This window comes from Spea bombifrons, chromosome 3 (assembly GCF_027358695.1).
Source record: "Spea bombifrons isolate aSpeBom1 chromosome 3, aSpeBom1.2.pri, whole genome shotgun sequence".
In the NCBI taxonomy this organism is placed as follows: domain Eukaryota; kingdom Metazoa; phylum Chordata; class Amphibia; order Anura; family Pelobatidae; genus Spea; species Spea bombifrons.
The window spans coordinates 82,537,781-82,681,959 of NC_071089.1; the positions used below are offsets into that span (position 1 = coordinate 82,537,781).

Sequence of the window (144,179 nt, forward strand, 5' to 3'; positions counted from 1 at the left end):
CTTTTGCTATTTAAATATGGTGGAAGCGTCGGAACAAATAATATTTGTATATGTGTTTCTCAAACACCAATACATACTAAAGCAAAACATGACAAATATATACTGGTTCCTGCAGAAATTCTATTTGAGTTACAAAGAAATTGTTTATCCCTTAGGACCCTTTTCACCCCCACAGATATACATTCTAACTACGGGTACCGACAGTTATAGCACCGCTGAGAGAAGCCTACTCGCGCGGTGTGCTCTGGGAATTGTAGTCTCCGTGATTTGCCGGAAGTGCCGGCGGTTGTTTGTGGGCGGGGTTGGGAAGGGTTTAGCTCAGTGTTTTGACGTATGATGGAAAGTATCGGCACCGGGAGCGGACATGGAGATCAGCGGCCTGCACCGAACGGAGCCTGTCAGGTGAGACATGGCTTACTCCTACAAATAGCTAGTACATACGTGTTAAATATAGTATATTTAGCGGTTTACGTACATATATGTCACGTTCAAATCTATCACATAAGCATACACACACATATAATACACAGGGTCACTACCGTTGGTACTACTGTACGGATGCAGGCTTGTGAGGAGACGCCAGTAGCAAAGACATATTCACTAAAGGTCAGGGTGGCCATTCATAAATGTGGGTGAGCAGCATGTGTTCATTGTATGGGACCCCCTACGTATTTACTGTGGGAGGATCCATATACATGTATACATGACCCGCCCTGACTAGTCACCTGGTTAGCAATGGAAATTGTCACAGTGACTTCAAGTATTGCAACAATAGCTTTAGTTCAATTGTAGCCTATGCGTTAATTAACATTGTAAATGTCAATTAGTTTCATTTTTGGCAGGGTAAAGGTTGATTTAAGAGATAACCTTGCAAGGGTTGCATTTTAATTACACTGGGTGTCTTTCTCTGAAATATAATAGTAATAATCCACAGCTCCACTGGATCTTCAATCAGATCATTTCAGTGTTTCTGGAGCACAAACTAAGATTCTAGATATTCTTGTGTGTTTCTCAACATGCATCAGACATTAGTGACATAAGACATCAGCGAGCAAATGGTGAATCTAAACTTACACGATGCTGAGCTCCAGTCCCTGATATGAAAACACTGCTTAGTGGATTTTGGCCACTTGTATTTTCTGCTGACCTATATATCTTAAGTATGTTGATTAGAGGGAAGACTGATCACGACTCATCAGCACATTTAGTCAATGTGACAAGCTACTGAGTGTCTGAGTGGAAATGCAGTCCCCAGGAAAAGGAAACTGATGTCTTTCTTGTCTTGCCAAGCCTGGCCCTTTCTTTCTACTTGGATGAAGGAAATAAGCATCATTACATCCCTTTAGGTTTTAGGACAGGACAGAGCAACATTGCCCTCTAGTACAGGGCACAGCACCCACACCTGATGGGAAAACATCTTGCCTTCTTGGACGTATTGACTATTCCACCATTGTGTTTGTATTGAAAAAGGCATAGCAACCTGCTGTTTGTTTGTAGAGGATGGAACTGTGTGATAAAGCACCAGTTTACCTGCACCCTCTATTACTGGAGAAGTTTCTTGAACACCTTTTGTTCCTCACCCCATTCCCTCAAGATCGTAAGCTTGCGAGCAGGGCTCACTCCACCTAATGTATCGGCTTGGCTTAGTCTGTCAGTTCTAGTCTTGTCATACCCTTTAAATATATGTACTGAAAGAAGCGCTGTGTAAATTGTTGGCCCTATATAAAAAGTCCATTGGCTCCCTCTTTATATGGGTATCTGGGTTTTTGTGCATGAATTGCGTGGGTAGGGCCATGACAGTTGCTTGTAGACCCAAACAGTTCTGCTGTTTGCAGTGCAACATGGTGACCCTGCCAGTCTCCTCTAATTTGCTCAAGGGCAGAATGATGATGTTATTAGTAAAGAGCTCAGTGGTCAGGCCACCGTTCTGTTAATGGTTAAAAGCCAGAGTGACCCAGCTACCCTCCTTTTACTGACTGAAGGGCAGAACGATACTTGTGTAGAGTGACAATGGCACCCTCCTGTTACTAGTTAATATATTCTTGTCCTAATGTTTCCCTAGAATGCAGACCAAGCTATTGTTGAGTGATCTGGAGGTTTCAGGTTGCTGTATAATTCCATAAACTTTGTTAACTTTCTTACAATTTTTTATTTCGTTTTTTTAAAAACCATTTTTTTGAGGGTGCATACAATAAAAAAAGAGCCACATATGGGCAGGTAGACAACAGTTCAACTGTGTAATTAAGGCTTTGTCTATTACCCAACTTAAGTCCACATATAACAACATGCTGGCGAAAATGTATTTCTAAGCTGGGTTTTAGTTGTGTCATCTGATATATTTATTTTTAATTGTTGTAGCTTAGCCTGTCCAGTGGGTGGCGGAACCTGGCTTGGTGTGTGTGTTTGGGTGTCGGTGTGGCAGATCCTGTCCTGGTCTGTGTGTGTTTGGGTGTCTGTGTGGCAGAGCCTGTCCTGGTGTGTCTGTCGTTGTGGCAGAGCCTCTCTTGGTGTGTGTGTTTGGTTGTCGGTGTGGCAGAGCCTCTCTTGGTGTGTGTGTTTGGTTGTCGGTGTGGCAGAGCCTCTCTTGGTGTGTGTGTTTGGTTGTCGGTGTGGCAGAGCCTCTCTTGGTGGGTGTGTGTTTGGTTGTCGGTGTGGCAGAGCCTCTCTTGGGGTGTGTGTGTGTGTCGGTATGGCAGAGCCTGTCTTGGTGTGTGTGTGTGTTTGGGTGTCGGTGTGGCAGAGCATGTCCTGCTGTGTATTTGGTCATCTGTTTTCTTGCACTTTACTTAATGTAGTAATAAATTGAAATATTTAATTTTTACTTATCCAGAGATAAAACACCCTCCTGAATTTGTAGTCACTTCAAAGGACAAAACTTTCTAGGCCCAGTAATCAATGAGAGGAAAAGTAAAGGTTTTGTGTTATTTAATCTTTTTTTAATCTGCATGTTTTATTAAAAAGGATTAGTGGCACTAAATTGTGGCTTCATGTGTCCCATGTATGATTTTTAGTGTACTGATGAACTCTCAATCCCATTACATCAATATGTGTTAGAAAATCAGGAAAAGATGTGCATGGATGGTGGGTTGATACGGTGGCACAATGGGCCACTTGACTAGACTTTCCCCCCAGGCTGCAGGCTGCCAGCCCTGCCCTGGTGCGTTTGGCTGAACACATCTGCAGCTACATGGCAGCAAGCTGAGGAGTGGGGCAACGGGCAAATGCGTATGGTGGGATCCTGCAGAATCCCTCCATACCTTTGCAAAATGGACAAATATATAAAGAGGCCTAGCAGCCTCTTTATATAGAGTGTTCCCCTCTAATAAAATTAGGATTTTTTTTTTATTTTTTGGTGTCAAAAATAATGAAATTTTATTTGAGTAGATTGCTGTAAGTCTTATGTGAACCTATGCTACTTCTAGTTTAAATTATTCATTCATTTCATTCATTGAGTTTAATCCTGCAATATAAATGTAATTTATTATCTGAGTAGAATTTAAAAGCATATTAGATATTAGGCTTGGTGCCTTTATGAGAGTTTTTGATTCTGTAGCGAAATCCTGTGTTACTGTGTCTTGCAACTCCTTTAGTCAATAATTTGATTACAGACTGCATCGCCTTAGTATACTATCCTGAAACAGTTATGTCAGTGTTTTCAGTCAGTCTCCTCAGTCTGTGGACAATATGTTAATGTTTAGCATGGTGCGGCGTGCTGTTAAAAAGGGAGCAGATGGCAAGGTCAATAATAACATATAGAGTGCTTTGAATTAGAAATGATGTCGTGTCAGAGGGAGGTGGATAAGGGATTTGCCTGAAGACATTTTATCGTTATTTTGTTTAACTAGCCATAAAAGTCTCTTGTTTACATGGTTTGTAGAAAGGTAAACATAACCTTTTACAGACTAGCTGTGGTGGGGTACAAATCCCATCAAGCTTAGCCAGACTTGAATACAGTGTTTCAATGTGCCTTCAGCTATGGCTAAAATAGCCAAATCTGTCTCCTAAATGCTGTGTATTCTAAGAAATGTTAGTTTTGTTTAAATTGGATTTGCTGCTATTTTGTAGTACTTAACTCCAGTCCCTCGCCTGTTCTGCACAGTTTCCGGTTTGTCTTCTTTACAAACATTGTATGAGATGCTACAATAGTAGTGAATTAAATTTTGGTATCACACATTCCTTCTGGATCATCTAAAACACTAAATTTCCTATATCTGTGCTTTTATTATCACATACTCTCCTTATCTTCCAATTTTTCTCTACTGATGACGCTCTCACTCCCTCTTATTATTATTATTATCTTTTATTTATATAGCCCCAACAGTTTATGCAACGCTTAATACAATACATAAATTCAAGGGATATGACAAGACAAGAATCGACAGACTAAGACAAACCGATACATTAGGTGGAGAGAGCCCTGCTCGCGAGCTTACAATCTTGAGGGAGTGGGGTGACAAACATAAGGCATACAGAAAGGGTGAGAGGTAGTGTGGCGATTGTATCAATGACAAGGAAGTTCTTGCAGCTAAGATGGTGCGGCTTCTCTGAAGAAGTGGGTTTTCAGATGTTTCTTGAATGTTGGGAGGGAGGGTGAAAGCTGAAGGTTCCTTGGGAGTAGATTCCAGATATATATGGGGCAGCTCGAGTGAAATCTTGTAGACGGGAAAAGACTTGGTATTTCCCATAATGGTTTCACTTCCATTTCTTATAGTTTTAATTAAGTTTGTTCCGTTACAGATATAGCTGATCCCGGGTGGCATCGTTTGTCAGAGAATTTGTAAAATGACTGCTCTGTTCTGTATGCATTGAATCACCAGCCCACCCTAAGCCTGTTTTTAATATGTCAAAGTTTGAATTCTTTGCGCAGCAATTTGTGATTTAGCTGCTGTGTCAGCAAGGCTCATATCTACTTTCCTGTTCTCATCAGTTTTGTGTTCCTCACAATTCTGTATGTGTAACAATCTGCAGGGCTGAACACTGGAAACTTTTGGACAACCTTAAGACCACAGTGGAAGGACTGGTGTCTGGGAACAGCCGTAACGTGTGGTCCAAATATGGCGGTTTGCAAAGACTGTGTCGTGATATGAGCGACATCCTCCAACATGGTCTAGTCTGTGATCAGGTCTATTGCAAGCATCAAGATTACTGGAATTTTGTGAAGAGTAGTCAAACCCTTCAGCCAGTCGTATCTCCACAGGTGGAACAGGTGAGACATGCATGATGTTTGGAGACAGGCTGAGTGTGTTGCGGTGTTTTCCTGCAGTGTAATGTTCAAAGTAAATACCACATAAAGGTTACAACCCCAAAGCGCAGGCATTCCTGAAAGTTTCATTATTTCTCCGGGGCACATCACCCTGTATTTTCTATAAGCTTTCACAAAAAGTACGTATAGTATCTCTGCTCTATATCAGTGATGACTTACTTAAGTGTTTACAAGGCTGTTGGGTGACATTTCATATTTTTTTCCCCATGTGCCTTAAAGAACAGGGTTAGTTTATAGAGGGAAGGAAGAAAATGTAGAGCTAGAGTATAAGAGGAAGGAAGAAAACTTGCTAAACGAGCTATGATGCAGAAACTTTTCACGATATTGTTTCACATTCTTTCCTCATTCTTATGTGGTCTCCAGCAGCCCAAGTTTTAAATTAAATGCATATTGGGGACCAGTGCTCGACTAACCCCTGGCACCTGGTTGAGTGGACTCCAGTGCATTGAAAAACCCAAAATGGGAACTAGGCTTTTCCTCTAATATGCTTTAAATCAGGGGAGTCCAACATGCGGCCCGCGGGCCGCATTTGGCCCGCGGGCCGCATGTTGGACTCCCCTGATTTAAAGCATATTAGAGGAAAAGCCTAGTTCCCATTTTGGGAACCAGGGCAACCGATCTTACGCGAGCCGCACCTCAAGCCCTGCTACTTACTTGTGGGAGGGTCTTCTGGACTGCACAGAGGAAGCGGAGTTCACGTGACATCCTACTTCCTCTGTGCTTTAGCAGAGAAGGCAGAGGGAGGCCGCGCCCCCTGCTGAAGTCTGTAAGCGGCATCGAGGAGCTGCGGTGCAGGTAAGGGGGTGGGGAGGGTGTTTGAATGAGTGTGTGTGATTGAGGGAATGAATCTGTGAATGAATGATTATATGAGTAAATGAGAGTGTGTGTGTGTGTGTGTGTGTGATAGCATGGATGTGTAAGTGCTGGAACCTAGTCATGATGGGACTGTGATTGCTGTTAGCAATCACACTCCTATCATGCCAAGTCAGCCAGTACATGCTAAAAACCTGGCCAGCTGCCCCCCTTGTGTATTGATGCTGCCAGCAGAATGGGGTCTGCACTTACAGCCACCCTGTACCAGCATGTACTGGCTGACTTGGCATGATAGGAGTGTGATTGCTAACAGCAATCACAGTCCCATAATGCCTAGGTTCCAGCATTTACTGGATGGATGTGTAAGTGCTGGAACCTAGGCATGATGGGACTGTGACTACTGTTAGCAATCACACTCCTATCATGCCAAGTCAGCCAGTACATGCTGAAACCTAGCTAGCTGCCCCCCTTGTGTAGTGATGCTGCCAGCAGTATGGGGTCTGCACATCACTTACAGCCACCCTGTACCAGCATGTACTGGCTGACTTGGCATGATAGGAGTGTGATTGCTAACAGCAATCACAGCGAGCACAGTCCCATCATGCCTAGGTACCAGCATTTACTGGTTGCCTGGGTTGCCAGCATTTACTGGTTGCCAAGTCATATTGCTAATTTTGTCCAGTTGTGTGTTACCTACTTTTATTAAAAATGTGAGTTTTTATTATTATTTTTAAAGGTGGGGGCCATTTTCGGTTTTGGCTAAGTGAACCCTGAATGTTTTGGTCCAGAATTTTCATTTTAGTTCATCCCTAGAATAAATCTAGGGAATCCTGAATTTGTAGTCGCAAAACTTTCTAGGCCCAGAAATCAGTGAGAGGAAGAGTAAAGGTTTTGTGTCATTTTACTTTATTTTAATCTGCATATTTTATTAAAGGCCATATTTTTTGTCACAGTGAAAAATGAGTGCGGCCCGCGCACATATACAATTCTGATGAAGTGGCCCACTGCAGAAAAAACTTGGACACCCCTGCTTTAAATAGTACACAAGTGATTGAATTTTTGTAGTTATATCTTCTGATCTTCTCTTTCTGGTTTTATCCAGTTTCTGCTTTTCTATGAAAACAGTCGAAGAAATGGAGAGAGTACCGGTGAAGAGAATGGTCAGCTTTGGCTGCAGCACAGCTTACAATTCCACTGTCTGTCAGCCCAGCTGAAAGCCCTGCTGGGGAACCGCCAATACACCCGCAAGTTTTATTCAGGTAATAGCGACTGCTCGCCCAGACAGTGAGGGTTGAGAATGCAGACTTGGTGCATTCAGTGAGCAAGAGACATGGCCATACCTGGGAGCTCCCTGGGTTTTGCCCTGAGACTCCAGGTGAAGTGCTGCTTCTCTGGGTCACTAAAATGAAACTGGGTCGCGGTAGCAGCGTTGCAGCAGGCCCCACTCCCTGCCCGCTACCCCTCCAACAAAATTGTAATGGAGCATCCTGTGATGACAGCGGGACCTCCTACCCCTATCCCGTGAGGGGGACTCTGTGTAGCCAAAGCCAGAAAGTTCCCCGGTAAGGGCGTGACTTTAAGTTTTGGATAGGTAGTAAAACAAGAACAAAAATACCCGCGTTGGTAAAATACCATATTTGCTCGGTTATAAGACAAGGTTTTTTTCAGCGCAAATGCTCTGAAAAATAACCATTGTCTTATATTCGAGGTTGTCTTCTAATCCGACCTCAAATAGAGGTCTGACTACAAGACTAAGCTCCAGATCCCCCGCAGCGCTGCAGGGGACCAAGATACTCCTCTCCGGCAGCCAGTTCAGGTCTGTGCGATGTCCGTAGACAACCTCCGCTGCTGCACATCGCGCAGACCTTCACCGGCTGCCGCCAAGGAATCTGAAGCACAGGGAGAAGTGTAGGAAAGCACTGGTAAGACGGAAGAGTGTAAGAGTGGCATATGTGGGGGGTATAAGGGCTTTCTGAAGGCATAGTGGCATATAGGGGGTTAAAAGGAATATCAGTGAGGCAAAAATGGCATATAGGGGGTTAAAAGGAATATCAGTGAGGCAAAAATGGCATATAGGGGGTTAAAAGAAATATCAGGGAGGCAGAATGACATATAGGGGGCTAAAAGGAATATCAGGGAGGCAGAGTGGCATATAGGGGGTATAAGTCATTTCTGTGGGGCAGAGTGGCATATAAGGGGTATAAGGCATATCCGGGGGTTAGGTTAACAAATAAAAGGAAACAAAAACAAGAAATGCATTTTTCTCAATCATAGTTTTTATTAAATATGAAAAAAATAGTTAACATGTGAATTAATGTGTTTTCCTATAGGGTAGTCTTATATTCAGGCATTTTCTTTTTTTCCTAAATTAATATTCAAATTTTCAGGAGTCCTCTTATAATCGAGCAAACATGGTGTGTATTTTAATTATAGTGTTACTGTTTTCCAGTATAGCTATACGGTAGGCAGTATACTACAGCACTATATTGTGTTAAGTAGGTGCATACAATGGTCTGTTTGAATCTGTTTTTGGTAAAAGGCCTTATAGCTGTCTTTGTGATTTAGGCTTTTATAGATGGGTGCATTATTTACCTCTGTAGCCAGCAAACTATATGGCTTTATTTCTACAATACAAAACTTTCCCCAACACCTGGGTGCCAGTTTCACTTTCACAGGAAATGAAAGTAATAGGGAACTGAAAAAAAAGAGTGGGCATGAATTGGTCATAGGTTACTTCCCCTTTAAAATTGGGTTATATGAATCTGTAAATGCATTGCATTGCATTAAAGGAGGTGATGCTGTACCTGTATGGGTTTCAGACATAAAGAACACGCACATTGAGAAGTAAGCTTTTTTTGGTTTCTGACTTAATCTCCGGTTATATATATATATATATATATATATATATATATATATATATATATATATATATATATATATATATATATATATATATATATATATATATATATATATATAATATTTTTTTATTTTTTTTATTAGTCTCTGCGTTTCTGCTGAGTGAGGCTCACGTCAATGCAATGTTCCAGTGTCTGGAGGCAGTGGAACAGAATAACCCCAGGTTGCTGGCTCAGATAGACACATCTGTGGTGAGCACTAGAGTTCTTTTTTCGTCTAGTAGGTTGTTAACTATAGGACAAAACAAAAACAAATTTAAAGCCCCAGTAAATCGTCAATGAAACAGATAACAGAAATAACGTCTATATTTCTGCCATGGAGCCTCAGAGGTGTAAAACATACCATTTGTTATGCATCAGTAGACCATACATCTCTTGCAGTCTAACCATGCAGTACATATGCACAGAGGATATTATTATTATGTATTGTTTTATGTAAACAAATTGACTAACAGAGACAACAGGTGAGGAGTGCCCTGCTCAAACGAGCTTACAGTCTATTTGAGGAAGATGTTTTGAACCAATGTTTGTCAGTATTAAATACGCAATAAACCGATATAAAATTACATCATTGAGCGCACACACACACACAATTACACAGTACTGTACAAATATTTAGGTAGATGTAAACATATATATATATATATATATATATATATATATATATATATATATATATATATATATATGTGTGTGTGTGTGTAAGAATGCTTTCACAAATGTGAGTAGTTTGTATCGTTTAACAAAATGCAAAGTGACGGAAACGAAGAACAATCTAAATCAAATCAATATCTGGTACACAAAGAAAAGGGTAATGTTTAGGACCATGGTCAGCCAATGAAACTTAGTACACCAGGTCAAAGACACATTATGCTTACTTCCTTTCACAAACGGAAGATGTCCAGCAGTGAGTTACTACAGCAGGAGACTTGATCGCTTCTGTACAGGCGTTTAAATCCCTGTACAATGTAACCACGCTCAATATGAGCAATGTCACGTTTAAACTTACAGATTGTAGGCACACATTTTGATCCCAGCTGTCAGAGGGGGCACCAGGCTGCCATTTGACAGCTTGATCTCCCTTTCACTAGGAGCAATTTCACCCTGCTGGTGCCAAAACCCCATGACGTAAGAGATATTTCCTTGATCCCGATGGACCAGGTTGTGGAGTATCCCCTACATCACCTGGCATTAAGGGGTTAACCTTAATATTTTACTTAAACCATAGAATTCTGAAGACATTTGCAAGTATATTATAACATCACTAACCTATAGTCTTATAAAGGAATGATTTTGTTAATAACATATCTCGTAGTTAAAATGTTCTTGGGTGTTCCACACATGCTTATTTCCACACATGCTAAGAATGCGTGAAAAGCCAGAGTTGTTCTGCATGTTCATTTCTCAGAGTTATAAATATCATATATTAACCCTGTACTGTTTCATCTTCTGTATTGTCAGCTTGCTGGTAAACAGGACTTCACAATGTCAGGAAAGAATGTGGATTTTACAACCCTGTCAGGATCTCCCTGTATTCCGTACACGGACAACCCGCGCCACTCGCTGTATAACCCATACAACAGCTTGCAGGTCCCCAGTAGTCTTCCTGCTGCTGGTAAGAACATGAAGGGTGTGTGTTTATCTACATTACATGGCCCCCAGGAAATCCTTTGGTGATATTTTTACATATAATGCAATAAGTTTGAGTCTTATGCTTGACATCATTACTTGCTCTTTGCCATGTAATATTTGTTCCTTCATACTTTCCACATATTTCCCCTATTTTAACTAACTTCTGTTTCTGTATTCTTACCACAACTCTCCTCCTTTCCTCCTCCTGAAGCCAGGCAGTACTTTATGGAGGGCATGATGGGCATTCCCAATGTACCCTGCCAAGAAAATAGTCTACCTGGCTTCAAAAAAGCCCTTTTGAGGATTGACTGAGAACTGACTGATTGTGGTTACAAGAGATGGCTCTCTGGTACGCCGTGACAGCTATTTATACCACAAAACTGGAATGTCTGAGTATATACCTAGAGGAATTTAAAAACCATGTGTGAAGAACGAGGTTACCTCAACATCCTAGTGTAAAATGACACTGATGGGCTGCAGTGTAAATGTGTATTGCATTAGATTTTGATAACGCACTGTAAAGTAAATTGTGTGTATTTGTGTATCTATTCAGCCAATTAAATATGTAATTTGATATCTTTTCCCTTAGATTTGCTCCCCAGTTTGACTGATCAACAAAACAACCTGAACAAAGTTTGCACGTCTCTGCCTGAGAACGATTCAGTTAAACTTTTTGTCCCACCTTCCTGTGACGTTTCACCACGGGAGCCGTTTTCACCTGTTAGTGAGATGAGTGTCAGCACCCTTACCAGTCACAGTGAGGAGGCTGTCAGCCAAGATGATCCACCCAGTGAGGCAGATGATGGTCCTGAGTACCTGGCTATTGGAAACATGAGCCGCCGTGCATCGAGTAGTAGCAACAGCAGCAGCAGTTCCAACCTCTTCCCTTGCAGCACACACAAAGCTGAGATTCCAGGCATCCCAAGCCCCGTGTCCCCCAGCTCATCACTGCTCACGGTCCCGCGCCGCTCCAGTTTCTCTGAGGGACAAACCAGCAGTGGGTCCGGTCACCCTAAAAAGAGTCATATGCGTTCACACTCTGATACAAATGTAGCCATGGGAAAAAATCAAGGTAATGATCCTGGGCTAAAGTCCTCTCTATGATGATATTTCCTGTATGTCAAGTTGCTTTTGCCTTTATGTCCTTGTTCTGAAACTGTTTGAGAAATATTTTCAGCGCCTTTCCACTGATGACAATTAAATCTCAGTTATGGGTCCAACCAAGCGTCTGGAAATGAATTGACTGACTTCATCTCATTTGTATTTTGTAATGGAAACCTTGTGGGTGGGTGCCACAAACATATGGTTTCTGTTCATTTGGCCAAGCATTTCACTTGTGGCTGAGGTTGGTGAAGGTAGAAGCTGTCACACTCCTCTGCGTGATGCTTTCGCTTGCCAGCAGTAACCCAAAAATAGGAAGTAAATTGAAATGCGGTGGAAATCGACTTCTATCAGGTCTGTTGGGGACTCTTTGTTATGTGATTATTCATTTGACTTAATATTTTTTTCTTGCTTTACCTCCCTTAATGCTTGCACTAGGAGGCGGTCGGAATATAACTATAATAATGGAAGATCCTGTGGCAGGTCCAACATCTTATACAAAATGCTATTCCCTGGCAAAAGTATTGGTGATAACAGTGTTATAATTTAATGTGTATGAGCTGCAGACGTTTGACTTAGGCTAGGTTTCAAAAACTCAACACAAAACATTACTCAAGGATTGTACGCGATCGTCAAACAGTCAAATCACTTATTCAGTCTGTAATTTAAAGACTGACTGTTTTCTTGGTTGAGTGGAGGGTATTATGTCGCTAAGTTGGTGTAGTGTTTTAACACAGGGGTTACACCCATTCTACAGCGCTACCGAGTATAATGGTGCTATATAAAACAAATCATTTTAAAACCTTTCCCCAATATTGTTCTTTATTATTCTTCATCCCTCCATAACAGTCTTGCTAATTGGACTGTTCCTTTGGTTTACTTAGTTTCAGCAGCTACATTACTGCACTGTTTAGAACTGATGCTATTACCTGTTAAATGTATTTTTGTGTTGCATGCACGGTAATGTCCATGTCCCGACAGTGGTTTCCCAATTCCCTTCGTTCTTCAGCCCTATAATTTTACAAATAAATCCATTGCAAACTTTTGATAAATCAAACAATATGTATTATGTTGTATGGTATTTTTAAAGATGCAACGTTTAGCAAGATTTGCTTGTGAATATCACCCCCATTTTACAAATATGTCCCCCACCCGTTCCATGGAGATGCCGTTTAACCCTTGTATGATGTAAACATTGCATGCAACCTTGACTTATTCTGTCTCCGTAGAATCTCATGCTGACCTTGCTTTGAGGAAAAACCAAGCCATTCACGGAAAATTGAATAGTTTATCATCTCCTTATTCGGAGCAAGGTAAGCGTATAGCATTTATTACACTTGCAATACAAAAGACCAAAAATGTTTTAGAAATTATGACTAGTATCTGGGTTTGAGTTAATTTACGTGAAAAATTACGTCAGCCAATGCATGGCTGTCTTGTGCATGCATGGCTGTCTTGTGCATGCATGGCTGTCTTGTGCATGCATGGCTGTCTTGTGCATGCATGGCTGTCTTGTGCATGCATGGCTGTCTTGTGCATGCATGGCTGTCTTGTGCATGCATCGCTGTCTTGTGCATGCATCGCTGTCTTGTGCATGCATCGCTGTCTTGTGCAAGGAAGCCATAGTAGTTTTTAGTGTATGTCTGCTTATCAAGTGTTATCGGGAACAGTGAGTTAAAGCTTCATGTTCCATTATTTCAAATTTAAAAGGGAACTCCCTCCATTTTTTCCCCCTAGTATTGCCTTAGGAGGAGTAATATTGTGCTTTAAAATATTTCTAGTTTTCGGACAGCTGTTTATCACCCTCTGTTATGTTAGCTCAATCTACAAGACAAACACTCCGACTCCTTATCATACTATCTGAGATAAACAAAAGAATGGCTCAGCGGTCCAGAGAGAGACACTCTAACTAATGAAAGTCTATGGAGGAGAGGATTTCACTGAACAAACTGTGTTTCAGCATGGTGGCCTCACTGTCCTCCGATAAAGGGAGTGCATTGGTAAAAAAAATTAATAAAATCAGTATTCATTAAATGCATTCCATGGACTTCTCATATCAGACATGGGGAAAATATCCCTTCCCATGTAGCACACCCTTTATAGCTACCATGCCTGCACGGGCAGCAGGGTTTCATAATCAGGCATACAAAAGTAAAGTAAAAGCTACAAAAAGAAAAGGAAGAAAATTGCTAGGTTTCAGGAACTGCAGACGCTCATGCAATACAAATACCACTTGAGTGTATAAGCCCACTGTGTATAGTACTCATAGTAAGAGATTATTATTGACTTTGTATGACATTGTTTTTGCAAAGATCCTCATCTTACTTTCAAAATCTCAAAAGGTCAAGTGTATGAAAACATCTAGCTTCAAACAATAGACCAAAACAACGTTTTTGTTGTTGTACCTATATTTAAATTCAATTTAATTTTGTGTTGCTTGCAGACAACGCTCAGTATTTGAATGCTTCAGACTGCATATTTCGGAGGCCTTCAAAAGGACAGTCATTGATCAGCTATCTCTCTGAGCAGGACTTTGGCAGCTGTGCTGATCTGGAGAAGGTACAATGTGAACATGCATGTTAACACACATTAATCCGTGATTTTGCCACGGCTACAACAATGTATATCTAATTATTTATTTTTTCCACAATTTTAATGTTCTAGCATATGATTCCATTGTAATGTTATTGATCTTCATTAGAATTTCAGTTGTTCCATTGGCCAAACTGTTCTTATAGATTCTGTCATAATCTGTTGTAATCTTTCCATTTGAGTCTCAGTGAGACAAATTACATTCTTTTTCTATTCTTTCCAGGAAAATGCCCACTTCAGTATTGCCGAATCACTAATTGCGGCCATTGAGCTCATGAAGTGTAACATGATGAGTAGGCAGCTTCAGGAAGAGGAAGAAGACAGTGACCGTGAGATTCGGGAGCTTAAGCAGAAAATCCATTTACGTCGGCAACAGATCCGGACTTGTCGGGCACTGAGTAATTCAGGCGATGGAGAGTCCAGTGGTAAGGAACTTATCTTGGTACTCCCTTTATTGTAATTAGCCAGAGTTTAGGATAATGGAAAGTCTAACACCAACGAAGGATTTCGTAATAGTTGCCTACTTTATTTTCTTGAAAATTCGAAAAGTTTTGTTACCTTCTGTGTATAATGTGTTGTGGTTTGTCATTGCTCCCCTGGATGTGTCTAGCTGATTATCTGAAATAACTTGGTCAAAATAAAGGGCAGAAATCAGTATGGTGGACCTCTAATTACGAATAGAGCTGCACTGTTGACATATCCGGTTGAACACTTCTGATTGTTTTTCTTTTAGATGTGGTTGTATCAGACAGTGGGTTACAGATAAACTTGCATGACTGTACGCAACTGTCGGAATCTGGCTCAGAAGATGAGGTGGATCAGTATGAAATCAAAGGTATGTTGCTCATGTCTTAATGGAGTTATGTCCTGGCAAAAGTACACTTTTTCCAAATAGTTCTCCATCCTCAGGTTACATCTGTTGTTGCTATTTTAAAGACACAACACTTTACCAGCATGCTGGATTCCACAAACTTGGACCTGGATATTTCACTGGCTATAGTATGCATTTGGGTTGTATCCTGAAACCTTTTAGGCGGAAGAGGGTCTGAAATAAAAAGGATTAACCATACGCTCCTCCTCCTTCTACAGGGTATAAAGCAACACCTATACTCTGATCCCCAGAATTTTCTTGTTCTGAACATATTTCAGATTTTAGTTCTCCCTGCTGTTCTCGAGGGCTGCGGTTTCTCCTTTCTGTGAGCAGTGTCCCAGGAGGCACCGCTGAAGACTGCCATCATGTTTACAGCTGGGTTTTAAGGGGTGCGTGAGCGGTGCCGCTATGGAGGCCTTTGTGTCTCTTACTGTTTCTGGGTTGTCTAGGTGCTTGCTGCCGTATTGCATTTGATTTAAGGTGGTCTCAGAAGTGCTTTGGACTTTGCTTGTATACGCTATGTTTGGTGTGTTTGTTATTCCTATGGGTTTTCTGGTTAACTTGCAGGATATCAACCTGTAATGACTCCTCCTACTTAACCTCAACAAAAAGAAAAAGCATTTGATTTGTACCTATCAGGAATAGGCTGTTCACAAGGAGGGATAATGGTCTGGGGCTGTTTTTCAGGGTTTTGGCTAGGCCCTTTTTTTTTGTTCCAGCATGACTGTGCCCCAGTGCACAAAGCAAGACCTATGACAACATGCCATAAATCAAATGGCCTGTACAATGCCCTGACCTCAAGCCCATCTAAACTTTTGAGTTGAATTGGAATACAGATTGCCAGGCCTTCCCATCGAACATCAGTGCCTGACCTCATAAATGCTTTACTGGATGAATGGGCTCTAATCCCCACAGAAACTCTCCAAAATCTTGCAGAATGCCTTCGCAGAGGAGTGGAGGCTGCTCTATCCGCAAATAGGGTCCAAGTCCATATTAATGCCCAAGGTTTTGTAATATTATGTTCAGCAAGCCCATAAAGGCATTATGGTCAGGTAGGTGTCCACATACTTTTGGTCATATAGTGTACATTTATGCTGTATGTGGCAGCCAAATGACAGATAGACTTAGCTTAACATTTTTAGTGATGTAGATGGCATCCGCTGATTAATGCCCTGTGTTACTGTATTACGCAGATGGTAATGATGGGCATAACCAGATTGTAATGTATAGGAATGGACTCTCTGCCTCAATGGCCTCGTTCTTCTCAGGTAGTATAAAATAAATTGGTGATAAGAGGTGGTGAGGGAGATTCACACACATTTTAAGATTCTCCTGTCTAATGTCTTCACTTTGCACTGTGATGCAGCATTGGTGAAATTTACGGCACACACTCTTTTGATTATATCTCACTTTGCATGTAAACAGTGGCATTTCTTTGCTTGTGTGGGATGATCTGAGGTGTATGGGATTAATTGACCTTGGTGTGAAAATATTGTGCTATTTCCATAGCATTGTCGTGGGTTTAGTTTTGCTCATGCTCTCTGTGATATTATTCATGGTGGAGAACCTGTACAGCGTGAGTTTAAGATCTTTAGATAAGCAATCTCTTTAAGTGGAAAATCCTTTAAAATTAAAGTCCAAGTTGCTGATCACAAAAGCCATACTGTGGACTGTGATGTATTTGTCTTAACTTGATAAGACTTGAGTCCAGTGGTGGAGTTATTTCCAGTGTGACAAGATGGTCTTTAACAGATGTCAATCTCCTCGTCTGTCTGTATATTCTTTACACATCTTGCAGTACTAAAGGATCGGTTGGTACTTTATAAATTATCAAAATAACCGGTGCTTCCTTTCTAATTCTATGTAATTATGTCTATTTCTGTTTAGATGCAGATATCAACAAGTGTTCCAGTAGCCGACCATCTGAATCAATGTGAGTACTGTCTACAACTATCTGATCATCAATGTTTTTTGGTCATGTTTTAAAAATCTGGTTCACCTTTCTCACGGAGGTAAACAATCAGTAGTGAATGTTTGTTGTAAAATATGCTGTGTTTGATTCATGCTGAACATTCTATAATGGGAAATTTACATGGAGAATAGCATGGAGTTGGAAATTAATGACACAAGTTATTTGGGGTAATAGAATAAAGCCCTAATGCTATTGTATAAACTACAATATTGCATGCTCATCAATATTATTTTCATACACCTTCAGATCTTACTCCTTCCTTCATTCCAACTCTGCCGAAGCTGTGGCCATGGGTCTGCTGAAGCAGTTTGAAGGGATGCAGTTACCCGCTGCATCTGAACTAGAGTGGCTGGTTCCCGAGCATGAAGCACCACAGAAGGTATGCCCTTGGTGTTAAAGGAGATGACATGATGGATGTGTCATAGGCTTATTATTAAAATAAAATGTTTTGTATAGACTGAGAGAGACACCACTTTTTTTCTTTTCGATTCTGTGCTACAGTTTGGAAAGTGTAGGTGAGCACATGGCACCCCCTTCACTGCCAAAGAGTGCTGTAACATTGAAATTTGCTCGTTTAATACTCTAACTTTACAGTATATTTCTCGCTCAATTTCCAGGAAAGGATGTCGATTTCTTAACGTTTTTCAGTTGTATCTGGTTGACCCCATGAAAACACAGCAGGGATTTGACATATAAGTGCAGTGTAATTAATGGCATGCCTTTTTTTTTTTTTTTTTTGCAGCTTCTGCCGATACCGGATTCAGTACCGATCTCTCCTGATGACGGAGAGCATGCAGATATTTTCAAACTGCGTATACGGGTTCGTGGGAACTTGGAATGGGCTCCACCACGTCCACAAATCATCTTCAACATCCATACAGCTTCCACGTAAGTGCAGTGACAGATTGCCCCGGTGCAGTTTTGTATATCTTTCTAATATTCATGTCTGCTCCATTTTGTCGTTATAGGAAGAAGGTGGCAGTGATGAAGCAGAATTACCGTTGTGCTGGATGTGGCATTAGGATAGAGCCAGGTAAAACTGTACCTGATCAAGTTCTTTGTTTTAGTGCAGTAAACACGACTTTGCCAACACCAGTTAATCCATGAGAACTTCAGATACATCTACAAGCTAGTGTGCCAGAGGACATTACTTAATTGATAGTTTATCACTGAATAATAAGCCAATTATTAACACTGTTGGATAGGGAATCCAGCTTTGTAAACTTAATACATTTTCTCCATTGATTATTTTGCTTCTGTCAATTTTGGTACTGTTATAGATTACATTAAAAGACTCCGTTACTGTGAGTATTTGGGCAAGTACTTTTGCCAGTGTTGCCATGAAAATGCCCAGTCTGTCATCCCTGGCCGCATCCTGAGGAAATGGGACTTCAGCAAGTATTATGTCAGCAACTTCTCCAAAGATCTTCTAACAAAGATTTGGAATGACCCTCTCTTTAACTTGCAAGATGTCAACAGTTCCCTCTACCGAAAAGTGAAGGCACTGGAGCAAGTCCGGGTAACTTCATTGTACCGATCACTAAAGCGATCTTAAAAAAATGTTTTATAATAGTGCGTCACTTGATGATAATTTAACTTAATGAAGTAATTTACTCTTTCCCTCACAGCTTCTACGGATCCAACTTGTGCATTTGAAAAACATGTTCAAAACGTGCAGGTTGGCCAAAGGGTAAGCATATTCAATTCTGTAGTGTTGTAAATGGAATACCTTTTCCACATTTTTTGGAGTTCTAATTTGTGAATTGTTGAATCGTATGCTTTTCTCAGTTTATTTCCGATGTGCACACTCAGTGGCTATTTTATTAGGTAAACCTGTTTAGTTCTTAGCAACAATGACATAAATTGGTTTCATGCGACCTTAGGCTTTACACGGGCCCCCCTTGTAGCTTCCATCTACTATGCTAAGCATGTGATGTAATTCATTGACATTTTGCATGTGCGGTGCAGTGTTGGATAACTGTGGAGTTTATGCCGGAGTCTCAACCGGCCCACGGAGAAGTGGTGGGCCGTAGCACATGCTGCTTTAACTTTTGCTTACGTTGTGTATTTTCCAAGATAACCTCATGCACCCCACTGCAATCAAAACAACATTGTGGATGGCACCAAATTGTAACTCTGTGCACAGCCAAAAACCTTATAGAAACAATGCAATATTTAAACAACCTTATGCCCCTACACAGCCAAATAATTGAATAATATGAAATATTGTTGGTAAATGTGCAAACCTAAAAGTTTTTTAATCAATATAGATAGAGGGCGTAATTGAATGCACATACATATAAAAGTAATAAAAGAAACATGACAAAGGGCAGGTAGTATGTGCTGTCCATGAATGTTTAGGTAAGCCTGCAGCCTTTATATACTGTATTTATGGCCTTTGTCAGCCTAAAACTATCTATTTTCCTATTAAAAAGGTGCTTCCACGCTGGATATTTTTAGTTTATCACAGCATTCTCTATAAACTTCGTAGACCTTCGTATGTGAACATACATGCTAGGTCAGGAGGTCAGCTTTTTCTGAGATGCTGGAACTACTATGTCTGCCACCAACAACCATACCATTGTAAAGTCACTTGGATCATATAACTGTGCTTGATGTGTTTTAAGAAACAGTCATACAATGTGCTGTGTGGGTATGTGTCAATGAGCAGCTTTATCTAATAAAGTTATTTTATTGAGTGTATATTTTCTCCATTGTTACAGTTGTATAGCGATTTTATCTTCTCTTGTAGTGTCTTGGAATCATATGACACAGTGTCTGGGCATCTCACAGAAGATCTCCACTTGTTCTCCTTAAATGACCTCTCAGCTATAAAAAAGGGAGATTTGGTCCAACAATTGAGAGAATTAGTGAGACTTGGCACAGTGCATGTGGCTAAATGCATGGTAGGACATTTTTGTTTTATTTTAATAATAAATGGGGTAGTGCCAGAAGCATTAATATTTTTAAATCCTCGATAGAGGGCAAAGTTCACTTGACAGGACATGAAACTGAGTTATAAATGTTGGTATACATGTTTGGATAAGTCATTTGTCGGAGAGTTTGGGTAGTAAGGATTGATCACCACACCAAATGCTTCATTACTGGGGTTGGTGGTTTATCATCTTGACTCCCCTTTTCTTTGTAGTTATGCCAAGCAAAGGGATTCATCTGTGAGTTCTGTCAGAATGAAGATGATGTCATATTCCCTTTTGAGCTAACCAAATGTCGGAGGTGTGAAGGTAAGGATACACTGTCGTTTTTAGACTTCTTTGTTTTTCCAATACAGAGGGTATAGTATAAGAGGATAATTGTTAGAGGCCAAAATTCTATTTTTTCAATTCCCCCTGTATTGCTAACTTTTTTAATTTACTACATGTACCCCCAGAGTACCTTTTACTTATCAAAATGTAATGCAGTTTATTCATAAAAAGCCTCCATAGTACTGTATAGGGGATGTCTTATGGAGCTATAACAGTACGTAATACATACAGCTTCAAGTACATTATACGAATAACACACCAGTCATGTACCTCTACATTTAATTTTTAGGTTATGCAGAGTATTTAGACCAAGGTTCTTGTTGGTTTGTAGGGAAAATTAATGTAGAGATCTGTTACTGCTGAGAAGTTTAGTTATGAGCAATTCTGTTGAATGTTGCTAATTCTCTGTATTTGCCTCTGCCTCCAAACCTACAGAATGTAAAGCATGTTACCACAAGTGCTGCTTCCGGTCTGACCAGTGCCCAAAGTGTGAACGCTTGAGAGCAAGGAGGGATCTGCTATCCAAACAAAGACTGGAGTCCTATAATTCTGATCAGGAGGAGCTTGAGGAGGAGAGGGACACAGATTGACAAAAGCTAGAAATCTAGGGGATACATGGTAGTGGGGCAGCAGAAACGACATCTTTAGTGCCATTCAAAGGTTACAGCAGCTGCACCTCATTGTAACAGTACTCTTTTGCTTTTTATCCTTCAGTAATGAAAGAAAGTACAACGTTGCTATACCTTTTAACAATATGAGGATTAATGGTTCACTTAGTTCAAATCACACACCATCTGTCATTTCTAAAATGTTTTGACATAAGCACACCTGCTAGAACTGATGACTGGTAAGAATTAGATATACCCATTCTCCTGAGCTAGGTTATAATGGGGAATATATCCACTCTGCACAATGCTCTTGTCATGCAGGTGGTATATTCTGGGTTGCATCTCCACCCAATACCCAGACAGTTAACCATGAGTCTGCATTGAACGTTGATTTAATTGAACCTTGATTACTACATCTGACCATTTTAACTGTCTGTTTGTATTGAGATTGTGGCATAAGTATTTTTACTACGAGGGTGCCAAAGGGAGAATGCAGACAAACTCTTGTGATTCAATTTTCAGTGTACGTTATGGTCATTACTGCTAGACCTAAACAGTTAAGACTGTTAAAGTATTCTAACGCTCTGGAGAATCTGGAGTTGCTACTTCCGCCATCTAAAACTGAACACCGATAATTTTACAAGCTTCATTTTGGTCTGACAAATGCTGCCTGGTTGTGTGTAGAATTCATACCAATCAAGGGTATGTGTTTTACAACAGCATGTAAAATCATCAATGTTGGGTTTCAAATGGCTAAGGTGGCAACTCCTGTAAGGGCCAAATCCCATATGATGCAACTTTTACTGCAAAAGCAACAGTAGCAAAGGGTTAAATAAGTATACTTGTCACAACAAACACCAATTTCTTAACCTAAGTACTCACTTAGCCCCTTGACTAAAGTATATTTTAGTTAGCAAATACCAGCATATCAGAATATTCCCTACCTTCTAAGCAACAAGGACATAAATTGATTAGACTGACATTGACAGGAGTGTGGTCTGTCCCATAGCCTCCTGTAGTATTGCACTAATGTACTAATTGATTGTATACATAACTGTAGTATTATTGATTGTGTGATCCAAATTTTTGAGCCTTATGTCCACTGCCACAAGTGTCTATTTTTAGTTGATTTGCAGACTACTTGGGCACTGAAGGCTCATGTAAATGAATGATGTGCACTTTGGTAGTCTGTATTTAAAGATCTATTTACTTGGAGCTTTGCACTGAACATTGTGTTTAAATAAGTAGTAATGGATACTTTTTCCCACTCCTTACTTACTATGACTATGCTGTTTTATGTGCTTTTACATTTTATAATAGGTCTTGGTTGTTGTGGTTTATTAGATAAACCCTCTTCTGTGCTTCTACTTCCATTGCAGCAGGTCTATTATAATGCATAACGTATAGCATCATTTAAACATTTTATGAAGCCAAGAAAACCAGCTCTATGATGTTTGTAAAAGTATGTAAACGTTTATTTGCAAAACTACAACTGCAAGAAATAACAAAAGTACGTTAAAAGCAGTTATTTATGTCTAAGAAATCAAAATAGATATTTTTATTTGAAGGGACAGTAACAACTCCAAATATAGAGATATATGGATACATTCAGATCGTGAGACTTGCTTGTCTTTTGTCATTGTTTAAGAAGTTCTTCATTAAAAAAAAAAAAAAAAAAAAACCCCAGGTAATTAGAATGACACAGGAATACAATTGTAATTAAAACTAAAATTGTTTTGCTATTTGCACAGACAGCTAGACTTCAAATCACGGTCATCTACCAGAAAATGCACAGACAAAAAGACCCCTCTTTAATAAAATGGAGCATTGAAAGTACAGATTCCCTGAACCACTTGCATATATGTATTTGAATATCAATCAGTATGATCTTTAAATATTACTGTCTCTTTAAATAAGAGGCCAGCCTCTATCGAGAGTTGACGATTGACTGAAAGATGTCCCATACCTGCAGATATACTCCTTTCTCATTCTCTGCATATCACTCTGACTGGCTGTTGTTGGTATGAAGGTGTGATGCGAGACACGGGTGCTGCCTTTCTGTATGAAACTGGGTCTTTTCACAAGGTAATACAAACGCTTGTCAAACTTCACACGCTAGTATGGTCGGGCACTCTATAGTCGAGTTTTTAGCATCAGCCCTTAAGTACTCTCAATGGAGCAGGCTCTATGTTTCTTCTCATACAACAAGCTTGTAAGACTGAATCACTAGGACCTTCTGAAATATGGATGTACTTTTGGACTGATTCTTGCGCTGCAACACTAAATATATTTTGCACATGCTTTTTCACTTTGTCGTTTTTTTGGTTTTAACAAAAGGCAGCTGTTTTTCTTCTTTACATTTTTCTCCTTGTCAGTTACCAGTGCAAGTGCCTTTAATTGTTGCTATTTGTAAATATATTTTAATTGCTGGCTAATCTTTAAACTGAATGTTTTCACGTTCCTGTCTTGATTATCAGATGTTTACGTATTTGCACATATTTCAGTGAGATCAGCTGGGGCATTGGTACTGAAGCCAGTTGCATCAACCACATTGGAACTTAATTTCTGCTGACCGTAGATAAACAGTTGTGTAGCTTTCTATTATGGTTTGAGAAGGGTACTCAAGAGTAGATCTTCATATTCTTTCTCCCAAGAAATATCTGGATGCAAAGGTTTATGGTTATAGTCCAATACCAGTTATAGGTCGGTAGTAAGCTATTAATCTAGTACACTGACAGAACATTACCTTGTGAAAAATGCCCTTTTACTCACCAAAGTGTGCTGGCTTCACTATGGCTTCTGAAGTGGCAACCCTGGAGTTTATCCTGCAAGAGGGTCAAAGTTGGCCCTGCATAATGCTTGGATAAACTTATGACAATGAAGCGTTATCACTGATTTAACCAACAGTCGGTTCTCCTAGGAGAAAGATAACAGTAGTTGTCTCTTCTTAATACATAAATAAGTTTTACCTCATCTCACAGCTTCTTACCCTAATGTGACAAAGACCTTGTAAATGTATTGTGAAAATGTTTTGTAAATACTAATTGTTCATGTACTGGAATGTATCACAGTATATGATGTCTAAGACTTGTGTTGCACAGCAAATTGCAAATATAACTCCATCCTAAATAAACTTATTATTTAACAGATAGCATTTGTGTTTTGTATTTTTGGAGCATGGAGTTAAACAAGCTTAGAAAGTGCCTACTAAAAAGTAAGTGTTCCCAGAGGGTGTGCCTAGAAAGACAGGTACTGCAATCGACCAGTGGAGACAAGATAACTACCATTATGTGGTTATTATATATATATTTTTTAAAAGCTGTTCCAGTGATGTCACCATGCCATAATTAGGGAAGCCATCCAGTTCCAAGAACATTTTATATAAAAAAAAAAAAACTTTGAAAAAAAAACCATGGTAGAATAAGTGTACCATCATTTGAAATTACTTAAGGTGTAGTGTTTTCAAAAAGTTTTGGTTTTATGGGAGTAAGTTGAGCCAGGGTCGTACCTAGAGTATTTGGCACCCCCCCACTTTAAAATTTAAAGACACCCACACACACAAAAAAAAAATATATAAGTATTCTTTTGTATTTTTTTTCTTTTCCATATCACTCCCAGTAGCATTCATAGAGGAGATGGCTCCATCTATCCAAGTCCAGATTGTGTGCAACAGTGTTCTGCACAAGCAGCAGTACATCGTTATATATGAAATACACAACCATGTAACCAGGCATTCCCTTTTGGTAGGTGTTAATACCAATACCCGCTAAGGGTCTTGGGAGGGGAGGTGAGAAGACAAGGGACCACCAAGCAGGTTTTGTACATACTCTTAAATTGCCTACTTGGTCTGTTACAAGTGGATTTATTGACTACACCCAATAACAAAGTTGCTACGTACACACAAAGTTATGGAAAGATAACACTATATCCTGAGTGGGAATGATGTGCTTCTAGAATTACACTTAATGCGCTTCACTAGAATAGATACCCCACTTTACAACTTCTAGCTCTGCATATCAAATTTTTATTCTGCTTCATATAACGCTTATTTTACAATAATACAGTAAACATTGATGTGTGATGCTAACAAACAAGTTTGATAATGATAGAAAAATCCTTAAGCTTGGGAGAGGACAGCCCTTAATTTTCGGAAATGTCATAGAAAATTACTTAATGCAGCTTTCTGCTTTGTAACAGTCAGGTTCTGGCTTTGTCCTGCATAATCAGAGACTGAAAAAGCCTTTTTAAGTGCTTATTATTGCATACTCCCTGAGCATATATAGTATGTTCTTACACCGCCATAACTAGCCCAACTTCTTGGGATGATAGCGACGCTCAAACTCCGCCACATCGAATTTCCTTTTACATCCCTGGTAGTTCATGTATCGGATTTTCCCAAACACAGCACGTTCTGCCCAGCCTTGGTCGTGGATTCCACAAATTGACCACATGCAACCTGGAAAGGAAAATTACATGAAAGTGTTTTGAGCAGGAACATGGCCGTAATGTAAAACGTTCATGGCAACTGAACAAAGGAACTAGAGGTTGTAGACCTGTAGCCGTAGCCACAATGCAACAGCTCAAAAGCTACAGCCTGGCCAACCTTGCTATATCGCCATTAGACTTTGTCCACTTCCAGTTATTTTATTAAAAAGTAAAATAAACATTTAAAAAGGGACACTATTTTCTGTTCCACTGTATAAAAAAAAAAAAAAAAAAAAGTATTTGTCCCTTCTGGATTTCTTCTATGTTTGTTTGTCACATTTAAATGTTTCAGATCTTTCAACTACTTTTAATATAAGACAACATAAGTAAACATAAAATGCAGCTTTTAAATGATCATTTGTTAAGGGTAGAGAGTTAAACTTGGCCACTCCAAAACCTTCATTTTGTTTAATTTTTTTAGCCATTCAGAGGTAGACTTGTTTGAGTGCTTTGGATTATAATTCTGCTGCATAACCCAACTGCACTAGAGCTTTGGGTCACAAACTGACAACTGGACATTCTCCTTCAGGATTTTCCAGTAGCGAGAATGCATAGTACCATCAAATATGGCAAGTCTGGGTGACTTCCTATATTTGATGGCATTATGAATTCTCACTACCGGAAAATCGTGAAGGAGAATGTCCAGCCAAACAGCCCAGACCATCACACTACCACCACGTTTGACTGTTGGTATGATGTGCTTATTGTGAAGTGCTATGTTCCACGGACTATTATCCCAAAAGTCTTGGGTGTCAAGAGGTTTTTTGACAAACGTGAGACAAGCGTTTGTGTTCTTTTTGGTGGGATTTTTTTTTTTTTTTTTTTTACCTTGGATGACATTTTTGCCTAGCCTTTCTTATTGTGGAATTGCAAACACTGACCATAACTGAGGCATGCAGCGCTTTAGATGTTAGTCTAGGCTTATTGTGACCTGTTGGATTAATCTTTGATGTGCTCTTGGAGAAATTTTGGTAGGCTTGCCACTCCTGGGAACGTTAACCACAGTTCCAAGTTTTCTCCATTTGTAGATAATGTGTCTTGTCATGGTCCACTGGAGTCCCAGAGCCTTACACATTCCTTTGTAGCCCTTTTCAGACTTCTAGAGGTCAATTACTTAGTTTCTCATCTGCTTTTGAATTTTTGAGACCTTTTGGCCTATTTCACTTTGCAAGACATGTTTTATTTAATTTGTTTAGATTCAATATGACTGACAGCTATCATGCCTGGGTTTGTAAAGTGAAATAACCCAATTGTCAATTACATTTGATTAACTCATTGATTTAGTAACTAAGGAAGCATTTACTTTTTCAGTAAGGTAGCCAGGTAAGTTCGGATAGCTTTTTCCTTCTCTACATGACATCACAATTTAAAAACTGCATTTTGGAGTTACTCAAGTTATCTTTGTCTAACACTAAAATCAGTTTGTCAAATATACAAACAGAAATCTATACTTCTTCACTTCTTCAACCGGAGTTACAATTGCAGCCTGCCTGTAGCATAACTTAAAAAGTCAGTTGCATATTATGCATGCAGCAGGAGGAAAAAAAAAAAACATATAGAAAGGAATTCATCTATCAAGTTGAATGCCATTATACGTTCTGCAGTCCATTCAATACAGGCCATGGGATGGTATATTGGTTTAAGTATACCATGTAACAAAATGTGTTGTAAGATTCATGCATACAGATTGCAAGGCACAAAAGTCTTATTTTGGTGATATCATAGCTTCTTTTCCATCAGAGTGTGAGAGAAAACATTCAACAGGAAAACCAAGTGTGTGATTGAGACATATTTCTCTTAAAGTACCCTTTTTTTAAATTAGGAGCAAGGTTTTCACACCCACTGATTTTATTATTATTATGCTAATAACTAACCTACGTATCCGTTTGGGTCCCGTCCATCCAACTCAAAGCGATCATTGAGGTAAATGGCAAAATTAAGAGCTTCCTCTGGGGATGTGGTCCACTCAAGAATTTTTTTAGCCCAGTACATACGCAAGAACCCATGCATTTTCCCTTCATGAACCATCTGCAGCTGTGGCAAAAGAGGTAAAGAACAGATGTAACATTTTGGGGGCGCATTCCAGAATGATTAAATCAAATAGCTCTGATGTTAAGATGCATAATGACCATAAATTCACATTAAACCAGTGCTCGACAAATCCCAGGCGCCAGGACTGAGAATTTTGTTGTGGTGCGGCCGCGAGGTGAGGTGGTAAGACCGCCGTGTGTGCACGTCGGCAGCTTTAATTTTATTAGGCGGCCGGCTTGCACACACCGTACTGCTGAGTGGCAGTGCCTCAGTGAGGCTCTTCGCCCCGCCCCTTTCAAGACGTGGAGCTCAAGGGGGTGGGGCTCACAGGAGAGTTCCTCGTGACGGGGAGAGGATCGTCATGTCGGAGGAGAGTGGGGGGGGAAGGGAAAATGTAAGTATTAAAATAAAAAAAAAAATAGTTATAGGTCCACTTTCCTCGAACCCCTATTTAAGGGAGAGGGGGGGGATTCCCTTGGGACATCATTAATTTTTGTCTTTGAAAATAAAAAACTTTGTTAGTTTAAAAAGAAAATCCTGGCTCCTAACTTTTTTTTAGCTGGCTTCTAGATTCAAAACAAATTCGTCAAGCCCTGCATTAAACCATAATCTTTTATAAACACTGAGGTCCAACGGCTGAAAGGGTAATTCCCCAGGACAGTTGTTAATCTATTTAGTTGCCTATTTTACCAAAACAGGACACTCAGCCAGCACTTTCTAATGGAAACATAATGTATCTGTGGGTAGATGAGAAATGTTAGGAGTAATACTTCCTCAAAGGCTGAGATATTCATATGTAGATCCAGAAAAAAGGGGACACACCTTTTATTCCGGGTATCACAGAGTAAAGTTTTTTTTTTTTTTTGTTTTTTTTTTTAAAGAAGAAAACACACAAAAAGGGATACAAATGGTAAATGCTACCCAAACAATGTGAGTCATTTAAGATCACTGAATTCACTTGGGGGACTTCCAAATGTTTTTACTAGTATCAGATTAAAAAATATCATACAGTAGAGGTCATTACTGTCGGACAGCCCTACTAAAAATGATGGATATTTAAGTACTTAGTGTACTTTAATTTGCAAGGGGGACAACACAAGAATTATGTGCAGATGAGTGTTCTTTATGAAAACCCTGCATTAATCTGAAATAACTTCTCAGTTAAAGTATTTAAAATGAAGGACCTTAGATGTATTACCTGGGCTGCGTTCCATAGAGGATCATGAGTTTTGCCAGCTTCCAGTTTCTCCAGGGTGTACAAATGAGTTCTCTTGTCCTTGGCATGATCTTTGAGAGTATTTTTAGCCCAGTCGTAAGCCCCTTGGAAGCAATGATGCCATAAGTAAATTATACATTCAGCACAAAAAGCTAACAAATATGAATGTGAATTTATAATGCAGTGAACAGTATAAATCATGGTATTTTGGGATCCTACTTTTGAAACCAAACACTAGAGTTCTAATTTTAAAGTTTCAAATTACTAATTTAAGGATCAGAAGGTTACTTTTTGTGGTTTGTAGTTCTTGTCGAGGAAGAAATAACTAAGTTAGTGTCCCCGATGCTTAAACCACAACATGGGCAGCATGTGTAATCTTATAATGCACGCTGTGACCTCTGGCAGTACCCAAAATTGTTGGTAGAATAGGATGGCTTGCGGATAAACCTCTTTTCTATCTTTTCAAAGATCACAAGTACTTTGGGATTCTTAGTCATAAGGGTTAACTTGCCACATTAAATCAAAGCATCTAGAGAATATATTTGAACATGTACAGTCAAACAGTGCAACTGCTGTATAAATTGCTAGATGCATGTATTCTACCATCCCTGAGGAGCTATATTTTAGTACCTTCCACCTTGTCATAGTTCTTGTTGTAGTAGCAGAAGTTGTCAGCAAGCTCTCTCCTGACCACAGCTTCCTCCACAAAACTGTCCACAGAGTCCTTGTACTTGCTGCGGTACTTCTGCACCTCTATGATGGCTCGCTGCACTGACAGCTGCCCTGCGAGAGGAGCACAGCAGGAAAATAATTTCTAAGCAGAGGGCATCAGTACGTTAAAAATGCATAAACAGTTAGTGGGATTGTATAGTGACTTATTACATACCACCAAATAATTCTCATGCGCTCACATGAGAACATTTTAAAACAGAGGCACAGAAGATATGAAAGGCCACTAGCTCTTAAAAACAAAATGAACATCCTTATTTATTCTCAAAGTCTTGTTGATTTACTAGAACGACGTGATCCTGCCAAATGCAATTACTTTTATATAGGAAGGATTTAAGAGTTATTTAGTATAAACAACTTTGAACTCTCGATACCTTCTACTGACACACACTCTTGCACAAACGTATTTCTCCGCAACCCAACAACAGACAGAATCATCAAGTTAACAGATAGGAGATGAACCAGACAGGATTTCAAAAGGTACTATGCAAGGTAAGTTTAATGGAATAATTACCATGGTAACTTGCCATTTATTCAACTTATCTAATTACACAGACTCACCAAAGTGAAACCATGGTGACAGGTTGCTGAGAGCACTCTTGGTTGGGTTATTTCGATCAGAATTAAAATGTTTGAGTCGTTGTGATAAAAACTCCTGGAGCACACCCATTCCACCTACTGTTCCAGGTACTGCCCAGCCTACTTCTTTGACTGTTCGATCCACTTCCAGGCTGGAATAGCACTTATCCCAATCTATAGGCTGTTCAAGGGAGAACATACACATTGTTAGTTTCTAGGAACCTGCAGCAAATACAGCGGAGCTGGTATGATAATACACATGTATGATATCTCCTGGCTAGAGGAATACCAACTGTCTCTTCATAGCTCTATGAAGGTCAAGACTTGTCTGGCACTACAGTTCAAAGTCACAATGCAATGTACGGGGTACACCCCAGATGTTTCACAGATCAGTGTTGATATTGTATACATTATTATATTGTGTGTGCCTTTAACATAATGTGTAAAACTGAACAAATTTAAAACAAATGTTTGTCTGGCACTATAAATTACCTTGGGTACAGAAAGTCTGTCTTGCATTTCAGTTCTAGACTGCCCTTGTACATAATTCGACAAGAATTGCAGCTTACAGTTTCATATAACCCAAGTATGTATATTTTTTAATACTTTTAATAAATTATTTTGTCTGAACCCTTCTTCGCATACCTCTGCTTCAAATTTAGGGGTGTATGGGTGCTTGGTCACCGGTGGAAATTCTGTTAGGAACTGAGCAAGCTGGTCGTGAATTTTTTTGCGGATGGTTCTTGCTCCATACTCCTGCTTGTTGGATGCAGACCAGCATGGGACAATATTATGTGCATCCACCTGGAAATATATAAAATGTTTCGAAATTTAATACAAGGTTATTGTTAAGCACATGAACCGTTTGTACGTACTGAATGAAAAAGCGGTAAACACATTTAGAGTATTTACCTAATGGTAACATAATTATAAAAAAATATATATATATAGAATAAAAAAAAATATATGGCCAGCGTGAGCCACAAGAAGTCACCTCGACAGGAGCAACGTGATGGGAAAGTTTATATGTTTGTTGCAAAGTAGGTCAGATCTCCTTTAAAGAGGCTCCAATAACTTAAAGAAGGAGAAGTCCAGACAGCTACAAGGTTGCAGTTGCCTTTTACAATAATTCAAGTATTTTATCAAAATGTACTTATATTAACATCTGAGAACAGGGGTTGACCTTGCTGTGGTTTTGGCATTATTTAGGGAAATGTACGATGCTTTATAAGACGTGTTTATAAAATGCTACCACTGCTTAACATAATGAAAACAAAAATCTTTAAACAATAAATGTACCTGTATTTTGTTGTTCTTATTTCTGAATTCATTTTAATTTAAAAGTAAGGGACAGTTATTATGCAGTTAGTGCATCTTCACTTAACTTCCCCACCCTTAGGCTAGATTTCCATTTGGTTTTTTTTTGCTAAAAACGCCTATAAAAACGCCAATAGCGCCACCTGGCGGTTTTTTTGTGAAAAACGGCTGCAGCCAGATGTTAGCTGTAATTCAATAGGAAATCGCAAAATGCCATTTCCACTTGGCGTTTTTCTGTCTGGCATTTTTTCAGTCCTCCTTGGCGTTTTTCTGCTTTTTTGGGCTCTGTGGCAGTTTTTCAAAATCGCAGCATGTTGACACTCTGGCGTTTTTTGCAAGAAATCTTGGCGTTTTTCCTCCAATAGAAGTCTATGGGAGAGAAAAAACGCCATGAAAAAGCCATGTGGGTTTATTGCCTTGGCGTTTTTTATGGCGTTTTTTCCACAGTTACAATGCAGAGGATGGACCCATTATCTGTGTGTCCTACGAGAAATAGGCGGAAAACAAACAGTTTCACACAAAACAAAGTCCTGGACTGGTTCATATTGAATTTTACACCATTTGGAACAAACATGCCATTACAAACAAACATACCCGACGCATCAACTGGATCCTGCGTGCCAAAAGCAACAGCAAACAATTTGCACCATCATTTGGGGCCAATCTTCCCAGAGGAGCAGACATTCGGAATAAAGCATGCCTTACAAACCACAGAAAAGAGACAAAAGGGTCTACCAAGTAAATGACATCAGGAGAGGGCAGATACTTGCCATTTATCCTAATCCCTTTTAGCTGGGTGAAACTTCTAACTTGTAAAGGCTGGAAAAACTGCCTAAGGTCAAAAAAAGCAATTTCCACAGAAAGGCTAAAACGCCAGAAAAAACTGCAGAAAAAACGCCAAAACGCAGGTAAACGCAGCGGCAGTTTTCTTGGCAGTTTTCCTGGCGTTTTTCATCAAGAAAAAAACGCCGGACAAAAACCCAAGTGGAAACCTAGCCTTACAAAGTCTGCCAGAACCATGTTAGTAGCAGTTAATATCAGTTTTATTTAGTGCATCATATTCCGCAGTGCTGTACAATGGGTATACAGGACATGCATTGCATAACAATTTGGTCAGAAACAAAAAACATTAAACATCTAAAAAGATAATCAATAACTTGAGACCGATGCAACCAAACACAAAGTCTAATATGTAGCCTAGGCTAAGAATGATACTAGTGGTAATCTTTTTCACATTGAATTGGTTGTATAAAATTGCTCAAAATTTAGCTTCATTGCATTTGTGTGAACGCACAAGCATTATTTCAAATGAGAATGTGCGCTGAAGTTAAATACTATAGTTATTAATGTAATATATAGGAAAACATATATAGGAAAACAGCTGTATAGCGTGGATGTCCTTGCAGCAGCAGATTTACCTGCACAAGTGGTACATCCTTTGGTAACTTCTCACAAACATCTTCAACCCACCGCATGGGGACACGTAGGGGAGAAAAGTCCGTCACCACCCCAGCAATACTATGCTCCTCCACAAAGGCTGGAAGAACATCCTTGGCATATCCAATAAGCAGATGGAAAGGGATATTTAGTCCCTTACATTCCTACAGGAGAAGCGATAGGTTAAAAGGAGGAAAATTAAGTAAAGTTTTTTTTTTTTTTTTACTTGTGCATTTCACATTTACCTCTGCAACCTCTTGCAGACCCTTCAGCATGAAGCCATAGTGCCGAATTGTTGCATTCAAGAATTTCGGCACCAGACAGAAAGTAACGTGCAACGGCAGCTTCTGTTTCATAGCCAAGCGTTGGGCATAAAGGAAAGCCCAATTATCTGCGTGGAGGAAAACCTCTCAAGAGATTAGATGGAAATAATGAACAAAATGTGACACCTTCCCTTACACTTGGTGCTTTACTAACACATAAACCTACCAACCTTCTCCTTAACCTGCCTCATGGATTTTATTGCCCCATGGATACACACCTTGGACTCTTTGATCCCGTGACATCCAGTATACAATTCCCATGGCATCATCGTTCAGGTCAGCGTGACTGGACACCAGTCGTACCCTCTTTTTGTTGAATTTAAACTCTGATACAGACAGAGCTGCGTCCAGACGGGACTTCTTAACAGCCTCCAAGAGAGAACCGCTGCTGTGTTCATCTTTTTTCCTCTTCTTGGCATCCACATCCGAACTTTCACTGCTGCTCGATTGAGATATTGCTTTATTCACTCCTGTCGCCTTGGATTGGGGCTTACGCTTTACCGGGCTTTTGACAGTGGCAGATTTTTTTGTGTCCGCTCCAGAGCCATTTTTTTGGCTCCCATCTGTTTTTTCACTTCCAGATTTCAATTTGGGCTTGGTGGGCTTCATTTTCTGAGACATGACTCTGACGGGTTCCCAAGCACTGCTAAGATGTGAGCATTTCAGGATCAGCCTGCAAAGCACTGAAGTGTAAAGAAGGAATCAGAAAAAAGGTTCAATCACATATACATTATATATATATATAGCTAGTAATAGAGGTACTTCTGCATAAGTACATTTATTTTAGAGCTGAAACAACGAATCGATAAAATCGATAATAATCGATAACGGAAATCATCGATAACGATTTCCGTTATCGATTAATCGAGTGATCGATTCGTCGTTGGAGCACTAGGCTCCTTTTACTTACCTCCGCCAGCGTTCCCCGCTTCTGCTCCACGCTCTGCAGTCTCCGCCTTCTTCAAGCTACGTGACGACGGATGTGACGCGCGTCTACTATCAAGTTGGAAGTGGAACAAGTTCGTAGCGGAGGTAAGTACTCTTTATGTCTATTGTCTGTGCGAATGTTTATGTGCGCGGCAGAGTGTGTGTGTGTGTGTGTGTGTGTGTGCGCGTGTGTGCGTGTGTGCGCGCGGCAGAGTGTGTGTGTGGGTGCGCGGCAGAGTGAGTGGGGGGGTGCGCTGCACAGTGAGTGGGGGGGTGCGCTGCACAGTGAGTGGGGGGGTGCGCTGCACAGTGGGGGGGGGGTGCGCTGCACAGTGGGGGGGGTGCGCGGCACAGGGGGTGGGGGGTCCGCGGCACAGGGGGTGGGGGGTCCGCGGCACAGGGGGTGGGGGGGCAGGGGATGCAGGGCAGGATGTGAGTGCAGGGCAGAGTGGGGCCAGGAGACTGGATGCAGGTCAGAGTGGGGGTGGGAGGGCAGGGTGGCAGACTGGGTGCAGAGCAGAGTGGGGGTTGGGATGCAGGGCAGGGTGTGAGACTGGGTGCAGAGTAGAGTGGGGGTGGGGGGGCAGGGCAGGGTGTGAGACTGGGTGCAGAGCAGAGTGGGGATGCAGGGCAGGCTGTGAGACTGGGTGCAGGGCAGGCTGTGAGACTGGGTGCAGGGCAGGCTGTGAGACTGGGTGCAGGGCAGGGCAGGGTGTGAGACTGGGTGCAGGGCAGGGTGTGAGACTGGGTGCAGGGCAGAGTGGGGATGCAGGGCAGGCTGTGAGACTGGGTGCAGGGCAGGCTGTGAGACTGGGTGCAGGGCAGAGTGGGGGTGGGGATGCAGGGCAGAGTGAGGGTGGGGGCACAGTGCAAAGGGGTGGGGGCACAATGCAAAATTCTTTTAAATAAACGAAAAATTTGCATATTGTTTTTTTTATCCGATTAATCGATTAATCGAAAAAATAATCGGCCGATTAATCGATTATTAAAATAATCGTTAGTTGCAGCCCTAATTTATTTATTGAAAAGAATTATAGCTTGTGATTTGTTTGTCAATCAGTGGAATTGTTTTGGAGATATTTAGTTTACAAGTTCATCTCATGTAGCTATTAATCGGCAACAGAGCCGGCATTATCGAATCACCCTAAAGCGCTCTCCCTTATCTGGCCACGCAGAACAGCGCATATAAAATAAAAATGGCAACCCATTCTACAGGAAGATTGCTTTGTTAGTGTGTTGGAGCAACACCTATTGTCTTAGCTCTTGGCGACTAACAGCCTACGTGCCTGGAGAGAGGTCATCACATCCACATTGGGAAGTCTGAAAACTTTTTTTTTCTTTTAAGTGTTAGAAAAAGCAATAAAACTCAATAACGAGTTTACGTTAAAAAAAAAAAAGGTTACTTCTATAAGTTAATAGCAAGTGGCCACATGCCGCTGGCCAGGCTCATCCTGGTGGAGTCCCTCTCCTCCCTATTGACCATATCTTTCTTAATTGATGTATAGATACCAGAGATACTTATTGAGAGAAACTTAGGTCATACATGGTGCATATTAAAAGCTAGTCCATCTAGCCTGCCATACACTTATCTCATGCATGTTTACATTCCCTTACTGTGTTAACCTCTACCACTTCTGCTGGGATGCAATTCCGCTTAAGTGCTACCCCGTCGGTAAACTTCCTCTACTTTTACAGCATATGATGCATTGCACACCACTATATCGCTTTTATTGTTCACGTATAATCCTGTACAGAACATACACGTGGGCCTGCATCAGTGAAACAGCTCAGCAGCATCGTTAGCAAAAATCCGGTGCAGAAGCCATGGACACCTGCCCAGCTCCTCTATACATCCATGACTCTAATATATAACTACTTTATCGTTACAATTCACCGTCTCCGTAACCCTAAACACCGCATCTTCTGCCCATCAATACTATACCTACAGCGCGTGCATCCGCCTTGTGTAACATCTAAAGGCGCGCGCCAGCATATTACATAAAGCGACAGAAAGAAGGGTTTCAGGATGACGTAGTGGGCGGGGTCATGCAACAACGCTTCCGGGTTTAGTAGCATTTTTAGTAGCTTTTGCTGAAAGCTTTGCGTAATAGATGAGGGGGCTGCCACAGAGGGTACGAAAGCAGGTGGTACCAGTTTTGGAAGAGAATACGCTTCGGCATTTAAATTCCACTTTGGGTTTGTCAATCTAATTAGAGCCCTTTTGACACGTATAATGTTACCCGTTTCAGTGTAACAATCAGTGGCTGTTTAGCTTGCTATTGGGTGTCACACTTTAATAATCGCTCCCCGTATCTGATTTTAGCTGTGTCTTACCCTTCGGCCCTAGGTTAAAAAAGATATGTTACCTCATGATCTATTCAAATGAACTTTAAATAAGAGATTTAGTGGTAGAGCTATTATAAACACATAAAAGCCTTACAAAGAATACAATAGCGTTGCTTGCGCATTGAGGAAATAGAAGATACATCAAAGTGTGAACACAAAGGGTGGTTTATTATATCACTTCTTATTTTGACATCATGCTTGTATGGAGTAAACAGCCAATGGCAGGTCTACGGATAAAAGCAGTGCCCTCTTCCATAAGGGGTAAGAAATCCAGTAGAATTAAATGGATGCTGCTGCCATAAATAATTTGCGCCATTTAATCTGACAAAAGGGGGACCAGAAAACACTACATGTTTCATGTCCAGAGATGCTTACTCTTCCATATAGCTAACTTAGGCAGCTACCGAGGATCCCAAGCTGTACCGCATTTTTGCCTATGTTTTTAACCAAATTTGTACAAAAGCGGACATATGTTTTTAATAAGGCAGACTTGGGAAACTGAGGAACCAAGAAAGGGTCGGGGACAGTAACGGCTTTTAATGGATTTTTAACACCTTAAGGTCCTTTTTAAAAAAAAAAAAAAAAAACTTTTCATGACCAAGTATGTTTTAAAGTTTTCTCATTTTTTGTGTTTAGCTATAATTTTCTTCTTTCTTATTTACTGTACCCCCCCAAAAAAAATGATATATTGTCTTTTTCAGGACAAGAAGAGCATTCTTTAGATACCATTGTTTTGATCATTTCTGAGTTTACCATAAAATCTTTTCTGACTTTTACTTGAAAGATCTTTTACTACAAAAGCTAATGAAAAAGTCTGCTAAATAGATTCTACTATTTGTCCTGAGTTTAGAAATACCCAATCTTTTTATGTTTGTTTGCATAGGGCAATAAGTACAAGTAGCATTTTGCTATTTCAAAACCATTTGTTTCATATCTGAAGGGAAAGCAGGATTTCACCTGCTTTCCTGTGAAATTCCCTTCCCCGTTCTGTCAGACTTTCTGCCTCATACGCAACTTTCAAAACCTCTCTGAAAACCCACCTGTTCAGGGAAGCATACAACTTTCCTTCCCAGTCAGGGCCGGACTGGCCCACCGGGATACCGGGAAATTTCTCGGTGGACCGGTCCGTGGGCCGGGCCGGCAGATCAACCTTCAAAACAGCCGCTGAGCGGCTGTGAGCAGGATTGAAAGCGGCACCCGTGCTGCCTCCTCCCACCGCCGGCGCCTAATATGAAGTTAAAGGGGCCGGTGTTCACACACCGCACTGCCCAATTGCAGCGCCTCAGTACTTCGTCCCACGTCTTAAAAGGGGTGGGACGAAGAGCTGAGGCACGGCCATTGGGCGGCACCGTACGTGCACCCCGGCCCCTTTAACGAGATGAATTCCGGCCTCCACCCGCTGCCCCCACCAGACACTAGAAGCAGTGGTAAGTCGGGGTTGCGTGTGTGTGTGTGTGTGTGTGTGTGTGTGTGTTATATGGGGGCTTAAGGCTTTTCTGGAGGCAGAGTGCCCCATGATATGCTGTTTAACCCCCTTTATGCCACTCTGCCTCCAGAAATGCCTTTTAACCCCCTATATGCCACTCTGTCCCATGATATACCTTTTAACCCCTATATGCCATAGTGGCATATAGGGGTATAAGGTGTTTCTTGAGGCAGAGTGGCATATAGGGGGTTAAAAGGCATATCATAAGCATAAATGAGGGTATAAGGCATATCAGGGAGGCAGAGTGGCATATAGAGGGGTATAAGCATTTATGGGGGCATAGTGGCATATAGGGGGTATAAGGCATTTCTGGGGGCAGAGTGGCAAGCCTGGGGCAGATGTGCATAACTGGGGGGGCAGGTTGGCAAATAAAAGGTAATAAAAACAACAACAAAAAATTTTCAATCACAGCTTTTATTAAATATGAAAAAATAGTTTACATGAATTAATAAAGAAATAAAAGTTTCTTACAAGAATATCGTGAAAAATAATGTGATCACTGTTTTGTTCCACTGAATAAAATGTAACTTTTCATCTAAAAAATTTAGCAGTAGCAAATGTTTTGATTCATTATGTTTAATGCATAATGTGATTAAAAGAATGTTTTATAGTTATTTGTATGGCAAATAGTGTGACTCGGGTGTGTATAAGGGGTGCGTGTGGGTATAAGAGCTCAACCACGAGATAAACTATATGGAGCTGGTCTCCAAATGTTTGCTTTTCAGTCCCAGTCCGGCCCTGTTCCCAGTACTCCCAACATCATCATAATCAAGCCATCTGAATAATCAACAGCTTTAACACATCATCGGAACCAGATCAACTCATCCCCATCCAAGAAGTCCTCTCCTATGGTCTCACTTCCCTCTCAAACACCGACTAGATTGTAAGCTCGCAAGAGCAGGGCCCTCTTCTCCTTTGCACCAGTTTGTTATTATGTGTTTTTGTATGTGAAATTGTTCTACTGACTGTAACCGCCCTGTGGAATCTGCTGGTGCTTTATAAATAAATGTAATGGTCATACTGCCCCCATTTCCTATTCGGGACATCTTTGAAGCCAATTTAACTTACCTCCATTAAACCATATATTTTTGAAAACTAGACACCCCAAGGTATTTCAAGTGGTTGTATTTGAACTCCTTCCATGCACTAATTAGACCACCAGCCTTTGTCAAACTTTGTGGTAGTAATTTCTTTTGTACATATTGTACTTCAGGAATGAATTTACAGCTCCTGGTATATGTTACTGCAGCCAGCTGCTGACCTATTGAGACAGATTGAGAGCGATCACATTTGTTAATTTAGTTAAAAGCTAAATTAACTGCAATATGCTCAGTTATCTTCAAAGTAAAATACACTGTTGAATATAATTGATTGATAACAAGTGTCACACCCTAGGGGCAATTTTACTGGCATTTTGCCCATAGATCTACTGCCACTCTCCTCCTCCTTCCGTCTCTCACAATGGACCACCTCCTCACGCATCGTGATGGCCATCAAATTGATGTTGTCCCATCAATGCTCAATATCTCAATTCTCCAACTCTCCCTTTATTTGTCTGACCACAGTCTGCTAACATTGAACCTTCCCATACCTCCTATACCACAGCTCGCTGACACAATCCACTACCTTGCAATATCCTTCCTGGATAATTGCAACTCCCTATTAAGTAGTCTTCCGCTTTCCTGCCTTTCTGTCAATTCCATCCACGACACTGCAGCTCCCCATTCCTTTCAGAGTCAAATACAAACTCCTGACCTACAGAGCCCTTAACAACTCTGCATTCCCTTTATAGCTCTACCCAGGGACGTAACTAAAAGCCTCAGGGCCCCGGTGTGAGAATCTGTTAAGGGCCCCCCACCCAAAAAAACATGATTTTTTTTCTCACACTATCTACCCCTCTCCCCCCTTCTCACACTATCTACCCCGTCTCCCCTTCTCATACTATCTACCCCCTCTCACCCCCTTCTCACACTATCTACCCCTTTCCCCCCCCCTTTTCACACTATCCACCGCCTCTCCCCCCTTCTCAGACTGACTGGCAGAACTCCCGGGCCGGTCGCAGTCGCGACCCCTGTAACCCTGGATGTTCCGCCACTGCCTCTACCCTCCTATACAATTACACCCGTTCCTCTCTCTTTGTTCTTCTCATGACCTTTGTCTCTTCTACCATCATTAACTCCTCTCACTCCAGCATCCAGGATTTCAAATGTGCTATACCCCTTCTCTGGAATTCCCTTTCCCTGTCAGATTTTTTGCAAATTCCAAAAACCCACCTGTTTTGAGAAGCCTGCAGCCTTTCCTCATAACACTCTCAGCCAGCATCCTCAGCCAGCATCCTATCTAAACCATCTGAACATCCAACAACCTCTCCAGCTCATTCTGACTCGACCAACTCATCCTCATCCAAACAGTCCTCACCTACTGTTTCACCTGCCCCTCAACCAACTGTATTGTAAGCTCGCAAGAGCAAGGCCTTCTACTCCTTTTGTACCAGTGTGTTGTGATCTGTGATTTTAAATTTATCCTACCAACTTTGATTGTAAAGCACTACGGAATCTGCTGGCGCTATATAAAAAATGTAATTTGAATGTACAGCCTTGAGCCAATTTGATTGGCATTATACCATGATTAGCTCTTTAGGTTAAAAAACATATGGTTGTAAGTACATATTGTGTATTGTTGCCAATGTCAGATAATACAAATAATACAGAACCTGTGGCTGGCGACACCATGGATACCAAGTTGATTTGGCACTTTCATTTTGAAACAAAGGCAATGATATCCATGAAAAGTCTCTTTCTCTCCCCTGATTGCGAGCCAGGCCTTCTTGTCCAACATCAGTCCTTGTGGAAAGGGGCAACACTTTTTGGCCTATAGTGTATATAGGGTCCTGCGCATACCCATAACCAAAATGAGGAAGTTACACTAAATGTCTGTGTGTACAAATACATATAAATGTATACACACACATATTTTCTTGGTATGAATACATATTACGGTATATACCGTATATAACCTCTAATTGATGTTATGGAGCAAGAGATCTAGGCTTCAAATATACATTTTTTAAATTAAATATTTTTTAAATTAGGCTTTTTTTCAGCAGATAGATATTTTTAAGCTCAATTTTGTTTAGATAAAAATAACATTGGATATCTATGTTAAGTTCTCACAAATAAATGGCTGCAGTTGAGTTGGGGTTTCACCCTTTCTTATTGTTTACTCATGTGCCGTACCTTATAGAACGCTGGGTGGAGCACAGTGTTAACATCAATTGTTAAAACATTCCCTCCAGCAATGTATCTAATACATATTAGAGAAACTGTCAGACGATACACTAAAATATCTTTCATCTTTCCGTGGGTGACGTATATTCAACCCTAAGTTACCTCTCATTTTTCTTGGTAAATAAAAAAGTTTATCTCGCCTGTTCAGTCTTCTCTACTCAACAATGAGGTTTGCATTGGTCCTAGCTTTTGGCATGGTCTGTTCTGTGCAGACACAATTCACAGGTAAAAAATAATGATTTCTAATATTAGATTCTTCTTATGTTTTAGAGGATTGCAAATGTACATTTGTAGCTCAGAGCTACAACTTTTCTCATTCTTAGCTACAGTTAGCTGAACAATGCCTAAATGCATTACAATGGCATATTTTAATTTAAGTATTATGCACATATGTCTGGTTTTGTAATGTAGAATTTGAGTGTGAAAACATGTATCTAGGTATAAAAAAATTTCACCATTCCATTGGTTACTGTAATGGAAAAAATAACAGTTTTCAAATCAGAATAACTTTTTATTTTTATACTTTGTCTTACAATATGATGATTAATAAGATTTATCATTTGGGTTATCAAAATGATAACTGTACATGTACCCTCATACAGTCAGTGTATGAATTTGCAAGAAAGTTTTTATTGTAGTGACATGAATATTATGCAGTTCCTGTATTAATCAAATAAACAGTCTATACCTTCTAAATGTATTTGTATTATGTTTAGGACGATGCACCACAGCTCCACTGGTGTGTTGTAAAGGTGTAAACAGTGCGTGTCGGAGAGGAGACTGCTACTGTGATGAGTACTGTACGGCAAATTCAGACTGCTGTCCAGATTTCACTGCTGCGTGCAACAATGGTAAAAACAGTAGCCATAAGTGCCTTGATAAAAGTAACATGATGCCTCACTTGTTGTGAATTACAATTAATTGTGATAGAAAAAAAGGTATCATTACAGAACATTTGCAATATCTTGACAAAACAATAGTATAATAGCAGTGAATTAAAATTTAAGCCTATCTATAGTCAAGCATTCCTACTGATGAGCTACAATATTTTTTTTTTCAACCAAGTACATCCTGGTAACTAAAATACCCCAATACCAAAGTTTTCTATAGTAACAACTATAAAAGGCTCCTTGAGGAGTCAGGGTAGGTCCTAATGGCATATTAGGCAAGAATACTTTAAGGTCTCCTCCCCTGATTTTAGCAATATGATTTTTCACAAAAAGTTATCTAAAAACATTATGGTGACTTAGAGCTGTAAAACACTGTGATACGCTCATATATTACATTACATTTATTTATGAAGTGCTGGCAGATTCCGCATTGCTGAATACCCAGCAAACCTTCTAAGCTCCTAGAAAAGAGGTAAAGGGAGGCACAGAGATTTGAGGATATCAATAGGACATCACCCAGATGTCCTGTGTTAGGTTGTACAGCAAGAAGAACGGGACAGTTACAAGGAAGATCTCCCCAACCAGTCCATTGAGAGTCACAGCACAGTAAGGTATCCCAGGCCCTGTACTGGGGGTATACCTACCTCTGGTTTAGAAGCACCTTCTTAGAAGCAAACACACACAAAATCTTTTTAAAAATGGAAATGTGATCTTGTACCATGAAGCAGCATTTCCCAGCAGTCATATGATAATTGTAATAAGAAACAATGTGTTTTTAACACCGCAGTGATTAAAATAATGAAAAAATATACTCATGTATATATATATATATATATATATATATATATATTTCCACGGTTCTTCTTTCAAGTTGATTTTGGTTAATAATATAAGATCACAACCCAAAGTATCAAGGTCACTTTGAACGGGTAATGAAGGTTTAATAAATGGTGGAAAAAAATAAGCAATTAGATATCAAACGAATTGTATTTTGCATATTTCCATACACTTCGGCATCGAAAAAAAGGTAAAAAGAATATGCTTACGAAAACACACGCAGCATATGCGTGTTGTAAAAACTCCCCGAAGACGACAGTATATGAAACTATTCGAGTAGTCATTCGGTGTTTCTCTCCTCGCAAAGAAAGTGCAGAAGACGGCAGTATAAAAGACTGCTAAAGAAGTTAGACGGTGTTTCTCTCCTTCATTACCCGTTCAAAGTGAACTTGATACTTTGGGTTGTGATCTTATATTATTTCTGGTTATATGTTGCGCTATGTATGGTTTATTTTGTTTGTTTTTCATGTAAATAACCAAAATCTTGAGAGAAGAACCGTGGAAATATATATATATATATATATATATATATATACATGAGTATATTTTTTCATTATTTTAATCACTGTGGTATTAAAAATACATTCACAGCTCACCTACTGCCCTGAGTATTGGTTTTGAAGCTTGTTTTCGTTTTAGTATAGCGCTTTTATTTTACTTTTTTACGTCTTATATGATAATTGTAATACATGTACAGATTCCTTTTTTAAGGTGTCCACTATTTCTGCACTTACAGTATCATTGGTGAACTTTATCTACTTAAAAAATTTAAAACATTTAAAAGTAAAATGTCCTTTAGTTTTCTGTGCGTGAAAACTTATTTATACAGATGATGATAATATATGGCCGTAAGTCATTTTTACAACTTGTAGCATGGAAAGTTTGCTTGAAAGGTTATTGTACTACCAGCCTTAAATTAAAATGTAAGATAATCCAAAACAGTCCATTTTCCCAAATTACATTTGTAGTACGGCCTATGGTTTGATTGATGCCCATTGTTTACCTTTATATAATGTGCAATAATTAGTACGTGATATCATGGCTGCTAGGTTTCTTTACTACATCATTACTAAATCTGTATACACAAGACTGCTGTACCTTGAAAGGACCACACGGTGCTACTGTAAGACAAAAAACACTTGGGAATGCACTTGAGGCATATGTCGATTGATGCAAAACATTGTGAAATATTTTATAAATAGTTTGACAAAAGTTATATATGTATACATCTGTTTGAAAGCACAGTGAGATTCACTAACTCTGACTCTGTTAGGACTTACAACTATTGCGTTTATAAGAAGTTCTATAAGTAGCATCACACGTTTTGGGGAGTTATATATGTTATAGTATAATTTCTTTATTCGTCTATTTCTATTGTATTTGTATGTTAGAACAATCTTTCAGTTGTTCTAAATGTGTGTTTGACCAAATAGTAATAGTAAAATGTGTTCTTTGTTCTTTGCATTTTTTTTTAATCAGGTGTAACCACACGGACTACAATACTTTCCACAACATCTTTCTGGACAACAACAACTGCTCCAACTGCCACAAGTATAAAGATATTGAGCACTGCAGAAACCTCAGTACAAAGTGTTACTACCACAAATCCAAACACCTTCAAAAATGTTGTGCCCTACACATCTATATCTGTGGTCACCATGAGCACCATAACACCAAACTCCAGCACTACATCCTTTCCAATATCTCTCAGTAAATCTACCAGCTCTAACATCACTACCATGAAAACAAGCAATATAAGTACCGCTGGAATGTCTTTGACTGGATCCATAATCACTACCCCTGTAATAGGAGCTCAGACACCTAGTAAAGTTAGTGGCACTGTTACAGGTACAACAATGGCGTCATCCACAATATCATCTGTTACCACATTTGGAAAAGCCTCTAATGCTACAAGCCTAGTCTCAACAGCTAGCTTTGTACCTATTACATCAATCAGCAACATTTCAACACAAGGATCAACATTGAATGCTACCAGTGCCTCTTCCTTCACAACTACAACACCACTAACCAACACAACAACCTTAAAAACCTCTAGTACAGTATTACTACCTGGAATCAATGAACTATCTATAGGAACAACAGGAGTGCCAACACAAAGGACAAGTATAACAACACCTGGATTTACATCTGTAACACCTGTGAGCACTTCAACCTTTACTTTAAGACCCTCTACAGTAGTAGCCAATAACAGCATGACAGCAGCACTATTTGCACTTTTAAATGCCACCAGCAGCCTTACAAAATCTGTGAACAACACGACTACTGCCATTGCGACATCTCAATTGCCAAACATTTCAACACAAGGATCAACATTGAATGCTACCAGTGCCTCTTCCTTCACAACTACAACACCACTAACCAACACAACAACCTTAAAAACCTCTAGTACAGTATTACTACCTGGAATCAATGAACTATCCATAGGAACAACAGGAGTGCCAACACAAAGGACAAGTATAACAACACCTGGATTTACATCTGTAACACCTGTGAGCACTTCAACCTTTACTTTAAGACCCTCTACAGTAGTAGCCAATAACAGCATGACATCAGCACTATTTGCACTTTTAAATGCCACCAGCAGCCTTACAAAATCTGTGATCAACACAACTACTGGCATTGCGACATCTCAATTGCCAACTGTTATATCAACACCCGATACACTAACAACTTCCACCAGCAGACTCATAATACCTTTAAAGAATGCAACCAGCACCATTGGACTCACTACTAATGGACTATCAGCTTCTTTAGCAACGTCTAATACTACTAGCAGCTTCACAACAATTGTGAATACTGCAGCCACAAGCCCTAGTACTATCAGTAACAATACAGCATCTATGATGAATGGAATCAGTACCCTCAAGACATTAAGCATGCAAGAGAACAGTAACTTTCCATCACCATCTACCGATTTAAAGACATCTGCAAATGCGTCCATTCTGATGACATCTAGATCCACAGCAGTTCCAAGTACATCCAGCAGAACTCCAACATCCCAAGTTTCTGATACTATAAATCCTATGTCTATCATATCACATGACAACTCTTTTAGTACCATCACAAAAATGTCTGCTACATTGTTTTTCAACATGTCCATTGCCAGCAAAACAATGGCTGTCAGTTTGTCTCCTACTATGACTGGAACTATAAAAGATGGAATTTTATCTCTGAATACAACAAACAATATAAAAACTGCATCTACGAATACAGTGTCTAGTACATCACCATCTGCAATTTTCGCTCAGTCCAGGGCCAGCGAAACACTTCAAACCCTATCTTCTGTCAATACATCCATCACAATCCCAGCATTTGGAGTTGTATCCAAGACTAGTAGAACATCAACAACACCATTGCCAAGTACAACAGGAATGGTCATACCAACATCTGATATATTAGCATTCAATAATTCAAGCTCATCCCCAGTATCACCTGGATCATCATCTCTTAACATAACAGCTAGCTTTCTACCTATTACATCAATCAGCAACATTTCAACACAAGGATCAACATTGAATGCTACCAGTGCTTTTTATGTATCTATATCAAACGGTGCCTCTTCCTTCACAACTACAACACCACTAACCAACACAACAACCTTAAAAACCTCTAGTACAGTATTACTACCTGGGATCAATGAACTATCCATAGGAACAACAGGAGTGCCAACACAAAGGACAAGTATAACAACACCTGGATTTACATCTAATGTAACCATGAGGTTCACAACACCTGTGAGCACTTCAACCTTTACTTTAAGACCCTCTACAGTAGTAGCCAATAACAGCATGACATCAGCACTATTTGTACTTTTAAATGCCACCAGCAGCCTTACAAAATCTGTGATCAACACAACTACTGCCATTGCGACATCTCCATTGCCAACTGTTATATCAACACCCGATATACTAACAACTTCCACCAGCAGACTCATAATACCTTTGAAGAATGCAACCAGCACCATTGGACTCACTACTAATGGACTATCAGCTTCTTTAGCAACGTCTAATGCTACTGGCAGCTTCACAACAATTGTGAATACTGCAGCCACAAGCCCTAGTACTATCAGTAACAATACAGCATCTATGATGAATGGAATCAGTACCCTCAAGACATTAAGCATGCAAGAGAACAGTAACTTTCCATCACCATCTACCGATTTAAAGACATCTGCAAATGCGTCCATTCTGATGACATCTAGATCCACAGCAGTTCCCAGTACATCCAGCAGAACTCCAACATCCCAAGTTTCTGATACTATAAATCCTATGTCTATCATATCACATGACAACTCTTTTAGTACCATCACAAAAGTGTCTGCTACATTGTTTTTCAACATGTCCATTGCCAGCAAAACAATGGCTGTCAGTTTGTCTCCCACTGTGACTGGAACTATAAAAGATGGAATTTTATCTCTGAATACAACAAACAATATAAAAACTGCATCTACGAATACAGTGTCTAGTACATCACCATCTGCAATTTTCGCTCAGTCCAGGGCCAGCGAAACACTTCAAACCCTATCTTCTGTCAATACATCCATCACAATCCCAGCATTTGGAGTTGTATCCAAGACTAGTAGAACATCAACAACACCATTGCCTAGTACAACAGGAATGGTCATACCAACATCTGATATATTAGCATTCAATAATTCAAGCTCATCCCCAGTATCACCTGGATCATCATCTCTTAACATATCTACCCCGTCTTCATCCAATCCTGTTATAACATTTGGAATGATACCGCCTAACGGAATACAGGGAAATTCATCCCCTATTACAACCAAAGCTATTGGAATAATATTTACAAATGTATCAGATACCATTGTGTCATTTTCTAAAACAACTCCTAGTTTGTTCGGCAACCCTTCCTCATCATCAGGGACCCTGTCACTTAACATATCCAACATACCTGCAATAACACCTTCTAATAGATCAAAGATTACAACTGCAACTGAAGCCAATTCAAGTGCAGGTACATTCATTTATCATTTTAACACAATCAGAACTACAACTAAAATTATGCCTTCTGATATATCAAACACCATTAGACCAATATCTGAAGTAGAATACAACACAACTATTACACCCGCATCTGGCATACTTTTACTTTCTAGAACCACATCTAGCACCTCCAGCAACACTAGATTATCTGGATCTGTAGTCAGTCCTTCAATCACATCCTCTACCACCATGACACCATTTTAAATCCCTCATACCAATACACTGTATGCAATGCCAATGCAACCCAATCAATAATCTCACCATACATTGTATACAATTTAAGCAGTATACTGGTGTTTGCGAAATCACCTATTTCAGTAACACACAACCTGACTACAATGTATTCTCTGTAATCCAATGCAACACTAAGCCCAGCATCACTGGTGCAAACACTGCAGCCCCAAGCAGCCTAAATAACACAAGAGCTCCAGGTATATTCAACAACCTGGCTTCCACATCTGCCTCACTACACATACCTATATGTTATATGCAGATTATGGCAGATTGTAATTTATCTGCCATAACAGGTAAGGAGTGCAAGAAAATAGAAGAAAAATGAGATTATAAAACTGTATCAACGGTAATCAAGTTAGAAAGGTAACATGTTTATTTGTAAATTACTTACAGCACCCACCCAAAGAATTGTTGCTGATCAGATGATGATTTCTCAGAACAAGCCCCTAGATCTTCTACAGTTGCCATCTACATCAGGAAGTAGTCTGCCATCGCTTGTTTTGACTAAAACCACAGAAGCATCCTTAGCGCCAGCTGATAATGGAACACAGAAACCACAGACATCACAAAATATTCCAGGTACTAAATTATAAATTGCCAAGCATCCGCATATCCTTAATTTGTTCACCATTACTTACTCAATGTTCAAAATAAAGTCTTTGGGATTTATAAAAAAAACAAAGATTAATGAGGCTACAGTAATGGCATAATTTAAAAGAATATTATCATTAATTGTATCCTGTATATTATCCATCTGTAAGTGTGTCTATTAAAACTGCAACTTGTAAATCTGCACAGCTATATTTTAATTTAAGTGTAAGTGTCTGTATAGGTGTCTGTATGGTAATCCAGGAACAATAAATCAGAATCATAAAGCTGAATTGTATTTTAGCACCTACAGGGTCTGCTTCACTTAATGGTACCATGGAGAGTCTAACACAAGTCAACCCATCTACCAGAAACTATTCCTCCTACTATACTTCCTATACAGGTACAATCCAAGTGGTTCTTCTACCTTATATTTATTCAGTTACACCCCCCCCCATATACCAGAGTGTTTCACATTGGTAGTAAAAATGTAGTTCCTAAACTTCTGACAGGTGAATGCTTTTATTGTAAGAGCTAATCATTGAGACTGAATATGATCACTCTTTGGAAGGTATGGGAATATAAAGTATATCGTGTTTCTAGGACCAAAAATGTAATAACTTAATGAACCAAGAGAAACCTTAACAGGGCATATGGTGCATTGCACAAATCCAAATCAGTAATACAAAACCATATTGAAAATCCCAATGGTCTTATAGATTTACTGTAGATTTACTGCAGGGAAACATTTAAATGCATACCACTATCTATCATGAAGAGGAATAGGATAGAGGCCAAGGCACCTTAATCTGCAGTGTCGACACCTTTTACATTTACTCATCTAAATATATTTTCACATAGTATAATGTTTTGTTTTTTATCTTCGTCTTCTTTGTGTTTAGTACAACTCCTGTTATCCACGTGATGAGTTGAGTTACTTTAGCTATGACTATAAAAATCTGTATTGTGGATGTAAAGGATTTACAACAAATGTAAGAACTACTAGTCATTCTATCGAAATGCTATCAATGAGAAGATATGAATGGGCAAGAAAAAAAATGGTTTTCTGGTTGTCCACTGCAATTGCTTTATGGTTACAGTTATGTTTGTAATCTGCACAATGATTTTACCTTCTACAGCGTCCTACACAGTCAATGTTATCAACAAAACAACTGTAACCAAAGTGAAAGAGCCTACCATAAGCAAGACAACGATGAGAACAACCACAAGGAAGAAGAGGATGCCCTCTGGTGTATTTTGGTCACTGATCTTCCCTAGAATAAGCAAGGGAATATCAGACATATCAGATGTCTTTGGCCCATTTGAATTTAAGAACAAAAACCAAACAGTACCCAAAGGTATTAAAAATAAATCAGTTCATATAACTTATATAAATGATAAAATGCCCCAAAATACAACTGTCAGATATATTCCTAAAAAATATTTCTGTTTACCCTTTTTGTTACACCTGACATACAAAGATTATAAGCCTCTATAAAAATAAGCAAACAGTAAATAGTACCAGTGTCATAAAAACATGTTTATAACTAGGTGATACCTTAAAAGTTGTTGTAACACTGAATCTCCCCAAATATTTTGCAATAGTAAATCATTTTTTTTATCTTCTAGTTCCTCCTGTTGGTAATGAAACTGGATTTGTTGATTCATCTGTAGAGCCCAATAGCAAAGGTACAGTATAGATTGCAGAGGTGGTTGGAAATGTTTGGTCTACTAATCACTGGACAGGCTGGATATTCTAGCACAACAACCTGCAGATAAGAATGTGAGCTGCAGGCTTTTCAGCCTTGGTATATGGCATGTACATCAATTTTATAGCAAATCTCCAAAGTGTCCAGCATTCTGAGAGCTAGTCTCTCAACAGGCTCCAGTTCCCACTGCCTCTTTTCTAGGAGCTCACATTGTTGGGTGAGTTTTTCGTATACAGTCTGTGGGATCCCATTGCAATCTTTACTGCAGGTTAAAACAAAATAAAGGCACATTTGCAAAAAATGTCTTGGCTATGTATTTGATGGATATCAAAGCTGGAAAATATAAACCTGGAAACCTTTAACACCAAATAAAGAATTAACAGTACTATATGGCATTGCATTTTAAATAGATAGACATTAATACAACATTGGTCTTCTGGGAAGGCTTTCTACAGGGTTTTGGAGTGTTTTTGTGGGAATTTTTGCCCATTCATCCAGTAGAGCATTTGTGAGGTCAGACAAGAAGGCCTGGTTCACACTCTCATTCCAGTTCATCCCTAAGGTAGAGCATAGTCATGCTGAAATAAAAAAGGGGTCTTCCCAAACTGTTCCCAATAAATTTGGAAGCACAGCATTGTCCAAAATGTCTTGGTATTAAGATTTTCCTTCACTGGACCTAGCCCAAATCTTGTTTTCAATAATTAAGAGGTGTGTCCCAATAGTTTTTTCAATATAGTGGTGCACAAAGCAAGGTCCATAACCACATGGCTGGATGCGTTTGGTGTGAAAGAATTGGACTGGCCCACACAGAGCCCTGACCTCATCCTGCCCTTTTCCTATCGAACACCTTTTGGATGAAGTGAAACGGAGACTGCGAGCCAGACCTTCTCATCTAACATTCTTGCCTGACCTCACACATTCTCTACTGGATGAATGTGCAAACATTTCCACAGAAACACCGCAAACTCTTGTGGAAAGCCTTACCAGAAGAGTGACAGCTGTTATAGCTGCAAAGGGGGGCCAACTTCATATTAATGTCTATGTCATTAGAATGCATCAAAGTCCCTGTTGGTATAATGGGCAAATGTCCCAATACTTTTGTCCATATAGCGTACCATTGACACATAGTTTTCATTATATAATTCAGTTATGATTTTATCACTTGTGGTAGTATCCCCCATTTAAACCTTCCTTTATTTTACTTAGTAATATCACAGATCTTATGTGAATTCCTACCAGTACAATATAATGTATTACGTAAATAATATCACTTTCAGGTTCTGCAAAGTCTCTCCTGATTCTACACGTGAACTATTTGAGAATGACAATGGAGGATGAATCGGAAACCGAAAATATTATGCTTCAGAACGTAAGAGAATTACCCATATATTCTATAAATCTGGACTGTGCCATTGCTTCCTGTTTTTCTTTTTAGAAGACAGTATTACTATATATTAAGAAGAAATACAGTATAAGTGGTAGGCAATATTTAAACAAAAATTATTTTCAGGGAGCTTATCAAATAAACTTGTCAGCAGTCCATGTTTTTATGCCACTACCTTGATATTTAATTTTCTCCAGCATTGATCTTATACTGCAGCCTGGTAGTTTGTTCTCAAGTTGTTCTCTATAATGTCACCCTGTAACTGATTTACCATTTATAAAATGAATCCCTAGTTTTATTAAACACTCGCAGTTTCTCTTTCTTATTCTGAATCTTTCTGACAAAGCCTCAGTTTTTAATTTGAAGCAAATCCCATAGATAAGAAACATAGCCCATGAAATAATCCATAATTAAGTGACACATTACATCAGATACATATACATATATGTCAATCACGGTTATTGCTTGTACAAAAGTTGCTGGCCACCAGGTCCCCATTAGTAAGTTTCCTGCCCAGTATCAATTTAAGGCCCATCTTGTTAGTCCCATAGAGTGTCCTCTATATCAAAAGCTTACCCCCTCTCCCCCCAGATTTCCCATGCTTAAAAAGGCTTGCTCTTTCCTCATGGCTACTAACATCTCGTCCTCTTTTACCCAGGGTTGAAAAAAACTAATCTACCTCTTGTACAGCCATCCCACCAGGTCTCTATATTAGAAGTCCCTCCTTGACAACAATACATCATAATTCAAGGAAGGCATGTGGCAAGGCCACCTATTACTGGCGACACCACCCTTATTGCAGACCTGGTTGGGACAGGCAGCACAAATCCCTCTTAAAAGTTTAAAGGTCAGTTATGCTATTTTGTAATATGGCATGACATATTTTATTCCCTGAATTTTGTTCCCCCAGCTTTGCAGTAGCCTGTATGAAACATTGTGCGGAACCTCTTGACCGCTCACTCTGCACTGATCTAGCATCCCAATGCTTTGGGCTGATTGTAGTTCGGTTCTATCCTGTAATAAGCTGCTAGGGGATACTGTATTCTAAGTTTGTGAACATGCATTTCATGCCACCAACATACATTCAGTTTTTCGGGAAGTAGCTGCTGGAAAAAAAACAAAAACAAATAAAACAGCATTTCTAAGTGAATTTATGTATTTTTACTGACAAAAAGGGTTAGTGAAGTAAATAGTTTGCTTTACTAATCTCAATGAAGTGACATTATGTATAATGTGTAGCACTGCCAACCAGTATGCTGGATAGACTGATTGCCTTCTGTGAGTTTATAAACACCATACACTGCAGAGCAGAACTTTTTATGTGTGGGTCAGCAACGACTGAAGTATGTATGTCCTGGAATAAAAACAGCTGATGTCCATACCTAGAAACTGTGCAGGTTTGGCCAGGAATCTCTGGGTAAGCACTTGCTTCCCTGCGTCTCTGGGTATGTTTCTTCTTTGTCAGAGCAGGGGACCAGCATTGGCCATGTCCAGTGCCTGCTCTGATACTAACTACTCACTTTGCCTCTTGAAGATGGCTGTGCTGATGAGAGATGGAAGTCCAAGAATAAATTTATGTTAGTTGCTTAAGAATCTGGTCATGAAAATACTCTGTGTTTACAACTACTGAGGTCTGAGGTAGTCTCTGGTAGTTGTGCAGCTGCAACAGTGATGAAAGTTAAATCACTTATTTTGGGCTTTGTGTTCTATACTCTATGTTGGAAACCCCCCACCTACCAGTTACAAAGATTTTTGTTATTCATGTAGGAGCTAACATGTTAAAAAAGAAAAATAATCCTTCTTCAAAAATACCTTGCTTGGCATGTACCCAGCAGCCAATGATACATATTTTTCTGAAAAAGATACTGCCTCTTTCAGCAGTTAGATTGAAAGTGAAGGATATATTACTGAATTCTCTACTTCACCATTAACAACATGACTATCTCTCCTACTAAACAGGCCCGATGCCTTGGGGTCATCCTTGACTCTATCCTTTCCTTCATCCCTCACATTCAGTCCCTTGCCAGATCCTGCCGCCTGCACCTAAAAAACATCTCTCGGATCCGCCCATTTCGCACCCAAGAATCCACAAAAACTCTGGTTCATTCATTTATCATTTCCTGTCTTGACTACTGCAACACTCTTCTGGTTGGCACTCCACTGTCTTGATTCTCTCCTCTACAGTCTGTCCTAAATGCCGCTGCTAGGCTTATCTTCCTTGCACGTCACTCCTCTTCTGCTTCCCCACTCTGTGAAACCCTCCACTAGCTCCCAATTACCTTTAGAATCAAACTTAAAATCCTGGTTCTGACAAATAAGGCCATCCATAATACTGTTCCTCCATACATTTCTGCCCTCATAAGCAAATACTCTCCTACTTGATCCTTACGTTCTTCCCATGGGCTAAGGCTCTCCTCCTCACTTATCACCTCTTCCTTTTCCCGTCTACAAGATTTCACTCGAGCTGCCCCATATCTCTGGAATCTACTTCCACCAAACCTTCAGCATTCACCCTCCCTCCCGACATTCAAGAAACGTCTCAAAACCCACTTCTTCAGAGAAGCATACCATCTTAGCTGCTATAACTTCATTGTCATTGATACAACCACCACACTACCTCTCACACGTCTCTGTGCCTAATGTTTGTCACCCCATTCCCTCAAGATTGTAAGCTTGCGAGCAGGGCGAGCTTTCGAGCATACCCCTTGAATTTATGTATTGTATTAAGTGCTGCATAAACTGTTGGCGCTATATAAATAAAAGATAATAATAATAATAATCTCCACCGGTACTAGATATAGTCCTAACCAGGTTACAGTTTGTTTTTCATATAGATTGGATAGAATCTACTATACACAAAGAAAGAAAAGACAAATCATTTTAAATAGATGTCCCCAAATGTAGCAACCCTAAATAATCCTGTCCTTATTTAACATGTTTCATGATACCGAATTGTATTATCTACAGATGTTAAGGGGTGTTCATCCAATGCAAGACTTTTAATGTATTCAAATGTTTTGTGCCAAATGAAGTGCGCCCGAACCTAGGGAATCTTGGTGACAAACACTTTAAACACATTGGCTGCGGGTTCACTGTATAGAGAAGTACCTCTTGTTCATTCATGGTGTTGTTGCTTCATATTATTATTACTGTGCCAGGTTCTGCTAATACTCACACCATGTGACACCAAGGTTGCACATTCGGTATTGGTTAACTACTTCATACTGACATTGTACTATACTATGCTTCCTCTCTTAATACAGAAATTTTAATTTTTACAAAAAAAAACTTTTAATATTACTTGTGGTTTAATTTCCTATAAAGTGATGAAATTATCTTACAATGCAGCTTTTGTTATCGCAGATGAAACAGCTGCTTCAAAACCATGAGTTGGACCTTATGGACAGAGCAAGAGATGCTGAGAATCCTTGAAAGTTCAGCTTCACTGAAAACATAATGTTTGGATTGCCTCCGGCAAAAAAACTGTCTGTATGCATGCGATATTTGAATATTCACTATATACTAGTCTTAAAGATGTAATTCTTTAGTTGTGTTTCAGTTAAGATAGGCTAATAGGTATTCTGATTCTTCATGACATTTTCTGTACCTTATTTGTAGATATAAAATTAATTTCATACAACATGAATATGTTGTTGGTTCACTTCAATCAATAGTTATTTTAAATATTTCTTTATGTAGTAGAAAATAAAATAATTGTGTGTTGCACTATTTTGAAATTGTTTATGGTTATTGCTGTATTACTGGTATAGGTATTCATCAGGGGATTAAAAACAAGAGTGCATTCATAGGCATTTCTATCCTGGCATCTTCATAAATGAATGGAACCTAATTTCATTCTTTTAATGAATGATGTTTAAAGATAATGTTAAAGCATGGCTATGATCTTACTGTGGACTCCCTATGGTTCCTTATGGCTAGATGTGCTTAACTATAAAGTTTTATAGAAAACAAAAACAAGAAATGACCATTTTTTAAGCCTTCTAATTAATTTGTATTAATGACATCACAGACTCTGACACCCAATCATATGATCAGACAGGGCCAGACTGGGAATTAAAACCAGCTCTCAAAATAATTGAACAGCCCTATATTTCATGGTACCATTTTTGGGCACACTGAAATTGTCAGCTTTTGGCCCCAATATTTTTTTGTTTAGAATAGGGACAAACCCTGCATTTTAAAGTATATTAAAACACACTTTAGCCATTAGATATGAAAATGCATTGTTCCTAATATGACTGGGGGGCCAAGATATCATGTAATTAGCTGGGACCTACTGAGGGAGCTCCGGTATAGTTTGCATAATACAAAAAAGTATGAAATGTTCACATTTACTAAAATAAATTATTGAAAAAGTTATTTAAAACAGAAAAAGATACTTCTACAGTTGGTAATAAACATAAACAAATAAACATTTGGCTCTCCTAAAAAATGTTGAGCTAAAAATGAAAGAGGGAAGCTGAGGGAGGGGGAAATGTGTGAACTGCATGAATCAGAGAGAGTGAATATGTAAGTATGTGCCATCATAGCCCCCAAATAGCCCCAAATAGCCCCAAATGCCTGCTAAACATCTTGTCAATCCCCCTAAACAGTGTGTGTGCCATTTTTACCCCCGAGGAGGCCTGCCTATGCCATCTTTGCCCCCAAACACTTACAAATAAATGCTCTCACACACACAAAAGCCTACACAAGTACACCTACGCATCCATGCTCACATACACATTCATTTTAACACATATTTACACATACATTCACATTCTAACATACATTCATACATACTCTTGCACCCCCTTACATAATCTGTAGCTTTCTTTCTGACACTTTCACACATTTTACGAGCATCGCTTTTACTGTGGGGGTCACGTCTCCCAGTGTCACAAACTTAATGACCCAGAGCACCAAATGATGGAATTTCAGGAGCCAGCGTGCAAGAGCGTAGACACAGGACCAGATGCAGGGTAACAACACTTCCCCGAGTGTTGGACCATCAGGATTGTGTGGCTACATACCAGGACACTGAAATAGCAGCGGGAGGTATCCAGTACAGATAACAGGATATAGAGATATCTTGCAGCTAAGGACGGAAAAGGCACGACAGAGCCAAAGGAGTAGAAACAGGAATACAGGTTACAGGGACAGGCTACACACAAGATCCGACATAAATAGGATAGGACACCCCTCTACTGGGGCTCAAGACAGGACACCCCTCTACCGGGGTGCAAGACAGGACACCCCTCTACCAGGGCTCAAGACAGGACACCCCTCTACCGGGGCACAAGACAGGACACCCCTCTACTGGGGCACAAGACAGGACAACAGAGTACAGGGCTGACAAGACTGACCAGGTTCCACATGATATACTATACAGAAATAACAGGACTAAACAGGATAGACTAGACAAGGACATTAATAGAACCTCTTTCTAAGATAACAAGATTGGAGATTCTGTCACATGCTTAGCCAACCACTATGCCAAAGTACTCCAATCTATCGGTGGGTCCTAACACTAAACTCTGCCTAATGAATTACTTATAAACAAACTAGTATAGAGAGTTTAATTGCGAGCTGTCTAGACCAAGTTGTTAGATAAACTAAACATTGAATCTAAACACATATCAGAAACACATAGCTATAGACTGCTGACTGAGACAAACATAACAAATGGGTGGGGCACAACTTATAAAGGAAACAAAAGCTGAAGCTAAGGGCAGGACTGGAATCAAAGAATCAGAAGTTAAGGACAAAGCATAAGGACATCCAGGAATGGATTGTAGCGAGACAGAGGAACTAGCCAAACAGGGGAAACCAGAGATATGCAGCTCCGCAGCCTGGATAGGGCATGACACCCAGTCACCGTTTGCCGGATTTGACATCATATCCAAAGCGGCATTGATTGGCGACTACAACCCCATGATAAAAGCATGGCTTCTCTTTTTTTTATGCATGCCTGCAACTGCAGCCACCAAACTCAGCTGCATGGACAGAATCTGTTTTGCTGCTGCAGCTTCATTGGCGACCACACGTATAACTAAATGGTTGACTTCAAGACTGGCCCCAGGGAAGGCAACCTACCGGGAAATCTCCCGGTATCCAGGTAGATCAGTCTAGTCCTGTGATAAGCCATTCTCTTCCAGTAGATGTCAATGTTGTCACCTGCTAGAAGGTCTCATGAGAAGAGAAGAGGCCCCAGAATTTCTAAATACTCTTCCTGCTTGCTAATCAAATAAATTGAATAAACATGAACAGTAAAATTATTCACTGAACAGATAAAACTATCAACCTACAAAGAAGCCCCCTGAAGAAGCTGTATTGGTGAGAGGTGAAGCACATGTCTGGGTCACGTTTCAGGCCGATGTTTTTCTCTGTTCAGTGAATGATTTTAGTGATCATGAGACTTCTGTCAGTTAGGAATTCCTATACAATTTAATTTATGACCTCATGCAAGTAGTTGCAGTAAAATGAGCTGCACTCGTTCATATACAATGTGAGCATCTCTGTGCTGGCAGGGGCCATATGATAAACAAGAAATATTTAAAGTGTAGCATTTTCCCCCAGTATCACCAATTAGAAATTGCCAAATGTAAATTTCAGCAGCCAGTCAAAGCCCTTTAGCACATAAAAAAAAATCCATCAACAGCTCAAACAGAAAATACAATGCATGACTAAAAGCGTTAATATGATATGAAAAAACAAAAAGAAATCGTTTTCCTCGTAAAAGCTTATAATAACAACTTAAGCGCTGGCTTAAGTACAAGTGTATCTCACAAATGGCTGTAGTCACCGTGTCTATACACACAGCACCAACAGGACTGACAAGGTGCAAAAACGAATATCTGTTTAGTTTAAATACTGCAAGAAAAACATATTATGATTATATGGAATTTGCACAAAAATCTCAGCATCTTCCTCAATTCTCCTTTGTTAATCATCTTATGTCCTAAGCTACCTTTATGACAATACAGCATTCTTTGTACACAGTGAAAGGGTTAAGTGATTATATTCTGATGATTGTAACAACTTTTTGGAGCTGTTACTTTTGCTGCTACATTTCTATTCAGGTTTTAAATCTGTTTTGACTCATTCCATTATGATTCAATTGGAGGACTCAACTATTTACGTCAAGTTTCAGTCACCCCTTGCTGTGCGAGATTGGAGGACAGAGTCACATGATCAGAAATTTTTGGATGCTCTCAAAGATGGCTACACTTATGTATATCACTCAAACCTGAGCCCCCCTCGATATTTCTTCCACTGCCTCCCTCGTTTTATACATTTTAAACACTTTGTTTTGAAGGTATAATCCTTATTTCTTGGTTCCATTTAGAGATGTACCAACTCAGCCCTGGGAACTAATTTTTGAGCCTTGAGTTCCTGCTCCTTGCATATAAATTCCTGTATCTTTTTAGCCAAGATTAAGTTATCATACAGTATTGTTTGGGAAACTGGTAATAAAATCTATCCATCTGGTTTGTTGTCTTCACAAAGGTGCATGGAGTTGGTGATACTGAACGTGCACGTTAATTAGACCTTTAACAAGAAAAGACAACACATGTGTTTGTGAGCATATAATGTTAGCATGGCGTTAGAGTGTATAACTTTATCTTAGTGTATGGTGTTATTATTAGACTGTATGTGCATGAGGGCGGGTGTCAGTGTTATCAAGAGTGTGTGTGAGCATATGATGTTGAGGTGTCAGAAGTTCTGTGTGTATTTAAGTGTACGGTATTTAAGTGTAGGGATGTTACAGCGAGTTTACATTTTAGTATGTATGCAATCTGGTTATTGGGGGTGTGACGGGACCGACTTGTACCCTGACTGGGTACTCCCTCCAAACGTTGCTTCCTCCAACACCAACAATTAACCCCTTCAGTGCCAGGCAGATACAGCGTTGTAGATAGAAGGGGGGACGTTGCTGCACCGGAGCTGCGTTGGCACTGTGGCTATCTGAAGCTTATCTACACAGCGTGGCTATTGTCCTGAAAAAAACAATAAAGGATCATAACAGCCCATCCCAAGCATCAGGCCACACTCATGTTGAGGTGAAAACAGGACTCCTAAGAGGCCCAAAGTGTGCCAAGAAAATATCCCCCACACCATTACACCACCAGCAGCCTGAACCTTTGATATAGGGCAGGATGGACCCATGCTTTCAGGTTGTTTACGCCAAAGTCTGACCCTGCCATCAGAATGTTGACTCACCAGACCAGGCAAAATTTTTCCAGTCTTCCATTGTCCAAGTTTGGTGAGCCTGTGTGAATTGTAGCCTCAGTTTCCTGTTCTTAGCTGACAGGAGTGGCACCCGGTGTGGTCTTCTGCTGTAGCCCATCTGCTTCAAGGTTTGACATGTTGTGAGTTCAGCAGAGGCGTATCTAGGGTACGCCATTTGAAAGTAGGGCGCCAGTGAGCGGCTTTTAAACGTCTTTTTTTTGATGTGGTGGAGAGAGAGGGACGCCTAGCAATCGCTCTGTGCCCCTCATTCTCCTCCACGAGACCTCTACCTCTGTCCCGCTGCCGACATTTCATGCCGAGCGCCGGAATATGATGTCATAGCGGGCACCAGTGAGCGGCTTTTAGACAGAAGAAGAAGAGCAAAGAGGAGGAAAAGTAGCTGACTGCTGTAAGGAGAGAAGTGACAGGAAAGGTAGGAAAGCATTCAGCAAGAGTGACAGTGAGAGTGGATTAGTATGTGTGGATTGGTAAATGTGGATTGGTACATCATAACTCCCATCATTCTATACTGTTCCATACAGAGGCAGAGCTGGGAGACAGAGGCCTCGCACTCCCACCGCAGGACTCCTGAAAGGTAAGTGAACTTCAAAGCGGGGAGAGGGTAGATAGTTAGGAGGGGGTAGATAGGGGGGATAGGGGATAGATAGGGAGAAGGGAGTGAGAAGGGGTAGATAGGGCAGAAGGGAGGGGGATAGGGGATAGATAGGGCAGAAGGGGGTCCATAGGGCAGAAGGGAGTGAGAAGGGGTAGATAGGGCAGAAGGAGGTGAGAAGGGATAGATAGGGCAGAAGGGAGTGAGAAGGGGATAGATAGGGCAGAAGGGAGTGAGAAGGGGGTAGATAGGGCAGAAGGGAGTGAGAAGGGGTAGATAGGGCAGAAGGGAGTGAGAAGGTGTAGATTGGGCAGAAGGGAGTGAGAAGGGGTAGATAGGGCAGAAGTGAGTGAGAAGGAGTAGATAGGGTAGAAGGGAGTGTGAATGGGGTAGATAGGGCAGAAGGGAATATGAAGGGGTAGATAGGGCAGAAGGGAGTGAGAAGGGGGTAGATAGGGCAGAAGGGAGGGAGAGGGGGTAGATAGTGAAAAGGGAGGGAGAGGGGGGTAGATAGTGAGAAGCGAGGGAGAGTGGGGTAGATAGTGAGAAGGGGTAGAAAAGGAGTAAAGGTAGATGAACAGTGAAAATGAGTGAGAGAAATGTGTGTGAATGAGTGAGAGAATAAATGATTGTGTGCATTAATTATGTAAATGAAAGTGTGAATTAGTGAGTGACTGTAAAAGTGTTTGTGTGTGTGATAGATGTATAATTGATTTGTGGAAAGGCAAAGATAGCACAAGCAGGATGTTTGAGCCTTGGGAACCAAGATGACACAGGCAGGGCTGTTTGGGGACAAAGTTGACTCGTGCTAGGCTGTTTGAGGACAAAGATGGCAGGTCCTATGTGTGTAATCTGGGTGGTGGTTAGGTTCTATGTGGGCAGTGTGGACGCCAGGGCTGGCTTTGGGTTGTGCAACCTATCATCTATGCCTGTAGTTTTATCGCTACCTTTATCGCTGAGTTTTTATGTGATTTCCAGTTGATCTATACCTGCAATGCTATGTTTCCATACATTATTATTGTATACTTGCAAATACGGGATTTGTATGTTTGATTCTATGCCTCCAGTGCTGAGTTCACATGTGAACAATAGTAATAACAATATTAATATATATATGATTGCTGACAGCAATCACACTCCTATCATGCCCAGGCAACCAGTACATGCTAGAATCTGGACATGATAGGAGTGTGATTGCTGTTAACAATTATATATATATATATATATATATATATATATATATATATATATATATATCTATATATATATTGTTTTTTTTTTTTTTTTGTCCTTTTGGTGTGTTACTTACTTTAAATAAGTGTTAGATTTTTTTTTTAATGGTGGGGGAGTCATATTCGGTTTCGGCCAGGTAAATGCTGCATTTTCGGTTTCAGTCCAGAATTCGTTTCGGTGCATCCCTACTACTAAGCCAGATAATGAAGTGGTAGGCCTACACCACATCAATGTTTGGCTTAGTATATAGTGATAGGAGTTATGTTGCTCTATTGTCAATGTCTGGCTCAATGTATAGTGATAGGGAATACACTGTACCACCGTCAATGTCTGCCTCAGTATATAGTGATAGGTGTTATGCTGTACCACCGTCATTGTCTGCCTCAGTATATAGTTGTAGGTGTTATGCTGTACAACTGTCAATGTCTGCCTCAGTATATAGTGATAGGTGTTATGCCGTATCACCGTCAATGTCTGCCTCAGTATATAGTGATAGGTGTTATGCTGTACCACCTTCAGTGTCTGGGCCAGTATATAACGATAGAAGCTATGTGAGTACACCCTCACATTTTTGTAAATATTTTATTATATCTTTTCATGTGACAACACTGACGAAATTACACTCTGCTACAATGTAAAGTAGTGAGTGTACAGCCTGTATCATTCATGTCTAAACCTTGGCAACAAAAGTGAGTACACCCCTAAGTGGAAATGTCCAAATTGGGCCCAAAGTGTCAACATTTTGTGTGACCACCAATATTTTCCAGAACTGCCTTAACCCTCTTGGGCATGGAGTTCACTAGAGCTTCACAGGTTGCCCCTGGAGTCCTCTTATACTCCTCCATGACGACATCGCAGAGCTGGTGGATGTTAGAGACCTTGCACTCCCCCACCTTCCGTTTGAGGATGCTCCACAGATGCTCAATTGGGTTTAGGTCTGGAGACATGCTTGGCCAGTCCATCACCTTTACCCTCAGCTTTTTTAGCAAGGCAGTGGTCGTCTTGGAGGTGTGTTTGGGATCGTTATCATGTTGCCATGAGGTGTAAGCTCATTTGAGCAGGGCCCTCCTCACATGTTGTCCCTGTAAGTCAAATTGTTATTTTACATACTACTTGTCGTTTCCTGCCCACCCATTGTACAGCGCTATGGAATTTGATGGCGCTATATAAAACAATAAATAATAATAACGAGGTATGTAAAATGTCAGAGTCCCTTTAACAGCCACTTTCGATTGCTTTGAAGCCTGTCAAGTTATACAATTTATACATAAAACCAACATCGACCATGCAGTGGTGACTCAGATTCAATAAATTACTCAATATAGGAATTCATCACTCAGGCAAGAACTCACATCAATTAGAACTCAATCTGGAAATCTTAGAACTCAAATTTGGAAAAGGTACTGTTGGTATTGGAATAGATATACATGTTGTGATGGTTTAGCATTTTCACGTAAAATTTTTTGATGTGGTTTTTATAATAAATGATTCACTAGTGTATATACCCCAGACCCCAAAAGTACAAATTTCATTATAATTATTCTTCTCCTTTCATTTTTTAATTTTGAGGTGTAACTACTCACTTGCAAAATTTGTAGTCTCTCTCTAGCATGTGGGACAGACAATCAGGACTTTGAAGCATAGGGTCAGAGAGCATTAAGCAGATATTGCTATCCATATAAAAGAAATGTAACTCTGATCCATTACATACTGAGACTGGTTAAAGGAAACCACCATTAGTAAGCACTTTTATGGGTGTAATGGAGGAGATACTACACGATGCATTTTCCAGGACATTGATGAGGCCCTGGTACATTCCTCCCAACATTTCAAAATGTGAAAGAGGGACACTTATTTATTTTTTAAAATCTCGCAGAACTCACCCATATAAGCAATTGCACTTTACAATCACCACTTAAAACACGCTTTGTTTTTGTCTGCACAGTCATGCATATTAAAAATAACCAACACATTGAATGGAATTCCCATGAGGCTCGGCCAGACATACTCAGAGCCGGCCTTAGGTGTTCTAGCGCCCTGTGCGGACTACTCCTCTGGCGCCCCCCCATTCCAAAAAAGAAAGGAAAAAAAATCTTGTCACAAAACTCCCCTTTCTCACTATCTATCCCCTCTTCCCCTTTATCACTATCTACAACCTCTGCCTCTTCTCACTGCCTTCCCCCACTCTGCCCCTTCTCACTATCTACCACACCTCTGCCCCTTCTCACAAAACAAAACAAAAAAACCTGATGTTTTAATTTAAGTGCTGGGCAGGTTAGCCCTTGTCCCTTGTAGGTATGACTAGGTGTCACTGCTGCATACCTAATTATCAATTACATAACAGGTATCTGTTAATCCTGTGAGCTCCTGTTATCCCTGTGTCCTGGCCATTGTCTGTTTCAAGCCAATTATATGTCTATCATCATTCCGCGTCTACGTCCCCAATTAATGTAATTATTTATGTCTCATGTCATTCTGTCCTTCCCCGGATATTGTGTTGCAGGATTTGATCTAATTACTGACATGGTAATTAGATCATGTGATATTTGCCTTGCCCCTTTTCTTACTTGTGTATATATAGCTCTGTCTTTGGTTTTAATAAAGGAGTCCTGTTTTCACCTCAACATGAGTGTTGCCTGATGTTTGGGGTGGGCTGTAGCCACGCTGTGTAGCTAAGCTTCGGATAGCCACAGTGACAATGCAGCTCCGGTGCAGCGACTTCCCCCTTCTATCTACAATGCTGGTTCTGCCTGGCGCTGAAGGAGTTACTTGTTGGAGTCCCGGCAGGAGGAAGCAACGTTTGGCGGGAGTACCCCGTTGGGGTACAGGTCGGTCTCGTCACAATACACTACCTTTACACACACACATACACTGCCCTTACACACACACACATACACATGTACACTGTCCCTAACACACACATACACACATACACTGTCCCTTACACACCCACATATACACGTACATTGCCCTTACACACACACACATACATGTACACTGCCCTTAAACACACACACATATACCCGTACACTACCCTTACACACACATACACATACACTGCCCTTACACACACATATACACATACACTGCCCTTACACAAACACATATACACGTACACTGCCCTACACACACATATACATGTACACTGCCCTACACACACATATACATGTACACTGCCCTTAGACACACACATACATGTACACTGCCCTTACACACACATACATGCATACTGCCCTTACACACACATACATGTACAATGGCCTTACACACACATATATGCACATACACTGCCCTTACACACCAGCTAACAAATCCCTATACTGCTCTTACACACACCGGCCCATACATACACACAAACTTACAAACACATACATACACATACACTTCCCATACATCCCCTTTCTCCCATCTCTTCCACCACCCTTCACCCTTCTTCCTTCTGCCTCCATCCTGTATCCTGTGGTGGGAGTGTGAGGTCTGTCACTTTACTACCCCCTCATTACTACGTGCCGGCTATTGCTGCAGAGCGCAGGGATGATGTCATATCCAACTACTGTTTAAATAAACTTTCCTCCGACTTTCCAAGTCGAAAACCGTAAAGGCAATCCGAGGGGTACAGGGATGGATAGCAAGGGTCCAGGAGCAGCAAGGGTCAGGAACAACTGAGCACCTTGATGTCAGTCATTTAAGTAGTCTCGAAAGCTCCCTAATTACCTGACCACTTTCCAGGACGTGGGACGCGGGACTCGCGGGACAGCTGCAGACCGCGTGGCTGGAGGACGCATCGAGCAAGCGGGTACACAGCTACCCGCTAAACACGGATAAGTATCATTCGTGACACACACTCACTCTCTCTTCTCTTTCACTCTCTCTAAATGTTTCCCTACCTTCTCTGCTGGCCACTTCCTCTTCTTCTTCATCTGCTTTCTTCCATTTTCATCACTGAAAGTGTTGTCATTTTGCCCTAACGTTGTCATATGGCAGTGCATCCAGCAAAGTCCTCTTCCCGATCCTCCAACCAGGGGAGAGGACATCACCATCATTTTGAAAGCAATATGCGCTTTCAAGAGTATGAGAGAGAGTGAACAAGAATGAGTGTGTGACAAAGCATCTTACCTACGCCTTACCCGTAGCAGGGATAAATGAAAAAGAAAAAAACCTGCCCGTCCCGGGCGTCGGGCGACACAAACTGCGCATTCCTGCACAAAACCCATATTCAGATAAACCCATATTCAGGCCAATACGTTATATGCATTTACATCTACAAGTTTAAAAAAGGTGTGTGTTTTAATATTGTTAATGTCGATAAATATCTCTAACTCTAGTAAATTAAACTTGTCCCTATGAAATTTGCTTTTAAGTCTTAGCCCATGGTTGTTGAAATTAATGTAGAGAGGGGCAAGCTCGCTTGCCTGACCTTTCCGCATTATCAAAATGTCATCCAAAAATATGTATATCAGATTTTAGCATATATATATATCACACAAAAACAAAATGGAGTTAGATGCATGTGGTTTTCTTTAAAATCACATAAAAGGTTACATTTGTTTATACTGAGAACAAGAAGATTGTTGGTAAAACTGGAAGCTTCAGGAATGTCCTAATTAAATGTATGGCCCAGCTACTCCAGTCAGGAGGAATTTAATGAGAACAAATTGCTTATCTCTGAGAAGGTTGTAAATTGTGGAATGTGTATTTCAGGGACTGGTTGTCCACTGAATATCTAAAATTAACGTTATAATATTTGCTTTTCCTTGTGTATTTTGTTATACTATATATATATATAGTATGTGTATGGATCAAGAATAGGAAGGTTAGGTAGAAGGGTTGAACTTGATGGACCTTGAACTTGATCTTTTTTAACCTTACGAACTATGTAACTATGTAACTATGTTTATACTCAATAATACTAGTATCTTCGAAATTTTAGAAAATTGTTCAATTATTGCTAATTATTTTTCATGTTAGGCAGTTCCAATTTAAATGGTCAAATCTGTCTAAAATTTTAAGTGGATCATATTCTGTTGGCAGATTGTCTGGACCTATTCCGCCAGAAACCTTTGATGGTTGACACTATCTTTGATAAATAGGTAAATAACTTATTTTTGAGTTAACGGTAGCATTACTGGTCAAAATTAAAATGAGTTATCAGACTAGAGCTCCTTTTGGTGGTAAATATTGTAATATGTGTAGGGATCTACTAAATCACATGAGTAAGATCCTAATTGTAATATGTAATACCCATTACGTTAATTTGAGAGTTTTAACCCATGGGTGTAAAATTTATAGATAAGTTGAGTCTTTAAAAGTGTATGTCAAGACAAAGACAGGATCATTATCTGAATTAATAATTGGAGACTCTTTCTATAATAACCATTATCAATTGATTGATTATCAATTTTATTATTTTCAAGGGTTTTCCATCACCTTTTCCGACCATAACTTATATAATTATTTTCACTCAACACTCTAATTTTTAGTATTCTTCATATGTAGAATTGTATCTTGGCTAATTGAAAATTTATGTCAGTTATCTAATTTAAAGAAAATTATTTCCACTTTCTCCATTTAAATTGGATTTATAATTCCTTATCATCAGAGGAATTGAATCTGGGTGATCAATTATATTAATTTGTGTAATATTGGGGAAATTTAGACTGCATGTGCATACCATCTGCCAGTGCCTGCCTGTCCAGGCCCAGTGCCCTACTACTACTGCCGCTGCTGCTCCTCTCTCACCTTCCTTATTCTCCTTACTGGGGGATCAATTCTTATTTTTTCTAACTTGAAGGGGTCTTGCTGCTGGATGTGTCTGTCTGCCGCTGCCGGTCCTGTCCTGCTCTGTTCCCTGCCCTTGAGCCTCAATGTCCTTCCTTACTCAGGGAAATGTATTCTTATTTTTCTAATATGGAGGGTCTGTCTTGTGGCTAGATGTGCCTGTGCTGTTTCCTGTCCCTGTGCCTAAATGCAAGGGGAATCCTGATTCATATTTTTTTCTAATATGGGGGAAGGTCAGCCTTATGGTTGGATGTGTCTGTCTGCCAGCATCTGACCTGGCTCGTGCCCTGCCCTGTGGCCCAATGCCCTTCCTTATTGTTCTTCTTTCTAATATGGAGGGGGATTTAGACTGTCTGCCAATGCCCGCCCTGTGCCCTGCTAAGCCTCTGTTACAGGTTAATGTTTTTCCTTACTCTGAGGGATAAATAGTTATCACATTTTAACTAAAATTTAGTGTCCTGTACAATTGGGCTGGATATGTGCCAGCATCTACCTACTCCCAATGCATCACACAGATGTCCACCAGCTGTCCCCACTAGACACCAGGAAGTCTGTGGCACGGAAGGCAAGTCTGGGGTGCATAGTGGCATATCAGGGGGGTATAAGGCATCCCAGGGGGTATAAGGCATATTAGGGGACAGAGTGGCATATCAGGGGGGCAGAGTGGCATATAGGGGGTATAAGGCATATCAGGGGGCAGAGTGGCATACCATTAGGTATAAGGCATATCTAGGGGAGGAGAGTGACATATAGGGTGTGAGCAGGGAGATGCTTATTTTGGCATTTGGGTACAGGTGATATCCAGAATGTAAATATGGGTCCCTGGGGTGGAGCAATTGGAGAGCAGGGTGGGTCAATTTCCCCATTCTATGGAAATTCCATGCCGGGTTTTCCAGGAGGCAACAAAATCTGCAGGATCCGGTCCGGGATTCCTATGGGGCCGGCATCAGGCACAGGTGCTGGGCATTAAAAACCCCTGGAGCTTGATACTCAGAGACACTGTCGGGAGAAGAGGAAGTTTCCCTGAACTCCCAGGGCAAGGAGAGGCCCTGAAGAAGAAGACCATCCCTGAGCCCAGTGAGGCAATACCTGCCTGGACCTGTGTGTGCTGTCTGGGGGAGGTTTCCAGAGCCTGGCGTAGCTGGGTCTGGCTGGGAGTTTGAGTTAGTGGGTGATTAGGCTGGTCAGTCTGGACCAGCATAGTTTAGTTAGAGAGGGCTCCAATTGGGAGCTAGGTTTTTCTTTTTATGGTTTGAGTTAAAATAAAGTGCTGTTTTGTTCAAAGCTGGTGTTCCCGACTCTGATTGCCCTAGAGGACTGTGCTTATGACCCCTAAATGTGACATATATGGCCCTCATGCTACAGGGTTTGTCACAAGGGGCTTTAAGGCATATCTCGGGGGTATAAAGCATACCTGGGGGTATAAGGCATATCTTAGGAGCAACCCTTAGGCAACCCTTATGGCGGATGTGCATAACTGGGGGGCAGGTTGGCAAATAAAAGGAAATAAAAATAAATGCATTTTTCTCAATCATAGTATGTGAATTAATATTTCCTAATAAAACGTTTTCCTATAACAGTGATGGCGAACGTTTTTGGGCCCAAGTGCCCAATTGTCTGCATCAAACGAAGTTGCAGACCTTAAAGTGCCAAAACTGCATTTTAAACATGGAGAGGAAGTTTTTTCGGTACAAAATTACTATACACAACAGTGTGCATCACTGCGGCAGAGTGGCATATCAGAGGGTATAAGGCATATTTGGGGGAAAGAGTGGTATATAGGGGCTATAAGGCATATCTGGGGGTATAAAGACTACCTGGGGGTATAAGACATATCTGGGGAGAAGAGTGGCATATAGGGGGGTATAAGGCATATTTTAGGAGCAGAGTGGCAACCCTCAGGGCAGATGTGCATAACTGAGGGGAGGGGGCAGGTTGGCAAATAAAATTGAATTAATACTCGTAGACTGAAGAACTTACAAGCCTCCTGGTTCCATGACACCACACTCTAACTGCTTCATAGAGCGTACATATCTCCAAGGCAGCTATCCACATTTGCCCCCCATACACCGTGCCACTGTTGCAAGTGTGCCATGATCTCGGCTGACCTGGATCACTGCTTACTTACATGCCCTAACCTTCTCGCCTTTTGGAGGTCTATGGGCCGTGTCATAGGCACCATACTAGGTGGCGATCCCATTACAATATCTTTTGATGTTCTGCTGGGCATCTATGATTCATTAGAGGTCAGGGGAAGGTACAGGGTAGCCTTGCTAGATTACTTAATACTGATAGCAGTTAAATCTATTTTAGATCACTGGCTAAAGCCACTGGCTCCCTCTTTGTCTTATTGGAAGAATAAGGTCACTAAGGCCATGTTCTTGGAATGGACTATGGTCCTACGCGATAAGGAGAGACGTGGTGAGAAATTTTATGAGATGTGGGAACCGTACATACTCACCCTGCCATCAAAACTGCAACATCAAGTTACTCTGGTCTTTCAACATACTGCATGGTTTTGTTCGCGGGTATTAACCTCTACCCAACTAATGGTGTATATGTCTTGTCTTCCATCGCTATGTTGTGCAATATAATCTACATGCGATACGATGGCTTTCGCTGCTTAACCCCATGGTCGGATGAAGCGTGATACTTGAATGTACCTCTCCTGGTCTCGGTCTCGTTCCTTTACTATTATTTTTAATTTCCTTTCTTGTATTTGTTAATTTTTGTTATTTTCTCAAAAAAAAACCAAAAAAAACAAGCATGAGTGTATAGTCTTCTCTCTACAATGAGTTACACTGCAATTTAAATCCACTGTCCATTCTTTGTATACATGATGTGATGCCTTGACCGGGGTGCCCCCGCATACTCTGTAATTGCAATGCGACACCAAGCAGCTCTAACTTTAACTTTACTGTTACCAGATTTCCTCATTCTGGAATGTGAATACATTTACTTCATGTTGAACTCAAATGTTTTACTACTGTATACGCTGTGCTTGAATAAACAGTTTTGAAAAAAAAAATTGAATTAATAAATAAATGTGAATTCATATTTCCTAATAAAACGTTTTCCTATTGCAGTGATGGCGAACGTTTTTAGGCGCGAGTGCCCAATTTTCTGCATCAAACCAAGTGCCAAAACTGCATTTTAACATTTACATTGGGACATTATCTTAATGAGCACTGCTACATACCGTATTTGCTCGATTATAAGACGAGGTTTTTTTCAGAGCAAATGCTCTGAAAAATACCCCTCGTCTTCTAATCGGGGTCGTCTTCTAATCAGACCTCAAATAGAGGTCTGATTAGGAGACTAAGATCCAGATCCCCCGCACCGCTGCAGGGGACCTGGATCCTCCTGTCGTCGCCGCCCCCCCCCCAATTTAACGCCCCCCCCACACACACACACACACTTACCGGTGCTTCCGGAGGTGAAGTTGGCAGCGGGGGTTTGTATGCGTCCGTCGCAAATACCTTCCCCGACTGTTAGAGATCGGAGTTCCCCGCACCGGCGATCTCTGACAGCCGGGGAAGGTATTTGCGACGGACGCATACAAACCCCCGCTGCCAACTCCACCTCCTTCCGGCTGCCGCGGAATGAGACGTCAACCCGCTGCCCCGGCAATACAGCAGGAAATTGGAAGCACCGGTAAGTAAGTAAGAGTGTGTGTGTGTGTGTGTGTGTGTGTGTGTAGGGCATTTCTGGAATGCCTTATACCCCTATATGCCACTCTGGCACTTAGGGGGTTAAAAGGCATATTATGGGGCAGAGTGGCATATAGGGAGGTATAAGGCATTTCAGGAGGCAGAGTGGCGTTAAGGGGGCATTTAATAGAGCACTCTGCCTCCTGAAATGCCTTATACCTCCCTATATGCCACTCTGCCCCATAATATGCCTTTTAACCCCCTAAATGCCAGAGTGGCATATAGGGGTATAAGGCATTTCTGGAGGCAGAGTGCTCTATACAATGCCTTTTAACTCCCTTAATGCCACTCTGCCTCCTGGAATGCCTTATACCTCCCTATATGCCACTCTGCCCCATAATATGCATTTTAACCCCCTAAATGCCAGAATGGGATATAGGGGTATAAGGCATTTCTGGAGGCAGAGTGGCATATAGGGGGTCAAAAGGCATACCATGGGGCACAGTGGCATATAGAGGGTTAAAAGGCATATCATGGGCCACAGTGCCATATTGGTGTGGCAAGCCTGGGGGCAGATGTGCGTAACTGGGGGACAGGTTGGAAAATACAAGAAATAAAAACAAAAAAAAAATCTTTTTCTCAATAATAGCTTTTATTAAAAAAAATTGTTTACATGAATTAACATTTACTGGTAAAACTTTTTTCCTTTAGGGTCGTCTTATATTCAGGCTTTTTCTTTTTTTTCCTAAGTTAATATTCAGATTTTGGGGGGTCATCTTATAATCAGGGTCGTCTTATAATCGAGCAAATACGGTAATACCGGTACATAGGATTTGTCTGGTTACTCCTTCCCATTAAGTTCATCCTCCTCCTGAGTTGAGGTCAAGCTAGTGCTTGCTACCAATTGCCACAGATTGTATTAATGCAGACAGACCAAAAAGAGCTGCAGGGCACCGGGCTGAATTTACTGTAAGGTAAACTGACCAGGTTTTTCAGGCTTTTCCAGGGGAGATATATGAAATACAACGGTATGTACGCAGAGCAACTAAATTCGAATAGTATTATTTATTTTTAAACATGCCCTTGTAAAGGTTAAAGCGCAACACCTGGGGCTTTTACCGTAATACAAAAAAAGAAAACAAAATGTACCTTACACTTTAAAGGGGATACATTTGGGGACAGAATAATTAGGGATCGAATTATCAAGGGAATACGCTTGAAAATCAAGGACATATGGTTAGCACAACATAAGGCAACATATGCCCTACATTCTCTCTGCCACTTATTAACGATTACATCCCATTCCATCAAATGCATCTCCTCCTCAGGAGTGTGCTCGCTAACTTCCGCAATACTTGCCCAAGAGGCAACTAAACAGTCCCGGTATACATGTGCAGAAAGTTTTCCTGTCCATTTCAGTAGGAGAATTTTCCTGCCAGTTATTGGTTGCTTTTACAATTACATGTAAGGAGAAATAAATGAGATACGTAACTATAATTAACAGGTTCCGGAAAGATCTAAAAATCATTGCTAGGTGAAAACAAATGTTTGTTCTTATGCAAAACTGGATGTTGTCAATTATCCATTGCAACATATGCCCTGATGGCCCAGCTGGCCCATTTAGAGTGGCTTAAGGTAAATGTGGGAGTGCGCATGCCATACTTTTATTGTCATTCTTCCCATCAGATACCTATTTAAGTAATTTAAGTAACAATTAGCCTGGAGCATTATATCATATAATTTTAAGGTGCTGTTCCACCTTAACACTTGCAATCACTGGTATGCTAAGCAAATAAACCATAGCAGATCTGTTAGATCTATTATTTTAGCATGGAAACATGACCGTCCATGTTATCTCTTTTAACAAAACATACAGGCAAACTTGTCACACGAATGTGATTAGAGATTTTGCTTCTTCACTTAATTTTCTCTGATGTGGTCTCAAAGTGCCTGGGGGCTTGTTACTCCTAACTTGAAGAACAAGTTTGAGGAGGAACATAGGGAAAATAAGAGTTCACCAAATTCCAACTTCCTCACTACAAAGCCAAATAGAAGCATGATTCAGCAGATAAAGTGGGGCACCCTTTTGGTAATACTAATATTATTTGAATTGGAAGATACTGCCTCGGGAGTAGGTAAGTACTTTTTGTGTATAACTTTATATTTTAGAAACTGTAACCATTTGAAAGATTTGGAGAACGGATAATGTATGGCTTTGCAAAACCCCCTTGCTCTATAGGGGACACAACGTTTTGAATCTCAATGTTTAAATGAACGGAAATTAAATACATACTAGACTGTAGATTGAAGGACACATATGCCTTCAGACCAATGGATTTGTGTGTGATTGTGTGATGCTGCGCATCCTGAATGCCAATGGCCACTAATACTCCAGTCATGTGAGTGTAAAAATGCCTGGGCAGGATGTACCTTTAGCGCAAGTATAAGTCTGTTAGCACATGCCATATTAAATAAAAACAATGGCCTTTATTTCCCTGCCTTTACCCCTTTTATAAACAAAAGCCTATTAACCTTTTCTTTACTGAGTGTGTTTTGTGCCCCAAAACCTCAGACTTTTTCAGCATTTTTTTTCCTTAACCATGACTTCTCCTTTTTAATTTTTTGTGTCCCAACACAAATTGTATATTGTTTTTCAAAGGATAGATAGAACCTTCTTTTGATACTATATTAGGTGTGTAGTCTAACATTTAGTATGAATAATACATTAAAATATTGCAAAAAATAATATTAAAAAATGTGTCCTGAATTAAAAAAAAAAAAACAGGAATACTTTTTTTTATGTTTTCTTGAAGTTACGGTGCACAAAATGGAACATACCTTTTCCAAATTTGAAATTTTCAAATTTTATTCTCTGAAGCATATGTCTCATGTGGGACTGTTTAGCAGCCCACCAGCTCAAAATATCTCCACAAAAGTATATATTTTTGGAAAGAAGACAACACAGATTGTTTCACAAGGAGCATTTGGACACATCATGCAACCATTTGATCACCAATATCTGGCAAAGGGAGCCATGATATTCTTTGTTTGTTGCTTTTTATCAACTTCTCTTTGTTTCTTAAGATTGTTTGCACATATTACATGCAACTGTATTGAAACCCATCAAAATGTATTCATCTGCATATGCAGGTTACAGAAATGCCCCACATGCATATTTTTTGTATATTATTTTAAATCTACAGGGCACCGTAAATGACACACTCATTTCACTGCTCAGTAGCACACAGAATAGGGCAAGGTAGGTTCACAGAAAATAAAACATTAAATGATAATGCACTAAACACAGTTTAAATAAAAAAAAAATACATTTTCATAAGCCTTTTTTGCTTTTCTCATGCACCTGCTTTGTGGTCGGCAACTCCCATGACCCTTATGAGTCCAGCTGAGGGTGATGGGAGTTGTCATCCACAAGAGTGGGTGCAGGAAAAAAGCAATTTTCTATAGAAAGAAAGTGAGTGTAGAGTATTTTTGGTTACTTTTATTATTTGTGTATTTTTTTGTAAGAAATTTCATTGATTTTATTTGCAGTTGGAGGGTGGCTGGCTGTTTTTTTTAGTGTGCCAGCAAGCTGATCTAACAATAGATCAGCTGGCCACCTATTGCACACTTTTTTAACTTTTAATTTTTTTATTTAAATTTTTAAATTTCCAAATGACTAAGCCTTTAAATCATACCAAATCAAATTGCACTGCGTTCCTTTTTATGGAGGCACATTTTACCTTGTCATATTGACAATGGTTAGTAACATTTATAAAACAGAACCATGGTAAGGCTTTTCTGCCTTTTTCGTGGTTCTTCTTTAGGTCTGTTATCTTTCAAACACCGGACTTACTTGTTGTGATACAATTCTTATTTACTTGCAGGCAGCTGTTTTACACCTCATATTCTCTGCTGCCCTGGCAGAAATGATACATGTAAGAGAGAGAATTGCTACTGTGATTCATATTGTAATCGATCTACTTATACTGACTGCTGTGCAGACTTCATACAGACATGCTTGAAAGGTAACAAACAAAATACAACTGAAGTTTTAAGCAATGACTGTTATTTCAATTAATAGCTTCATAACATTCTGTGTAGCGTAAGCAGGTATTTCAGCCCAGTCTTCATACAATAAATGTTTCTCTGTAATGGAATAAGGTCTATCAGGTGGATAAAAGTCTACATGAGGTTTTCGTTAATAGATATACTAAGAGGAACTGTTACACCACAATGTCTGATATGCAGCTATTCAAAGTGAATAGATAGGGGTTGGCCTCATGTTCCTACTAAATTCACACTTGGCTTGTGCCCACTTTACCCACTAAAACAATTGGCAAAATACTTTTTCCTAAGCATTTTTTAATTGATTTACCGGTATTTAATATATATATTTTTAATGTGACATATAGGACCAGAGACCAGAATTAGTTATGAAATTTTGTATTCCTCTTTGTCTAAAAGTCATTGTGTAGAATTTTCATTTTTTACTGACCGTTGGATTTTTACAAGGTAGACACTAGGTATGTCACATGCAAAATTTGGTTCATTTTACAACCAGGTTTTTCTTGTTTAATAAATTACAAAAGAACAGGAAAATATGTTACCTAACAACTATCTAAGTTTCTACTTATCGCCGTTCCCGCCAGCTATGCGGAATCAAAAGCTTTTATGAACTTCTCTTCTTGAACATGTTGAAAAAAGCAGTGGTCTGGGCAGCAAGTTCAAGGGGGCATCTGCCTCAAAACCAGGCCAATAAGCCTTAATTACTGTACTTGTGCATGGCAAGTAAAATCGGTTTGGACAAAATTTTCGTTTTGCTTTTGCTATATTTGTTTTTGGGCAACGAGTTTAGTTTCGTGGCCGTTCTGCTTGGACTAAATTTAAGGCATTTTTTGATTCAGGAATTTCCCACAAGATTTGAGAAATATTTATCCCTCAGGGTAAGGAAGGAAATTGAGCTGCAGCAGAGGCAAAGCAGGGCACAGGGAAGGCACTAGCAGACAGACTGAATCCTCCCCATATTAGAAACCAGAACATGAATTGTTGAGGCACATGGCAACATACAGGCCAAATCAGACACTGGAAGACAGACACCTCCAGCCACAAGACAAACCCCACCATATCAGGAAAAATAAGAATTGAGAAGGTGATTGAGGCACAGGGGCAGGAAATGGGGCAGGGAACAGGGCACGACAAGCCAGGCACGGGCAGATAGATACATGCAGCCCCATATAAGAATTGATCCTCCTGAATAAGGGAGAAATCCAGAAAGTATTTAATAGATTTATATGGTTAGAATAAGTACTAGAATATTACATAAGAAGATAGATTCAGGAGGAATTGGGCTCCCAGACATATACGTAAATACCACGATGCCTATATGCTAAAACATTTAATTAAATGGTATAATGATAAGTTTAAAAAACAAAACGGTATCAGATAGAGATCCTTATCTTCAATGCTGAAAACTTGAGCTTTTCTCTATGCTTAGATTTTTGTAGAAGGGAAAAAACTATCTCTTTCTCTAATTTAGTAATAGAGAGCCTTTTGGGCTTCTGTAATCTTTCATTTAAAAAAAATGGTTAGAAAAAGGTCTGTTAAAATACAAACAATTAACAAATGGCCATGTTAAGGGCAGATTTTAATCTCTCTCCCGATTAAATATTTACCTCTAAGAGTTAGGAGCCATTTTATGGGAGCTATAGATGAGCCAAACCATACTCATAATGATGTACTGATTAAGATGATCACTGAGGACCCAAAAATCAGCCAGATATATCATAGCCGTCTCTTTGATCCGAAAGATTTTTTCAAGTGTAAATTAATTGCGCAAAAAAAGTGGGAGAGACATTTAAATATAGAGTTTGATCTGGAATCCTGGAACAAATTTATAGTTAATTTAAAAAATGTATAGTTAATTTACTCACTTATTATTTGGGTGCGCAGACACTTGTGTGGTTTTGACCAAAAACAAGAAGTTTTACCCTAAAATAAATTGGGGGAAAATGCCTGATGCACTCTGTGTAAGTGATATAAAAATTATATACATACCCGGAGCCTACCCTTGCGGAACGCAGCCAGGACTGCCCACTGACATCAGCGGGCAGTCCCATGACGTTGGTGTGAGGTCCCGCTGATGCCAGCGGGAAACACCCCCATTTAAAGGGAAAATGGGCGGGGAGCAGCGTTCGTTTTTTTAAAACACCAGATAACAACCTCACACACGTGGGGTGAAATGGGGGCCACATGATAACAATGTGGTTAAAAAAAAAAATATTTAAAGGGGTGGTGACAGCTGCATAACAGCATTCCAGCTAGGCCTTGGGATGATGACTTGATTATTCGTGACTTTGCATTCCTCTGAACTAACTCAAGTCTCAAATCTGTCTCTGTCAGCGTTCCCACGCTATGATCAGACCGACCTGGTATAAAGTGACATCAGTAGAGCAGCTAATATTCTGTAGTCTTGGACCTCTACTGCTATGCTTGGCTACACCCAGCAAATCCATTGAAAAAGAAATTAAGGTCATTGTCTCCATCGGTATACTGTTAAAGTATATTTTATCCTAATTTGCAGCTCTGTATTATTTTTTTTACCCGAAAATTTCTATTATAGCTTTATTGGTGTACAAGGTGTACATGAGGATATCAGGAATGGATGATACCATGCTGCAAACCGCCGGCAATGATTTTTTGGCTATTATTACAATATTATTACAATTGTGAATTAATTGTTTAGTTGTAGCCCTTTCTAAAAACACCTATCCACTACCCCCCCCTTTGGCTTACATGCATGTATGCCTGCCATTTGTTCTGCGCACCTGTCACTTACTTATTACAGTTATTTAACTTTCTACTGCAATGTCCTGAGGACAATGCAAGACACAATGGCATGCTTTAAAATGCCTACAGCTTTTGAAAAACTGGTTTCCCTTGGAAGCAGTGTTTTTTTATTTTTAAATAACAAAAAATATATATAGGTTGTATATTGCTATTTCAATTTGCTTTTCATGTATTCTCAAGGGCACATTCATCACCCTTGTAATTGTTAGGATATTGTCCATTTCTTCTGCCTGTTGTCATGTGTTTAAACAGACAGGATAACAGAATAGCACAAATCCAGGAAAACTGGACTAAGCTTTTCTACAAATGCAAAACTTGATGACAAGTAAAGAAAGCCAATGTTTTCTCTACAACTTTGAACAAAACTTGTATATCGTAGCGAAAACACTGGAAAAGAAGAAGACAGAAATGCTAGCAATGCCATATCATGAGCTATAGAGCAAAGATTAAATTGCATTCCATTTGCACATTCTGTAAAACTACATAGGTATACAAGATTGGGGTAAGGTTGTGTTGACAGGCACAAGGGTGTTGGGGAAGGAGGTGTTTCGTTATCATGTGACACCCAGGGGATCTGATAGGTAGATAGTGTGTGATGTTAGAAAGTGGACAGGTGAGGGAGGTAGATATAGGCTGAGCGTATGTTCTAACTTTCTACAGAAGAGATAGTATGCCTGATTAGGATCAAACCAAACAACAAAGGCAATCTCTGATGGAGAACTTTACTTGTGTTTATTGTGTGTGCATACACTGATTCCTTTTTTCAAGCCCTCCCCTAAAACTTTGGTGAACCAGAAACACGTCAGTAAATTCCAGTAAGGAGACAAGAAACTAACACTTAACTGAAAATGAGGATTAACAGATCACACTTGATGACAAGAATGCAGTATCTGTGGAAGAGCCAACCCCTGAACCTGTTTTATAGGTGAGTAGACTAAATTTCATTAGTAGCTATCATAACACTTACTTGGATAAAGGTAATTCTACCACTGAACAATGTATGAAGTTTTTTTTTCTCTACAAGGTAAATAGCCATTAGGGAAGTTGTAAGATGGAGAGTTTATATGAAAAAATTAATGGTCTGATGTAAAACAAAAAATGGGGGTAAAGTTAAATATTTCATTAGGCAAGATGTGTTGTTGAAATTATTGCTCTGTATTCCCCCTTTTAAAATGCACATGGATTCTCAAATGTTTAGCAGTAAAAATTTCTCGAAACAACTGTGTCACAAAACAATCCAAAATGTATTATGTTACATTTCCCATTGCTATATATTCACAATGTTGATTAAAAAAGAAAATTGAATTGTTATTTATGAACTGTGTAAACTAATAAGGGAGAGAGATTGTCACAGGATCATAGGGAAAATATTTTCTAATTAGTATCATTTTTTTCTCTTTGCCATGCTCATATAGCTTGATCCTTATTTTTCTCACAGCGGAGAAATTTAGCTAGATCGTTGATTGTATTTCAGGAAGTCAGAGATCAAGTGCTGAAAGAGTTAAATATTGACACTTGTTCAAGAAAGCTATTAGAATGACTTTAGCTGCTGTATGACTATAACAGTTTGATATATCCTACTAGGTATTAGACAATTAACTCGATGTGAGAGAATTCATCTGGTACTCTGCTTAAATGGTTCTTTAGCTTGATTATTTGTTTGTATGGCTCTCAATTTAGCACATGTTCTAGATATTTGTAAAGTTAGTTCCAGATCATTGTGTGGCATCCAAAGTATCTCTTACATCTGGCATCCAGGACAGTTACCTGAGGGTGCTAGGTACATTACAGTGTACCATACTGGATGACGTGAGAACATGTCAGGCACCAGTGCCAGATCTTATAGGGGATAGTGGGGTTTCACCCAGATTTAATATCAATGTCCAACATAGCCTTTCCTGTAGGAGAACCTCACATGTCTACTGTTAAGCCAGTGTTTTATCTCAATGTGACCAACCTACAACTTAATGTTTAGTGAATAAACTCTTAAATTGCATACCAGTTTTTGGCAGGCTTAACTGTTTTATTGTTATGTGTCAATTCAACTGATTACTCATTAAATCAGAACAAATTATATATATGATTATACATCTGAAAATCAAGTGGAGCAGATTTTCAGTTCATTCATATTAGCACTGTTAGGGATCAATTCCTGTACCAAAAATAGGTGTACCTCTTGAGCATGTTTATAATACTTGCTCAGTCAACTGAAATAAAAAAAAAGTATGTTACTATTGAGCTTTAAATGCCATCTATATGACTGTGAAAATTAACGTAAGAGTTTAAAAATATCCTTTCCTGGCATTGTTTTCTTAACTTGAGGGTTTTTCTGATGTTTCCCAAAATGGGAGATCAGTTTCCTCTATGCACTAATTTCCTGGTAAAAGACTTTGCTTTTTATCTTACATCTAATAGTTATGCAATATAACTGCCTCTCTAGTCAATATATGTACATACTAATTACTAGATGCCATTGAGAAAAAGGACCTTCAATGCGACAATGGTGACAGATTTTGCTAAAATTACAGCATTATTAAAAAGTGGTGTTGGTTTGAAGAAATATTGTAAGCTATCCTACAATCTCTAATTATACACAATAAATTTAACAGGAATCAATTGAATATCATACCTCTATAGACTGAGAATTGTGAGTACTGAAAGCACTGATTGTTCCCACAGTTTCCAGCCAGAGTGATGTTTGTACTAGACATTTCTAGATTATCCATATGACATATATGTACCCAAGTGCATATCACTCAAGTGATTAAAGCCTGGTCCCCATTTTCCTTCTGTTGTCTCTCCAAGGATTGTTGTCTATAAGATGTCTCATGTTGGCTGTGCTAATTCTGTCTTCTAAGATTAGACCAGTTAGTATGGAGTCCTTTATTTTTCAGTTCCAGAAATATGCTGTTGTGTCAGTACTCAAATAAATGTGTTAGCTACCAGTTGGAGACCCTCACTGTTATTTGGCATGTATTGGAGGAACTAATGTTATCTCTCGGGAGGTAACTTGGGAGGTAACTGACTGGTGGTCATGGTCATGCCATCAGACGCTTTTTCTTTAGAATAGCAAAAGGTGCATTAGACATGGAAATGTGATAATAATCATATAATGTTACAATTTTTAGTGGATTTTGCAGAGTTCTCACACAAATATATCTCCCTGCAAAATTACATACATTTATTAAACAAATTAAAGGTAAATATCCGCTCATATCTAGCAAATTACCTTTTATAACATTTCTGCATATATTACAAAATTCCATCGTTAGACCAACACATTTACACTGCACATATCTCACACATACACCCCTATATAATATCTTACAATATGGTGCATTTTTATTGTGGAAATTTAAAGATATAGCACCCGAAATAGCAGCGCAGTACTTGAAAAATGTCATATTTCAACATTCTACATGGGGTTAAAAAAAATTCCCCCATTGGACCAATACAGTTACACTGCACATATCTCAAACACAACCCCCTCTATTATTTCTGAGAATATGGTGCATTTTTACTGTGGAAATTTAAAGCTATAGCGCCCCAAATATTAGCCCAATTCATAGCAAATGGGATTTGTCAAAAATCTACAGAGGGTTAAAAAAAATTCCTCCATTGGACCAATTCAGTTACAGTGCAAGTATCTCACACACACCATCCTCTATTATTTCTGAGAATATGGTGCATTTTTACTGTGGAAATTTAAAGCTATAGCGCCCCAAATATCATCCCAGTAGACAGCAACTGGCATTTTTCAGCATTCTACAGAGGGTTAAAAAAAATTCCCCCATTGGACCAATCCAGTTACATTGCAGATATCTCAAACACATTCCCCTCTTTTATTTCTGAGAATATGGTGCATTTTTACTGTGGGAATTTAAAGCTATAGCGCCCCAAATATCAGCCCAGTAGACAGCAACTGCCATTTTTCAACATTCTACATGACGTTAAAAAAAAAATCCCCATTGGACCAATACAGTTACACTGCAGATATCTCAAACACATGCCCCTCTATTATTTCTGAGAATATGGTGCATTTTTACTGTAGAAATTTAAAGCTATAGCGCCCCAAATATTAGCCCAATTCATAGCAAATGGGATTTGTCAAAAATCTACAGAGGGTTAAAAAAAATTCCTCCATTGGACCAATTCAGTTACAGTGCAAGTATCTCACACACACCATCCTCTATTATTTTTGAGTATATGGTGCATTTTTACTGTGGAAATTTAAAGCTATAGCGCCCCAAATATCATCCCAGTAGACAGCAACTGGCATTTTTCAGCATTCTACAGAGGGTTAAAAAAATTCCCCCATTGGACCAATACAGTTCCACTGCAGATATCTCAAACACATGCCCCTCTATTATTTCTGAGAATATGGTGCATTTTTACTGTGGAAATTTAAAGCTATAGCGCCACAAATATCAGCCCAGTAGACACCAACTGCCATTTTTCAACATTCTACATGGGGTTAAAAAAAAAATTCTCCCATTGGACCAATACAGTTACACTGCAGATATCTCAAACACATGCCCCTCTATTATTTTTGAGAATATGGTGCATTTTTACTGTGGAAATTTAAAGCTATAGCGCCCCAAATATCATCCCAGTAGACAGCAACTGGCATTTTTCAGCATTCTACAGAGGGTTAAAAAAAATCCCCATTGGACCAATACAGTTACACTGCAGATATCTCAAACACATGCCCCTCTATTATTTCTGAGAATATGGTGCATTTTTACTGTGGAAATTTAAAGCTATAGCGCCCCAAATATTAGCCCAATTCATAGCAAATGGGATTTGTCAAAAATCTACAGAGGGTTAAAAAAAATTCCTCCATTGGACCAATTCAGTTACAGTGCAAGTATCTCACACACACCATCCTCTATTATTTTTGAGTATATGGTGCATTTTTACTGTGGAAATTTAAAGCTATAGCGCACCAAATATCAGCCCAGTAGACAGCAACTGCCATTTTTTTACATTCTACAGGGGGTTAAAAAAAATTCCCCCATTGGACCAATACAGTTACACTGCACATATGTCAAACACAACCCCCTCTATTATTTCTGAGAATATGGTGCATTTTTACTGTGGAAATTTAAAGCTATAGTGCCCCAAATATTAGCCCAATTCATAGCAAATGGGATTTGTCAAAAATCTACAGAGGGTTAAAAAAAATTCCTCCATTGGACCAATTCAGTTACAGTGCAAGTATCTCACACACACCATCCTCTATTATTTCTGAGAATATGGTGCATTTTTACTGTGGAAATTTAAAGCTATAGCGCCCCAAATATCATCCCAGTAGACAGCAACTGGCATTTTTCAACATTCTACAGAGGGTTAAAAAAAATTCCCCCATTGGACCAATACAGTTACATTGCAGATATCTCAAACATATTCCCCTCTTTTATTTCTGAGAATATGGTGCATTTTTACTGTGGAAATTTAAAGCTATAGCTCCCCAAATATCAGCCCAGTAGACAGCAACTGCCATTTTTCAACATTCTACAGGGGGTTAAAAAAAATCCCCATTGGACCAATACAGTTACACTGCAGATATCTCAAACACATGCCCCTCTATTATTTCTGAGAATATGGTGCATTTTTACTGTAGAAATTTAAAGCTATAGCGCCCCAAATATTAGCCCAATTCATAGCAAATGGGATTTGTAAAAAATCTACAGAGGGTTAAAAAAAATTCCTCCATTGGACCAATTCAGTTACAGTGCAAGTATCTCACACACACCATCCTCTATTATTTTTGAGAATATGGTGCATTTTTACTGTGGAAATTTAAAGCTATAGCGCCCCAAATATCATCCCAGTAGACAGCAACTGGCATTTTTCAGCATTCTACAGAGGGTTAAAAAAAATTCCCCCATTGGACCAATACAGTTACACTGCAGATATCTCAAACACATGCCCCTCTATTATTTCTGAGAATATGGTGCATTTTTACTGTGGAAATTTAAAGCTATAGCACACCAAATATCAGCCCAGGATACAGGAACTGCCATTTTTTAACATTCTACAGGGGGTTTAAAAAAAATCCCCCATTGGACCAATACAGTTACACTGCAGATATCTCAAACACATGCCCCTCTATTATTTCCGATAATATGGTGCATTTTTACTGTGGAAATATAAAGCTATAGCGCCCCAAATATTAGCCCAATACATAGCAAATGGGATTTTTCTAAAATCTACAGAGGGTATTGGTCCAATGGGAGAATTTCTTTTTTTAACCCCCTGTAGAATGTTGAAAAATGGCAGTTGCTGTCTACGGGGATATTTGGGGCGCTATAGCTTTAAATTTCCACAGTAAAAATGCACCATATTCTCAAAAATAATAGAGGATGGTGTGTGTGAGATACTTGCACTGTAACTGAATTGGTCCAATGGAGGAATTTTTTTTAACCCTCTGTAGATTTTTGAAAAATCCCATTTTCTATGAATTGGGCTAATATTTGGAGCGCTATAGCTTTAAATTTCCACAGTAAAAATGTACCATATTCTCAGAAATAGTAGAGGGGCATGTGTTTGAGATATCTGCAGTGTAACTGTATTGGTACAATGGGGGAATTTTTTTTAACCCCATGTAGAATGTTGAAAAATGACGGTTGCTGTCTACCGGGCTGATATTTGGGGCACTATAGCTTTAAATTTCCACAGTAAAAATGCACCATATTCTCAGAAATAATAGAGGGGCATGTGTTTGAGATATCTGCAGTACCATTACATAAGTTATGGTGGGTAAAAGGTGATGGAAACCCTTCCACTTAAATTTAAGGGGTAGTAGAAGTATTATTAAACACTCATCAACAGACACCAGACAAGCCAGAAGGCTTGTTTTTCCCTCAGAAAGCTCATGGTGCTTTCACAACCACAAGGGATTCTGGGCAGGCGCATGCAAATAAGGTTAACAATTATCTCCTTTGCCTCTATATCCACTTTATACATGGATCCCTTGAAAGTAATTGGCCGCTGTACAAGACAGCCTTTAGACAAAACTCGGGAAGAGGTACAATAGCTAGATCACCACTCATGGACAGCTGTTTCGTCGTTTTTGGGACTCGTCAGCATGAGGTTGTGATACCGGCTTAATAGTTGAGGCTTGGGGTAACTAAGAAATACCATTACATAATTTATGGTGGGTAAAAGGTGATGGAAACCCTTCCACTTAAATTTAAGGGGTAGTAGAAGTATTAATAAACACTCATCTACAGACACCAAGTCCCATGAAGGACTGTCCTCGTGTGACAGCGGCATAAACCAGGAGCTGTAAATTCATACATAAAGTAGGTGTGTGGGGGAAAAATACACACAAAAAAATACTACTGCAAACTTTGAAAAAATTCTGGTGGTAAAATGTGTGCATGCAAAGAGTTAAAATACCCTGGGGTGTCTAGTTTTTAAAAGTATATGGCTTTATTGGGCACACTGAAATGGCCCGGCTCCAAGATGTACCAAATAGGGCATGGGCAGTGGATCCCCAAATGCCAAAGTTCAACATTGAAAAATGCGCATGCCCCAAATGTGGCCCTTTTGCCCCCAAACAGCCAGGCAAAATCATTCACGTCAGGTATTGCTGTACTCAGGAGATGTTGCTGAACACATATTGGGGTGTTTTATGATAGTGACATATACGAGAACCTTTTAATTCATACCTGAAGTAAAATGTGTGTGGATAAACAAATGCAAAAAAATGACTACCACAAAGTTTGACAAAGACTGGTGGTAGATATGGTGCATGGAAAGAGTTAAAATACTAGCATTTGAAATACCCTGGGGTCTCTAGTTTTCAAAAATATATGGCTTTGTTGGGCACACTGAAATGGCCCGGCTCAAAGATGTACCAAATAGGGCATGGGCAGTGGATCCCCAAATGCCAAAGTTCAACATTGAAAAATGCGCATGCCCCAAATGTGGCCCTTTTGCCCCCAAACAGCCAGGCAAAATCATTCATGTGAGGTATAGCTGTACTCAGGAGATGTTGCTGAACACATATTGGGGTGTTTTGTGATAGCGACATATACGAGAACCTTTTAATTCATACCTGAAGTAAAATGTGTGTGGAAAAACAAATGCAAAAAAAATTACTACCATAAAGTTTGACAAAGGCTGATGGTAGATATGGTGCTTTGAAAGGGTTAAAATACTAGCATTTGGAATACCCTGGGCTGTCTAGTTTTCAAAAATATATGACTTGATGGGGTAAATTGCATTGGCTGGCTTCAAATATACCCGAAATGGCACATGGGGGGAAGAATTACCAGATTCTGAAAAAATGGCTTTGAAATAGCAAAACACTACCTGTACTTATTGCCCCATAATGTGTAGAAAAAAGCAAAAAAACATAAAAACATTGGGTATTTCTAAACTCAGGACAAATAGTAGAATCTATTTAGCAGGTTTTTTCATTACCTTTTATAGATGAGTAAAAGATTTTTCAACTAAAAGTTAGAAACGGTAATTTTTTTCTAAATTTTCCACCATATTTTATACTTTTTTTAATAGTAAATAATATGATACAATCAAAACAATGTCATCTAAAGAAATCCCTTCTTGTCCTGAAAAAAACAATATCTAATGTGTGTGGGTTCAGTAAACGGGAAAGAAGAAAATTACAGCTAAACACGAGCAGCGCAGAAATGTTAAAAAGGCCATTGTCACGAAGAGTACAAAAAGTAAAATCAGCCTTTGTCACGAAGGGGTTAATGGCTGTGTGTTGAGTTATTATGAGGGGACAGCAAATTTACATTGCTATACAGGGTGTACACTCACTACTTTGTTGTAGCAGAGAGTCATTTCTTCAGTGTTGTCACATGAAAAGATATGATAAAATATTTATAAAAATGTGTACTGAGCATTTGAAATTAGAGTAAGAGGAAGACAGTATCATATAACAGGGAAGGGAATTCCAGTAAAGTGGTACAGCAGGGTAACATTTTGAATGCGGAAGTGAGGAGAGGAGATAATGGGTAAAGGAGAGATACAATTCATTGGAGGAACAAAACGGTTGATTGGGAATGTATGTGTATACAATACCAGATATATTGGGGGTGTTGAGGGCTCCATAGGTCAAGTTCAGGAGTTTGATTTTAATTCTGGAGCATATAGGGAGCCAGTGGAGTGATTGGTATAATGGGGCAGCAGATAAAAAACCGCGGGAAAGAAAATTTCTTTGGCAGCAGTTTTTAGAATAGATTGGAAAGAAGAAAGGTGGGAATGGGGAGACCAGTTAGTAGAGAGTTGCAATATTCCAGTCATTCGGTCATTTCTTGTGTAGTGAAAAGGACAGATTTGAGAGAGGTTTTACATTTATAATTATTATTTTTGAATTGTTTTATTTATGAAATTTGCATAGCAGCAGTATATGAATTTCAGTGTGTTTCTGTGTTAGCAAAAAAGCAAAGGCTTAACAAATGCTTTGTAGCTAAAGAACTAAAACAGTACATACAATTCTACTGAGCTTGTATCTAAGAATAGGTATCAACAAGTATTGCTGGGGATGTTTCTGTAAATACCCCTTCAAGACATAGGCTATTTTACACTGTAACTTGGTTTCAATTATGCATAAACATACATGTGCACAAGGTTGCAAAAACTGTCAGCCTGTCAGTAAATTCAAATAGTTGAAAAACGGCATAGTTATCTTTGTGATTTTGGGCCATATATTTTCCAAACTTTTTCGTGGAAACATTGCTCGCATCACTCTCAGAAAGAAGGTTAAAAAATCCAGGCCAGCAACTATTGTGTTTTTACTGTCTCTGTTCAGCAATTTCTCTCTTGCTCAAGTAGTGTACCACACAAATTCAATTTTGATTTATTTTATGACAAGTAGGTGTCACGTACAAGTAAATAGGAGACACCGTAGTCAGGTAGCACTCCAAGACAGAACAAGTTCAGACAAGCCGAGGTCAGGATTCCGGAGAGCAGGATAGCCGATAAACGTAGCCAAGTTAAGGATTCAGGAGATCAGGATAAACGATAAACAAGCCGAGGTCAGGATACAGGAAAACAACATAGTCAGGCGAGTCGAGGTCAAACACAGGAATCAGGACAGTAAACGCTATCTGGGTGCTAGCACAAGGCATAGATGACCATCAGAAGGCAAGGTGTAACAGGTCTGAGGGGTTTAAATGGAGAACCGCGGAGGAAGTCAGAATCTCCCATCAGCCCCTCTGACATCACTTCCGGTGTCCGTGAATCGCGACCATTTTGACTATGGCAAAGTCTCCCTTCATAAAGGCCTGCAGTTAGCGAGCGCAGTAGTCGGACGCCGTGAGCCAGGAGGTCTGCCTCTTCTGCGCGGCACCTCGGAGGACGTCAGCGGAAGTGGCCGTGCGGTGGAGGGGGGTCTCCCTCTCCTCCGTGGCGGCCGCTGTGGAGGTGGCCGTGCGTTGGAGGGGGGTCTCCCTCTCCTCCGCGGCGGCTGTTGCGGCAACGTGGGAACCGAGGACAGGTGAGTAACAGTAGGATTTTCTTTTGAAAACATGTTCATGTATATATAACACATTCTTTTGTGTGAGGGTTTTTTTTTAAAGGAAATCAATGAAAACACATTTGTTCACAGTTTTATACATACAAGTCGGGAATCCCTTATCTCTGAGGGGGACAGGAGAGATATAGCTGACAAAAAATACTGGCAAATAATACTAAGTGCACATCTTTGTTTTTTGTACTTCTCTATTACACCTTTCAATCAGCCAGTTCATCACTAATCTCTTTCAAAGTTTGTAGTAACATTCTTATTTCTTTTTTTATCCATTCATCTGCAGATGCCCCAGGATCATAGGTTTTCTCATGTTATGAAGGATTTTTTAAGATTGATTTATAGGAGCCCCCATTTGAAATATAACACATAAAAGTATATGTTTTTAAATAGTAGACAACCCAGGGAATTAACTGTGATAATTTTGACACTTTTCATGCAGCCATTTCATTATCTTAATCAAATTTCCACATTGGAATGTTGGTTTGTATTTCTTGTCCAGAAAATCAACAATTTCAAAAGAAAACACTATTTTACATTCAGCTATATCCCTCGAGCACTGCAATGCACAGCGAGCATAGATTTCGTGTATTTTGAGAGAGTTATACAGCCAAAACTGCACCCCATGCATTTCACTTTGATTATTTTGTTAGGGTCATGTCCCTAGGGGATAGGAAAGGGATTTTAACATTTATTATATGGCTACATATTATATTAAAAGTTTTGTTGTACTTTTATCACTTTTATATCCATAAGTAGTGCTCACGGTGCACTTTGGTACCCCAGGGATCTCTATTTGTCCCACTGCCTCCCCTTTGCTGAACAGAGGACATGACTAAAATCCCAGCACTTCTCTTCAGAAGGATGCACGAGAAGCAGATACTACAGGGGCTATAAAAATGAACTCGTTTCAAGGCTCACTGATCAGCACCCCACTGGGTAGCCAGATTGCTTGGTTGGGTGATCTACTTGTGATAATGTGACACAGATGATGCCATCCTCTTGCACATGCCACCCTAGTCCTAGTGATAGTCCTAGGCTAGGATAGGCTACTAGATATACACTTCATTCTCTTTCCAGTTTCTTTAGGAGAAATACCATGTAATATTATAGTTTATTAATTTTTTTCTGTGACTTATTGCTGTAGTGTAGCTTTCAAGAGAAGTGTGTATATTTATTTATTGTGAGTTTTGTTTTTCATTTAAAAGGCATTGTAGACAGGTCTCATGATTTTTTTTGTTTGTTATATATTTGTAGTGTACATAAAAAAAAAATCAGACTTGCAGTATAATCAAAACCACTATTGTGATTGTAATGTGAGAGGGTCTGTTCTAGCTATTGTTACGTAAAGCATATGTTTATAAAATATATTGTGAGCAGATTATAATGAGTTTGGTTATTTAGGCCAGGGTTTAAAATATAGTTGTTCTCCAGCCTAGGATGGTCTACTGAAAAATATTTTCAAGTTAACACACTAAACATGTTCATTCTGGTATTTGCAGGATCCTTACCGCTGCTCATTCTTCACGTTCATGACCTAAGTGAGAGGAATGTCTGCTGTGGAAGATCTGGTTTAGTTTGGTGCTATTTCTCCCCATTTTTATGTTATATATTATAATTACTTTTGTATTTTTCTGTTATGATGTATAACACCCTAACTTTAACTTGGTACAATTATGCATAACGATACATGTGCGCGACTGACAGCATGTCTGTAAATTAAAATAGTTGATAAAAATGCATAGTTATCTCAACTAGAGTAAACTGTAGCTTAATCCTTAGCGGAATTACAATAAATGAACAGTAACAGTAAAACAATATACAACATTGACAATAACACTTTCTTTTTACTGCACTTCCTGCATGTAAGCATTAAGGCAAGTTAAGGACATCAAGAGTTTGTGGTTAGTCATGGTTGAGAAGTATTCGAGCATTGTCTATCTCCGAACAATAGAAATAATGTTAATATTATTTGTTTTACAGCCATGAACGTAGTGATGAAGATCTGAGAGAAGCAGCCAATGTCTTTAGAAAATAAAACATTGGGCGCTGCTACAACTGGAAGAACACACTATTAAACACTATTAAACTAGGCTTCATTCCACTATAAAATGGCTGCCTAATTTTACTTATTTGAAATTGTCCATCAAATTGTTTTCTTCTTGTTTTGCTTTAACATTATTATCCAACAGAATAGATAGAATTCTTGTACACTATGATCTTTTGGTGTTATTTTCATTGTCACAATATAATGTCTGATAACAGAAAATTGCTTCCAACAGCTGGTTTTAGAGAAACTCATTTATAGAAACAGGATTTTACTGTATTATAATAGATATAGATTATATAGATATAGATTATAATGATTGACTCACCTGGTATAGAAGTGATATTTGATGAAAGACTATAAATATATAGTCCTGTTACAGTCGTGTTATGTTAATGCACAGTTGTTTTTGTCTTGTAGATTTTGTATGCAAAGGAAATTATTTCCACAGAGAATTAATGACGATATTAACCAGTATCATCTTCTGTTCTGAAACTGCAGATGGCTGAGTGTCTTATCACCCACAACTTGACTTAAAACTGTGAAGATCTTTGCCGGCGCTGTTCATTTTCAACCGTCACTAGATGAGTTTTAATCAGCTTTACTCCTTTGTAGATATAAGTGAAAAACAAAACGGGAGTACACTTAGTGTATATAACATTTACTTATTTACATTTAAAATGAATTACTTATCATCCCCTGGTAACAGAATCATGGAAAATACACAACTCCTGGGATTTGTAAAATATTATTGTCATACAATAGTGCTACAATAACTCCACTTCAAGACTTTAGCGGCCCATGGCAATGTCTACTTCCTACTTGCCAAGAAAATGCTCTTCATGAAGCTGACATATTTTTATGTTTATATTTAAGTTTGGTAAGTATTTTCATGTTAAGAATATTATAATCTACATCCTGTTAAAATGTAATTTGTAACATTCTTTTTCTGTATTTTGTCTTCCAGACTTAATAAATAAAATATATTTCCATGGTGAAAACGGGCTGATGTTCAACAGACATTTCATAACCCTTAACAATGGTTTATCACCGTGTTATATAACCTTTGGTCACTTTTTCTACTTAATTTCATTTTACATGGGAAAGTTATTCTCCCAATAATCATACACACTATCAGTGCAAAATTGGAATTTGCACTAGTCTTTGTGTACTACATGACCCAAAAACTGCTTGTTGGTATTAATTTTTGTTATCCTTTAACACATCCTTATACTGTGTATATATATATATATATGTGTGTATAATACGGTATGTTTTCAGTTTTGTTAGATGCAATGTTGTGAAGCAAATGTTTTTTTTAAATGTTAAAGAATAACAAATATTATAATGTTTTCATCAATATTTCCAAAAAGAGTACTGTGTGACTATTGTTGAATAATCAGATGTCCTCTTTAATTGGGGAGTGCTGCAGTATACATTGCATAGCTATCCCAGAAATAAAGAGGACATCTGGTGACCTTATGCTACAGGCAAAGCATATAATTTAGCCATTCAATAAAACATAGTTTTGTGATCTTTCAAGGGCCTATGAGTTGACTTTGGAGATGACAATTTGAAAAAATTGAATGTTTTTGTTTTACATTGTGGTTTAAGCAAAGAATTGTGTCTCCAAAATCACCATTTGTTTTAAAGTATTAGGAAATCTGCTCAATGGGCATGACAAGTTCAGGGTATCTAGGAGTGAGGCAGGGATGACCCTGTTTACAGCCACTTTGAATGCTTGACGTCATACTTTGCCTGTGAGATGAATATTACTCTATGTACCACATACCTTCAGTACTGTTGTTTTAATCTGTTAACACTGTCATGGAATCCCTGCATTTTTATACATGCTGTTTATATTGACCAACATTACAAAATAATAATAAACAATACATTTAACACAAGACGTTGTTAGTTTGCTTTATGCTTGTCCCACACTTATTCTTATCACTTCTGAAGAAGAGACCTCTTAAATCCAAAAAACTTATGTGAAAGCATCTTCTTCTTTGTTGTCTCACGAAAAGGCATCACCTTCCACTATAGTGTCTATCCCACGTGACAAACACAACAATATCAAGAAGTGCCATCTTAGCCCTGACATAGAAAGGTAAGGAATTCTTTAAAAAGTAACCCAAGTCCAGGCTTTTGTTTGTTCTAATTTTAATTCATGCTTTGTTTTCTTCAATATTATTTTCAGAGCTCCAGACTTGTAATGCAGTGAAATTGACTTAACCAACTCAAAAGTTCACAGAATAAGCATTATATCGGGTTTGCCCTTAAATATATATACATATATAAATGCTATTTGTTTCTATAGTCTTATTAAAACACACAGCATGCGAACACACTCTCCTAAAAGACTTTATTATATCACAAGTCTGCTGGTTATTAGATGTTTACACACAGGAAGAGGGGAGTCCTACCTCTCTACTTGTCTGGGTCATTTTCTCTCTGTCTTCCTGTCTATCTGGCTCACTCTGTCTCCTGTCTATATCTCTTTCTGTCTGTCTCTCTCTATCAGCTTGTCTGTTAGCTTGTCTCATTCTCTGTCTATATATATATATATATAATCATATGTATCTGCCTGTTTGTTCATTTCTCTTTATCTATCGGTCAGCCATTTCTCTTGTGTTTGTCTGAGTGTATGGCTCCATTTAGCTTGTCTCCTTTTTCTGTGTGTCTCTTCCTGTTCCTTTCTCTGCCTGTCGGTGTGCATCTGTCTCTCTTTCCACATCCATTTCTCTGATTCACCACCATAAAGCTAAAGCATAATATGCATCATCTCTAATTTACATTTTTGTCTTTTTCAGATGGTCAAGCCAAATCACTATTAACCTTCCTCCAGTCTGCATTTGGAACTATATGACTGTTGTTTTCATAGATTAATAAATATAGGATGACTAACACATGAGTGTTGAGTGTGTATTATTTCCAACTACAGAAAAGCAGAAGACCTTCTAGTATGAATCCTACAATTTCCGTTGGGTCATAAATTCAGTGTTTTGAAATATCCATGAGATTCTATAATCTTGATTGGATCACATTCTTAAAATAAGCAATCATAAGCATATGAGACATAACTGCTGAGCTGTAGCTGCACACAGCGTATGATTGGTGGCAATCTAGAAAATGGTTTGATATGGATATAGTATCATCAAACACTTCCCCTACTTGTCGTGGAGCAGCCAGAAGAATATCTTCATTTTTTCTGTTCACCAGTTCTCGTAATGTAGAAGTTGCCACAGTTCTTGTAATGATACATGGCCAGTTCTTAGAGTACAGGTGGTTAGCATTCCAAACTGGACTTTACCCAGAAAAAGACAAATGTTTATTTCCATCATTGGTACAGTTGAATTAATTTAAATATGTAAACAGTTCTACATTGTTGTTAATTAAAGAGCTGACCACTTACATTTCCACTATAAATATGTATGTTACATGTGCCTTTTAGGGGCTTGGTGGGCTATGGTTAATTATGAGGTATAGATCAATAAACCTTGATGCATAGTATTTATTTTGGTTAATCTAGAGAGACCAATTATAGGAGTGAATTAAAAAACACCAGCCAAAATTATGTGAATGAATCCATATTGTAAGTGTATGACTTTATTGCTGTACAACATATGCTTTGATCTTGTGGTTCATAATCAGAAACCAAACAGTATTTTAATTCCATAATTAAGGTTTAATTCTTTTTAAGTGTCAAGTATTACCACGAACAGACAAACATAAACTGCAGATAGAAAGAATTATTTTGCAGTTTTTTCCCCCAGCATGTATGTGATAACACTACCTGGTAGCTTGGAGAGTTACAATTTTAGTTTCTGCTAATTTTTACTATAAAGAGTGTGATACCGAAGAAAAATTAAAAAAAATGACAAATTTAACAGTACAATTGTTGTTTTGAAAATTATGAATTGCTAATGAGAAATGTGGTGATCACATTGTTCCTGATTTGAGGTAGCAGTTTATTTATTCTTACTGTTTTTGTATAGATTGTGTTGTCATTTATATTGTGAATCTGTTTTAGATCCTACTGCTGTCCAGAACCTCTCTGTCAATGAGGTGTCGACATCAAGCGCGGTTGTAAAATGGAGCCCTCCTGTGGTAGGCGCCTCAAGCTACCAAGTGTCAGTCACAGGAAATCCAACAGAGACTTTAATGGTTACCTCAACAGAGGTTATTTTGAAAAATCTGATACCTGGAAATTATTACACAGTTACCGTGTCTGCAAATGGTGTTCCCCTGAATATATCTTTTAATACAGGTAAAGCATCTTTTTTCATTTGAGAAGAATAGGAAATAATTTAGTGACTTGGTGAGTGCAAAACAATGGGATTTCTTAACTTCATTTCATTATATGCCTTTGTCAGGTACAGTGAAGTAAAGGAACCACTATAAATACTTTAACTTGTAGTTGTAAGTACATGTAATTCTGATCTACTCTTCTTAATGAATTACAGTTTATCATATTACATGATTTAGTATAGGTATTATGGATGGTGGATATGTGGGATGTGTAAAATAAAAAAAAAATATTGGAATTGACATTCAATTATTGCAACAATTGTGGCAATGGTAAGAAATGATATATAAGGCCCTTCTTATTATATCTAGATTTCACTGGAAAGGCCTATGTAGGCCTATGAAGGTTATATCTAGATTTGTTGATTCTCTCTAGAGGAGACACGTTTCACATTTTGGGACTGGACTGTTATTGTAGTTAAGTCTGTTATGCTGATATTTCGTCTGTGAAAGCATGCATATTCAAAACTGTATGATGGACACACCATAGAGCAAGCATTAGCATCATGCTTGTTTGTATTTTGTTTACTTGCCACATATATATAATATTGATGTTTATGCTGCACTACCATTTTGTCTTATGATTTGGAATTAGCCAACATAGCTACAGAGAGCCGGTTTTAGGGATCAAGCCACTTTCTCAATCACTTTTTGTGGTCTCAGTTGGCCAGGATGCTGAAAAAAATGTCTTATCCCTGCTAACATGCAAATATGTAAACTATCCATAAAAAATATAACACGCTGCAGAATCTTCCTTGTTTCTCCATGAACTGAAATATCTTGCCACCGATTGGCTGCTTTAGATGTCAATCAGTCACAGTAAGTACTTCCTACGAAATCAATTGAAGGTACAACCTGTCACCAGTTGACAGCTTTAACCCCTTTGTGACACAAAGTCTAAGTTTTTTGTCCTATTTAGTATATCTTTGTTCACCCCTGATTCTCATTTCCATGTTTAGTATACCCACACTACATATTGTTTTTTTAGGGACAGATGGGGCTTTCTTTTAATACCCATTTTTTGTATGGATTAAATGTAAAAGAAAAATAGAAAAAATCTTTACTTAGGATTTCTTCCACAAATTAGGTCCCACTGATAAAACCCCCTGATTTATGTTCATTAGCATCCTCAAGAAGAATAATACTCCACACGGATAGGTTTTTTATTTTATAATGGAGCAAAATTCTCCTTAACATACTACACTATTATATTTTTGAACTTAAGATAATGTTTATTTGTAGTAGGAGGGGCATAAGGTGTTTGGGCACCTATTTTTACATTGTTTAATTTTAAAAAAAACACTTTTACATTATTATTATTATTATTTTATACACTTATTTTTTTACTGGAGATCCCTTGGGGATCTCTCTTGAAACTGGACAGGACCCATTTTTATTTTTTTAAATTTTCATTTTATCTTTGTTTAACCTTTTTTTAAGTACCGTATTTGCTCGATTATAAGATGACCCCCCAAGATTTGAATATTAATTTAGGAAAAAAAGAAAAATCCTGAATAAAAGACTACCCTATAAGAAAAACGTTTTACTAGTAAATATTAATTCACATGTAAACAATTTTTTCATATTTAATAAAAACTATGATTTTTTGTTTTTATTTCCTTTTATTTGCCAACCTGCCCCCAGTTATGCACATCTGCCCCCAGATATGCCTTATGCCCCTAGTTATGCATATCTGCCCCCCAGATATGCCTTATACCCCCCTTTATGCCACTCTGACTCCAGAAATGCCTTATACCCCCTATATGCCACTCTGCCTCCCTGATATGCCACTCTGCTGCCAGATATGCCTTATACCCCCCATATGCCACTCTGCCTCCCTGATATGCCTCTTGACCCCCTGTTTGCCACTCTGCCCCCCAGATATGCATTATACCCCCTATATGCCTCTCTGCCCCCTGATATGCCTTTTTACCCCCTATATGCCACTCTGCCTCCAGAAAGCCCTTATGCCCCCCCATATGCCACTCTTACCTTCCACCGATTTACCACTGCTTCACTAGACTTGTCCCTGAGCTTAAGATACCTTGGTGTCCAGTGGGGGCAGCCGGTGGAGGTCTGCGCGATGCGGGTAGACAACCTCCGCTGTTGCTGCCGGCACTTCCGCCGGGCTTCTATGAATGAGCACCGTAAGCTCGTGTGATGTCGGTGCTCAGTCATAGAAGCCCCCAGAGGAAGTACCGGCAGTAGCAGAGGTTGTCTGCGTGCATCGCACAGACCTCCACCGGCTGCCGGAGAGGAGGATCCAGGTCCCCTGCAGCGCTGCGGGAGATCTGGATCTTAGTCTTGTAGTCAGACCTCTGTTTGAGGTCTGATTAGAAGACGACCTCGAATATAAAACAATGGTTATTATTCAGATCATTTGCTTATAAGACCTTGTCTTATAATCATAGTTCATAAGGTTGAAAAAAGTTCAACCCTTCTACATCAAGTTCAACCCTTCTACCTAACCTTCCTATTCTTGATCCAAAAGAAGGCAACAAAACCCTGATTAAGCTACTTCGAATTCTGCCATCAGGGGAAAAAAAAATCCTTCTTGACTCCAAGAGGCAATCGGATTTCTCCTTGGATCAAGAAGCTCTAAAATATTAATGTTAATCTATTTATATCCCTGTATATCATGCCTTTCTAAGAAAATATCGAGGCCCCTTTTGAAGGTATCTAATGTATTGGATAACACTACCTCCCTTGGAAGTGAATTCCATACCTTAATTGTCCTCACTGTGAAGAATCCCTTCCTTTGTCGTCTATGAAACCTGCGCTCTTCCAGTCTCAGAGGGTGACCTCTTGTTCTTTGTATATTTCTGTTAATGAACAGGTCACCGAAGAGCTCTTTATATTGGCCCTGCATATATTTGTATAATGTTATCCTATCCCCTCTGAGACGCCGTTTTTCCAGTGTATATAATTTTAACTTTTTTTAGTCTCTCTTCATAACTAGTATCTCCCAATCCCCTTCTTAATTTCGTAGCCCTTTTGCACATTTTCTAATTCCATAATGTCCTTTTTAAGGACCGGTGCCCAGAATTGTACCGCATATTCAAGGTGAGGTCTTACCAATGACCTGTAAAGAGGCAAGATGATATCCTCCTCCCTTGAATCAATACCTCTTTTTATGCATGCCAAAACCTTATTGGCCCTCGCAGCTGCTTGCTGACATTGCGCACTGTTGTCAAGTCTGTTGTCAACCGTTATTCCTAAATCCTTCTCATTGGTAGTTTCCCCAAGGATATTCCATTTAAAGAATAGGTTGCATTTTTATTATTTTTACCATAATGCATAACTTTGCATTTCTCTATATTGAACCTCATCTGCCACTTGCACGCCCAGTCCCCAACTCTTCCTGCAAAGAAGAAACATCAAGATTAGTCTGAATTACCCGGCCTAATTTTGTGTCATCAGCAAAAACTGTGACATGGCTCTCAATGCAGCTTGGGAGATCATTTATAAATAAATTAAAAAGAAGAGGACCGAGGACAGACCCCTGAGGCACTCCACTTAATACCAGCGTACAGGCTGAGAAACATCCATTCACAACAAACCTCTGCATTCTATCTGTTAGCCAATTTCTGATCCACATACAGACATTTGCATCGAGCAAATATGGTATTTTTTAACACAGTTTCTCCCTCTTCTCACTTTGATCCCCACTGCTGCTAATCACAGTACCTGGTCAGCCTGCAGGGGGAGCTTATAAGAGGTTTCAGGAAAGTCTGGACAGACCCTCTGGCAGTTTTTTTTTTATATTTAATATTGTTTCCAGTAGTGTCAGGACTGACACAGTGGCAAAGAATGCCTGAACTTCTGTTCAGATGTTCTCTGTTATTCCGGAGTGACAGGCGCTGAGCACTATTACTCAACATAATTGGTGTTAAATGTGGTGAAAAAAAAAACATTCCTGAATCTTTCTGATTGAAGGAAACATTTAAAATCAAGTTAGCAGTTGTGAAATTTAGAATGAAAGCCCTAGAACAATAAGCTGCATAAAGATCAACAGAAAATTGTTTCATCTATGTGATTGAATGAGGTATGCAGAATATTAGCCACAGTCTAAAGTGAATACTTTTTATTTAGAATTTTTAGATGATAAAATCTAGACATTTTAGATATGTCTGAACTAATTAGAACTAATATGTCTTAGTATGGTTAAAAAAACACTCTGGAGATGCATATCTGGAGATTCAATGCAAGATAAAGTTTATCACATATTTACCAAAGAGTTACATTTGAAAAATGTTTTTTTCATAAGGTTAGATCAGTTTAATGTCATATGTTTAAATGAATAGCATTGATTTGGTTGAATATTTTGATACTGTTCTGTCAGTTCTAAGTTCAGAGACAGAGCGTCAGGCTCTCGTGCTGCCTGGTTGTTGTGAGCAGAGCTGTAGCTGGCTCCTTTTGTGCCGAGGCAAGAATGGAAAATTGTGCCCCCTTACACATAGACTGACCTTACAGACACCTGCCGACAAACACACATGAACACATTAGAGTGACCACATGTCCCGGATTGCCCGGCACAGTCCCGCAATGGGACTTTAAGTCCCAGGCAGCCTCAATTCGGTACAATGCATTGTCCCAGAATCAGTGGCGCCGGCAGAGGGAGCACTGATTGGCGCGGCAGAGCAGTGAGACAGAGGACTCGCGCTCCCACCGCAGGACCTCTACAAGGTAAGTGAACTAAGGGGGGAGAGGGGGGGAGATAGTGAGAAAGGGGGGGTAGGGGGTAGGTAGTGACAGAAGGAGGGAAGACTGCATCGACTCTCACAGTCTTCCCCTAATCTGCAGTCAGTGTGGCAAATATTATTTTTGGTTCGGGAGCGCAGGGAATGATGCTAGGGAGCGTGGAGCGGGGCCCAAGGAACTTTGTGTGACTGTGTTTGTCTGTTTGCGTGACTGTATGTGTAATGTCTGGTAATAAAGGAGTTAATTCTCTGAATCTGCTCATGTCTGGTAATAGAGGGGTTAATACTCTGAATCTGCTCAAGTCTGTAATGATTGTATGTATATTATTAAATCTGAAATCAACATGGTTTCCAAGGCTTCCTAATAATTAATATATAATAGTATGTGAATCAGTATGTATGTGAGATATATATAAAATGTATTATGTGTATGTGATGGTGTGTATATGTGAATCTGTATGTGTGTATATACCGTATAACCTCCTATATGCCACTCTGCCTCCAGAAATGCCTTATACCCCTATATGCCACTCTGGCATATAGGGGGTTAAAAGGCATATCATGGGACAGAGTGGCATATAGGGGGTTAAAAGGCATAACATGGGACAGAGTGGCATATAGGGGGACACTTACACACCCAGACACTAATATACCCACTTACATACCCACTCTGACACTTACATACCCACTCTGACACTTAGATACCCAGACCCTAATATACACTCAAGCAACTAAGAGACTTCACTCACTATGATGCCTCAGCAGGCGCTTACTGCAGCTCCCACGGGATAACACACAATGGTGCTGTGTGACCCCGCTAGTCCCCGCCTCCTCCAGAAAATTACCGGATCCGCCGATGACTTTGGGACGGCACAGTGCCGCCGGTCCCGGTCTTTCTTCTGATCTCTCCGACCGGCTCTGCTTCCCCAGCAGTGGGCGGGCTATCCCGGCAGTGAGAAGGTACGCACATATGCAACCTCCGCTGCTGTCCGCACTTTCGCCGGCGCTCGGTGATAGACGCCGGTGGAAATGCCGGCAGCAGTTGAGGTTATCAGACAGGAGGATCCAGGTCCCCTGCAGTCTCGTAGAGTCTCATAGTCAGACCTCTATTTGAGGTCTGATTAGAAGATGACCCCGATTATAAGATGAGGGGTATTTTTCAGAGCATTTGCTCGTCTTATAATCGAGCAAATACGGTATTATACAGTACACACCTGTGTGTATGATCTCATGTCCTTCATAGTGTGTCCCTGAATGGCAGAAATCAAATGTGGTCACCCTAACACACATACGCTGCTGTTACACATACCTGCCCATAAACACACACCTACACTGCCATTACACATGACTGCCCACACACACTGCCTTCACACACATATACACATACACTGGCCTTACACACACTGCCTATAAACACATATATACATAACCTGTCTATATAGACACATGTATACACATGTATGTAGGTAGTGTGTATCGTGCATTGTAACCCAATACCAGTTTAACCCACCAAATAACGACACGGAGACCGAAATTGGATACAGCACAATTTTATTATAAAACCATAAAACACTGTGTTGGCCCAAAACACGATAAACCAATAAGAATAATATACAATAACCAATAAATACAAATATACAAATATACATAACACATTACCGTAACATATTCAAAACATAACCAACACAGGAACCGAATTAACCTCGTCCTTGCCGGCCTCTCACACTGCACAATCCAGACCACAGGTACTCACCTCCCCCCTCGTCCAAACCAAATTGACAGCTACCTTTCGCTGTCCCACCACCAATGCAAACCACCAGCCGTCCAACAAGCTCGGAGGGCACGTCCAATAAAACACCAGAGGTTAGGGAAGGATTGAGCCTTCCATTACACCAGCATCCAAACTCCATCACTTACCAAAACCAGACCGGCAAGGACACACAAACCGCCAGCTGTGACAAAAGAAAGAAAGTTAGTACACAAAAAATAGGGAGGGAGGGTGGGAAGCAGGTAAGACTGTTGGCCGTGTCTGTAAAAAAGAACAGTGACCGGGGTCACCCAGAGGGCACCTTATATCACCTAGGGTCTCCACCCCTCAATTAACATGCCCCAATCAAAACACGGACATGCCCTGAGCATGCACTAACCCACACACATACATGCTCCCTGTCCATTTAGCTACGCTGATTCCCAGGGGCCTTACACTGTCCTCACACACATATACACATACACACACTACCTTGCAAACATACAAAAACTTACACTGCCCTTACACACATCTGCCCTCACACACACACACACACTGACCTTACACAAACCAGCTTACATACACAAACACACACACATATATATATATGTTGTTGGAGTTGTGGAAGTGCGTTGTCTGTCATTTCAGATCACTGCTCTAGTGCTCCCTCATCCCTATGCACCATTTATTGATGCAGAGGGAGGCGGTATGACCTCATATCCTGGCACTCTGAAGTGACAGACCTCGCAGTCCCTAATCTTGGGCTGGTTAGTGAGGGATTGTGATCTCCCCAAGCAGTCCTGTTCATAGGACACCCTCTGAGCAGGGCTGGTGGGGGAGATCATAATCTTGCTCCTTCCTCGGCACGGCCCTGAAGACCGGCCAAGGGAGGTGGCCTCTCCGCTCACCCCTTCCACTATAGATACGCTACTGTTTTAGAGGCTTTGTGGTGAATCACTTTGCTGGCAGCCTTTCTAATTGAAACGCCTCTCATTTAGCAAGACAGAGATTAGAGAAGAAACGTGTAAACAGCCTGTATTTTTCCTCTTTGGTAGCTTGGCTATGTGCATGCACTATGCATGAATCATTTTAACGCAATTAGAAAACATGCATGACAAACGTAAACTTATATTTGAATCTATCTTGAAATAAATGATGTAAGCCTATTGTTTTAACATTCAAGTGTTAAAGATTAAAAAAGAATGTTGTTTATCTCTTTAAATCTTTTTCTCAGCTCCTGGAAATGTGACCATTCTCGAAATATTCAAAGTTAACATGAGTTCATTGTATGTAAGTTGGTTACAACCAGAGGGCAACAGAAGTGCTTACCTCGTAGAGGTTTTGGGAGAGCCTCCACAGACGTTCACAGTGACCTCAGAATGGGTGACTATTACTAACCTGACCAGTGATATCCAGTATACCGTGAGAATCTCTCCACTGGCTGGAGAGGAAGATCTGCTACGGCAGGGCAACAGCAGTGATATCTCCGTCCTATGTTAGTATTTCGCTACTAACTAACTACATAGTTTGTTGACCTGCATGCTGTTGGTTCAATTGTCTCTCCTTGTTCTTGAATTACAATTACTAAAGTGAATTACTAAAGTGAAAAAAATAACAAAAGTAAACATTTTGAATAGAACTAAGATGTAGCTTTTAAGAGCATCATTTAAATCATTACTGTAAGGTAAATTAGTGAAATAACCATTCACGAGAGGTGGTAAATGATAATAATGCAAAAGAATTGAAAGGTTCCTTTTTTAAAGTGGATATGTAACTTTCCCACCTTCTTCATTTTATAGATATATGTGTTAGAGGCCACCTTCAGTGTATAAGCTGAGAGCAGCCATCACATCACAACTTACTTCTCAGGATCTGCATTCTTCCACGTCCCATTTTGTAGGGTTTCCTCCACATTGGTGAACCCAATAAAAAATAAAGAACTATGACGGTTAACTTTATGTTAATAACAAACATCTGAAATAGAAAACTGTCTTGATCTATCATTCATTTCCACCAGTAATACGATTCTATTCCACATTTCTCATCTACAGTGTCAGATACTCTGAGCGCCACTGACATAAACACCACCTCAGTACGGCTGGTTTGGAAGTCACTAAACATAACACAGAAATCCTACACCATAAAGGTTAACGGCGTTCAATTCACAAATCAAACATCATCTGAGGAATTGCTAATTGAGAATTTGACTCCTGGAAACTTGTACATAATTCAGTTATCAGCTTCCACAGGAAACACATATCTGCATGGTTATGGAGGACAAATATCATTGTATACAAGTAAGTGCTTATTGCTTTGTGCTTATGTATCAACATTGTACACAATTTGTCTTAGGTACATTTTATTTCATTCCAAATAATTATTTACTTCTCACACCATGAGAAACACACAATTGGACAAATAAGATGAAGCAATCTGAAGATTTCATTGTGTCTTTGTATACAGGACCTGATATCATTTGGGATGTCCAACTTGGAAACGTGTCTACTACATCTGTGGGTCTGATATGGAATCCCCCAGTTGGCAACTATACTTACTACAAGATTGAAGTCATAGGAGATTTTTCTCAGATTCTGAACACAACCTTTGATTTCTTGCCTATTCAAGAACTCAGACCACTCACACCGGGCACCCAATATAGCTTCAAAATCTCTGCAGTTGCAGGAGAAAATATACCTGGTGATATATATGAGATATCTGCATTCACAGGTTTGTATTGATAATGTATGTGAAGAATATCTATATGTGTATTTTTGGTAGAAACTTTCTTATAATCTTTTTTGTTTTCAGAGCCTGATGTTGTCCAGAATCTAACTGTAAGTTCGATCACTACTACTGAAGCATTTCTGACATGGATCAAACCCCTTGGCGGCATATCATTTTATGAAATAGATTTTTGGGAGGATACAAATTCTACAAATCACCAAACTTCTTATGCAGAATCGCTGAACATCTCTGGCCTTACTCCAGGAACCCAATACACCTTTTCTGTGTATGCTGTAGTGGGAGACAATAAGACACAAGGAAATGCAGCTAATGTGTCAGGAATAACAAGTAAGTGTAAGCCTTGATAATAAAGCTACTGATATGTGTTAACATGCTGTTCTATTATATGTATGTTGTGGAGATATGCTCATTAGTTTCTAATTGTGATCAAACCAGAACCTGATATTGTCAGAGATATCCAGAAAGGAAATGTATCCCTGACTTCTGTGGATCTGAGATTTCTTCCTCCAGTTGGTAACTACATCTACTTCAAGATTTACATCACAAGTGAACTAGCTGAGTACATGCCGACAGATTTACTATCTGTGTCCATCCAATATCTCACACCTGGAACGTTTTATACATTCACAATAGTTGCAGTAACAGAAGGAGACATAGAAGGGGATTCACAGGAGATTTCCACATATACAAGTTAGTTTATATGATATTTACTTGATAACACATTTGATGTTGTCACATAATGCCTGGATCACAAGTTTTTATATCACTACCATCTTGATTTCTTTTCTAGTACCAGATATCGTAAACAATCTAGATATTAGATGGATAACTACCACCAATGCTGATGTGGCTTGGGATCCGCCACAAGGTGGTAGAGATCTTTATATTGTGCAGGTCACTGGGGCATCTGCACAAAATCTCACATCTCAAGTGGAGTCCATATCCATTGTGGATCTCATCCCTGGATCATTGTACACAATCTATGTGTCTACCGTGGTTGGGATAAATGTTCTGGGCGATCCTGCTAAGCTGTCACTATATACTTGTGAGTATAACATTAACCCCTTAAGGACCAGGCTGTGTTTTACCTTTTGTACCATTGGGGCCGAGGCTGTTTTAACACTTTTGCGGCGCTCGTGTTTAGATGTCATTTTCTCCTCACTCATTTAGTGAACCCACACAAATTATATATTGTTTTTTTCAGGACAAGAAGGGCTTTCTTCAGATACCATAGTTTTGATCATATTATCTAATTTCCCATAAAAACAATAATAAAATATGATGAAAAATGTAAAAAACCCCCCACATTTTCTGACTTTTACCCGAAAAATCTTTTACTCATCCAAAAAATCTAATGAAAAAAAACCTTCTAAATAGATTCTGCTATTTGTCCTGAGTTTAGAAATACCCAATACCCAAATACCCTTTTTTCTGCACGTTATGGAGCAATAAGTACAGGAAGTGTTTTACTATTTCAAAACCATTTTTTCCAAATCTGGTAATTCTTCCCCCTATGTGCCATTTCGGGTATCTTTGAAGCTGTCCAATGCAATTTACCCCATCAAATCACTGAAGTCACTCGCAGTGGCGGTTGTGGGGTCCTGGGGTGAGTGTTCGGTGTTGCTGAATGCCTCGTGATCGAGGCATTTCAGCAACACCATTGAAGTTAAGGAGGTGATCGTTGATCGCCTCCTAAACTTTTAAAACGGGCGTCCGCCGCCATACAGTGTATGGCGGATGTTGAAGCCCACGGGGAGGGCCCAGACATGGCCCATGATGCCAATCTCGGTGTTGCTGAATGCCTCGACATCGAGGCATTACAGCAACAGCATTTAAGCGAATACAGTGATCGTTGATCACTTTCTAAGCTTGTTTTAGACTCATGACGTGTCAGGCACGTCATAGGTCGTTAAGTGACCGTTTTGCATGGCGTGCCTGACCTGGCAATGGGCGTTAAGGGGTTAATAATTTTGAATTACAATTAATACTTAATGTAAGCTGCATAGACGATATCTAAGTTTCTACTTTTTATATTTAGTTATAATCGTTAGAAAATTGCTGCTAATGTTTTTCTTCACGGAGGGAAATATAATGAGCTTCATGCCCCCATCTGCCTACTGAATTCTCACCTTTACTTGGAACTCATCATCTTCTCCTCAGCCTGCAGATTGCATTTTTGTGAAATACTCTGCAAGGAGAACAAATCCCTTTTCCTTTTAGTTTGACATCATATTAGACTGTTTTGATAGTAAGCGTTCCTAAAGCACAGATGTGTCTGAGTCCTGTGACTGAACAATGCTGCTAGTACAGAATGGATTGGGATTGTGGAAACGCCCCCTCAATATCTGTACATGCAGCATGGTGTGCGCGTGTGCAGAACACCTGCCTGTGCTGTCTGACAAAAGTAATAAATCAGCTGTGGAATGAACAAATCTGCATCCTTTCTAATTGAAACACCTCTCATTTAGCTGTAAGACAGAGATCAGAGAAGAAATGTGTAAGAAGTCTGTGTATTTTTCCTCTTTGGTAGCTTGGCTATGTGCATGCACTATGCATAAATCATTTTAACGCAATCAGAAAACATGCACGACAAACGTAAATTTATATTTGAATTTATCTTAAAATAAATGACGTAAGCCTAATGTTTTAACATTCAAGTGTTAAAGATTAAAAAAGAATGTTGTTTATCTTTTTAAATCTTTTTCTCAGCTCCTGGAAATGTGATAATTCTCGATATCTTCAAAGTTAACATGAGTTCATTGTATGTAAGTTGGTTACAACCAGAGGGCAACAGAAGTGCTTACCTCGTAGAGGTTTTGGGAGAGCCTCCACAGACATTCACAGTGACCTCAGAATGGGTGACTATTACTAACCTGACCAGTGATATCCAGTATACCGTGAGAATCTCTGCACTGGCTGGAGAGGAAGATCTGCTACGGCAGGGCAACAGCAGTGATATCTCCGTCCTATGTTAGTATTTCGCTACTAACTCGCTACATAGTTTGTTGACCTGCATGCTGTTGGTTCAATTATCTCTCCTTGTTCTTGAATTACAATAACGCTTCAAATAAGTTGTGTTTACTAAAGTGAAAAAAATAACAAAAGTAAACATTTTGAATAGAACTAAGATGTAGCTTGTAAGAGCATCATTTAAATCATTACTGTAAGGTAAATTAGTGAAATAAACTTTCACGAGAGGTGGTAAATGATAATAATGCAAAATAATTGAAAGGTTCCTTTTTTAAAGTGGATCTGTAACTTTCCCAACTTCTTCAGTTTATATATATATATATATATATATATATATATATGTGTTAGAGGCCACCTTCAGTGTATAAGCTGAGAGCAGACTTAACATCACAACTTACTTTTCTCGGGATCTGCATACTTCCGCGTCCCATTTTGTAGGGTTTCCAACACATTGGTGAACCCAATAGAAAAAATAAAGAACTATGACGGTTAACTTTATGTTAATAACAAACATCTGAAATAGAAAACTGTCTTGATCTATCATTCATTTCCACCAGTAATACGATTCTATTCCACATTTCTCATCTACAGTGTCAGATACTCTGAGCGCCACTGACATAAACACCACCTCAGTACGGCTGGTTTGGAAGTCACTAAACATAACACAGAAATCCTACACCATAAAGGTTAACGGCGTTCAATTCACAAATCAAACATCATCTGAGGAATTGCTAATTGAGAATTTGACTCCTGGAAACTTGTACATAATTCAGTTATCAGCTTCCACAGGAAACACATATCTGCATGGTTATGGAGGACAAATATCATTGTATACAAGTAAGTGCTTATTGCTTTGTGCTTATGTATCAACATTGTACACAATTTGTCTTAGGTACATTTTATTTCATTCCAAATAATTATTTACTTCTCACACCATGAGAAACACACAATTGGACAAATAAGATGAAGCAATCTGAAGATTTCATTGTGTCTTTGTATACAGGACCTGATATCATTTGGGATGTCCAACTTGGAAACGTGTCTACTACATCTGTGGGTCTGATATGGAATCCCCCAGTTGGCAACTATACTTACTACAAGATTGAAGTCATAGGAGATTTTTCTCAGATTCTGAACACAACCTTTGATTTCTTGCCTATTCAAGAACTCAGACCACTCACACCGGGCACCCAATATAGCTTCAAAATCTCTGCAGTTGCAGGAGAAAATATACCTGGTGATATATATGAGATATCTGCATTCACAGGTTTGTATTGATAATGTATGTGAAGAATATCTATATGTGTATTTTTGGTAGAAACTTTCTTATAATCTTTTTTGTTTTCAGAGCCTGATGTTGTCCAGAATCTAACTGTAAGTTCGATCACTACTACTGAAGCATTTCTGACATGGATCAAACCCCTTGGCGGCATATCATTTTATGAAATAGATTTTTGGGAGGATACAAATTCTACAAATCACCAAACTTCTTATGCAGAATCGCTGAACATCTCTGGCCTTACTCCAGGAACCCAATACACCTTTTCTGTGTATGCTGTAGTGGGAGACAATAAGACACAAGGAAATGCAGCTAATGTGTCAGGAATAACAAGTAAGTGTAAGCCTTGATAATAAAGCTACTGATATGTGTTAACATGCTGTTCTATTATATGTATGTTGTGGAGATATGCTCATTAGTTTCTAATTGTGATCAAACCAGAACCTGATATTGTCAGAGATATCCAGAAAGGAAATGTATCCCTGACTTCTGTGGATCTGAGATTTCTTCCTCCAGTTGGTAACTACATCTACTTCAAGATTTACATCACAAGTGAACTAGCTGAGTACATGCCGACAGATTTACTATCTGTGTCCATCCAATATCTCACACCTGGAACGTTTTATACATTCACAATAGTTGCAGTAACAGAAGGAGACATAGAAGGGGATTCACAGGAGATTTCCACATATACAAGTTAGTTTATATGATATTTACTTGATAACACATTTGATGTTGTCACATAATGCCTGGATCACAAGTTTTTATATCACTACCATCTTGATTTCTTTTCTAGTACCAGATATCGTAAACAATCTAGATATTAGATGGATAACTACCACCAATGCTGATGTGGCTTGGGATCCGCCACAAGGTGGTAGAGATCTTTATATTGTGCAGGTCACTGGGGCATCTGCACAAAATCTCACATCTCAAGTGGAGTCCATATCCATTGTGGATCTCATCCCTGGATCATTGTACACAATCTATGTGTCTACTGTGGTTGGGATAAATGTTCTGGGCGATCCTGCTAAGCTGTCACTATATACTTGTGAGTATAACATTAACCCCTTAAGGACCAGGCTGTGTTTTACCTTTTGTACCATTGGGGCCGAGGCTGTTTTAACACTTTTGCGGCGCTCGTGTTTAGATGTCATTTTCTCCTCACTCATTTAGTGAACCCACACAAATTATATATTGTTTTTTTCAGGACAAGAAGGGCTTTCTTCAGATACCATAGTTTTGATCATATTATCTAATTTCCCATAAAAACAATAATAAAATATGATGAAAAATGTAAAAAACCCCCCACATTTTCTGACTTTTACCCGAAAAATCTTTTACTCATCCAAAAAATCTAATGAAAAAAAACCTTCTAAATAGATTCTGCTATTTGTCCTGAGTTTAGAAATACCCAATACCCAAATACCCTTTTTTCTGCACGTTATGGAGCAATAAGTACAGGAAGTGTTTTACTATTTCAAAACCATTTTTTCCAAATCTGGTAATTCTTCCCCCTATGTGCCATTTCGGGTATCTTTGAAGCTGTCCAATGCAATTTACCCCATCAAATCACTGAAGTCACTCGCAGTGGCGGTTGTGGGGTCCTGGGGTGAGTGTTCGGTGTTGCTGAATGCCTCGTGATCGAGGCATTTCAGCAACACCATTGAAGTTAAGGAGGTGATCGTTGATCGCCTCCTAAACTTTTAAAACGGGCGTCCGCCGCCATACAGTGTATGGCGGATGTTGAAGCCCACGGGGAGGGCCCAGACATGGCCCATGATGCCAATCTCGGTGTTGCTGAATGCCTCGACATCGAGGCATTACAGCAACAGCATTTAAGCGAATACAGTGATCGTTGATCACTTTCTAAGCTTGTTTTAGACTCATGACGTGTCAGGCACGTCATAGGTCGTTAAGTGACCGTTTTGCATGGCGTGCCTGACCTGGCAATGGGCGTTAAGGGGTTAATAATTTTGAATTACAATTAATACTTAATGTAAGCTGCATAGACGATATCTAAGTTTCTACTTTTTATATTTAGTTATAATCGTTAGAAAATTGCTGCTAATGTTTTTCTTCACGGAGGGAAATATAATGAGCTTCATGCCCCCATCTGCCTACTGAATTCTCACCTTTACTTGGAACTCATCATCTTCTCCTCAGCCTGCAGATTGCATTTTTGTGAAATACTCTGCAAGGAGAACAAATCCCTTTTCCTTTTAGTTTGACATCATATTAGACTGTTTTGATAGTAAGCGTTCCTAAAGCACAGATGTGTCTGAGTCCTGTGACTGAACAATGCTGCTAGTACAGAATGGATTGGGATTGTGGAAACGCCCCCTCAATATCTGTACATGCAGCATGGTGTGCGCGTGTGCAGAACACCTGCCTGTGCTGTCTGACAAAAGTAATAAATCAGCTGTGGAATGAACAAATCTGCATCCTTTCTAATTGAAACACCTCTCATTTAGCTGTAAGACAGAGATCAGAGAAGAAATGTGTAAGAAGTCTGTGTATTTTTCCTCTTTGGTAGCTTGGCTATGTGCATGCACTATGCATAAATCATTTTAACGCAATCAGAAAACATGCACGACAAACGTAAATTTATATTTGAATTTATCTTAAAATAAATGACGTAAGCCTAATGTTTTAACATTCAAGTGTTAAAGATTAAAAAAGAATGTTGTTTATCTTTTTAAATCTTTTTCTCAGCTCCTGGAAATGTGATAATTCTCGATATCTTCAAAGTTAACATGAGTTCATTGTATGTAAGTTGGTTACAACCAGAGGGCAACAGAAGTGCTTACCTCGTAGAGGTTTTGGGAGAGCCTCCACAGACATTCACAGTGACCTCAGAATGGGTGACTATTACTAACCTGACCAGTGATATCCAGTATACCGTGAGAATCTCTGCACTGGCTGGAGAGGAAGATCTGCTACGGCAGGGCAACAGCAGTGATATCTCCGTCCTATGTTAGTATTTCGCTACTAACTCGCTACATAGTTTGTTGACCTGCATGCTGTTGGTTCAATTATCTCTCCTTGTTCTTGAATTACAATAACGCTTCAAATAAGTTGTGTTTACTAAAGTGAAAAAAATAACAAAAGTAAACATTTTGAATAGAACTAAGATGTAGCTTGTAAGAGCATCATTTAAATCATTACTGTAAGGTAAATTAGTGAAATAAACTTTCACGAGAGGTGGTAAATGATAATAATGCAAAATAATTGAAAGGTTCCTTTTTTAAAGTGGATCTGTAACTTTCCCAACTTCTTCAGTTTATATATATATATATATATATATATATATGTGTTAGAGGCCACCTTCAGTGTATAAGCTGAGAGCAGACTTAACATCACAACTTACTTTTCTCGGGATCTGCATACTTCCGCGTCCCATTTTGTAGGGTTTCCAACACATTGGTGAACCCAATAGAAAAAATAAAGAACTATGACGGTTAACTTTATGTTAATAACAAACATCTGAAATAGAAAACTGTCTTGATCTATCATTCATTTCCACCAGTAATACGATTCTATTCCACATTTCTCATCTACAGTGTCAGATACTCTGAGCGCCACTGACATAAACACCACCTCAGTACGGCTGGTTTGGAAGTCACTAAACATAACACAGAAATCCTACACCATAAAGGTTAACGGCGTTCAATTCACAAATCAAACATCATCTGAGGAATTGCTAATTGAGAATTTGACTCCTGGAAACTTGTACATAATTCAGTTATCAGCTTCCACAGGAAACACATATCTGCATGGTTATGGAGGACAAATATCATTGTATACAAGTAAGTGCTTATTGCTTTGTGCTTATGTATCAACATTGTACACAATTTGTCTTAGGTACATTTTATTTCATTCCAAATAATTATTTACTTCTCACACCATGAGAAACACACAATTGGACAAATAAGATGAAGCAATCTGAAGATTTCATTGTGTCTTTGTATACAGGACCTGATATCATTTGGGATGTCCAACTTGGAAACGTGTCTACTACATCTGTGGGTCTGATATGGAATCCCCCAGTTGGCAACTATACTTACTACAAGATTGAAGTCATAGGAGATTTTTCTCAGATTCTGAACACAACCTTTGATTTCTTGCCTATTCAAGAACTCAGACCACTCACACCGGGCACCCAATATAGCTTCAAAATCTCTGCAGTTGCAGGAGAAAATATACCTGGTGATATATATGAGATATCTGCATTCACAGGTTTGTATTGATAATGTATGTGAAGAATATCTATATGTGTATTTTTGGTAGAAACTTTCTTATAATCTTTTTTGTTTTCAGAGCCTGATGTTGTCCAGAATCTAACTGTAAGTTCGATCACTACTACTGAAGCATTTCTGACATGGATCAAACCCCTTGGCGGCATATCATTTTATGAAATAGATTTTTGGGAGGATACAAATTCTACAAATCACCAAACTTCTTATGCAGAATCGCTGAACATCTCTGGCCTTACTCCAGGAACCCAATACACCTTTTCTGTGTATGCTGTAGTGGGAGACAATAAGACACAAGGAAATGCAGCTAATGTGTCAGGAATAACAAGTAAGTGTAAGCCTTGATAATAAAGCTACTGATATGTGTTAACATGCTGTTCTATTATATGTATGTTGTGGAGATATGCTCATTAGTTTCTAATTGTGATCAAACCAGAACCTGATATTGTCAGAGATATCCAGAAAGGAAATGTATCCCTGACTTCTGTGGATCTGAGATTTCTTCCTCCAGTTGGTAACTACATCTACTTCAAGATTTACATCACAAGTGAACTAGCTGAGTACATGCCGACAGATTTACTATCTGTGTCCATCCAATATCTCACACCTGGAACGTTTTATACATTCACAATAGTTGCAGTAACAGAAGGAGACATAGAAGGGGATTCACAGGAGATTTCCACATATACAAGTTAGTTTATATGATATTTACTTGATAACACATTTGATGTTGTCACATAATGCCTGGATCACAAGTTTTTATATCACTACCATCTTGATTTCTTTTCTAGTACCAGATATCGTAAACAATCTAGATATTAGATGGATAACTACCACCAATGCTGATGTGGCTTGGGATCCGCCACAAGGTGGTAGAGATCTTTATATTGTGCAGGTCACTGGGGCATCTGCACAAAATCTCACATCTCAAGTGGAGTCCATATCCATTGTGGATCTCATCCCTGGATCATTGTACACAATCTATGTGTCTACTGTGGTTGGGATAAATGTTCTGGGCGATCCTGCTAAGCTGTCACTATATACTTGTGAGTATAACATTAACCCCTTAAGGACCAGGCTGTGTTTTACCTTTTGTACCATTGGGGCCGAGGCTGTTTTAACACTTTTGCGGCGCTCGTGTTTAGATGTCATTTTCTCCTCACTCATTTAGTGAACCCACACAAATTATATATTGTTTTTTTCAGGACAAGAAGGGCTTTCTTCAGATACCATAGTTTTGATCATATTATCTAATTTCCCATAAAAACAATAATAAAATATGATGAAAAATGTAAAAAACCCCCCACATTTTCTGACTTTTACCCGAAAAATCTTTTACTCATCCAAAAAATCTAATGAAAAAAAACCTTCTAAATAGATTCTGCTATTTGTCCTGAGTTTAGAAATACCCAATACCCAAATACCCTTTTTTCTGCACGTTATGGAGCAATAAGTACAGGAAGTGTTTTACTATTTCAAAACCATTTTTTCCAAATCTGGTAATTCTTCCCCCTATGTGCCATTTCGGGTATCTTTGAAGCTGTCCAATGCAATTTACCCCATCAAATCACTGAAGTCACTCGCAGTGGCGGTTGTGGGGTCCTGGGGTGAGTGTTCGGTGTTGCTGAATGCCTCGTGATCGAGGCATTTCAGCAACACCATTGAAGTTAAGGAGGTGATCGTTGATCGCCTCCTAAACTTTTAAAACGGGCGTCCGCCGCCATACAGTGTATGGCGGATGTTGAAGCCCACGGGGAGGGCCCAGACATGGCCCATGATGCCAATCTCGGTGTTGCTGAATGCCTCGACATCGAGGCATTACAGCAACAGCATTTAAGCGAATACAGTGATCGTTGATCACTTTCTAAGCTTGTTTTAGACTCATGACGTGTCAGGCACGTCATAGGTCGTTAAGTGACCGTTTTGCATGGCGTGCCTGACCTGGCAATGGGCGTTAAGGGGTTAATAATTTTGAATTACAATTAATACTTAATGTAAGCTGCATAGACGATATCTAAGTTTCTACTTTTTATATTTAGTTATAATCGTTAGAAAATTGCTGCTAATGTTTTTCTTCACGGAGGGAAATATAATGAGCTTCATGCCCCCATCTGCCTACTGAATTCTCACCTTTACTTGGAACTCATCATCTTCTCCTCAGCCTGCAGATTGCATTTTTGTGAAATACTCTGCAAGGAGAACAAATCCCTTTTCCTTTTAGTTTGACATCATATTAGACCAGGGGTGTCCAAACTGCGGCCCTCCAGCTGCTACAGGACTACATCTCCCATAATGCTCTTTCAGCTAAGGGGCTGGCTGAGAAGGATGGGAGATGTAGTCCTGCAGCAGCTGGAGGGCCGCAGTTTGGACACCCCTGTATTAGACTGTTTTGATAGTAAGCGTTCCTAAAGCACAGATGTGTCTGAGTCCTGTGACTGAACAATGCTGCTAGTACAGAATGGATTGGGATTGTGGAAACGCCCCCTCAATATCTGTACATGCAGCATGGTGTGCTCGTGTGCAGAACACCTGCCTGTGCTGTCTGACAAAAGTAATAAATCAGCTGTGGAATGAACAAATCTGCATCCTTTCTAATTGAAACACCTCTCATTTAGCTGTAAGACAGAGATCAGAGAAGAAATGTGTAAGAAGTCTGTGTATTTTTCCTCTTTGGTAGCTTGGCTATGTGCATGCACTATGCATAAATCATTTTAACGCAATCAGAAAACATGCACGACAAACGTAAATTTATATTTGAATTTATCTTAAAATAAATGACGTAAGCCTAATGTTTTAACATTCAAGTGTTAAAGATTAAAAAAGAATGTTGTTTATCTTTTTAAATCTTTTTCTCAGCTCCTGGAAATGTGATAATTCTCGATATCTTCAAAGTTAACATGAGTTCATTGTATGTAAGTTGGTTACAACCAGAGGGCAACAGAAGTGCTTACCTCGTAGAGGTTTTGGGAGAGCCTCCACAGACATTCACAGTGACCTCAGAATGGGTGACTATTACTAACCTGACCAGTGATATCCAGTATACCGTGAGAATCTCTGCACTGGCTGGAGAGGAAGATCTGCTACGGCAGGGCAACAGCAGTGATATCTCCGTCCTATGTTAGTATTTCGCTACTAACTCGCTACATAGTTTGTTGACCTGCATGCTGTTGGTTCAATTATCTCTCCTTGTTCTTGAATTACAATAACGCTTCAAATAAGTTGTGTTTACTAAAGTGAAAAAAATAACAAAAGTAAACATTTTGAATAGAACTAAGATGTAGCTTGTAAGAGCATCATTTAAATCATTACTGTAAGGTAAATTAGTGAAATAAACTTTCACGAGAGGTGGTAAATGATAATAATGCAAAATAATTGAAAGGTTCCTTTTTTAAAGTGGATCTGTAACTTTCCCAACTTCTTCAGTTTATATATATATATATATATATATATATGTGTTAGAGGCCACCTTCAGTGTATAAGCTGAGAGCAGACTTAACATCACAACTTACTTTTCTCGGGATCTGCATACTTCCGCGTCCCATTTTGTAGGGTTTCCAACACATTGGTGAACCCAATAGAAAAAATAAAGAACTATGACGGTTAACTTTATGTTAATAACAAACATCTGAAATAGAAAACTGTCTTGATCTATCATTCATTTCCACCAGTAATACGATTCTATTCCACATTTCTCATCTACAGTGTCAGATACTCTGAGCGCCACTGACATAAACACCACCTCAGTACGGCTGGTTTGGAAGTCACTAAACATAACACAGAAATCCTACACCATAAAGGTTAACGGCGTTCAATTCACAAATCAAACATCATCTGAGGAATTGCTAATTGAGAATTTGACTCCTGGAAACTTGTACATAATTCAGTTATCAGCTTCCACAGGAAACACATATCTGCATGGTTATGGAGGACAAATATCATTGTATACAAGTAAGTGCTTATTGCTTTGTGCTTATGTATCAACATTGTACACAATTTGTCTTAGGTACATTTTATTTCATTCCAAATAATTATTTACTTCTCACACCATGAGAAACACACAATTGGACAAATAAGATGAAGCAATCTGAAGATTTCATTGTGTCTTTGTATACAGGACCTGATATCATTTGGGATGTCCAACTTGGAAACGTGTCTACTACATCTGTGGGTCTGATATGGAATCCCCCAGTTGGCAACTATACTTACTACAAGATTGAAGTCATAGGAGATTTTTCTCAGATTCTGAACACAACCTTTGATTTCTTGCCTATTCAAGAACTCAGACCACTCACACCGGGCACCCAATATAGCTTCAAAATCTCTGCAGTTGCAGGAGAAAATATACCTGGTGATATATATGAGATATCTGCATTCACAGGTTTGTATTGATAATGTATGTGAAGAATATCTATATGTGTATTTTTGGTAGAAACTTTCTTATAATCTTTTTTGTTTTCAGAGCCTGATGTTGTCCAGAATCTAACTGTAAGTTCGATCACTACTACTGAAGCATTTCTGACATGGATCAAACCCCTTGGCGGCATATCATTTTATGAAATAGATTTTTGGGAGGATACAAATTCTACAAATCACCAAACTTCTTATGCAGAATCGCTGAACATCTCTGGCCTTACTCCAGGAACCCAATACACCTTTTCTGTGTATGCTGTAGTGGGAGACAATAAGACACAAGGAAATGCAGCTAATGTGTCAGGAATAACAAGTAAGTGTAAGCCTTGATAATAAAGCTACTGATATGTGTTAACATGCTGTTCTATTATATGTATGTTGTGGAGATATGCTCATTAGTTTCTAATTGTGATCAAACCAGAACCTGATATTGTCAGAGATATCCAGAAAGGAAATGTATCCCTGACTTCTGTGGATCTGAGATTTCTTCCTCCAGTTGGTAACTACATCTACTTCAAGATTTACATCACAAGTGAACTAGCTGAGTACATGCCGACAGATTTACTATCTGTGTCCATCCAATATCTCACACCTGGAACGTTTTATACATTCACAATAGTTGCAGTAACAGAAGGAGACATAGAAGGGGATTCACAGGAGATTTCCACATATACAAGTTAGTTTATATGATATTTACTTGATAACACATTTGATGTTGTCACATAATGCCTGGATCACAAGTTTTTATATCACTACCATCTTGATTTCTTTTCTAGTACCAGATATCGTAAACAATCTAGATATTAGATGGATAACTACCACCAATGCTGATGTGGCTTGGGATCCGCCACAAGGTGGTAGAGATCTTTATATTGTGCAGGTCACTGGGGCATCTGCACAAAATCTCACATCTCAAGTGGAGTCCATATCCATTGTGGATCTCATCCCTGGATCATTGTACACAATCTATGTGTCTACTGTGGTTGGGATAAATGTTCTGGGCGATCCTGCTAAGCTGTCACTATATACTTGTGAGTATAACATTAACCCCTTAAGGACCAGGCTGTGTTTTACCTTTTGTACCATTGGGGCCGAGGCTGTTTTAACACTTTTGCGGCGCTCGTGTTTAGATGTCATTTTCTCCTCACTCATTTAGTGAACCCACACAAATTATATATTGTTTTTTTCAGGACAAGAAGGGCTTTCTTCAGATACCATAGTTTTGATCATATTATCTAATTTCCCATAAAAACAATAATAAAATATGATGAAAAATGTAAAAAACCCCCCACATTTTCTGACTTTTACCCGAAAAATCTTTTACTCATCCAAAAAATCTAATGAAAAAAAACCTTCTAAATAGATTCTGCTATTTGTCCTGAGTTTAGAAATACCCAATACCCAAATACCCTTTTTTCTGCACGTTATGGAGCAATAAGTACAGGAAGTGTTTTACTATTTCAAAACCATTTTTTCCAAATCTGGTAATTCTTCCCCCTATGTGCCATTTCGGGTATCTTTGAAGCTGTCCAATGCAATTTACCCCATCAAATCACTGAAGTCACTCGCAGTGGCGGTTGTGGGGTCCTGGGGTGAGTGTTCGGTGTTGCTGAATGCCTCGTGATCGAGGCATTTCAGCAACACCATTGAAGTTAAGGAGGTGATCGTTGATCGCCTCCTAAACTTTTAAAACGGGCGTCCGCCGCCATACAGTGTATGGCGGATGTTGAAGCCCACGGGGAGGGCCCAGACATGGCCCATGATGCCAATCTCGGTGTTGCTGAATGCCTCGACATCGAGGCATTACAGCAACAGCATTTAAGCGAATACAGTGATCGTTGATCACTTTCTAAGCTTGTTTTAGACTCATGACGTGTCAGGCACGTCATAGGTCGTTAAGTGACCGTTTTGCATGGCGTGCCTGACCTGGCAATGGGCGTTAAGGGGTTAATAATTTTGAATTACAATTAATACTTAATGTAAGCTGCATAGACGATATCTAAGTTTCTACTTTTTATATTTAGTTATAATCGTTAGAAAATTGCTGCTAATGTTTTTCTTCACGGAGGGAAATATAATGAGCTTCATGCCCCCATCTGCCTACTGAATTCTCACCTTTACTTGGAACTCATCATCTTCTCCTCAGCCTGCAGATTGCATTTTTGTGAAATACTCTGCAAGGAGAACAAATCCCTTTTCCTTTTAGTTTGACATCATATTAGACTGTTTTGATAGTAAGCGTTCCTAAAGCACAGATGTGTCTGAGTCCTGTGACTGAACAATGCTGCTAGTACAGAATGGATTGGGATTGTGGAAACGCCCCCTCAATATCTGTACATGCAGCATGGTGTGCTCGTGTGCAGAACACCTGCCTGTGCTGTCTGACAAAAGTAATAAATCAGCTGTGGAATGAACAAATCTGCATCCTTTCTAATTGAAACACCTCTCATTTAGCTGTAAGACAGAGATCAGAGAAGAAATGTGTAAGAAGTCTGTGTATTTTTCCTCTTTGGTAGCTTGGCTATGTGCATGCACTATGCATAAATCATTTTAACGCAATCAGAAAACATGCACGACAAACGTAAATTTATATTTGAATTTATCTTAAAATAAATGACGTAAGCCTAATGTTTTAACATTCAAGTGTTAAAGATTAAAAAAGAATGTTGTTTATCTTTTTAAATCTTTTTCTCAGCTCCTGGAAATGTGATAATTCTCGATATCTTCAAAGTTAACATGAGTTCATTGTATGTAAGTTGGTTACAACCAGAGGGCAACAGAAGTGCTTACCTCGTAGAGGTTTTGGGAGAGCCTCCACAGACATTCACAGTGACCTCAGAATGGGTGACTATTACTAACCTGACCAGTGATATCCAGTATACCGTGAGAATCTCTGCACTGGCTGGAGAGGAAGATCTGCTACGGCAGGGCAACAGCAGTGATATCTCCGTCCTATGTTAGTATTTCGCTACTAACTCGCTACATAGTTTGTTGACCTGCATGCTGTTGGTTCAATTATCTCTCCTTGTTCTTGAATTACAATAACGCTTCAAATAAGTTGTGTTTACTAAAGTGAAAAAAATAACAAAAGTAAACATTTTGAATAGAACTAAGATGTAGCTTGTAAGAGCATCATTTAAATCATTACTGTAAGGTAAATTAGTGAAATAAACTTTCACGAGAGGTGGTAAATGATAATAATGCAAAATAATTGAAAGGTTCCTTTTTTAAAGTGGATCTGTAACTTTCCCAACTTCTTCAGTTTATATATATATATATATATATATATATGTGTTAGAGGCCACCTTCAGTGTATAAGCTGAGAGCAGACTTAACATCACAACTTACTTTTCTCGGGATCTGCATACTTCCGCGTCCCATTTTGTAGGGTTTCCAACACATTGGTGAACCCAATAGAAAAAATAAAGAACTATGACGGTTAACTTTATGTTAATAACAAACATCTGAAATAGAAAACTGTCTTGATCTATCATTCATTTCCACCAGTAATACGATTCTATTCCACATTTCTCATCTACAGTGTCAGATACTCTGAGCGCCACTGACATAAACACCACCTCAGTACGGCTGGTTTGGAAGTCACTAAACATAACACAGAAATCCTACACCATAAAGGTTAACGGCGTTCAATTCACAAATCAAACATCATCTGAGGAATTGCTAATTGAGAATTTGACTCCTGGAAACTTGTACATAATTCAGTTATCAGCTTCCACAGGAAACACATATCTGCATGGTTATGGAGGACAAATATCATTGTATACAAGTAAGTGCTTATTGCTTTGTGCTTATGTATCAACATTGTACACAATTTGTCTTAGGTACATTTTATTTCATTCCAAATAATTATTTACTTCTCACACCATGAGAAACACACAATTGGACAAATAAGATGAAGCAATCTGAAGATTTCATTGTGTCTTTGTATACAGGACCTGATATCATTTGGGATGTCCAACTTGGAAACGTGTCTACTACATCTGTGGGTCTGATATGGAATCCCCCAGTTGGCAACTATACTTACTACAAGATTGAAGTCATAGGAGATTTTTCTCAGATTCTGAACACAACCTTTGATTTCTTGCCTATTCAAGAACTCAGACCACTCACACCGGGCACCCAATATAGCTTCAAAATCTCTGCAGTTGCAGGAGAAAATATACCTGGTGATATATATGAGATATCTGCATTCACAGGTTTGTATTGATAATGTATGTGAAGAATATCTATGTGTATTTTTGGTAGAAACTTTCTTATAATCTTTTTTGTTTTCAGAGCCTGATGTTGTCCAGAATCTAACTGTAAGTTCGATCACTACTACTGAAGCATTTCTGACATGGATCAAACCCCTTGGCGGCATATCATTTTATGAAATAGATTTTTGGGAGGATACAAATTCTACAAATCACCAAACTTCTTATGCAGAATCGCTGAACATCTCTGGCCTTACTCCAGGAACCCAATACACCTTTTCTGTGTATGCTGTAGTGGGAGACAATAAGACACAAGGAAATGCAGCTAATGTGTCAGGAATAACAAGTAAGTGTAAGCCTTGATAATAAAGCTACTGATATGTGTTAACATGCTGTTCTATTATATGTATGTTGTGGAGATATGCTCATTAGTTTCTAATTGTGATCAAACCAGAACCTGATATTGTCAGAGATATCCAGAAAGGAAATGTATCCCTGACTTCTGTGGATCTGAGATTTCTTCCTCCAGTTGGTAACTACATCTACTTCAAGATTTACATCACAAGTGAACTAGCTGAGTACATGCCGACAGATTTACTATCTGTGTCCATCCAATATCTCACACCTGGAACGTTTTATACATTCACAATAGTTGCAGTAACAGAAGGAGACATAGAAGGGGATTCACAGGAGATTTCCACATATACAAGTTAGTTTATATGATATTTACTTGATAACACATTTGATGTTGTCACATAATGCCTGGATCACAAGTTTTTATATCACTACCATCTTGATTTCTTTTCTAGTACCAGATATCGTAAACAATCTAGATATTAGATGGATAACTACCACCAATGCTGATGTGGCTTGGGATCCGCCACAAGGTGGTAGAGATCTTTATATTGTGCAGGTCACTGGGGCATCTGCACAAAATCTCACATCTCAAGTGGAGTCCATATCCATTGTGGATCTCATCCCTGGATCATTGTACACAATCTATGTGTCTACTGTGGTTGGGATAAATGTTCTGGGCGATCCTGCTAAGCTGTCACTATATACTTGTGAGTATAACATTAACCCCTTAAGGACCAGGCTGTGTTTTACCTTTTGTACCATTGGGGCCGAGGCTGTTTTAACACTTTTGCGGCGCTCGTGTTTAGATGTCATTTTCTCCTCACTCATTTAGTGAACCCACACAAATTATATATTGTTTTTTTCAGGACAAGAAGGGCTTTCTTCAGATACCATAGTTTTGATCATATTATCTAATTTCCCATAAAAACAATAATAAAATATGATGAAAAATGTAAAAAACCCCCCACATTTTCTGACTTTTACCCGAAAAATCTTTTACTCATCCAAAAAATCTAATGAAAAAAAACCTTCTAAATAGATTCTGCTATTTGTCCTGAGTTTAGAAATACCCAATACCCAAATACCCTTTTTTCTGCACGTTATGGAGCAATAAGTACAGGAAGTGTTTTACTATTTCAAAACCATTTTTTCCAAATCTGGTAATTCTTCCCCCTATGTGCCATTTCGGGTATCTTTGAAGCTGTCCAATGCAATTTACCCCATCAAATCACTGAAGTCACTCGCAGTGGCGGTTATGGGGTCCTGGGGTGAGTGTTCGGTGTTGCTGAATGCCTCGTGATCGAGGCATTTCAGCAACACCATTGAAGTTAAGGAGGTGATCGTTGATCGCCTCCTAAACTTTTAAAACGGGCGTCCGCCGCCATACAGTGTATGGCGGATGTTGAAGCCCACGGGGAGGGCCCAGACATGGCCCATGATGCCAATCTCGGTGTTGCTGAATGCCTCGACATCGAGGCATTACAGCAACAGCATTTAAGCGAATACAGTGATCGTTGATCACTTTCTAAGCTTGTTTTAGACTCATGACGTGTCAGGCACGTCATAGGTCGTTAAGTGACCGTTTTGCATGGCGTGCCTGACCTGGCAATGGGCGTTAAGGGGTTAATAATTTTGAATTACAATTAATACTTAATGTAAGCTGCATAGACGATATCTAAGTTTCTACTTTTTATATTTAGTTATAATCGTTAGAAAATTGCTGCTAATGTTTTTCTTCACGGAGGGAAATATAATGAGCTTCATGCCCCCATCTGCCTACTGAATTCTCACCTTTACTTGGAACTCATCATCTTCTCCTCAGCCTGCAGATTGCATTTTTGTGAAATACTCTGCAAGGAGAACAAATCCCTTTTCCTTTTAGTTTGACATCATATTAGACTGTTTTGATAGTAAGCGTTCCTAAAGCACAGATGTGTCTGAGTCCTGTGACTGAACAATGCTGCTAGTACAGAATGGATTGGGATTGTGGAAACGCCCCCTCAATATCTGTACATGCAGCATGGTGTGCTCGTGTGCAGAACACCTGCCTGTGCTGTCTGACAAAAGTAATAAATCAGCTGTGGAATGACCAAATCTGCATCCTTTCTAATTGAAACACCTCTCATTTAGCTGTAAGACAGAGATCAGAGAAGAAATGTGTAAGAAGTCTGTGTATTTTTCCTCTTTGGTAGCTTGGCTATGTGCATGCACTATGCATAAATCATTTTAACGCAATCAGAAAACATGCACGACAAACGTAAATTTATATTTGAATTTATCTTGAAATAAATGACGTAAGCCTAATGTTTTAACATTCAAGTGTTAAAGATTAAAAAAGAATGTTGTTTATCTTTTTAAATCTTTTTCTCAGCTCCTGGAAATGTGATAATTCTCGATATCTTCAAAGTTAACATGAGTTCATTGTATGTAAGTTGGTTACAACCAGAGGGCAACAGAAGTGCTTACCTCGTAGAGGTTTTGGGAGAGCCTCCACAGACATTCACAGTGACCTCAGAATGGGTGACTATTACTAACCTGACCAGTGATATCCAGTATACCGTGAGAATCTCTGCACTGGCTGGAGAGGAAGATCTGCTACGGCAGGGCAACAGCAGTGATATCTCCGTCCTATGTTAGTATTTCGCTACTAACTCGCTACATAGTTTGTTGACCTGCATGCTGTTGGTTCAATTATCTCTCCTTGTTCTTGAATTACAATAACGCTTCAAATAAGTTGTGTTTACTAAAGTGAAAAAAATAACAAAAGTAAACATTTTGAATAGAACTAAGATGTAGCTTGTAAGAGCATCATTTAAATCATTACTGTAAGGTAAATTAGTGAAATAACCTTTCACGAGAGGTGGTAAATGATAATAATGCAAAATAATTGAAAGGTTCCTTTTTTAAAGTGGATCTGTAACTTTCCCAACTTCTTCAGTTTATATATATATATATATATATGTGTTAGAGGCCACCTTCAGTGTATAAGCTGAGAGCAGACTTAACATCACAACTTACTTTTCTCGGGATCTGCATACTTCCGCGTCCCATTTTGTAGGGTTTCCAACACATTGGTGAACCCAATAAAAAATAAAGAACTATGACGGTTAACTTTATGTTAATAACAAACATCTGAAATAGAAAACTGTCTTGATCTATCATTCATTTCCACCAGTAATACGATTCTATTCCACATTTCTCATCTACAGTGTCAGATACTCTGAGCGCCACTGACATAAACACCACCTCAGTACGGCTGGTTTGGAAGTCACTAAACATAACACAGAAATCCTACACCATAAAGGTTAACGGCGTTCAATTCACAAATCAAACATCATCTGAGGAATTGCTAATTGAGAATTTGACTCCTGGAAACTTGTACATAATTCAGTTATCAGCTTCCACAGGAAACACATATCTGCATGGTTATGGAGGACAAATATCATTGTATACAAGTAAGTGCTTATTGCTTTGTGCTTATGTATCAACATTGTACACAATTTGTCTTAGGTACATTTTATTTCATTCCAAATAATTATTTACTTCTCACACCATGAGAAACACACAATTGGACAAATAAGATGAAGCAATCTGAAGATTTCATTGTGTCTTTGTATACAGGACCTGATATCATTTGGGATGTCCAACTTGGAAACGTGTCTACTACATCTGTGGGTCTGATATGGAATCCCCCAGTTGGCAACTATACTTACTACAAGATTGAAGTCATAGGAGATTTTTCTCAGATTCTGAACACAACCTTTGATTTCTTGCCTATTCAAGAACTCAGACCACTCACACCGGGCACCCAATATAGCTTCAAAATCTCTGCAGTTGCAGGAGAAAATATACCTGGTGATATATATGAGATATCTGCATTCACAGGTTTGTATTGATAATGTATGTGAAGAATATCTATGTGTATTTTTGGTAGAAACTTTCTTATAATCTTTTTTGTTTTCAGAGCCTGATGTTGTCCAGAATCTAACTGTAAGTTCGATCACTACTACTGAAGCATTTCTGACATGGATCAAACCCCTTGGCGGCATATCATTTTATGAAATAGATTTTTGGGAGGATACAAATTCTACAAATCACCAAACTTCTTATGCAGAATCGCTGAACATCTCTGGCCTTACTCCAGGAACCCAATACACCTTTTCTGTGTATGCTGTAGTGGGAGACAATAAGACACAAGGAAATGCAGCTAATGTGTCAGGAATAACAAGTAAGTGTAAGCCTTGATAATAAAGCTACTGATATGTGTTAACATGCTGTTCTATTATATGTATGTTGTGGAGATATGCTCATTAGTTTCTAATTGTGATCAAACCAGAACCTGATATTGTCAGAAATATCCAGAAAGGAAATGTATCCCTGACTTCTGTGGATCTGAGATTTCTTCCTCCAGTTGGTAACTACATCTACTTCAAGATTTACATCACAAGTGAACTAGCTGAGTACATGCCGACAGATTTACTATCTGTGTCCATCCAATATCTCACACCTGGAACGTTTTATACATTCACAATAGTTGCAGTAACAGAAGGAGACATAGAAGGGGATTCACAGGAGATTTCCACATATACAAGTTAGTTTATATGATATTTACTTGATAACACATTTGATGTTGTCACATAATGCCTGGATCACAAGTTTTTATATCACTACCATCTTGATTTCTTTTCTAGTACCAGATATCGTAAACAATCTAGATATTAGATGGATAACTACCACCAATGCTGATGTGGCTTGGGATCCGCCACAAGGTGGTAGAGATCTTTATATTGTGCAGGTCACTGGGGCATCTGCACAAAATCTCACATCTCAAGTGGAGTCCATATCCATTGTGGATCTCATCCCTGGATCATTGTACACAATCTATGTGTCTACTGTGGTTGGGATAAATGTTCTGGGCGATCCTGCTAAGCTGTCACTATATACTTGTGAGTATAACATTAACCCCTTAAGGACCAGGCTGTGTTTTACCTTTTGTACCATTGGGGCCGAGGCTGTTTTAACACTTTTGCGGCGCTCGTGTTTAGATGTCATTTTCTCCTCACTCATTTAGTGAACCCACACAAATTATATATTGTTTTTTTCAGGACAAGAAGGGCTTTCTTCAGATACCATAGTTTTGATCATATTATCTAATTTCCCATAAAAACAATAATAAAATATGATGAAAAATGTAAAAAACCCCCCACATTTTCTGACTTTTACCCGAAAAATCTTTTACTCATCCAAAAAATCTAATGAAAAAAACCTTCTAAATAGATTCTGCTATTTGTCCTGAGTTTAGAAATACCCAATACCCAAATACCCTTTTTTCTGCACGTTATGGAGCAATAAGTACAGGAAGTGTTTTACTATTTCAAAACCATTTTTTCCAAATCTGGTAATTCTTCCCCCTATGTGCCATTTCGGGTATCTTTGAAGCTGTCCAATGCAATTTACCCCATCAAATCACTGAAGTCACTCGCAGTGGCGGTTGTGGGGTCCTGGGGTGAGTGTTCGGTGTTGCTGAATGCCTCGTGATCGAGGCATTTCAGCAACACCATTGAAGTTAAGGAGGTGATCGTTGATCGCCTCCTAAACTTTTAAAACGGGCGTCCGCCGCCATACAGTGTATGGCGGATGTTGAAGCCCACGGGGAGGGCCCAGACATGGCCCATGATGCCAATCTCGGTGTTGCTGAATGCCTCGACATCGAGGCATTACAGCAACAGCATTTAAGCGAATACAGTGATCGTTGATCACTTTCTAAGCTTGTTTTAGACTCATGACGTGTCAGGCACGTCATAGGTCGTTAAGTGACCGTTTTGCATGGCGTGCCTGACCTGGCAATGGGCGTTAAGGGGTTAATAATTTTGAATTACAATTAATACTTAATGTAAGCTGCATAGACGATATCTAAGTTTCTACTTTTTATATTTAGTTATAATCGTTAGAAAATTGCTGCTAATGTTTTTCTTCACGGAGGGAAATATAATGAGCTTCATGCCCCCATCTGCCTACTGAATTCTCACCTTTACTTGGAACTCATCATCTTCTCCTCAGCCTGCAGATTGCATTTTTGTGAAATACTCTGCAAGGAGAACAAATCCCTTTTCCTTTTAGTTTGACATCATATTAGACTGTTTTGATAGTAAGCGTTCCTAAAGCACAGATGTGTCTGAGTCCTGTGACTGAACAATGCTGCTAGTACAGAATGGATTGGGATTGTGGAAACGCCCCCTCAATATCTGTACATGCAGCATGGTGTGCTCGTGTGCAGAACACCTGCCTGTGCTGTCTGACAAAAGTAATAAATCAGCTGTGGAATGACCAAATCTGCATCCTTTCTAATTGAAACACCTCTCATTTAGCTGTAAGACAGAGATCAGAGAAGAAATGTGTAAGAAGTCTGTGTATTTTTCCTCTTTGGTAGCTTGGCTATGTGCATGCACTATGCATAAATCATTTTAACGCAATCAGAAAACATGCACGACAAACGTAAATTTATATTTGAATTTATCTTGAAATAAATGACGTAAGCCTAATGTTTTAACATTCAAGTGTTAAAGATTAAAAAAGAATGTTGTTTATCTTTTTAAATCTTTTTCTCAGCTCCTGGAAATGTGATAATTCTCGATATCTTCAAAGTTAACATGAGTTCATTGTATGTAAGTTGGTTACAACCAGAGGGCAACAGAAGTGCTTACCTCGTAGAGGTTTTGGGAGAGCCTCCACAGACATTCACAGTGACCTCAGAATGGGTGACTATTACTAACCTGACCAGTGATATCCAGTATACCGTGAGAATCTCTGCACTGGCTGGAGAGGAAGATCTGCTACGGCAGGGCAACAGCAGTGATATCTCCGTCCTATGTTAGTATTTCGCTACTAACTCGCTACATAGTTTGTTGACCTGCATGCTGTTGGTTCAATTATCTCTCCTTGTTCTTGAATTACAATAACGCTTCAAATAAGTTGTGTTTACTAAAGTGAAAAAAATAACAAAAGTAAACATTTTGAATAGAACTAAGATGTAGCTTGTAAGAGCATCATTTAAATCATTACTGTAAGGTAAATTAGTGAAATAACCTTTCACGAGAGGTGGTAAATGATAATAATGCAAAATAATTGAAAGGTTCCTTTTTTAAAGTGGATCTGTAACTTTCCCAACTTCTTCAGTTTATATATATATATATATATGTGTTAGAGGCCACCTTCAGTGTATAAGCTGAGAGCAGACTTAACATCACAACTTACTTTTCTCGGGATCTGCATACTTCCGCGTCCCATTTTGTAGGGTTTCCAACACATTGGTGAACCCAATAAAAAATAAAGAACTATGACGGTTAACTTTATGTTAATAACAAACATCTGAAATAGAAAACTGTCTTGATCTATCATTCATTTCCACCAGTAATACGATTCTATTCCACATTTCTCATCTACAGTGTCAGATACTCTGAGCGCCACTGACATAAACACCACCTCAGTACGGCTGGTTTGGAAGTCACTAAACATAACACAGAAATCCTACACCATAAAGGTTAACGGCGTTCAATTCACAAATCAAACATCATCTGAGGAATTGCTAATTGAGAATTTGACTCCTGGAAACTTGTACGTAATTCACTTATCAGCTTCCACAGGAAACACATATCTGCATGGTTATGGAGGACAAATATCATTGTATACAAGTAAGTGCTTATTGCTTTGTGCTTATGTATCAACATTGTACACAATTTGTCTTAGGTACATTTTATTTCATTCCAAATAATTATTTACTTCTCACACCATGAGAAACACACAATTGGACAAATAAGATGAAGCAATCTGAAGATTTAATTGTGTCTTTGTATACAGGACCTGATATCATTTGGGATGTCCAACTTGGAAACGTGTCTACTACATCTGTGGGTCTGATATGGAATCCCCCAGTTGGCAACTATACTTACTACAAGATTGAAGTCATAGGAGATTTTTCTCAGATTCTGAACACAACCTTTGATTTCTTGCCTATTCAAGAACTCAGACCACTCACACCGGGCACCCAATATAGCTTCAAAATCTCTGCAGTTGCAGGAGAAAATATACCTGGTGATATATATGAGATATCTGCAATCACAGGTTTGTATTGATAATGTATGTGAAGAATATCTATGTGTATTTTTGGTAGAAACTTTCTTATAATCTTTTTTGTTTTCAGAGCCTGATGTTGTCCAGAATCTAACTATAAGTTCGATCACTACTACTGAAGCATTTCTGACATGGATCAAACCCCTTGGCGGCATATCATTTTATGAAATAGATTTTTGGGAGGATACAAATTCTACAAATCACCAAACTTCTTATGCAGAATTGCTGAACATCTCTGGCCTTACTCCAGGAACCCAATACACCTTTTCTGTGTATGCTGTAGTGGGAGACAATAAGACACAAGGAAATGCAGCTAATGTGTCAGGAATAACAAGTAAGTGTAAGCCTTGATAATAAAGCTACTGATATGTGTTAACATGCTGTTCTATTATATGTATGTTGTGGAGATATGCTCATTAGTTTCTAATTGTGATCAAACCAGAACCTGATATTGTCAGAGATATCCAGAAAGGAAATGTATCCCTGACTTCTGTGGATCTGAGATTTCTTCCTCCAGTTGGTAACTACATCTACTTCAAGATTTACATCACAAGTGAACTAGCTGAGTACATGCCGACAGATTTACTATCTGTGTCCATCCAATATCTCACACCTGGAACGTTTTATACATTCACAATAGTTGCAGTAACAGAAGGAGACATAGAAGGGGATTCACAGGAGATTTCCACATATACAAGTTAGTTTATATGATATTTACTTGATAACACATTTGATGTTGTCACATAATGCCTGGATCACAAGTTTTTATATCACTACCATCTTGATTTCTTTTCTAGTACCAGATATCGTAAACAATCTAGATATTAGATGGATAACTACCACCAATGCTGATGTGGCTTGGGATCCGCCACAAGGTGGTAGAGATCTTTATATTGTGCAGGTCACTGGGGCATCTGCACAAAATCTCACATCTCAAGTGGAGTCCATATCCATTGTGGATCTCATCCCTGGATCATTGTACACAATCTATGTGTCTACTGTGGTTGGGATAAATGTTCTGGGCGATCCTGCTAAGCTGTCACTATATACTTGTGAGTATAACATTAACCCCTTAAGGACCAGGCTGTGTTTTACCTTTTGTACCATTGGGGCCGAGGCTGTTTTAACACTTTTGCGGCGCTCGTGTTTAGATGTCATTTTCTCCTCACTCATTTAGTGAACCCACACAAATTATATATTGTTTTTTTCAGGACAAGAAGGGCTTTCTTCAGATACCATAGTTTTGATCATATTATCTAATTTCCCATAAAAACAATAATAAAATATGATGAAAAATGTAAAAAACTCCCCACATTTTCTGACTTTTACCCGAAAAATCTTTTACTCATCCAAAAAATCTAATGAAAAAAAACCTTCTAAATAGATTCTGCTATTTGTCCTGAGTTTAGAAATACCCAATACCCAAATACCCTTTTTTCTGCACGTTATGGAGCAATAAGTACAGGAAGCGTTTTACTATTTCAAAACCATTTTTTCCAAATCTGGTAATTCTTCCCCCTATGTGCCATTTCGGGTATCTTTGAAGCTGTCCAATGCAATTTACCCCATCAAATCACTGAAGTCACTCGCAGTGGCGGTTGTGGGGTCCTGGGGTGAGTGTTCGGTGTTGCTGAATGCCTCGTGATCGAGGCATTTCAGCAACACCATTTAAGTTAAGGAGGTGATCGTTGATCGCCTCCTAAACTTTTAAAACGGGCGTCCGCCGCCATACAGTGTATGGCGGATGTTGAAGCCCACGGGGAGGGCCCAGACATGGCCCATGATGCCAATCTCGGTGTTGCTGAATGCCTCGACATCGAGGCATTACAGCAACAGCATTTAAGCGAATACAGTGATCGTTGATCACTTTCTAAGCTTGTTTTAGACTCATGACATGTCAGGCACGTCATAGGTCGTTAAGTGACCGTTTTGCATGGCGTGCCTGACCTGGCAATGGGCGTTAAGGGGTTAATAATTTTGAATTACAATTAATACTTAATGTAAGCTGCATAGACGATATCTAAGTTTCTACTTTTTATATTTAGTTATAATCGTTAGAAAATTGCTGCTAATGTTTTTCTTCACGGAGGGAAATATAATGATCTTCATGCCCCCATCTGCCTACTGAATTCTCACCTTTACTTGGAACTCATCATCTTCTCCTCAGCCTGCAGATTGCATTTTTGTGCAATACTCTGCAAGGAGAACAAATCCTTTTCCTCTTAGTTTGACATCATGTTAGACTGTTTTGATAGTAAGCATTCCTAAAGCACAGATGTGTCTGAGTCCTTTGACTGAACAATGCTGCTAGTACAGAATGGATTGGGATTGTGGAAACGCCCCCTCAATATCTGTACATGCAGCATGGTGTGCTCGTGTGCAGAACACCTGCCTGTGCTGTCTGACAAAAGTAATAAATCAGCTGTGGAATGACCAAATCTGCATCCTTTCTAATTGAAACACCTCTCATTTAGCTGTAAGACAGAGATCAGAGAAGAAATGTGTAAAAAGTCTGTGTATTTTTCCTCTTTGGTAGCTTGGCTATGTGCATGCACTATGCATAAATCATTTTAACGCAATCAGAAAACATGCACGACAAACGTAAATTTATATTTGAATTTATCTTGAAATAAATGACGTAAGCCTAATGTTTTAACATTCAAGTGTTAAAGATTAAAAAAGAATGTTGTTTATCTTTTTAACTCTTTTTCTCAGCTCCTGGAAATGTGATAATTCTCGATATCTTCAAAGTTAACATGAGTTCATTGTATGTAAGTTGGTTACAACCAGAGGGCAACAGAAGTGCTTACCTCGTAGAGGTTTTGGGAGAGCCTCCACAGACGTTCACAGTGACCTCAGAATGGGTGACTATTACTAACCTGACCAGTGATATCCAGTATACCGTGAGAATCTCTGCACTGGCTGGAGAGGAAGATCTGCTACGGCAGGGCAACAGCAGTGATATCTCCGTCCTATGTTAGTATTTCGCTACTAACTCGCTACATAGTTTGTTGACCTGCATGCTGTTGGTTCAATTATCTCTCCTTGTTCTTGAATTACAATAACGCTTCAAATAAGTTGTTTTACTAAAGTGAAAAAAAATAACAAAAACAAACATTTTGAATAGAACTAAGATGTAGCGTGTAAAAGCATCATTTAAATCATTACTGTAAGGAAAATTAGTGAAATAACCTTTCACGAGAGGTGGAAAATGATAATAATGCAAAAGAATTGAAAAGTTCCTTTTTTAAAGTGGATCTGTAACTTTCTCAACTTCATCAGTTTATATATATGTGTTAAGAGGCCACCTTCAGTGTATAACCTGAGAGCAGCCATCACATCACAACTTACTTTTCTCATCTACAGTGTCAGATACTCTGAGCGCCACTGACATAAACACCACCTCAGTACGGCTGGTTTGGAAGTCACTAAACATAACACAGAAATCCTACACCATAAAGGTTAACGGCGTTCAATTCACAAATCAAACATTATCATCTGAGGAATTGCTAATTGAGACTTTGACTCCTGGAAACTTGTACGTAATTCACTTATCAGCTTCCACAGGAAACACATATCTGCATGGTTATGGAGGACAAATATCATTGTATACAAGTAAGTGCTTATTGCTTTGTGCTTATGTATCAACATTGTGCACAATTTGTCTTAGGTACATTTTATTTCATCCCAAACAATTATTTACTTCTCACACTATGAGAAACACACAATTGGACAAATAAGATGAAGCAATCTGAAGATTTAATTGTGTCTTTGTATACAGGACCCGATATCATTAGGGATGTCCAACTTGGAAACGTATCTACTACATCTGTGGGTCTGATATGGAATCCCCCAGTTGGCAACTATACTTACTACAAGATTGAAGTCATAGGAGATTTTTCGCAGATTCTGAACACAACCTTTGATTTCTTGCCTATTCAAGAACTCAGACCACTCACACCTGGCACCCAATATAGCTTCAAAATCTCTGCAGTTGCAGGAGAAAATATACCTGGTGATATATATGAGATATCTGCATTCACAGGTTTGTATTGATAATGTATGTGAAGAATATCTATATGTGTATTTTTGGTAGAAACTTTCTTATAATCTTTTTTGTTTTCAGTGCCTGATGTTGTCCAGAATCTAACTATAAGTTCGATCACTACTACTGAAGCATTTCTGACATGGATCAAACCCCTTGGCGGCATATCATTTTATCGAATAGATTTTTGGGAGGATACAACTTCTACAAATCACCGAACTTCTTATGCAGAATCGCTGACCATCCCTGGCCTTACTCCAGGAACCCAATACACCTTTTCTGTGTATGCTGTAGTGGGAGACAATAAGACACAAGGAAAGGCAGCTAATGTGTCAGGAATAACAAGTAAGTGTAAGCCTTGATAATAAAGCTACTGATATGTGTTAACATGCTGTTCTATTATATGTATGTTGTAGAGATTTGCTCATATTTTGGGAAGATACAGCGCTAATTTTAGCACTTGCCATAATAATAAACTTTATTTTTTTATTTTATTTTATTATTTTTCTACTTTTTTTGTCTACAGTTTGCTGGAACTGGATGGTTCCTCTGATGCATAATAATTTTTAAATGTTACCATTTTTTTATTTTTTTTAATATATTTTACTAATCACAGTGAACTATCACAGCGCGTCCTGAGGTGAGTGTTCATTGTTGCTAAATGCCTTGTGATCGAGGCATTTCAGCAACACCATTGAAGTTTAGGAGGTGATCGTTGATCGCCTCCTAAACTTTTAAAACGGGTGTCCGCCGCCATACAGTGTATGGCGGATGTTGACGTCCAGAGGGAGGGGCCAGACATGGTCCATGATACCAATCTCGGTGTTGCTGAATGCCTCTACATCAAGGCATTACAGCAACACCGTTTAAGAGAAGAAAGTGATCGTTGATCACTTTCTAAGCTTGTTTAAGACTCATGACGTGTCAGGCACGTCATAGGTCGTTAAGTGACCGTTTTGCATGACGTGCCTGACCCGGCAATGGACGTTAAGGGGTTAATAATTTTGAATTACAATTAATACTTAATGTAAGCCGTATAGAAGATATCTAAATTTCTACTTTTTATATTTAGTTATAATCGTTAGAAAATTGCTGCTAATGTTTTTCTTCACGGAGGGAAATACAAGGATCTTCATGCTCCCATCTGCCTACTGAATTCTCACCTTTACTTGGAACTCATCATCTTCTCCTCAGCCTGCAGATTGCATTTTTGTGCAATACTCTGCAAGGAGAACAAATCCTTTTCCTCTTAGTTTGACATCATGTTAGACTGTTTTGATAGTAAGCGTTCCTAAAGCACAGATGTGTCTGAGTCCTTTGACTGAACAATGCTGCTAGTACAGAATGGATTGGGATCGTGGAAACGCACCCCTCAATATCTGTACATGCAGCATGGTGTGCGCGTGTCCAGAACACCTGCCTGTGCTGTCTGACAAAAGTAATAAATCAGCTGTGGAATGACCAAATCTGCATCCTTTCTAATTAAAACGCCTCTCATTTAGCTGTAAGACAGAGATCAGAGAAGAAAAGTGTAAACAGTCTGTATTTTTCCTCCTTGGTAGCTTGGCTATGTGCATGCAGTATGCATAAATCATTTTAACGCAATCAGAAAACACACACGACAAACGTAAATTTATATTTGAATTTATTTTGAAATAAATGACGTAAGCCTGATGTTTAAACTTTCAAGTGTTAAAGATTAAAAAAGAATGTTGTTTATCTTTTTAACTCTTTTTCTCAGCTCCTGGAAATGTGATAATTCTCGATATCTTCAAAGTTAACATGAGTTCATTGTATGTAAGTTGGTTACAACCAGAGGGCAACAGAAGTGCTTACCTCGTAGAGGTTTTGGGAGAGCCTCCACAGACGTTCACAGTGACCTCAGAATGGGTGACTATTACTAACCTGACCAGTGATATCCAGTATACCGTGAGAATTTCTGCACTGGCTGGAGAGGAAGATCTGCCACGGCAGGGCAACAGCAGCGATGTCTCCGTCCTATGTTAGTATTTCGCTACTAACTCACTACATAGTTTGTTGACCTGCATGCTGTTGGTTCAATTGTCTCTCCTTGTTCTTGAATTACAATAACGCTTCAAATAAGTTGTTTTACTAAAGTGAAAAAAAATAACAAAAACAAACATTTTGAATAGAACTAAGATGTAGCTTGTAAGAGCATCATTTAAATCATTACTGTAAGGAAAATTAGTGAAATAACCTTTCACGAGAGGTGGAAAATGATAATAATGCAAAAGAATTGAAAAGTTCCTTTTTTAAAGTGGATCTGTAACTTTCCCAACTTCTTCAGTTTATATATATGTGTTCAGAGGCCACCTTCAGTGCATAACCTGAGAGCAGCCATCACATCACAACTTACTTTTCTCATCTACAGTGTCAGATACTCTGAGCGCCACTGACATAAACACCACCTCAGTACGGCTGGTTTGGAAGTCACTAAACATAACACAGAAATCCTACACCATAAAGGTTAACGGCGTTCAATTCACAAATCAAACATTATCATCTGAGGAATTGCTAATTGAGACTTTGACTCCTGGAAACTTGTACGTAATTCACTTATCAGCTTCCACAGGAAACACATATCTGCATGGTTATGGAGGACAAATATCATTGTATACAAGTAAGTGCTTATTGCTTTGTGCTTATGTATCAACATTGTGCACAATTTGTCTTAGGTACATTTTATTTCATCCCAAACAATTATTTACTTCTCACACTATGAGAAACACACAATTGGACAAATAAGATGAAGCAATCTGAAGATTTAATTGTGTCTTTGTATACAGGACCCGATATCATTAGGGATGTCCAACTTGGAAACGTATCTACTACATCTGTGGGTCTGATATGGAATCCCCCAGTTGGCAACTATACTTACTACAAGATTGAAGTCATAGGAGATTTTTCGCAGATTCTGAACACAACCTTTGATTTCTTGCCTATTCAAGAACTCAGACCACTCACACCTGGCACCCAATATAGCTTCAAAATCTCTGCAGTTGCAGGAGAAAATATACCTGGTGATATATATGAGATATCTGCATTCACAGGTTTGTATTGATAATGTATGTGAAGAATATCTATATGTGTATTTTTGGTAGAAACTTTCTTATAATCTTTTTTGTTTTCAGTGCCTGATGTTGTCCAGAATCTAACTATAAGTTCGATCACTACTACTGAAGCATTTCTGACATGGATCAAACCCCTTGGCGGCATATCATTTTATCGAATAGATTTTTGGGAGGATACAACTTCTACAAATCACCGAACTTCTTATGCAGAATCGCTGACCATCCCTGGCCTTACTCCAGGAACCCAATACACCTTTTCTGTGTATGCTGTAGTGGGAGACAATAAGACACAAGGAAAGGCAGCTAATGTGTCAGGAATAACAAGTAAGTGTAAGCCTTGATAATAAAGCTACTGATATGTGTTAACATGCTGTTCTATTATATGTATGTTGTAGAGATTTGCTCATATTTTGGGAAGATACAGCGCTAATTTTAGCACTTGCTCATAATAATAAACTTTATTTTTTATTTTATTTTATTATTTTTCTACTTTTTTTTGTCTACATTTTGCTGGAACTGGATGGTTCCTCTGATGCATAATAATTTTTAAATGTTACCATTTTTTTATTTTTTTTAATATATTTTACTAATCACAGTGAACTATCACAGCGCGTCCTGAGGTGAGTGTTCATTGTTGCTAAATGCCTTGTGATCGAGGCATTTCAGCAACACCATTGAAGTTTAGGAGGTGATCGTTGATCGCCTCCTAAACTTTTAAAACGGGTGTCCGCCGCCATACAGTGTATGGCGGATGTTGACGCCCACAGGGAGGGGCCAGACATGGTCCATGATACCAATCTCGGTGTTGCTGAATGCCTCTACATCAAGGCATTACAGCAACACCGTTTAAGAGAAGAAAGTGATCGTTGATCACTTTCTAAGCTTGTTTAAGACTCATGACGTGTCAGGCACGTCATAGGTCGTTAAGTGACCGTTTTGCATGACGTGCCTGACCCGGCAATGGACGTTAAGGGGTTAATAATTTTGAATTACAATTAATACTTAATGTAAGCCGTATAGAAGATATCTAAATTTCTACTTTTTATATTTAGTTATAATCGTTAGAAAATTGCTGCTAATGTTTTTCTTCACGGAGGGAAATACAAGGATCTTCATGCTCCCATCTGCCTACTGAATTCTCACCTTTACTTGGAACTCATCATCTTCTCCTCAGCCTGCAGATTGCATTTTTGTGCAATACTCTGCAAGGAGAACAAATCCTTTTCCTCTTAGTTTGACATCATGTTAGACTGTTTTGATAGTAAGCGTTCCTAAAGCACAGATGTGTCTGAGTCCTTTGACTGAACAATGCTGCTAGTACAGAATGGATTGGGATTGTGGAAACGCACCCCTCAATATCTGTACATGCAGCATGGTGTGCGCGTGTCCAGAACACCTGCCTGTGCTGTCTGACAAAAGTAATAAATCAGCTGTGGAATGACCAAATCTGCATCCTTTCTAATTAAAACGCCTCTCATTTAGCTGTAAGACGGAGATCAGAGAAGAAAAGTGTAAACAGTCTGTATTTTTCCTCCTTGGTAGCTTGGCTATGTGCATGCACTATGCATAAATCATTTTAACGCAATCAGAAAACACACACGACAAACGTAAATTTATATTTGAATTTATTTTGAAATAAATGACGTAAGCCTGATGTTTAAACTTTCAAGTGTTAAAGATTAAAAAAGAATGTTGTTTATCTTTTTAACTCTTTTTCTCAGCTCCTGGAAATGTGATAATTCTCGATATCTTCAAAGTTAACATGAGTTCATTGTATGTAAGTTGGTTACAACCAGAGGGCAACAGAAGTGCTTACCTCGTAGAGGTTTTGGGAGAGCCTCCACAGACGTTCACAGTGACCTCAGAATGGGTGACTATTACTAACCTGACCAGTGATATCCAGTATACCGTGAGAATCTCTGCACTGGCTGGAGAGGAAGATCTGCCACGGCAGGGCAACAGCAGCGATGTCTCTGTCCTATGTTAGTATTTCGCTACTAACTCACTACATAGTTTGTTGACCTGCATGCTGTTGGTTCAATTGTCTCTCCTTGTTCTTGAATTACAATAACGCTTCAAATAAGTTGTTTTACTAAAGTGAAAAAAAATAACAAAAACAAACATTTTGAATAGAACTAAGATGTAGCTTGTAAGAGCATCATTTAAACCATTACTGTAAGGAAAATTAGTGAAATAACCTTTCACGAGAGGTGGAAAATGATAATAATGCAAAAGAATTGAAAAGTTCCTTTTTTAAAGTGGATCTGTAACTTTCCCAACTTCTTCAGTTTATATATATGTGTTAAGAGGCCACCTTCAGTGTATAACCTGAGAGCAGCCATCACATCACAACTTACTTTTCTCATCTACAGTGTCAGATACTCTGAGCGCCACTGACATAAACACCACCTCAGTACGGCTGGTTTGGAAGTCACTAAACATAACACAGAAATCCTACACCATAAAGGTTAACGGCGTTCAATTCACAAATCAAACATTATCATCTGAGGAATTGCTAATTGAGACTTTGACTCCTGGAAACTTGTACGTAATTCACTTATCAGCTTCCACAGGAAACACATATCTGCATGGTTATGGAGGACAAATATCATTGTATACAAGTAAGTTCTTATTGCTTTGTGCTTATGTATCAACATTGTGCACAATTTGTCTTAGGTACATTTTATTTCATCCCAAACAATTATTTACTTCTCACACTATGAGAAACACACAATTGGACAAATAAGATGAAGCAATCTGAAGATTTAATTGTGTCTTTGTATACAGGACCTGATATCATTAGGGATGTCCAACTTGGAAACGTATCTACTACATCTGTGGGTTTGATATGGAATCCCCCAGTTGGCAACTATACTTACTACAAGATTGAAGTCATAGGAGATTTTTCGCAGATTCTGAACACAACCTTTGATTTCTTGCCTATTCAAGAACTCAGACCACTCACACCTGGCACCCAGTATAGCTTCAAAATCTCTGCAGTTGCAGGAGAAAATATACCTGGTGATATATATGAGATATCTGCATTCACAGGTTTGTATTGATAATGTATGTGAAGAATATCTATATGTGTATTTTTGGTAGAAACTTTCTTATAATCTTTTTTGTTTTCAGTGTCTGATGTTGTCCAGAATCTAACTATAAGTTCGATCACTACTACTGAAGCATTTCTGACATGGATCAAACCCCTTGGCGGCATATCATTTTATCGAATAGATTTTTGGGAGGATACAACTTCTACAAATCACCGAACTTCTTATGCAGAATCGCTGACCATCCCTGGCCTTACTCCAGGAACCCAATACACCTTTTCTGTGTATGCTGTAGTGGGAGACAATAAGACACAAGGAAAGGCAGCTAATGTGTCAGGAATAACAAGTAAGTGTAAGCCTTGATAATAAAGCTACTGATATGTGTTAACATGCTGTTCTATTATATGTATGTTGTGGAGATATGCTCATATTTTGGGAAGATACAGCGCTAATTTTAGCACTTGCTTATAATAATAAACTTTATTTTTTATTTTATTTATTTTATAATTTTTCTACTTTTTTTGTCTACATTTTGCTGGAACTGGATGGTTCCTCTGATGCATAATAATTTTTCAATATTACCATTTTTTAAAAATTTTTTAATATATTTTACTAACCACATAGTGATTAGAAAGCTGGGCTTCATTGACTTGTATGGTTGAATGCATTACCTGTATTCAACCTGCAAGTGGAGCCAGTGTTCTCTAGAGGGTCTGGAGACCAGATAGCAAACTTTTTCAACTTTATAATTTTTTTAACAAGGCTGCCGCCATCTTGCGGTTGGCGAAGTCACTCGCAGTGGCGGTTGTGACCGCTCTCCGGAGCGATCACAGCGCATCCTGAGGTGAGTGTTCGGTGTTGCAAAATGCCTCATGATCGAGGCATTTCAGCAACACCATTGAAGTTTAGGAGGTGATCGTTGATCGCCTCCTAAACTTTTAAAACGGGTGTCCGCCGCCATACAGTGTATGGCGGATGTTGACGCCCACAGGGAGGGGCCAGACATGGTCCATGATGCCAATCTCGGTGTTGCTGAATGCCTGTACATCGAGGCATTACAGCAACACCGTTTAAGCGAAGAAAGTGATCGTTGATCACTTTCTAAGCTTGTTTAACCCCTTAAGGACAATGTGCAGTCCTAAACCCATTTAAAACAATGCATTTTGAGCCCGTACATGTACGGGCTTTGTCATTAAGGGGTTAAGACTCATGACGTGTCAGGCACGTCATAGGTCGTTAAGTGACCGTTTTGCATGACGTGCCTGACCCGGCGATGGACGTTAAGGGGTAAATAATTTTAAATTACAATTAATACTTAATGTAAGCTGTATAGAAGATATCTAAATTTCTACGTTTTATATTTAGTTATAATCGTTAGAAAATTGCTGCTAATGTTTTTCTTCACGGAGGGAAATATAATGATCTTCATGCTCCCATCTGCCTACTGAATTCTCACCTTTACTTGGAACTCATCATCTTCTCCTCAGCCTGCAGATTGCATTTTTGTGCAATACTCTGCAAGGAGAACAAATCCTTTTCCTCTTAGTTTGACATCATGTTAGACTGTTTTGATAGTAAGCGTTCCTAAAGCACAGATGTGTCTGAGTCCTTTGACTGAACAATGCTGCTAGTACAGAATGGATTGGGATTGTGGAAACGCACCCCTCAATATCTGTACATGCAGCATGGTGTGCGCGTGTCCAGAACACCTGCCTGTGCTGTCTGACAAAAGTAATAAATCAGCTGTGGAATGACCAAATCTGCATCCTTTCTAATTAAAACGCCTCTCATTTAGCTGTAAGACGGAGATCAGAGAAGAAAAGTGTAAACAGTCTGTATTTTTCCTCCTTGGTAGCTTGGCTATGTGCATGCACTATGCATAAATCATTTTAACGCAAACAGAAAACACACACGACAAACGTAAATTTATATTTGAATTTATTTTGAAATAAATGACGTAAGCCTGATGTTTAAACTTTCAAGTGTTAAAGATTAAAAAAGAATGTTGTTTATCTTTTTAACTCTTTTTCTCAGCTCCTGGAAATGTGATAATTCTCGATATCTTCAAAGTTAACATGAGTTCATTGTATGTAAGTTGGTTACAACCAGAGGGCAACAGAAGTGCTTACCTCGTAGAGGTTTTGGGAGAGCCTCCACAGACGTTCACAGTGACCTCAGAATGGGTGACTATTACTAACCTGACCAGTGATATCCAGTATACCGTGAGAATCTCTGCACTGGCTGGAGAGGAAGATCTGCCACGGCAGGGCAACAGCAGCGATGTCTCCGTCCTATGTTAGTATTTCACTACTAACTCACTACATAGTTTGTTGACCTGCATGCTGTTGGTTCAATTGTCTCTCCTTGTTCTTGAATTACAATAACGCTTCAAATAAGTTGTTTTACTAAAGTGAAAAAAAATAACAAAAACAAACATTTTGAATAGAACTAAGATGTAGCTTGTAAGAGCATCATTTAAATCATTACTGTAAGGAAAATTAGTGAAATAACCTTTCACGAGAGGTGGAAAATGATAATAATGCAAAAGAATTGAAAAGTTCCTTTTTTAAAGTGGATCTGTAACTTTCCCAACTTCTTCAGTTTATATATATGTGTTAAGAGGCCACCTTCAGTGCATAACCTGAGAGCAGCCATCACATCACAACTTACTTTTCTCATCTACAGTGTCAGATACTCTGAGCGCCACTGACATAAACACCACCTCAGTACGGCTGGTTTGGAAGTCACTAAACATAACACAGAAATCCTACACCATAAAGGTTAACGGCGTTCAATTCACAAATCAAACATTATCATCTGAGGAATTGCTAATTGAGACTTTGACTCCTGGAAACTTGTACGTAATTCACTTATCAGCTTCCACAGGAAACACATATCTGCATGGTTATGGAGGACAAATATCATTGTATACAAGTAAGTGCTTATTGCTTTGTGCTTATGTATCAACATTGTGCACAATTTGTCTTAGGTACATTTTATTTCATCCCAAACAATTATTTACTTCTCACACTATGAGAAACACACAATTGGACAAATAAGATGAAGCAATCTGAAGATTTAATTGTGTCTTTGTATACAGGACCCGATATCATTAGGGATGTCCAACTTGGAAACGTATCTACTACATCTGTGGGTCTGATATGGAATCCCCCAGTTGGCAACTATACTTACTACAAGATTGAAGTCAAAGGAGATTTTTCGCAGATTCTGAACACAACCTTTGATTTCTTGCCTATTCAAGAACTCAGACCACTCACACCTGGCACCCAATATAGCTTCAAAATCTCTGCAGTTGCAGGAGAAAATATACCTGGTGATATATATGAGATATCTGCATTCACAGGTTTGTATTGATAATGTATGTGAAGAATATCTATATGTGTATTTTTGGTAGAAACTTTCTTATAATCTTTTTTGTTTTCAGTGCCTGATGTTGTCCAGAATCTAACTATAAGTTCGATCACTACTACTGAAGCATTTCTGACATGGATCAAACCCCTTGGCGGCATATCATTTTATCGAATAGATTTTTGGGAGGATACAACTTCTACAAATCACCGAACTTCTTATGCAGAATCGCTGACCATCCCTGGCCTTACTCCAGGAACCCAATACACCTTTTCTGTGTATGCTGTAGTGGGAGACAATAAGACACAAGGAAAGGCAGCTAATGTGTCAGGAATAACAAGTAAGTGTAAGCCTTGATAATAAAGCTACTGATATGTGTTAACATGCTGTTCTATTATATGTATGTTGTAGAGATTTGCTCATATTTTGGGAAGATACAGCGCTAATTTTAGCACTTGCTCATAATAATAAACTTTATTTTTTTATTTTATTTTATTATTTTTCTACTTTTTTTTGTCTACATTTTGCTGGAACTGGATGGTTCCTCTGATGCATAATAATTTTTAAATGTTACCATTTTTTTATTTTTTTTAATATATTTTACTAATCACAGTGAACTATCACAGCGCGTCCTGAGGTGAGTGTTCATTGTTGCTAAATGCCTTGTGATCGAGGCATTTCAGCAACACCATTGAAGTTTAGGAGGTGATCGTTGATCGCCTCCTAAACTTTTAAAACGGGT

The 144,179-nt window shown here is 39.1% G+C and overlaps 3 protein-coding genes across 9 annotated transcripts; 2 read left to right on the top strand and 1 right to left on the bottom strand.

The window, feature by feature from the left end:
- Positions 1–311: 311 nt before the first annotated feature.
- RUBCN (rubicon autophagy regulator) lies at positions 312–22,821 on the top strand. 4 transcript variants are annotated; one of them, XM_053459365.1, is made up of 20 exons: positions 312–402; positions 4,969–5,206; positions 7,179–7,335; positions 9,080–9,186; positions 10,456–10,624; positions 11,216–11,698; positions 12,957–13,040; positions 14,171–14,286; positions 14,543–14,744; positions 15,053–15,154; positions 16,384–16,458; positions 17,078–17,123; positions 17,409–17,541; positions 17,905–18,050; positions 18,131–18,195; positions 18,443–18,681; positions 18,791–18,852; positions 19,915–20,068; positions 20,311–20,404; positions 20,861–22,821. In XM_053459365.1, the coding sequence occupies exons 1-20, from the start codon at positions 365–367 to the stop codon at positions 21,013–21,015; spliced, it is 2,865 nt and encodes a 954-aa protein (XP_053315340.1). In that variant the 5' UTR covers positions 312–364; the 3' UTR covers positions 21,016–22,821. The 4 variants fall into 4 exon arrangements, with proteins under 4 accessions (XP_053315340.1, XP_053315341.1, XP_053315342.1 ...); XM_053459366.1 differs by having other exon boundaries at positions 10,456–10,609; XM_053459367.1 differs by lacking the exon at positions 16,384–16,458.
- A 2,213-nt stretch (positions 22,822–25,034) lies between these two features.
- On the bottom strand, positions 25,035–66,054 carry LOC128483475 (deoxyribodipyrimidine photo-lyase-like). 4 transcript variants are annotated; one of them, XM_053459689.1, is made up of 10 exons: positions 65,828–66,054; positions 33,369–33,833; positions 33,073–33,218; positions 32,809–32,991; positions 30,719–30,877; positions 30,056–30,254; positions 29,396–29,548; positions 28,748–28,869; positions 27,393–27,552; positions 25,035–25,489 (listed from the first exon to the last, which is right to left on the bottom strand). In XM_053459689.1, exons 2-10 carry the CDS (start codon positions 33,769–33,771, stop codon positions 25,338–25,340), a joined length of 1,677 nt encoding a protein of 558 aa, XP_053315664.1. In that variant the 5' UTR covers positions 33,772–33,833; positions 65,828–66,054; the 3' UTR covers positions 25,035–25,337. The 4 variants fall into 4 exon arrangements, with proteins under 4 accessions (XP_053315664.1, XP_053315661.1, XP_053315662.1 ...); XM_053459686.1 differs by lacking the exon at positions 65,828–66,054 and adding an exon at positions 36,020–36,106; XM_053459687.1 differs by lacking the exon at positions 65,828–66,054 and adding an exon at positions 36,024–36,069.
- On the top strand, positions 46,672–55,494 carry LOC128483474 (uncharacterized). The gene is made up of 7 exons (XM_053459685.1): positions 46,672–47,921; positions 48,578–48,763; positions 49,077–49,175; positions 49,912–50,130; positions 50,402–50,461; positions 51,759–51,850; positions 55,229–55,494. Exons 1-7 carry the CDS (start codon positions 46,733–46,735, stop codon positions 55,295–55,297), a joined length of 1,914 nt encoding a protein of 637 aa, XP_053315660.1. The 5' UTR covers positions 46,672–46,732; the 3' UTR covers positions 55,298–55,494.
- Positions 66,055–144,179: the final 78,125 nt, after the last annotated feature.

Bases quoted from the DNA above. Each gene is read 5' to 3' on its own strand.
- LOC128483474 (XM_053459685.1), top strand. From the start codon at position 46,733: ATGACATCAGCACTATTTGTACTTTTAAATGCCACCAGCAGCCTTACA. The intron at 50,462-51,758 runs GTACAGTATAGA...TATCACTTTCAG, and splicing joins TGTAGAGCCCAATAGCAAAG to GTTCTGCAAAGTCTCTCCTG. The intron at 51,851-55,228 runs GTAAGAGAATTA...TTGTTATCGCAG, and splicing joins AAAATATTATGCTTCAGAAC to ATGAAACAGCTGCTTCAAAA.
- RUBCN (XM_053459365.1), top strand. From the start codon at position 365: ATGGAGATCAGCGGCCTGCACCGAACGGAGCCTGTCAG. The intron at 11,699-12,956 runs GTAATGATCCTG...CTGTCTCCGTAG, and splicing joins AGCCATGGGAAAAAATCAAG to AATCTCATGCTGACCTTGCT. The intron at 18,051-18,130 runs GTAAGTGCAGTG...TTGTCGTTATAG, and splicing joins AACATCCATACAGCTTCCAC to GAAGAAGGTGGCAGTGATGA.
- LOC128483475 (XM_053459686.1), bottom strand. From the start codon at position 36,050: ATGTTACACAAGGCGGATGCACGCGCTGTAG. The intron at 32,992-33,072 runs GTAAATGTGAAA...CTTCTCCTGTAG, and splicing joins GTCTGCAAGAGGTTGCAGAG to GAATGTAAGGGACTAAATAT. The intron at 28,870-29,395 runs GTACTAAAATAT...ATTGCTTCCAAG, and splicing joins GAACTATGACAAGGTGGAAG to GGGCTTACGACTGGGCTAAA.